Here is a 121,896-nt window from a genome sequence, read left to right on the forward strand (position 1 = left end):
ACCAAATTATATTTCTTCATGGCACAGAATAAAGAAGGATCATTAGGGCTCTACTTTCCATCTCTAGTCTTCTGTTGATATATACTTAAAAGGGTTAAGGCTGGAATAACCAAGGCTGCTCCCTTGGAGACTGTCCATGCTAATTGCCCACCATATTGTTTCAAATGGCTCTGGCAAGTTTCTGCCTTTTGAAAGACATATAGAAATATTGATAAATGATTATTAAGTCGTCTTCTCCATTTAATTCTTGCCTGCTGTACATGTTCATCCCTGTTTTTGCCTGTCTTTTATCCTGTTTTTGCCAGTTAACTCTTTTTGATCTTTGATGATGTTTAATGAATAAACCTCAAGCTATATTTTTCACTAGCTGGGCTGACTGGTGTGAGTGCATACTCTGATCCAGATAAAAGAGCTGACAGGGAGTGTCCTGGGTGCAGAATAAATTGGAAATTACCCACAGTAATTTCGCAACAAAGTTCTTGTGTGCAACATTGAGATGAAAGCAGGAAAGGATGGACACTGCATCGTGATATTATATTTCACCATTTTGGTGTCACCATGGCTAGTTGCAGATGCCTATAAATGTATTCACAAGGAATGTAGTGTCTAATCTTTAATGATGGATACACTTCCCTGAAAATCAATTATCTGCCAGTTTCACTGTTTCTCTGAGTAGTAGTGGGAGTCTTAGAGTCCTTGCTTCTTATGTGAGGGACAATTAGATTCCTTAATCTTGCTTGGCATTCTTCTCCAGCTAGTATAAATAGAAAGTTTGCCATAAATTCCAAATTCTTTTATAGCATTTGTGGATTTCATGACAGATACTGAGGGGGTCCTCAGGAACAAATGATTGTGGACAGGTTCTCCAAAGGAAGGAAATAGAGAACTCCTCCAGATCAGAGCTCTTAAGAAGGATAAGCAATCCTGTGACACTCTGTCTAAAGTAGGTATTTCACAGATTGAATTTCATCCATCTTCAGTTTATGAATTGCCAGCTGTGGAGACAGCATGATTTAGGGCAGCCTGATTCCCTACCAGTTCTGGGATGGGAGAGAAGCAGGGCAAAGTAGCTGCATGGATGTGGTTTAAATGCATAGCAACCCAACTTGGATTAGAACAACGCATATCCTAATTTCCCCAGACCTTTGTTTTTGCTTTGGCATTGGGTGTAAATGTAAAAGAAGGTGACAGAAAATGTGAGAGCACAGAGAGGACAGTAGAAAGGAAAAGAGAAAAGTGGTAGAACAAATGTTAATTGAAGAAGGAGCTTTTAAAACAGAAAATGCAGCTAGTAACACATATATGGGAAGAAGCAAAATAACAGGACCCTGTTCATCTTAACTGCAGGAAAATGTCCTTCTAATGGGCACAGAAGCAGTTCATGTCTTCAGAGAAATAATGGCCTTGGAAAAATTGTAAATGACAATAAGCATTGCTTTCTCCCTTTACGAAAAAGAAACGTCAGCAACTGACTCTGAAAAAATGAACTTGTACATCTCATCTCTCACATGCTAGCAAGGTTATGCTCAAAATCCTACAAGCTAGGCTTCAGCAATACATGAACCGAGAACTACCGGATGTACAAGCTGGGTTTCGAAGAGGCAGAGGAACTAGAGATCAAATCGCCAACATTCGCTGGATCATGGAGAAAGCACGAGAGTTCCAGAAAAATATCTACTTCTGCTTCATTGACTATGCAAAAGCCTTTGATTGTGTGGATCACAACAAACTGTGGCAAATTCTTAAAGAGATGGGAGTACCAGACCACCTTACCTGTCTCCTGAGAAATCTGTATGTGGGCCAAGAAGCAACAGTTAGAACCGGTCATGGAACAACCGATTGGTTCAAAATAGGGAAAGGTGTACGACAAGGCTGTATACTGTCACCCTGCTTATTTAACCTATATGCAGAGTACATCATGAGAAATGCCAGGCTGGAAGAATCACAAGCCGGAATTAAGATTGCAGGGAGAATCATCAACAACATCAGATATGCGGACGATACCACCCTAATGGCAGAAAGTGAAGAAGAACTAAAGAGCCTCTTGATGAGGGTGAAAGAGGAGAGTGCAAAAGCTGGCTTGAAACTCAACATTAAAAAAACTAAGATCATGGCATCTGGACCCATCAATTCCTGGCAAATAGAAGGGGTAGAAATGGAAGCAGTAACAGACTTCATTTATTTGGGCTCCAAGATCACCGCAGACGGAGACTGCAGCCATGAAATTAAAAGACGCTTGCTCCTTGGGAGGAAAGCTATGGCAAGCCTAGATAGCATATTAAAAAGCAGAGACGTCACCTTGCCGACAAAGATCTGCATAGTCAAAGCTATGGTTTTTCCAGTAGTAATGTATGGCTGTGAGAGCTGGACCATAAAAAAGGCCGAGCGCCGAAGAATTGATGCCTTTGAACTGTGGTGCTGGAGAAGACTCTTGACAGTCCACTGGACTGCTAGGAGGTCAAACCAGTCAATCTTAAAGGAAATCAACCCTGATTGCTCATTGGAAGGATCGATAATGAAGCTCAAGCTCAGATATTTTGGTTACCTAATGCGAAGAGAGATCTCTTTGGAGAAGACCCTGATGCTGGGAAAGATTGAAGGCAAAAGGAGAAGAGGACGGCAGAGGATGAGATGGTTAGATAGCATCACTGAAGCAATGAGCATGAAACTGAGCAAACTCAGGGAGGCAGTGAAGGACAGGAAGGCCTGGCGCAATATGGTTCATGGGGTCACGAAGAGTCAGACACGACTTAACGACTAAACAACAACACATCTCATCTCAAAATTTGCCAGGTTCAAAATTGCAAAGAGTTTCTCCTCCTTCTCTACAAATTAGGGGCTGGAGAAATCTGAAACTGCTAACAGACAGACACCAATCATATGACTTCTTCCTTTTAAAATCCAAACCACAAACTGTTCAGGCTGTGAAATGCAAGTAAATCATAAAGCTGTACCCCCTCTAAAGATATTACTCCATCTCTGGAAGGCCTCCTGTAACCTTCCTGTGAAGCTGAGTGATGCTCCCCACAACAAACCCCCAAAACATTGCCACCCCTTCTGGAATTGGATGAGCAAGGAAGAACACAGTGTTTGTGAACTCCAAGCTACAACTTATGAGGCAAGGAAATCAGAATATGTTCATTAGTCCTCTGATAAGGGTAAAGCTATTGTTTATTTATTTATTTAATTGATGTATTACCTCATTTCCCATGTGAGATAATTTTAAAGTAGTATACTTTAGTAGATAATCAAAATGATTTAACTACAGCAATATCATTTTAACAAATTAAAAACAGTTAATATAAAAGTTATATTGAAAGGGGTGGTGGCGGAAGGGATGCAAAAATAATCTCTGACATTCTCATAGGGTTGAAAACTTGAATCTTCAAGAGGCATCTAAAGAATGCAATAGAAGATCCTACTTGGGGACTAGGGACAACCTTCCTAACTATACTGGGAGGCTACTCAATTCCTGTTTTGTTACTCATCCCGTTGGAGGAAAAATAATAAAAAAAGTGCATTGGGCCAATCTGATTCAGAAGCACTGTATACCGAGTTGGGGGAGATGGCTTACCTCCCCTTTTCTGTCCTCTGTTACCACCTTTTCCTCCACATTCCCTTGACCACTGCGAAGAAAAGTCAAATAACACCAAAGACAGAGTTCTTAGAAAAGTTACATTTGCAGTGAGCCTGTAAGCCTTCCTCTTGGGGTGGGGGGAAGAGTCCATACTGCTAAACTGTTCAGATATAATGATAAGCAGTTGCTTTAGCTCCTAACTGCCCATGTGTGTTTTTTTTTTAATCCAGGCTAAAATGGTCATCTGGATTAGTAGTTTGGTTCATTTATCTGGATAGGGCTGTTCATACAACTCCCTAAATTCACCTGATCTTATTTAAGCATGCCATACAAACAGGCCAATACGTAGGAGAAGAATGATTAGTCCTGCCAAGGCCCTCATCAATCACTTGTCTCAAGTTGACATTAATCTAAAAGGAGAGTTCCTTTGGCTATTAGCAATGAGGGGGGAGGTGGTATTTCATATTTGTTCCCAACTGTGCACCCATAGGAGCTATTAAAAAGCATGAACGTTAATTTCTTATACTGAGTTAATATATCCTGAACTGTGATTCTTTATTAAAAAATCATGGTCAAAAACATGGATTCTTGTGCCAAAGTAATATTAGAATGGAAGAGGATTACTGAGCTCAGGAGTTTATATCAGTGTGTTTGTGCTTCAACAGCGATAGGAAGGAAAGGCACTCATGTTACACTAAAGTGGCATGATTCCCAGAAGTTTTGCATTCTGAAAAAGACCCAGGCATTGAGACAGTCCCCTTTCCTCATTTTCTCCTATAGAGTTTTAACTAGTATAACTTGGCAGCTGCTCCAAGGTTAGGATGACACTCAAACTGCATCAACACAAACAGGTGTCATTTGACTGGCGAGAACCCTCACAAGGGTGGGGGCGCAGGCAGTGGTCAAATACTGCTCTGGATGCAGAAGAGCCCAGGTTTAAACCTAGCTATCAAAGCAGTTTGTCTCTCTATCTGAATTTTGCCATTTTAAAAAATACAGCATTTTATTTTCTACTCGTGCAATGCTTATAGCACGGTCACTCGACCTTCTCCTTATATAATGGAAATAAAGACTGTAGTAGATGCATTGTAAAGAAGCAGGGTTGTGGCTGAGGAAGTGTGTACTATCCTGGAGAAAGAAAGCACAAAAAGTATGGGAAATCTGTTTGAAAATGGGAAAGATTACTGGAAATATGAGGAACTGCTCAAAAGTGGGAGATGTCCTTTAAAACTCTGCTCAAGTGGTTCAGAATGGCAGGGCACACAGCTTTTATAGGGTTGGTAATGGATGTATTTAAAGTAATCACTTTAAAAAAGCCCACAATGGTCTTCTAGAGAGGAAATTGTATTCCTCAATACTGTGATTAAATGGGTGCCTTCCAGCAGAAATTGTGACTGCAATATAACCAGAGTTCGTAGTTATTAAGGTAGTAAGTGTCATCACTTATAAAAGGCCAAGTACTACTTCACTGGCTCCTAAGATCACCTGATTCGCTAAACCGAAAAGCGGCAGTCCACTCTGGCCATGTGCCAATGAGACATTGCAAAGCCACAGAGACTGGTCAGCAATGCTCTTAACCTTGATAGAATCATACAAATAGAAGGAAGCATTTAGGTCACTGAGTCTAACCCTTTGCTCAGTGCAGGAATCTGTCTAATCTCCAGCTAAACCAGTGTTGTCCAAACATTGCCATTTTAAGATGAGTGGACTTCAACTCCCAGAATTCCCCAGCCAGCCATGCTGGCTGGGGAATTCTGGAAGTTGAAGTCCACTCATCTTAAAGTGGCCAGGTTTGGACAACACTGACCTAAACAGAGTGAAGGGGAGCCCTCCACCTCCAGGTAAGGGATTCCACAGTTGAACTCCTCTGGAAATTTTTCCTGACATTCATACTGAATCTGCCTTTTTGTAATTTAAATTCATTATTCCATGTCTTGCACTCTGGGGTGATGTGACCTTGTTGTGTATAGCATCCTTTCAGTTATTTGGAGAGTGCTCTTACATCCCTCCAAAGTCTTCCCATCTCAAAACTAAGCATGCCTGGCTTATTCAGTCTTTCTTCAGAGGTGTTATCATCCCCGTTGCCCTTTTTCTGAATCTCTCCAATTTTCTTAAAATCCCTATTATTCCACCAGGTATCTAGTGATTGGATTCTGCTGTGAACATTTATGTATGTCAAGTGAGGGAGGGGGGAAAGATAGTTGGATAAGCAGGCTTTTCAAGGCAGGAAGATTCTATTATTGCATCTACCATACTCCATCTCCTAATCAGGATGAAGATCAAGACCTTAAGATGACTAGAAAGAACCTATTTCTTCCTTCCTTGATTTTCCTGTTTGGGAACAGAAACAATATGGAAAGAAGCAGCAGCAACATATTAAAAGAGGACATTTCATTCCATCTGACAGGTAGGAGACTGGTACTGAGGTTCGAAACAGAAACATCTTCACATTTGGACAGTCAAGTCCATGTTGTCAACCCAAGGATACCCACTTTAGATTTGTTCTCTTATCCTGCCTCCCAGCTCAGGTAAGTCACTGACAGGCAGGAGATGTCAAGTAATCCATTGGGTTGTATTGTTTGGTCATAGGTAGGACATGGCTCATTCTCACAAAGGTGTGTATTGTAAAGGTCATAAAATATAAAAGCATTAAAAAATAAGACATTGTTGTCATTAATGCATAATTATTTGCTTACCATGGCCTAACATCCTAAGTTGTATGAAAACCTTCCATACCTTGTTTCTTTAGGGAAAAAGAGCAAGTAGCTGAAAAAACAAAACAAAACCCGTAGCAGAGCTGAATACTGAAAAAACATTTTCCAATTTCTTTCTTCTCTTCTGATAACTTACATTTATTTTTCTCACTTGGAGGTGCTAAAACGTGCCAGGTGCTGTAAGAAACCCTAACTTTAATTTCTGGTTCTTTTTGTTTTTCTTTTTTAATCCCCCCCTTTCAATCAGCCAATGGCCTTTTCTAGAGGCAAGCGAAACCTATTTAATCAGGCTGTTTATTGAAGATGATTCAGAGGAGAGCTATGGGTGACTCATTACTTCTGGACTCACAGCAAGCTGAATGTCTTAGGGAGGGGGAGCAGTCAGCTTTTAAATCTGAACTATAGTCAATTGCAATTAAAAGAACTAAAGTCTAAATTATACTGGTCCACCAATTTTGCCAAGCACAACCCTAAATTAAAAAGTGACCCAAACAAGAATAAACTTCAGAGTTGAAGATTTGCCCCATTACAGATTTTTCCCTGACTTCATTTCATGTATCTTCTAGAAATAATAACAAGACCGAATGTTGTCAGTAGCTAATGTTGCCAATAAGATTAAAAGGTGGGAAAAGCCATGAGTTTTCAGGTGGATTGAAAATACTACAAAAGCTAAGTGTTCTAAATGCTTTAATGTGATAAACTTCAAATAAAACAAGTTCAAGAGACCACAGGCCTTCCTTTCACTGAATTGCAAAACAAATGCTAAATGAAAGGGCTGGTATGTCAAAAGCACTGCCAGTTTGCAGAATGCTCGCTGATTCATCATTTGCTGTATATTGCAAGAACAAAACAGCGTATATGAAGCAGGGATTGCAATGCCCATTGTAAATGACAAGTTATATATGCAATCAAAATATAATGCATTGTAATTTAGAAGATTGTCTGGTATATTAATATGATTTGATTACATAAATGAAATATATCTGGGCCATAGCTTGCCCCAAAGAGTTAAATTTAATTAGTACTCATGTATATTCATTTGGTACAGATTCTACATATTATAATTGTAGCACTGTTAAAGTTAATTCCATATGATTTAATCATTTGTATTTATTTTAAATGTTTAACAACACATAAACAAATACCTATATTCAGAGGTAAGATGTAATGGTTTCACTGTAAGGGACTTGTCCGGGCAGTCACCAGGAGTCAAGACTGACCCAAAGGCGCGTGCATACACACACACACACACAATTAATATGATTAGCTCCTAGTGATCTATTTTTAAATATTTCCCTTCTGTCACATAAAAAAAAATACTAAATGACTCTTTGAGATCATTGAGAGATCTCAGGAGCTATGTATTGTGACTCCTGACTCAGTTCTAAGTCAATAATAAAGCTTTGGGAGATTCAAACTCATTCTGCTTTCAAAGAGTTCCACTGAATTCCATGAAACATCTTTTCATCCAAATTTAATCCAAATCCTTGAAACCTTGGTTATTTAAGCAGAGTGTCAAGAATGTCCAAAGAGGAAAAGATGCCTTCAAGCTGAACTCAACTCTTGGTGACCACATGGACACATTCATGCAGATTTTTTTGGCAAGAAGACCAAACTAGCTGCCACTACAGCTTTCTGGGATGTTTTTTTCAGCGGCATGGCCTCTCATCCAGGTACTAACCAGATCCAACTGCTTAGCTTTTTGAGTTTAGCCAAGGTTAGCTGTGGAACTGCAGAGCATTACACATATTTATTGAATGCATAAGTAGAGCTTTTTTATATATATAAAAATGCAGGTTCAAGTATTTCTCACATTATGAGAAGCAATGCCTTCATTAATATTTTATATTTATTACCCATTTCTGATGCCATATGCACTAAGACCCTGCAGTTGATCAGTGATCATATTTACTGCACTCACTTTTATTCCAGGTTAAAAAGTTCATTGCTCTTTACATTAAATAAAATGGTGAAATAAACAGTTAAGACAGAGCAGGGACACTTCGATATTGCTTTTGTGAGACACTCTGGGGTCCCGTTCATACATCTGAGCAATTGGAATGTATGAAATGGCCACAGTAATTACCACCAATTGGAGGTTACACCGCATGGTGGACCATTCCAACATAGCTCCTCATTAGGCCAAATGTTTACTATGTCCCAGAGGCTTTGAGAGATGTCTTTTGGGAGATGCTGTACTATGATAACTTGCCAACTCAAGACATAATGCTGCCTGAAACAAAGCTCAACTGACACGGATTATTCTATGCATTTCCAGTTCATTGTCAAGTCAGCCCAGAAAAAGAAAATGGTGAAAAGAATGGAATTTGTAAAAGTTTACATCGTGTGGAGAAAGGGATCATCTTCAGACACAAACCTGGATCACCTCATGATGCTGAAGGCTGGGAGGATCAGGACAAGTTAAAGAAGTACAAGTCAATCCTGATTCACTGGCATCTAATTGACTAACTTCACAGAGTGCAAAATGTATTTAGCTTTTATTTATTCATTCAATTTATATGCAGCTCCATTTTCAGAAACTCTGATCTTTAGAACTCTTTTTATACTAGAAAGTATTCTAATATAGACTTTGCTAGCACAAGATATAACAGTGAGAGTCAATGACTTGAATGTCTTTCAAAGGAGATTAGACAAATTCATGGAGGATAAGGTTATCAGTGCTACTGTTTGTGGTGAATATAGAATGGCTGGATTCCTTTATTGCATTAACTCATAAATAATGGTTTACAAACCAAAATGCCTGGAGTCACACATTGTGCTAAGCCAAAATGAAGCAAACCACATTATGGCTAAACACAATGTGGAATCACAACCACCACCTCTAGAATTGCAGGGAGTCTAATTGCAGGAGAGGATTATTGTTCTTGTGTCTTGCTTGTCAACTTTCCATAGGCATCTGGCTGATATTGTGAAAACAGAATGCTGCACGTAGGCCTTTAGTCTGATTCAGTATAACTTATTGCCTTTATGTCATTTTATGTAAAGCCCATAATTTTTTATACATTAACATCCTTTGCAGTTTCATGTTTGCCTTTTTCAAGTCACACAAATATGGGTGTGGCATGAGAACTAAGGAAGCTGACAATTGTTTTAGGTGTACATGTTAGGGGGTTATTGCCTTAACCTTGTGTGATTTGGCTGGTGAAACCGGTAGTTGGTTGTGTTGTTTTTACCTAGCTTGTACAATAAAAGATACTATTGGAAATATTGTCTTCATCTCTCTGTTTTCATTAGTGGCTCTGAATCTGAATTACTGAGGATAATACGTCTGTCTAAATTTTGCATATCACCTTGAATATCAGTAATTAGAGAGGCAATTTATAAATATGTCAAAATAGTGGACTGATTAATTATGATTATTCATCATAATGCAAAATTTATAATAAAATTATTTGTGATTACTGTTCATAGAAATTTCACATCTTTATACAATTTGTAGCATTTATCTTTCTATTTATTTCTCTGTTAAAACATGGTTTAGATACACTGGGAGATAAACAGTCTGCTTTATGATAGCTCCAAATCCATCTGGACATGCACCCACAATTTCTACAGAGAGTGGTTGGGTTCATGTATCACAGTAAGCCATAGTTTTCTTTAACCACAATTTGTAAACTACATCATAATGAGTTTCATTGTAACACTAAGCTATCAATCATGGATTATAAATTAAAGTAGTCATATTCACTCACAGTGCTAAAACCACAACCAAACCCACCACATTATGGGTTAGAATAATAGGTGAATCCAGCCAGTTTCAACATGTCATCACTACTGAACTGGTTAAATTTGTTTATGTTTGCTTTAGTCTGATTCTGCCAATCATGGGTTTAGATATATTTGCAATGTAGTCCATAGTATGTAGTCCAAAAAAAGCCTATGTCATAATAAATTCATTACCAGAGGATTACTCAAACTACTTCTAGCTCCTAAAATTATTTGTTCAGAGCAGAGTTTTAATGTTTTTGGAATTTTGAGAGCTGACCTAAAGTATGCTATACTTTACAAGTATGTCTTGCTAAGGATATAAATTGATTATATTATGATAAATAAAAAACTTAATATATAATATTTGTATTGGATTTTTCTGTAGGGCCAGTAGGCAAACAAGTTGTTCCCTCTTGTAGTCATAAATTCATTGTATCACAATGTATGATATTATTAGGTCTGGGCAGGTCTTCACAGTTTGCTTCCAATCAATCATGCAGATAAGAACCAACTTCCCTGAAAGTCCCACTCCATGTTGTGCACCTTCTGTTAATATTGGCTATGCAAGATGACACCTGAAATGGATAAGTCTAGGATATAGAGGTCATCTCTGCATCTCTCTAGTTCATAAACCCCTCTATGAGCTGTAACTCCCCTAGCCCAGCACATACACTCGTGCATATAATACATTCAGAAAGCAGTAAGTAAGTTCACTGTAAGTAGCTTGGTGCGGTTTTAGACAGCAAGACAAAAGCAAAGAATGCATTTAAGTACTCTTATAGTATTGCTTACATGATAAGTATGCAGCTTACAAGAAATAGGCAATAGCAAGTAGAATTAGAAGCAAAGCATATACCAACATGCAGATTCATGAGTCAGTCAGCCAGTGAACCTATCAATCATCAATACTGCATATCATGATTCAGTAGAGATTATGCAAATCTAATCAGTCCAAGTAAGCTCCTATTACCAAATAGGGTCCAGAAAAGAAAGAAAAAGGGAAAGGGACCGAATACAATACTGCCAAACAATACATATCAGATATAAACAGGCCTAACTGTATGATTTCCTTTATCATCAAATCCAAATTCACTTTCAATTATATTTTTATTTTTTTTCACTTTCTTGACAGGTTCCTGGTATCTTTCAATCATCTTATTGTAGCCCCTATTTTCTTTTCAAGTGATAGAAAGCTGAAGAAGTTTACTTCTAGCTAAAGAAAATGATTTATCTCAAGCCAATTAGCTTTTAGTGAATAAAAAATGTTTCCTTGCAAGGTACTCAAGACACTCCCTTCTTATACAATGTTTGGAATTCAGACAGGCAACACCCAGCTAACTTGTCAAATCCAGTGTAACTCCCTTTTGAATTTCAAAGTGGACTCTTCACATTCATTATAATTTTTACCTGTCTCACATATTACTCAGTGCTTCTTCTCAGTATGTCTGCTTGTTTATAGATTGTCAGGATATTTTGGTAAAAGGAACAACATCAATGGAAAACATGATCAAACAGGTGTGAAAAAACCCCCTGTTTTTGCTATGGCTGCTAACACTATTGCATCAAGCAGAATAGGAATGAGTATGGAAAGGAATGAAAAAGAATATATAGAAAACAAATAGGCCTTAATTCATTCAAAGGTCTAATTTCTTTTTCTTTTTTTTAAATAATTTTTATTGAAGAAGTTTTTCAACAGAATTAAAAAAGTACAAATTTTGAAGTAAAAAAGAATAAAGAAAAGTAATAAGAAAGTAAAAAAGAGATATAGAAAAAGAAAAAAGGGAAGGGAAGGAAAAAGAAAAGGAAGGAAAAGGAAAAGGTAATGAAAGATTTTAAAGAAGTGGCTTTTGATCTTGACAGCAGTTATAGATACATTTATATTTTGCCCCCTCTCTCTAAGGTTACATCATCATTTCCTTCTTTCCATAAGCTACCCTTTCTAATCCTCAAACCCATAAATCACAAACTGATTTTTCTCTTTTTTCAGCAAACAGTCCATAAGGGGTTTCCAGTCATTAATAAATGTAGTTATTGATCTTTCTCTAATCAAACAAGTTAATTTTGCCATCCTTGCTAGTTCTGTCATCTTCACCAACCAATCCTCCGATGTGAGTATTTCAGAGTCTTTCCATTTTTCTGCATATTATATAGTCTCACAGCAGTAATCATGAATAAAAATAAACTTCCATGGGTCTTTTCTAATTGACTATCCATTAATCCCAGCAAAAAAAGGTTCTGGTTTCAGTTGAATGTGGAGTCTTTGGGGTTCTCTGAGCTTGGTTCTTTGAATGTTGATCTTTAAAATATTTTGTATTATTATATGTATTTGAACTCAACATTTTCTGGCTTTTTCTGGTCTAATTTCTGAAAGGCATGACATTAGGGATAGTTATCTGCCCACCTTGATTATGACATAATAAATCTGAAACATCAGATTAATAACTGAGTACATGCTCAGAAACATTATGTGCCACAGCACTTTATGGAATGGAGGGAAGCATGTTAGATTCCATGTGGAAGAGCTCAAGATGAATTGAAATTTAGGATATGTGGAAATTTATTGGTGTTCTTTGCAAATGCTTGCAGAAGCCTTTCCATCACACTGCCTTGCGATAGGTATCTGGTAGAAGCCACAATGAAATCACCCATGTCAAGGCATTATGTGATGTTAGTTGCATGACATGACTAATGCAAATTACACAATTCACATCATTTGCATGATGATGTTATGATGTATATGACTTCACTTTCCCCCTTGCCTCCTCTCTTGATGGCTATGTGCCTTCCTGCTTGTTTCTGGAGTAGGGCAGACCAAGACAATTGTTCAGTATATTTGATTTAGATATGTGCTAAATTGTGTAAATGTAGAAGTGGGGGAATCTCCCATGAAATATTAAGGATGGGGCTTTTTTGCTCTCATGTTTGAGTCTGTTTAACATTATGTGATTGACTTGGTTTTAGCTTATTGTATTATGTGAATCTAGCCATTGTGGTTTTGTTAACCCATGCTTTATTTTGTGCTTTATTTTGTTTTAGCTTATGGCTTAGCTAGTTGTGATTGATTCAGTAAATCATTGTCAAGCAAACTGAAAATACAATGTATTCATGATATGCAAATCTAGTGTATTCTTTTTTTTATTCTTTTAAACCCTGTTTTATTTTTCCTTAAATATTTCTTTCAAATATTGTATTATTGTAGTACTAGTTTAGAATTACTTTCAAACTTATGCAGAGTTGTGCAGTGTTCACGGGATCTGAGCTAATTTATTTTTTAGTTGTGTTTTTAAAAAAACTGGAGCAGAACTTATGGACAGACTTTTTTCCATTGGCATGAAGTCACTGTACCTCTAGCACATTATCCCACAGAGCCCCAGCACCCTGATTCTGATGGCTGTCTGTAGACATTTTTAGAACATAGCTTCGCCTCTCTCCCAGTCCATCTACGAATGACAATACAGAACTATGGTTACAGCTATTGGGAAAATTGCCTGTTTACAAAACTGTTGACAGGCCACCTTATTACCATCACAGCTTCCAGTAGGGTTTTAGTACAGAAGGAGAGATGACTTTGTGGCCAAGCAGCTCCCCTCATAGTCCCTGCCGACTTACTTTCTTTTGTTAACAATCAGACACATACCCACATGGACATGGTGAGGGACAAGCTAGCAATTCATTCTGTTTCCTTTTTGTGTGGAGTGAGTGAAAGAATGTTTATTGCTTCAAGACCAGTGATGGCGTAGGGCAAGGCACTAGCTGAAGTGTTCTTTTAATTAGCTGGAGGGAACACTGATTGGCCCAGGATGTTCTCATCATTTTAAAAATAGTCGGCATTATGAGAGTTGTAATTCCAACACATCTGGATGTATTTGCTTAGGGAAGGCTGGCCTATTCTGATTTAACATACAGGTCACACTGTTTGGAAATAACTGATACCAGCAAATGAATGTTCGTAAACCACGGCAAGGCCTGGTCTATATAGCTGATATGCTATCTTGTTCTTCTCCCTACCACACCTGTTTTTATCTCAGCTGCCTAATTGATTCATGTTCATTGGGACCCTGCCGGGAGAAAAATAATTGGCAATCCTATTTGCCCTATATAGAGAACTTAAGATAATCTGAAAGGCCTCCAAAGTGACTGCTAGAGGCAAAGGTAACCCTATCATCACATGCATGCATGCATAAATTAATGCTGTGTCTGGTTTCTGATTTCTTCTAAAACCAAGTGAAATATTCATTGCTATTATTCATCCTTTACTGAAAAATCAAGAAATAGGCACCGGTTCTCAAGTACTAAGCTTGCAATGGCTATCACCAAAACAATTTCTAGTTATTTACATTCTGATCAGGTTTGTTGTAGATTATGTCGCACCAATATGCTTACAGCTTGTGCACCCCACCCTGGCAATGGCATTAGGGAACAAGGTTTCATTCTTTCTTGGCTCCCACTGGACAATTGAATGAAGGTAGCTAAAGCATCTACAGTATTTCTAGGCAGAAAGGTACAAAGTACTGGAACAGTCTATAAAGATAAATTACTGAAAGTGTATGCTATGAAAGAGTATCTTATAGCACCATGGTGAGTAACTGCACCCCAGAGTCAGTGTGGTTCCTAAACCCCTCTTTTTCAAAACTCCTGGAGCCCTTTCAATAGTGCTACTAAATTTCGGCAATGAAATTGCTGCAAATTGGCAGCACTATTACCATCCTTGAGGCAGGCAGTACATGAACTTTAGTATAAGTCCTAAAATAGACTTGAAACAGAAAATAAACACAGTCACTCTCAGGAAAACTCAGGAAAAAAACAACAACCTGCTTTGCCCAGCTATATGAGATGCCTCTGCTCATAGCATTACCATCCAGACTTGCAAATAAACATTTAGTGTAACTCCCAGCTACCAAAGTTTGCCCAGTTCTGCTGTATACTGCAAAGGTGATTGAGGTTAGTGTAGCATACCATAAAGGCTTTCAGAAACCACAGCCCAGCAAATGGCTTTTGGGAGGGTGGGGGGGAAGAGGAAACTAATCTGATTCATGAGAAGTTAATTGGTATGGAAATACTGTAGTTAACTAATTTATTAACTCAGCAATAAAAAGGAAACAAACAACAATTGTCACTGCAAATCTGCTTACAAGATTTCAGCATATGGTATATACCCTAAACTGCTAATTATCCACAAGGTAGGGGTTTCCCATGAAGAGATGCCAAGTTCTCTTGTGCCAACACTCTATAGGGCTTCCAGGTCACAATCCATACTTTTCTTCATGCCAGTAATTTTATTTCAGCACTTGGGGCCAAATCTGAATCTTCAAATATTCTTTATTCTAGAACCTTTTAAGAAATCCATTTTTGTTCATAGAACAGAAAAGAAAAGCATCAGTAGGCAGAGGCAGTTTTTTAAAAATTTATCTTTCTGCAGTTCTGTTCTCCTCCTTTCTCTTTATTCTTTCTTTTCTTCTACTCTTTTTCTTGATTATTCTTAGTTTTTATCTTTCTGTTTTAAAATTTAATAAAGTTATTATAAAAAAAATAGGCAGAGGCAGTTTAAAAAGGAAAAACAATAGGAAGACACATCTAACTTTATAATTAGCTCTCCACTGATGGCTTTATGAGTAACTGGGCCTCAGATTTAATTATTATATTATCTGTGTCCCCAAAATTCATAACCAAGTTAATATTGGCAATATGTTCTGAACTAATAGGATGTTAATTGGTATACAATGTGTGAAAAACATAGTTCAAACTTCCCTAGAATTCTATATCCTAATCAAATATCCATTTCTCCTTGCCTGAAAAGACACTGCCTGTAGGCTCCACTGTTATTTTCAGCGGAGAGTTCGCGTTTTTTTTCAAAGTGAAGGAAACTGTTCTAACAGATGGGAATCCCTTTCTTGACGTACCATTTAAAGTTGTCAATGGAATAAGAATGATGATGCTAGAAAAGATCAATGTGGCATCTGTAGTACGCTTGCCTATCTAGGATTCTATTGGGGGTAGTATTCTTTTTATTAAACAAATATTCTTCACTTCAAATAATGTGGAGTTTATGAGGCCTCTTCATAAAGCTTAAATATAACATTCTTCTCCAGTAGTGCTTTCAGATTCCCAGAGTTTCTGCTCCTCTGTTTCTAAATATCATGAAATGTGGCTCTTGATTTCAAAGTGAACAGAAGGAAAATAGACGCTGTAGCAGTTACATAACTATATATGCAAAATACAGTTACATAACAATGGCAGCGTTGCTATGGAAAATTTCCCATAGGTAGCAATGTTTTCTAAGTACTTCACATCTTGATCCACCTGAATCAGAAACTAGAACCATGCACGGGTCTTTGTGGAGGTAGGCAAAGGGAGGCAAAACATACATTGTAACAACATGATGCAATTTCACTGGTTACAATACAAACTTGCACACAATGTCATGGTGCAAATACCAAGGGTAGGGGCTTGTATCATGACATCATGAAACACACATTGTCATTTTGGTGTTACTATAGTTAGATATAGACACATATAGAACCATGTGATGCGCAATGTTGCTCTACCTCCATCTATCCACTACAGAAAAAGCTGTAAAAGATGACATCTGTATAGCTGATGGTCTTTGTGGCCATGGCCTGTTTCTGTCTTCTCCAGCTTTCCCTCTTACATTGGTCTCTCAGTTCTACCCTCCCTCCCACACGGGCCTGTGGGTCATCCTGAATGATTGGAAGAATATACTACTCATGGCCAAAGCCAGAAAAGCTGCTATTTGTTCCTGCATACAGTATATACATCAGGAAGGCTCCTTGCTTTCTTATGAAGCAACGATCTGCATAAATTAAGAATGACTCTCCTCATTGTGAACTCTATTGTACAGATAAATTAGACACCATACTTTTGTCATTATGTCAATGGATTCACACTGCAGCCTCAGTTGGATCATCATGGTTAAGTAAACATGACATGGCACAATATGCAGCCTCCTACCACATAGGTGGCAAAGATCTAGGACTGGTTAAATCTAAGTTCTAGATACTAGAAGATGCTCCCCCTTTTCTTTTGCTACAATAGATTAACATAGGCACCTCTCTCAAAACATTTAAAGTCAAGTACACGACAAGGCACTGGAATCAGAAGATGAATCATGAGAATATATATCTTTATAAAATAATTTGGGGCAGGGTTGGCATCTTGCCCCAACAGAAAAATGTATATGATTTGATATCTTGATCCTTCCAGAATTTCATTCTATTTTGCTTATCATCAACCTTTTTGTAGCAGGGAGTAACATGCTGTATGGTGAACCCGCGGGAATGCAGTGCAGTCTGTCAGACCTGTTGGTTGAGGAGGTCCAGGTATTGTTTAAAATTAAAAGTAAAAAATAAAAAGAATCCCATGAAAAATAAGTTGTGTTTCAAGAATGATACTCCCTTTTATTTGCCTGGTTCCTCTGTACTTCCTTTTTAAACATATAATGGGTTAGTAGTTAGGAACATGAGATAGGAATTGAAAATCTCAGTCTCAAATCTCAGATTTTAAAATTCAGATTCATTCACTCTTAATAGGTGTACAAGTTCAATAGCCATCTACTACTGAGAGGTATCTTATGAACTAAGGTTGAATTTTTCTTTCCAATAGAAGCGAATATGTGTAGCTCAGGGTTGAACTGTGGAGTCCTTGGGGTTCTCTGAGCTTGGTTGCTTTCTTGCAAACATTTCATTACCCAGCTAGGTAACATCTTCAGTGCTAGAATGAATCATTCTTTATTTCTTTCCAGCCTGCTTATTTTTGTATTCTGAGATGGATATAACGGCTTGATGGGATAAGTGTCAGTTTAAGGTCTTATATAAGCATGTGGCATATTTAATGAAATGTCTAACATTGCATCCAACCAAAGTGAAGTGGGAATTATTTGGGTTCACTTTCTTTTATATTAATGGTGGAATATGTCCCGACCTCACAGTTCAGGTACAAGGTTATTTCAATTATGGTGGTCAAAAGCAAGGAAGTGTGATAAGCAAGAAACATTGTAATTTTACACAATGATAGGAGGCAGTCAAAAGATTGTATCTTTGTAATCTTTTATTGAAAATAAAAACATATTTCAAGATGATTAACTGCTTTATGTTTACATTCCCTTAATTTACTAGACCTCCCACCCATGCTGGAAAGCATGAGCCAAAGTTTAGGTTTTCTTTGGGTACACTCCTCTCTTTTGGCACAGATATCCCCAAAATGGCCATGAAGGGCACAACCAGCAACCACAGGGGAAGGTGCTCTGCCGGCCGCTCTTACAGCAAGCAATAGAAGCACAGACACTGTTAGACTGAATTAAGCACAGGAGAGAAACCGTACATCCAGTCTTGTGCTGGCACAAAGCTGAAAGCACCATTTTTGTAGCAGAGCAGGAAAGCAGGATTGCAGGTTGCCTCCATGAGGAAGATGAACTAAGGCTGATGTCATCCATTCAAGTCCTTTCAATGTGATTGTGGACACATTGCCTGTGCTCAGTTAGCAGGTCATGCAGAAGAACTCTTAATTCTGGGTAACAGCTTATGACAGGGTGGAAAACCGATCCCTCCAGATGTTTTGTACTGCAGCCAGTATGGCTAATGGTGAGCCAGCATGCTGGCGGCTTAGTTCGGAAATGTCTGGAGAACCAAATTCTCCAGGTGCAGAAGACTGGGTCCTAAATCTCAAAGGTCTGAGGCATTAGAATATATGTCCTCATAACAATTTGTCTGCGTTTTAGGTAGTCTTCCAAGCCCCTTCTCTAAGAGCCACCCTTTTTAAAATTAAGGCGGCAATGAAATAAAGACTGTTTTTTGCACAGATATTGTGGTTAGAGAATAATTCCTAAGGAAAGTTGACTGGCATCAACATTCTTTTCATTCTTAGGCCAGACAAAATTATTTGACAAGTCCTTTTCACTTGAAGAGTTCTTTTTAACTTGCATTTATCTAATGTAATTATTGCATGCCTGTTTGTAATTGCATAAATTGTCCTGGAATCTCTTTTGAGAGAGATCAATTAAGTTTTAAATAACCTTTTTTGCTGTTGTTGTGCTTGACATTAATTGACTTCAGGAATGTCTATGTAATATTTCAAATAAATTACACCAAGTTCAGTGGGAGAGGCTTCCAGGTGAGTATGCAAAGGCCTGTCATGCTGTAACAGCTGGACTCTCTTTCATCTGGATGGCATACCTGGAATCGCTAGATAATTGTTTTTCTCATCCAAGCACTGACCAGAATCAAATCTTGGCCCTGTGGCTTCACATCTGGGTTTTAAGAGGAGAAGAAGGCAATATTGGCCTGTACAGATTAAGTACCACAATACTTAATATTTTGAAAGGCAAGAAGAGGCCTCAGGCTAAACCAGTAAGAAACTGGATCAATAGTTGTAGGGTGCGTGTGTGTGTGTTGCGGGCGGGGGGGGGGGGATGCTGAGCATCTTGAAACCTCAGCGAGATTTTAAAAGGAGCTCACTTGAAACGGGATAGAATGCAACGTCGCCCAGCAGGCTATGTTAGCAGCCTATACGATCTACAAGGCATAGTCGGCTCGGCGAAAAGAACAACGTGCCACCCAGCACCTTTTACTTAACCTCCTCCCGAGGAATTCGGATTGTCTGTGACTGAAGCGGCAGCGGCGGCAGCCGCAGGAAGAGGAGGGACCAACTGTGCTACAGCTGCCTGACTTTGGCACGGGGTCCGTCGGAAAAGCTGTTTCGTAGCTCCCGCCGGATCCTGCTCCTCTCCTCTCTTCCTTGTCCTGGAGTTACTGCCGAGTCCCGCCAACACGCCGCGAGGGGAAAAAGGCCTGCGAGGAGCGAAAGCGCCTCCTCAGCTGTCATGTCGCAGCCAACGAAAGGCAAAAAACACCCCGCCAAGGGCGCCAGAGAGGTAAGTCGAGGGTGGGTGGTCGGGAACTAAACTAAACTAGGTATTGCCCCTCAGAGTGCTCTCTCTACTTCCCCTTTCGAATAAAAGGCGTGGGAAATGTAGCCCTGCGGCGTGCAGTCGGGGAAGGGGCTGAGGCGTATGTGTTAAAGCGCAGCAGGAATTTGCCAGCGCCCAGCGCGGCGAGGAGCCAAGATCGGCGGCGCGCAGAGGCGCGGGACAGCTGAGAAGCAGAGCCGGGAGCGAGGGGTAGGACTGGGTGGGGCGAAGCAGCTGCTCCAACGAGGGAACTTGGGGTGCGCGCGCGCGCTCGCTTGCGTAAGCACAGTCCGCCTCCCGTCGTGCCGCCGCCTTTTTCGGTCTCCGCTCCAGATGTGCTGGGCGACCGCTGTAATTTCCCCCTGGCAGCTGGGGTGATAAGCGTTGTAGCTTGTTCATCTCGAGGGCGCCCGCTTGAGGTAGGCTGGCGAGTGGACTTCAAAGGCTAGAGCCCCTCCCTATGGACGTGTGAAAAAACGGTGACTATTATGCGAATTGCCCTTTTAAAATCTTTCAGCAGGCATTTTGTGCTACTTTAAATCAGAGATTTAAGGGATTCCGTCAGAGATAGAACCCCTGCAAGTTTATGTGAAAGTGACTCTGTGTGTCCCGAAATCTGTCTCGGGGCGGTTTCTAAACTGCGAGGATTCAAAGCTGTCTTTGACTTGGAAACTGTATCGTCCCCATTTGTGTTCCTGCAAGACGCCAAATTATAAAGCCATGATTTATTAAGTACGTACCAAATCACATGACTTTCTGAGTGACAAATCAGCAAACGCATTTTAGTGTAGCGTGTTCTGAAAATATAGCCTTTTGGTTATGATTCAGTGTATCGTGTGAACCCAGAAATTTAAATGAACTATGATTAAGTTTACCATAGGTTGGTATATTGTGCAAACAGCCCCCACATCGTGGCCTGTAGTATGAACCAGGCCATTTAAAACATAATGGGTTTGTTTTGGATTAGCACCGTTATGGCTTGTTTCTTTACAACTAATGCATTGTATGAACGCAGGCTCTGAACCTCTGTATTTTCAATGGCATTCATCTACACTGCCATCATTAAGTTCTGTGTTATTCTCTGGTTTAAATGAAATCCAGTTGGTATCCTACAGTGGTTCCGATAGAAGTCAGGGGATTTAGTTAACAGATTGTCTTCAGGCTTTTGGACACCCCCTTCCCCTTTAATGGAGAGAGGCTCTTACAATTTAGAGTCCTCCGCCTAGAGAAGAAATGACAGGTGGGTATGAGGTTGCTTTTGATAAAAGACCTATATCTTATTTCTAATACCAGCGGGTGCCCTCCAATTTTCATTTCGCCTTGCAGATGTTCCTGCTATGAGTTAAGTTTCACAGTTTGGGGCAGGTTTGATTCTATCATTCAGGTCTGCCCAGTTAATTTATAGTACCTGGGAAAGTATAGTGTTGGGCAACCGACCTTATGGCCGCCCTGTTCGTGGGGTGGCAGGGCCAATGGCAGGTGGAGATTCCTTGCATCCATTCACAAAATTGTGGAACAAATTGTTCCTAATCCTGACTTCCTCCCCACTTTTTTCTTGCCCATTTTTCTTTTTATGCTGTTTGCAATTGAACTCTGTGGGGAAGTCAAGGTATCAGGGGAAGGTGTTGCACTGAAGATAAAACCTCTGTGCCTCCTTTGATAGTTAGTGACCTATTAGGTGCCCTAAGAAGAATAAAGAGTGTTTGTAATATCTTTCTCATACTTTACAGTAGCTGACTTTGAACACTCTTCGGGGCTCTCAAGCCATTGGCTACAAAGTGATTCAGTACTCTGTGGGAACCAAACTAGTGTGGTTAGTTTATGATCCACTGCATTGTGTGTGTGAACCCAGGCAGGTAAGCCCAGCCCAATAAGCCGATGCAGCTGACTCTAGGTTAGCACCCGTGGGAATATAGCAAGTTTATGGGTACTTAATTTCTGCCTCGGGCAAAGTGCATTTCTTTATCTATGAACGCAACCCTGGGGTAAAATACTGCTTCTTGCCTAGCCTTTTTAGAAAAAGATATTTGGGCACAGCAGAAGGAATTTTACCCAGGAAATGCTAGGGATTTAGAAAGAAAGACAATGAATGGAGACACGCCTTCCCTTCTTCCAGGAACTGGGTCAAAGCAATGAAATCACACTTCGAGGGCTTTGGGCGGTGCAGCTCGATCGAGACGACATTCCTGTCATTCCCTCCGTCTACCGGGTGGTTGGTTTAACTCGCGCGTAGTTTGTCCACAAAGAGACGATTACTTCTAGGCACCCCCCTGTTGCAGTTACTTCAAAGCAGAAAGACATGGCTCCAGCAGGCGGACACCAAATTGACACGGGCCGTCCTCTTCAGCTTCCTTAATCTGCTGTCTGTTTGGGGGCGGGCCGGCTGAAGGGACGCAACGACTTCTCCACGCCCCGCTCTTTACTCGCACACCTTCCCAGCCCTCTTGCCGCAGAGTCGCAACCCGCCGCGCATACCCTGGAGTTTCGTACGTGCTCTTAGGACGCTGAAGGCGAACTTGGAAGGAGAGCTGGGAGCGGTCCGCGCGATGGCGTTTGCGAGCTGGTGGTATGCGACGGTAAATACACGTGGAGTTGATAATACAATAATCGCTGCGCTACTTGGAGATCCGGTATTTGATGTAGTTCTGAGGGAGTGTCGGTCGCTAATACTCCTCTCGAGACGGCTTAATGGAAATCCTTCCTCGTCTTGCTGAGGGCGTACCTGCGCGCTTTACACCAGGGATGAATTGGCCCAGGGAACCAGAAAGTTTACGCCCTTCTGGTATGCACAGAATAGCTGGCTTATTCTTGTGAACTTTTACGCTGCCTTTAACTTTCTGACATGAAAGTCGGACTCTGATTAGAAAAGGAAAGTGGTCATAGTTCTGAAGGGTAGGATTAAACTCAAATGGGTTGAATAAATCGGACTGAAAGCGACCAATATCTTTCATATACAAAATTGATTTATCTTGGAATGTACATAATAAGCCAGATTTGGGAATAACAAAATTAGTTATTTCTTCTATTAAAGTTTCTGAAACATTTGGGTAACTTAGTTGATGATTTAAGATAATGCTATGCAAAACTTTTCATTAAAAAAGTCCATCATTTTCAATGTAAATTTGGTGATTTCCATGTTTGTGGAGGGTGGATCTGCAGCTCTTATCTAATTAAAATTAATATTAACTCACCTGCCAACGTCTATGGTTATGTTATTGCATATATTAAATTGAAAAATTGAATGGCTTTTCAAAAAGTCCTGTATGTTTTTCCTCCTCTCCAGTTGGGAAGGAAGGAAATGACCAAGGCTTCTGAGAAGTAAAAACTATAGAGGCTTTTTTTCTGAACAAGTGCCTAACTTTTTTTTTTTTTTTGCTTTTAATGTCTTTAGCACAGTGCATTTCTGGCTTATTGGAGGCTTTTAAAAATAAATTAGAACACTTTTTTTTGAAGTTTGGCAGTTATCATTGCAGAAGGACTTTCTGAATTAACCTGCAATCACATTAAAAGAGTAATCCTTTGTGTTTGCTGATTTTGCCAACTTTAGGAAGTGATTATAAACTTGCAAAAGAGATGGAATGGGTCATGCACTTAACAGATCATCTTCCTCATTTTAGACTTGGTTGATCACTAAGACTGGAAAAGGTCTCTTGCACTGTGATTGATGGACAGCTATGTTATGGTTACTGAAAACTAGGCCTTCTCTATGTAGAGCCTATCCTCTGGAATGCTTTTCCTCTGATATTTGGGAGGCACCTATAATGGTTTCCTTTAGGTTTTTAAAAGGCACCTGCATGAATGTCATGTGCTTTCCCTCCTTTTTAGGGTATACTGCGATTTGTTATATTTTAATATTTTTTTTCTTCTGTACACACCATTTTTAAACATTTTTAATGTAAGAATGTGGTATTAAATGTATCACATGAACTATGATGCTCATGCAGATCTCATGCATTGGCTGTTCCTTGCAGTAAACTATGGCTACTGAATATGACATAGATCATTGAGGCTCTAAGTAGGTTGGGTACATAGATAAGAACCTACTTTAATAGCACACTGATTTCAGTAGTTTGGGTTGCTTAGGCTAATTTTTTAAAGTGTGCCCATATAATTGGAATGATCACTTTTTAATTGTGTAATGTGGTGAAGGTCACCTTTTCCTTGATACATATCATTCATAGCATATTCCTATGCATAGCTACTAAGAAGTAATTTCTAGTAGCTCCAGTAGACACAGAGTTGTAGCTGTATTAAGAGAGAGATGAGCAAAGTCCTGGAGTAGTAATTTATCTGGGATGGTTTCTGTAGGGCATTAGATTATAAGTACCATCCATTCCATCAGTATTTAATTTTTGCTTTAATTGCTATCTTATGTAAACAATGGGATAGATTAGCAGGTATAGATGAAAAGTGCTTAGCATTCTTAGCTAGGGTTGAGAGTTCAAACAGAAGCACAATGAAGGAGCTGTGAAATGAAATACACAAATAATTTATTTATTTATATCATTTAAATCATTTAAAGTCCAAGGGCCTTTCTAAAGAAAAAGGTTTTCACGTTGCCATGAAATGCCATCTTGAAAGGAATATGTCAAGTCTCTCTACAAAAGGACTTAATGAGTTCATACTGAAGAAGAAAATGTTTCAGAAGTCCTGGTATGACTTATCGCTGGTTGTTTCAGTTATTTCCAGAAATTAATATATGGCCTAGTTTATCTCTGACCATCCCATTAAGGCATGTTGTTCTGGAAGGCATCTTCCTTGAATCTTTGTTTATTGCTCTCATATGAAATTATTGTTATTCATCACCACCTTATGTCTCATACTTGCTTATTTTTTTTACATATTGGGGTTTTTAATATTTTAAATCTTTAGTGGTTATCTGTCTTAGTGGGAATTCTGGTGGTTGTGCAAGAAGAACATATTCAGAACACTGAGGTTTTAGGTTCTTGTGGAAACATTCAGTATTGAAAGAATCAAAAACTTCCTTCTGTTTTTTTTTTCTTTTCAGTTTCATAACTTCAAACAGGGAAAATTTAGTTTCCTTTTCAGTTGCGCAAGGATAATTAAGTCAAGCAATAGTCAGATAAAGCAGTTAAACAATACCTGTTGATTTCTTCCCCTTTCTTCTGCCTTACTACAGCTTTTGTGATAAGCAGGTAATTTATATGTGTCTGTTTAAACATTTCAAAATTAATTTCTCTACAAGCCAGAATAAAGCTTACCCTGGTAAAGTTAAACCTGGTAAAGTGTATCCTGTTATATATGTAACTACTTCTACAACCCATCTCTTTCTAAGAACAAAATAAGTGCATGAATTACAAAATTCTTCACAACTTTAACAGGTCTCTTTTGTAAATCCAGTATAAGAAAGTTACCTAGGTCACTTTTTTAGTTTGGTAAAACATCAACTGGTTTCGTTTGTGTAGCATCTCCTTCCACATCATTCCCATAGTTCGGCAAGTTTAGATCCACTTTCAAATCAGACTCAGTCCTATCTGGTAAAGCTTGCTCCTTTTCCATATCATCTTCCAAACACAAAAGGTCAGCGTTTCACTCTGGCTCTTCATTCCGCTGTGACCGTTGGCTCTACTTTCAGCAGAGCTGTCTTCAGTTCGCCATTTCTTCCCTGGAAGTCCCTTTCCCAGCTAATTTGTCAGAGTGCTAGAATGGAATATATGTCTGGATGATCATGTGACAGGATGGCAGACAATACTGTACTCAGCTGCTGCATTCTGTTGCGTAATAGGTTGGGGAAGAGAGTTTCAGTATAAGTAATATAATAGTAAAAAACTATTTTAGCTGCTCTCATAAGCGCTTCTTGAAGATTATATCCTTGTAATGGACCATAAATTTTTGGAATGGAAGCTGTGAGGTGGCAGGTGGGAAGTTGCTGTTCAAGAAACACAAGTCCAGAGTTCCAGTGAGTGTACAGCAGAGCGAGATGTCCTGAGTTCCCAGGGCCATATGTGGCCTCTATTCTCTTCACTGTGGATTACATTAAGGCCAGACATGTAGTCCTTCAGAGGATGAAGGATATGGAGTATCATTTGGAGGTTAGTAGGATCCTGTGCTATAGTAGAATCTGGATTCCAAGGAATCCCAGCATGCTGGCCAAATATGTGACATCTTTCACTTTCCTTAGGTTGAGGAATATAATACTCTGCCATCCACTTTCTTGCTGGGTAGATACTCAACCCCTCCTTATTTGAATGGACTTGTCTGTGCATTTCAGGAAAAAATGAAATAATCACTTGTAGTGCTGTATTGTAATTTGTATAGGGATTGAAGGAACTTATTTATTCTATCTATCTTGCAACAACATCTGAGACAGACAGATCTTTGGCATACAAAGTTTATTGTGACCAAATTTTCCATGACAGCAGTCAAGACACATAATCAAATAACATATCCCCAATGATCATATATTTAATTGTTTTTATATTTTTATATGTTGATACATGTGGATCATTGATTATAATAAAGAATGTATGTATATGTCATCTCTAAAATTCTGGGTATGGCTAGCTATTGTCATACTGTAAATTTTAATGTGACAGAAGAAAAAATGATTTAGTGTAAGAGTGGGGAGTAATTATATGTGTTATATTTTGGTTTAATTTAAATTTTCATTTAAATTTAAATGAAAGGAAGTACAATTTAGGCTTTGTCTCAGTCACATCCTCTAGTTTTTGGAGAAAACCCCTGGTACAACAAGGGGTGATCAAATATGACCTGTGTTCCAGAAAAAGTTGGACCTCCCTGATGTTGTACCAGGGCTTACACTCCAAAAATTAATGGATATAGAAGAACAAAATCTATACTGTATTTCCTTTCATTTAAACTTAAGGGATAGGCAACATTTTGAAGCCAATAAGAACATTTGGAATTTTGTAATTATATCATGTGAGCTCTTAATAAAGGGAGGAGGGAAGCTTTTCCCTCCACAAAACGGTTGTTGTAAGTAGACACATTCAGTATAAAATCCTAGTTGATAAAAAGAAGGCAGATTGGACATTACGGTGCTTTCATTTCACCTTCATTGTGACTACCCCATCCTTTTTATTTTCTAAATATGTCTGTCCAACCTGTTGTGGGAGCTGGTGGAGTTCTTGTAGAGACAATACTAGAAGTCACTGGTGTGCTTTGCAGCCTGCTAGCTTCTTGTTTTCTATTTAGAATGGGGCAAAAGATCTACTGGATGAAAAGGGAGAGGCCTGTGGGCATGATGCTTTGGAGAACTATATTGCCTATTCTTGGTGTAGAGAATATTGTGTATTATTTCAAATGAGAGTTTTAACATTTAAAAAATTTCTTACAGCATGGTGATAAAAAGGCAAGTGGAGCATCAAGAGAGAAGAAAGGAGCAGAAGCAACTGAGGTAAATTATAGCTATAATTTATAATGAGTTTCAACTTCTGATGAAATGAGTCATTATTTAACTTTTGCACATATGCCATCATTCACAGCTTTTATGAAGAAATTCTAGATGGTTAGCAAACTTCATTAATTATGATTTGGATGAAAATAAAATATTATCATTATTAGCCATCATTTGGGACTGTAACTGAGTGATTGGGCATTCAGCTATAATCTGGGCTGCTTTAATGAATACAGAGAGGCGTGCTCATATAAGGTCTGAAACGCTTATTCTGAATTATTTTCAAATTGCATTTATCCCCCTGACTCATCAACATTGAAGGTATGGAAGCTGGCTTTTCTTGATGTCTGTGCAAATAGGTATGAGGGGGTTTTCATGAATACAGCTGTAGATACAGAGGCCCCTCCATGCATAGGAACCCTGTAGTATCCATGGTCTCACTTACATGGAAGCTTCATAGGACTCAAATAAGTCCTCATATTTGCCTTTGATTATCCTGGAGAAGGTCTTTCTATGTGCTTGTTAAGAGCTGACACCAAGTGGATGGCATACAATCAATCACTCTTGAATATAACAGAGGATAATTGTGACCTGAATTTGATTTGAGTTGTAATGTTGAGTTCTGTGTGACAAATGTGAGGAATTTGGGCCAGCATGGCTAAAGATCAAGAGTGGTGGGAGTTGGTCTTAACACACCTTGAGAGATACAGTACTCACTTGAGATAACAAGTATAAGCTAAACAGCTTTTTAAATTATACCTGATGTCATGATCAGCTTGGTTCTTTGTATATGTCATTTAATTCATAGGTTAGATAGTAAAGTTGCAATTGTATTTACATTAACTTACTTATCACAGTGAGGGTTCCCTACTGAGTCAGTATATATAAAGTTATGCATTTAAGGCAGTAATTCTAAGCTATCTGGACAACTGGGATGTATGGGTAGTCCTTGTTTAGAGACTGCCTCATTTAGTGATTGTTTGCAATTACAACAGGGATGAAAAAGTAACTTTATGACCATTCCTTGCATTTACAATCTTCATAGGTCGGTAAAGCAGAGGAAAGCTGAAGAAAGATCATATACACAGTTGCAGTTTCACTTAGCCACTGCTTTGCTTAACAACTGAGTTGCTGGTCCCAATTGTGGTTGCTAAACAAGGACTACCCGTAACCACTGTCTGACCAATCCCTGTAATAAAATGATCTTAAATTCTGATAGGTACTGTTCAGAATGGGTATCCACCAATCTATTGTGCCACCCAGCAATATTCCAAGAGATAGCTTTTATCTAACCCAGTTCCTTAGGAATGAGTCAGCTGGTGGCACTTAAAGTGTTATGTCCTTGTCTAGGTGCAAGAAGACATACTGATGTTATATTGATGTTGTCATCAGAATGAGAATCATTAGCAGGCAGCAACTTTGGACTAATATCAATTAATTTGCTACCTCTGGACTTAGCTGGACTTGCGGGCTGGAGATCTTAGTTAGGATGTACTCTTGATATAGCAACTTCTTTTTGTCCTCTTTTCTGATCTAAGCCTTTAGATAGAACAGAATGAATCAGATTGTCATTATCTGAAACCGAACAAGATGGAATCAGTTTGGGCTGTTGCAGGGTAGAAGGACATGTGGGCTTCCTGGGGTGTAGGTTGTTTTCTTTCTTTGGAGGAGTTGTTTGATTGCAGGATTCAGAGAGTTTATAATGATTTTCTGTGGAGCTGCTGTCAGATGAGAGGTCCAAAGGTATCAGGTCAGTTAAAGGTTTGGCTGCTGCTCATGTTAACAGAAGTGTTTGCTGCAATTCATCCAGTCTTCTCAGTATTTCTTCTTGTTTACAGTTTGGTAAGCTTCAAAGAGTTAATTAATCCTGTTGCTAGAACTTCATCCATGACAATATTTTCTTGTATAATTTCAGTAAGATTACTTGAGCAGTGTCTTGTCAAGGACACTAAAACTGCTGGGTTGTTATGGTTTTTATCATTTGGCATGTTGCCTGTAGCATGAGGTAGGGGAGTCTCTGCCTGAGATTTTTTTCAAATGCACAGTGGGTATATTTGAAAAGTAGAAAGAAAAGATTTCACTTTGAACAGTGTGCAGGAGATGATGGAATGGTTAAAAGACAGTAGAATTTGTTTATGTCCTGTCATGCTAGGAAGCCATTTGACAACACTTAGATCAATCATATGACACTGGCATCAAAGAAGTGAGCTTAGTGATAGAATGATAGCTCTTCTGGTAGACCAACATCCAATATTAGTTCTGTTGAGTGTAATCCTTAAAGCAACTTGATTTATTTGGAGTGTATGGTTGCACTTGTTCGGGTTTACCTCTTTGGTGGAAAGTGAGGCTGTAAGCTCTGCCTATATTTGGTTGTCCTTTCTAATCTTAATTTCTTCTCCTGAGCAATTTTGTTTCCTTTGGCTGTCCATAAACAGATTGGAGTTGGTGTCAATGTTTTGAGTTACTGTAAAAGCTGCTAGCTTATCTGCATAACTTTGCACAAAAGTTTCAAGAGCTGCTTTTCTCGTGCAAAGTAGAGAAGAGAAGTAGTTGTTTTTCAATTTCTGTTTCCAAATTCCAGTTCAATATATCATAGCTATTGGAGGCAGGGATGGAAAGGAGAGGATTTATTTTGTGATTACTTTTGCTCACAGTTTCCTTGTCCATCATGTAGCCATCCATTTTTGGCTGCTTTGTTGGCTTAGGTAGAGTCTGTGAGCCTGGACCTGCTCTTCCCCATTGCTTTGGTGTCAACACATCATATCTGAAGCCTTTTTGATGTTTTAGGAACTTGGTGTTCAGATTTAGAATATCTCTCGCAGAGAATGTGTTTATTAAATGAAGCTAGATAAAAATAAGATGCATAGCTAGGCTATTTAGAAAAATGGATGAAACAATCGTAAGGAGCTCAGCAGGAAAGCTGCTGCACCAGTAATTCTAAGCACATTTACTAGTACATATGTTCTATTAAATTTAATAAGACTTACTCCTGAGGAAACAATACTAGGATTATATTTTAAGGAATGTAAGCCAACATGCTTGTAAATATAAGACTTAATAATTTCATTCACATGTACCGCTCAGATCAACTTTGATTAAAACTGGCAAAATGGGGCAGCTTCCAAGCTTCCATCATCATTCTTTTATAAATTTTAGAGTGGTTAGGTGCCTTTTACTAGGTGGATTCACATACGATGTTAAACTGTAGTTGAATAAATCACAACAACTGCCTTCATACAAATCCAAATCCAAACCAGATTATAATTGGAATGATGTGTGGATCCAACCATCATTGTAGTACTTTTAAGGGTATCAGAATATGTATGTGCCTATCCCAAGAAACCTAATCTAAATGACAGTCATATGGGAAGGCAGCAGAGAGTGGGAAGGAAATAAGGAGACAGGAATACTGAGTGATGCAGTGGTACTCAGCTTCATTGCATGGTAAGAGAATTGTATTCTCTGAGTTCAAAAGAACAGGAATCTGATCTTTCAGTCAGACTGGCCGACGTTTCTTCTAAAACTTGGTTGCTTTTTTGAGTTGTCCTGGATGATGGTAATTTGCTTGTAACATTATCTTTTCTGCTTTTTCATTAGACAAATAAGTACGTATCACATTTCCTGAAGAATAAGTGCTGCTGTAATATATCCTCTCTGACTTTGTCAGCTCACTACTTTCTTGCCTAAAGTTTTTTTTCTTCCTAGCCTACTGGCATAAAGGAAGGTATTGTGTTCATTTTCAAGCCCTCAAAGATGCAGAGAGCAGAATGCATGAATGAGTGTTCATAGACAGTGCTGGTTAGTCACATCAGCAAAACTGCTAGTGTTTACTATCAACTACATAAATGCGCCCAAATATATACATGCACGTGTATTCTTGGAATGCATTACAGTACTTGGTATACATGGTTAAGTAGTTCTTAGATCTTACTTTGCTACTCTTTGCATGCTGGAAAAGTGGACAGTTCTCTGATAGGAATGGTGTGTGTATGTGTGTGTGTGTGTGTAGTATAGAGTAAATGATATATTTACAATAAAAGTAGATATTACTTTCTTTCCTGTTCCACTTTCAGTTAGTTTTCACAGCTTTTAATTTACATTCTTTATCAGTTTTAGTAAGAGTTGTGCAATAATATAAATAATTATTCATAGCCTTAAAATAAACTTGTTGGAATAATTTGGGAATTTTTTTACCTTTCAACTCATATTTCCTATTTTGTGCCAATTGTTGTTCCTTGATTTAGAAAGTAAACACTTTGTGGTATGAGCAAAGGTATCAATTTAAGTTAGGTTGTTTCTTTTTTGGGACCATTTCTGAAAAGAGAGATTTCTAGGTCATCATTAGCATTATTAGTTTTAAAGAAGTTGGGTCTTGTTTTTAAAAGATACTTGCTTTCCCCAGTGTTATAATGCAGTTTAGTCTCCTATTTTTTGATGATGATGATGATGATGATGATGATGATAATAACAACAACAACAACAACAATAACAACAACATTTAAACTCATTTCTCTTACTTTGGTATGGTCTTGCTAAAACACCAATTGTGTCAGCAGTATATTTGTTAATATTCTTGACCTTGCTGTGGTAAGTTTTAGAATTAAAGTATGTTAAGTTAAAACAACTATATAAAACTTCATCATATTATTTATACACACACACACACACACACACACACACACAATGTTATCATAGTGATATAAAGATGTAAGTTAGAAAAATAAATTTTTAATTTTCTGATCACTACATTCTGTTCTGATGGGAGGATGGAAGACAAGAATCTACAGTTAATTCATAATCTCAAAATAAGCCTGTGATTCATCTGATAGGAGTATCATAGTATGTTAATACATTTTTGAATCTTGAGAATATTATTGCTTGAGAAATCTGTATTCATTTTTCCAAATGGTGCTCCAAGCATCTTTTTTGGAGCACTATTTAATGTAATTGCATGAAGATACTGCTTACAGATTAGTATTTTTGCAATATAGCAGGGAAATAAAGCTTTAAAAATAGAATTCAATGTCTCTCATTATTGAAAAAAAATATTTATTTTTTTTTTCTTTACAGAAGAGACCCGTAAATACTAGCAATACTGAATCTCCCAAAACCCAGACCAGTGGAGTTTCTTCAGTCAGTAAGGTAATTTAAATGTTTGTAGACCTGTTAACGTTCCCAAAAACAAAATGTCTCCCTATTGTTGTAAACTTAAATGCTTATGCTGCTGCCACTATAATAACAGTTCGCTGTTTTTACAAAGAGGTAAAGAACTTCTGAGTTCACTAAAATTAAGAAAAGGGCAAAAACATGTATTGTAATCTATAAATTAAGTTATTGTTAGTAGGATTAATATTCACAGATTCTAAATGCTAGACGTTAATACTGATGTTTGGGGAGTAATTTCTGATTGTAAATGAGGCTTCATGCTGGTCATATTTCTGTATATTGCTTCATCTCAAATATATATCTCCAAATTTATTAATGTTCCAACCCTCCTGTCCTTTTCCACAAATTTCTTTTATTTTGGAGTGCTTCTTAAAGTATAAATGATTTTGATCTAATTTCAGTCTGCAAGCATCCCAAGATTTTAATGTTCTGCTCTTCTGCTTAAAAATAATGTGTAACATATTAAGAAATGTAGATGTAACTCAGATAGTATAATGTAATTAATTTGTGTTTATCTACTTTACATAAATGGTTTTATAGAAAGCAAGAAGAGATGGGTGCTTGGATATGTCACCTTTGATCCTTTCTGTCTCTACACTAACAAAAACAGGAACTCTGGGGTTTTGCATGGGACTCTGCCACCCTTTGTAACCTCATTTTTGGTAGAAAGGCAGGAAATAAATTCAGTGAATATATAAATTCTTACATTTACTTTAACCAGAGATGTTTGGGATCTTTTGTGTTCTGAGACTTAGATATAATCCCTCCCAAAATGGTGACATTTGGATGTCACTAAACCATGATTTCTCATAGTGAAAATGAACCTAAGTTGAGCTCATTGCCCTGTTTTCTTTCATCTGATGTAACAGAGATCAGACAGTTAGGCTTCCAGTTGCCATTATTCACAGTTTAATATGCTATTAAAGTCCTAAATAGTGGTTAATACTAGCTATGGTTTGTTTAAACAAAGGTTGGACATTCAGGGGTTATGAAGCTGGTTCAGTTTGTCAAGAAATAGCAGTAGGTTATTGCTTATGATTGTATTTTATTGCTAGGAAGGTGGAAAGTTGCTTGCGAGAAGTTCTGGCTCAGATGCCAAAATAATTTGGCTGGCTCTGATAGTGCTGTGGAGCTTGAATATCTGCAGAAAGGAGATTAACATTTGCTGCTTGGCCTCAGTATTTTGAAACAGACTGCAGACAAATCATAATTCACATTAACCATAGATTATTCTGTATGGATAACATGTCAGGCTCTGGTTGTTGTAAAGAAAGAAGAAATTCTAGTTTCTTCTTTGTAGCGCATCTAGATGAATTCAAACACCAGCGGAGCTGATATGTTTAAGCCTTCTTGCTGAATGGCTGGGCTCACATAGCATACCAAACCAAAACCAAATAAATCACATTATTTATTTAGCAAATTTATATAGCTACCCATCTCACAGAACATGACTCTGGGTGTTAGGGCTTAATGCAATGGGTGAAAGTAGTTTTAGACTCATTTTTTGTATTGATAATTTGAACAATAATTTAGCTTCATGCCTGAAAACCATCAGTGGTTGAACTTAGCATTTTCTAACCCTAGAAACTTGTTGGGCCCCTAGGACTGCTACATGACTTACTGCTTAACGTGCATTTAGTTTTATTGTGTTTCTAAAATAAAATGTTTTTATGTGCTCTAGGTTAGGATAAATATCTGATCAAATTCAAAATATGCAGATGATGTTCTTCTTTAAATATCTACAATATTTGTTTTAAAAGGATGATGGTATATACACAAATAACATCATCTCGCCTTACATATGAAGCAAGGAAGAATCATAGTAGAAAGACTACAAGATCTTTGTGTCTACAGCTTCTTTCTGGTGAATAACTAGGAAGTACTGAGAACTGTTTTGTGCCTTTATAGATGCTGGGTGGGGTGGGGGGTGGGGGGGACAGAATTGAGGTGTGTATGAGCTGTGCTCCTCCTGCTTTTAGAAAAACAAAAGAGTTGCAAATAATTTATTAGTGCTCCCAGTTTAGCCATTTCATCTTATAAATTACTAATACATGTATAAGACTTCCACAGAATTACCACGCATTTGGTAATTCTGCTATGTTTGGAAATTACAAGGGCCTCTATAAACCGTACAAGCTAAGCAACAGTAATATCTAGGAACAACTGCAGTCTTTTTGCACTAGAATGACTATGTGAAATAAGCACATTGGTAGATAATGTTTTCCTTTCCATTTGACTGTGCTAGTTGGGACGTTTTTTCGTCCTGGCTCTGTGGGCTGCTGTCAGCCACACAGCCGCTTAGCATATTCATAGGGAGGTGGAGCAGAAAGGCTGTAGGCAGAGGGAGTTTGGAGACTGGGCTGTTTGGCTTCACTATGCCATTCTGAAATGCCACAGAGACTATGTTAAAACCGCAGTCACTGGCAGACCTGATAAGCAGTGTAACGAAAACAAAGTTGTGCTAAGGATCTGAGTGGACGACGTCAAAAACTTGGAGCAGAATAGATGAGCTGTGTAGAGTGAGTGCTCTTTTTCCAGAATGTTTGTGTGATTGTCCATTTTCTGGGCTAGCTCTAGTATGTACTTCCTCCTTTCTTCTCTGAGACTGCACTTCTCTATATTATAGAAACATGATCCTTCAATTTGTAGGTTTGAGACTCCCTTAGTGAGTTGCAACACAGCTTTCCTGGGATCTGTAACAAATTGTTGTTGTAAACTTTGGTTGGGTTTCTCGTTTCATAACAGGAATAGCCTTTTCAAGAGTTGCTTGATTGTTTTTCCCTGAGCCCCCCAGGAAGGATGTTACGAAAACAGTGGCTTCTAAGTTCTTTAAAACAGAACAAGAGCTCTACAGATCTAAATATTATTACTAATAAATTTATAAGATGTCCACAGAATTGATTTAAGAACTCATTTCTGGTTCTCAATATTTAGACTACATTTTTCAGGGTGTGGTAATCTGTGTAGCAGGATATGTTTGTTGAGACATGCCTAAGTAACTAGTGCCCTTATAACCCATAGGTAGCATTTACTGCAATGTTATTTGCTGTTGTTCCCTAACAAAAGAAGCTGTTGCTGAGGTAATTATAGCCTGTTCTTGGTCCCTCTTAATTTAATAAATGTTTGTCTTTACAGAGCTTAGAAAATGATTTTTTTTATTATGAGGTTTGGAGTTAGTTGGCCTGACTTGGGATTTCATCCTGAGTATACTTACGTAGAAGTCAATCCATTAAATAGAGTGGGATATAGCACTACTAAGGAGATACACATAGAACTGTGATATCAAACACAAGGAGTACACAAAGGGTTTTATTGCCATAATTTCTCCAGTTTGGTGAATTGAAAAGAGAGAGAATTCAAAGAGTTGAGCCCAAGATCAGCAAGCAGATGGTCTTTATTGAAATAAGTTCTGTTACAGTTTTTGTTCTTCACACCATATATTTATGCTAAACAAGTTAAGAAAATGCTCTAAATAACTAGTTTCTAAGGAACAGTTGTTTTGAAAAATTGGATTGTTTATGAATTGCAAGCAATTTTATAGAATTATTCCAATGGAAAGTCTATAGAAATGAATATGAGTGAACTTAAAAGCGAAATTTCATCAGAGGCAGACTTGTGCCTTTCTTTAGATTAAAGGATTAAAATTACTTTTTTCTGAAATGTTATATTTAACCAGTACAGCAAATATGGGCAACCTATGGCCCTTGAGTTGTTCCTGAATCACAGCCTTCTACAACTCTAGGCATCATGGCCAATGGTGAGATCATGCTCCATTAAGAGAATAACTTTATTAAAAAACTTTAATAAAGAACCAGCTTGAATGCCAGAGTGATGTCCTGTATCCTGAACAACTCAGTGATGCACAACCTGGCCTTTGAATGGGATCCCATATGCAAGATTCAGAAGGTATCATGTGGCCCTGGGGCTCAGGAATGCATATTCTGCTCTATGCCCATTGGATGGTTTTCCCTTTTCGTTTCATTAGAATGTGCAATTTGGCAATATTTTTAGGATTGTGCCAAATTCTTTCTTAGGCTGTATGTGTCAGTGGCAACTCAAGTTGTACAGTTTTGATCTAGGTTAGTTTAGACCAAAGGCTTACTTAATTAGCATTATTTTCCCAGATCCTATACCAATTGATAGTTCAATAATATGGGCTCTCTAATTATTAACTAATTAAAAGAATTAGGTCCAGTTGTACTGACGTTGCAATTCCATGTAAATGCAACAGTAAATCCTGTTTGAATGCAATACAATTACCTTGCAAAATTAAGGCACCATTAAGTTGTTCCATTGATTCATTGGCACCAAATATATTTTTTAATTTATTTATTATTAAATTTGTATGCCACCCATCTCCCCCCAGTCACTCTCTCTAGTTGGACTGGGCCCCTTAATTATTTTGAAATTGTGGCTCTGATCTGAATTTTCTGTGGGTGACAGAGTTTTTACTGCTCTGCCCTTTTCGTTGCAAAATTTCTTTCAAGGGTTATGGAACTCTCCAGTCTGGTGTGGGAAAAGATGCTCTATATCCAGCCCCTTTATCAGCTTTTTTGAATCTCATATTCTCCAGATCTCTTGAGACTACAAGTTTCAGAATTCCCAGCAAGCTTGGATTATAATCCCAGTGCATCTGGGTACATATATAGGATGCTGTATATTCTTAAAATATGAAATAATACATCAGTAAGAGGTCTTTATTTTAAAGAAGTCACCTGGTCTGTAGTAGTAGAAAAATAAATGAGGTATTTAGCGGATGTGTATGTGATGTTATGAACTGGAAGAAGATAGGAAATTGATTCCTGTGATTTCAAATTTCCATGTACTGAACATACTCCATGCAAGAAAGATTAATTGGTAAATTTAAAAAATACAGAATATTTCTAATTTCTCTTGGTATTACTGTTGGCTTGATGTAACATAGTGAATAGTGTTTGCAGTTTGCCACTGTAGGAAAGAGCAACATTTTTTAAAAAATGAGGACGTTTATGTGCCCATGACAAGGTGGGTAATAGGATTGAAAACAATACTGTGTAAATTCTGAGAGCATTTTTTAAGGAGGGAGAATTTACATTTATATTATTTATATTCACCTTGCTCACTATAATTCAGTGACTATATGATATAAGTAGAGCGCAGAAGTATTTTCAATTCTTCTGCGCTCTACTTTTCTCACAAATAAATTAAAAGTTTTCAGTATTCTTGCTGCCACCAGCGTGGGAGGGATAGTTCAAGGGTATTCCTAGTAATTTTCTCTTTATGGAAACTGCAGAATCTTTGTTGCTCCAGGTTCCACCCTTAAGATATCTTTTGCATGTGACGGTAGGCCACAAGTTCTATTTAGGGTAGTCCTCTTCCATGCTGAAATTAAAACAGCAGAAGGCTTTCTTTTCCTACTTTCTTTATTACTTGAATCAAAGAAATAGTAAATTGAAATTTCCCAAAGCAAGAAAGAGGTGTTTCAGTTTGAGCAAAAATGGAGAAGTAAAATTTCAGCCCGGAATTCTCAGCCAGCATTAGTGGCAATTTTAGGAGTGGTTCCTGTTCACGTGGAAAGGATCAGATTGGGTCATGCTATCTTACATGTAGGAGGCTGCATTCTTCTGTGTACAGTTACAGTCATTTCATTTGTCATTAAGGCTTCTTTTGGGCAGATCCTAAAAAGGCCTAGCCAACCACTTTTGGGACTCCGTTTCCTTCAGTATCTCAGAAGGGATACACGTAGGGATATGCAAAATGTTCCAAGCTCACAACTTTCATAGCTTAGGACAGCTTATTTAAATATTTAAGTTCAGAACAAAATAACCCATGTTTTTAAAATTTTGTTCTAAATGTAGTTGCCTTTGCCCCATAGGATGGAATGCTTGTTAAGATTTTTAGTTTCAGCCAGTCGGAACATAACTTACCTGACGTGTTCTGATGGAACAATCCAAGGGAGGCTGTTGTACCGTGCTCAGTGTAAAACCTTTTTTTCTTTCATGCATCCTGATAGTGATATGTGCAGAAGCTAATGAGGCTTCAGGGAGAGTCCTTTTTATTTATTTTTATTTATTCATTAGGCATTTTGGCCACCTTTATTTTTGATCAGTGCAAGGCAGTGTACATATCTAACGCTCCTGCCTCTTATTTTCCCCACAACAACAATCCTGTGAGATGGGTTGAATTGAAAGAGAGTGACTGGCCCAAAGTCACCTGACTGGCTTTCATGCTGAAGGGAGGACTAGAACTCATAGTCTCCTGGTTTCTAGTGGCTCCAGCAGCTTGCCTGTGGAAGTGATAGAAGCCTGTACTTTTGGACTGTCCTCACTATCCACCTGTCATTAGCTAATGCAAAAATGGGTAGGTTGCATTAGTATGCCCTTTTTACCATTGGACACGCCTGCATTTCATCCTGTGGTTGGTTCCTACAGTGTACATGAAATCCCTCTCTTTTTTCAATGCAATCAGGAGGTGTTTTTTTTTTTCTGTTATATCTGGGTGTGCCTTCCGCAAAACATGCCATAAGTCTCTCCAAATTCTGTTTAGCTATGAATCATTCAGCTATTGTTGGTTACCAGGCAATACTTTCATATTTGCTTTTTAGTTCAGTGTGTGCTCCTCAAGGACCAGAGCTTTGATTTCTTCTGCTTATGAAATCTATGGCCAACCAAACAATAAATTTTTAAAAGGAAATAGACAAAGTGGGCAACATTAAGTATTCTGTAAAGTGGTATTCTGTAAAGAACTTTACATAGTTGCTCTTCAGTCATATTGCTTTATCATTGCTTTGGTATTCAATAAAGCTGGAATATCAGGCCCTGCTAACTTGCATAGTGAGATTCCCAAGTCCTTATCTATCACCTCAGGAACAGCAGGTCTACAGAGCAATTCCCAAATGTTAATAAAATATTCCAGTAATGCCTTTTTACAATCTTCCTATCATAAGGTCAATGTTTTAATGAATTTACTTTTGAATTATATTTGAAAAACTTGGATCTTATATAAAGAATTGTATATTTGGAGGGAAGCAGAAAAGATAGTTCTTCTATATTGGAAAGACAGTTTGATCCCAGATTTACAGTCTTGAAATGTGTTTGTGAGCTGGCACTCTATCAGTGTAGCGGAACGATGCTACAGTCAACATTATTTCATGTGGTTAGGGTTTAATAATGTGTTTAAAAATTAGGCTGAATTATTCCCTATATATAATGGTTATGATGCTAGCCTGCATTCATACGAATGACAGCCAGCTTCTTAGACTACTCATTCATATTTATTTCTTCATCTCAAGCAGAATAAACATTGGGAGAAGCATAACCTCTGTCATGAAAAGCAAAGGCAGATGCCCCAACCCCCCCCCCATCTCTCAGATGGGAAAAAGCTTTGTTCTTTTAAAATCAGAGGCAGTCTTTAAATTTGTACTGTTTTTATTCTGTAAAAAAATCATCTCAGTAAAAATTAATTAAAAATAAAATCATAGGCAGAACTGTGGTGAAAAAGATGTTTTACCCTCTCCCAGATTGCCCTGATGAACAGTTGGAAGTATCAGAAACCAGGACAGGTCCAGGAAAAAGAAGTAGAGGACTCTGCTTCAGGACTCAACTTATGTCTAAGATGTAGACAAGTATTTTAGGTAGAAGCTACATTAAATGTTAATTTCTTTGGTCTGTGTGCGCTTAAGTTCAATATTCTTTATATTCCTGTACAAACTCAGAGACTGCATACAAATGTAATAAATAAATAAATAAATATACTTTAGTCTTTATGCATGTATCAGGATGTTCAAGATGATACTTCCTTTCTTTCAAATGTCTTGAGATCACATTTTTTTTCTTGAGAAATCCTTTGAGAACCATAAAGCCTAGCATCTAGGGGTTTTGTAACAATAAGTGCCATCTTGTGGTCTTTGTGATTTCTTAATTTAACCAATGTGCCAGCTGCTCTGTATTGCAGATTTGGCAGCTCTAGTAGCTCATGCAGGTTGCATGATTATAATTTTACAGTTAAAAAAGTAATTTCTTTCTCTCTCCTACAATTTGATTTTTCTCATGAGATTGGTGTGGGAAGAAGAGCTGATACATCTAGTCACATAATTCAGTGCTATACAGCTTGCAGTTATTTCATTTTGACCTTTCTATTTGCCAGAAAGACAGAATGGTGTGGGAGCATGGCAAGGGCTTCATGAGTTCATGGGAATTGATTCAGCAGACCTTCCAGTCCTTTCTTTTCCTCTTTGTATTAACAAAATAAAACAAATTACTAGTTTGATTGTCAGGCATGTAAAGCAATCTGTAGAGTATTACTGCAACTAAATAACAGCTGAGCAATAGTTAAACAAGCCAGATTCCTTCCTTCCACTACCATCTCCCTCCAGCCTTTGTAGTAAGTAGCAGTGAAGCAGCAATAAATCAGTAAACATTATTACTGATTTATGTGCTTCTGTCCAAACATTTTAAAGTTAACTCTTCTTCTACTGGATATGCTATGTAGTTTACAATGTTAACTAAATGTATCCATTGCTATTTTTAGATTCCCTTCCTACTTAAATAATGGGGTCAATTATGCTGGCTGGCTGTCTTCCTTGGGCTGACAGAACATGGTCTTCCTCTCTTCAGCCTCTCTCATAATGTTATTTATTTATTTGTCTAGTTTCAACTCCAAAAATGACTCTGGGCAGCTTCACAGGAAAAAAAATGATATAAAAAAGCACAATTGCCCTGAAGGAACAATTAAAGGAAATCCTTCACATCACCATAGAGGGGCCCATAGATACTGTAACGCAAGGCTTGAGGCCACAGCCATGTTTTTTGGGCTCTGTTGAAGGTGAATAGGGTGGGAACCAAGTGAATCTGGAGGGAGGATGCTGTTATAAAGGGCAGGCACAGCAACAGGGAATGACCACTTCCTGGGTCATTCTAGATTATATTTCTTAATCAGCAGGACCTGAATCAAGCCAGTATGTCTCATTGTACAGCATACGCAGAAACCATGGAAGACAGCATGTCCTTCAGTTACCTAGGCCCTATGCCATGTAATAACAGCACCTTGAATCGTACCCAAAAGTTTACTGGTAACAGTGTAGCTCATGAAGCAGATGTTACATGGGAATAAGGAGGCCTGCCCATCAGTTCTTGTGCTACTGCATTCTGAACCAGCTATAGCTTCTGAGTGGTCTTTAAGGGTATCCCTACATAGAGCACATTGTAATAGTCCAGTTGCTAGGTGACCAAAGCATGAATGATGTCAGGTTCAGCCCAGGAACCATGAAACAGTCCAGGAGCAGCTCAGTTACTTTATTAGCTTACACCTGCTAGAGAGAATCTCACCAGACTAACTCTAACCCCCAACGACAACAACTATAACCCTGAATCCCTTAGGGAAGGGCCAATCTCCTTCTCTACACTTTCACACGCTCTGGCTGGGGGCTGAGGAGATGCTTGGAATGTCTCTCCCCCTCCCTGTAACCTTGAAGTTCCATTCCAGGATCCTCCTTGCTTATGCCTTCCATCACAAATGACCACAGATGCCATCTGCTTCTCAAGCAGGAGCTGAGAGTCCAGAAAGACTCCCAGATTATGCACTAGTCCTGAATGGGGGAATGCTATTTCATTTAGAGCCAAAGATGGAAAGTCCCGAGAACTAGGAGTTCCAAAGATCCATAGCTACTTGATCTTGCTAAGGTTGATCCTGAGTCTGTTCCTCCCCATCCAGACCCTGACAGCATTGCTTGGACAGCCAGGGGTTGAGATTTATTTATTTAATTTGTATGGCCACCCATCTCAACAATTGACTTTGGGTGGCGAAGAATGTCAAAGTAAAAACAATTGCAGTACTACAAAAATGAAAATACACAGCAGCTGAGAAGATATATCCCATAATCACTAATGCAACCAAGAAATGCTTCCCTACACACCCTTGAGGGCCCAGGCCTGGGCACAGAGCCAGGTCTTTATAATCTTACAAAGACCAGCAGAGTATATATAATTGAATGTCATTCATGTACTAAGGATACCTGACTCTAAACTGATGAATGATCTCTGCCAATAGCCAAATGTAGATATTAAACAGAGGATGAGAGTGTTGGGTCCTGTGACTTCCCACAAAGCAGGGGTTTCAGACTCGACTTCTCCTCTCCGCTCTGATTGGAACTGGCCAAGAGAAAGGAGAACCACTGCAATGCTATGGCCTCCGCTGCTATTCCCTACAGCCAGTCCAGAAGAATATCATGGTTGATGGTATCAGAGAGATCAGAGAGGGGAGGGTCAGGATGGCTGTACCACTCCTATCTTAGCTTTGCCACAGGTCATCAGTAAACACCACCAAGGCTGTCTCAGTTCTATATTCTGGCCTGATTTCTGACTGAAAAGTGTTCGATAATCCATTTTCTCAAGACCATCTGTAGCTTTCATATGTGATTAGCATTACCCGCTTTTAATTTACTTAGGAGCTCACTGTTTACCCTGCCCTTCCAAATAATGATTAAGTTTACACATTGCATTAAGTGGTTAAACAAGCGATTTGGTGCAGTGCATGAACTCAACTGCCATTTGATGTGGGCTTGTTTAATTGAATAATAATTAAATTTATCTGGGGTTGTACTAGCGATGTGCAGAATTTCCCCAATCTAGTGTGCTTCAGTTTGTCATGTATTCAAGTGTCAATCTGTTCTGTCAAATTTTATGGATGTGTTTAAAATGCATATTAAAAAACCGTAGGTGCCATATGTGTCATTCTGTTATGCATGCTTCAACTTTCCTTTAGGAATGGGCTAAGAAATAAACATTAGCAGAGTTGAACTGGATTCTGTTCTGGCAGATCCTCTGTTTTCTTTGCAAAGTAATCTGTGGTGGATTTCACATTCTAGCAAGAACTTCTAATCTTCTCCTTGCAAATGCAGAATTTTAAGTTTTGTTGTTTTGGAACCCAGCCAGTTGGAAATGTTCTGATGGAATGTTTCAAGTTAGGCTGGTTTTTTTTTCCTGAGCTCAATACAAAATGCGGTTTCTGTTTTGTTCATACCCCGTTAGATTGTTTGTTGCACAGCAACAATAAATGTGACTCATATAAGAAAGGCATGGTACAAGATATTTGCTAATCCTATATCAAGAAAGTGGGTGACTTTATGCAAGTAACTTCACTGTGCTTATTAAGAGTTGTAGAATGAAACTATGATGTAATTGTCTAAGGTTTCTTGAAGAGAATGACAAATATCTTTAAATGTTAATGAAAATCTTCTAGTAAGCTACTGAATAGTAATTAAAATTGGGTCTGCCCTTCACAACTGTATAGAATTTGTGTGCCAAAACTTGTATTACAAAAGACAAAGGTAATTGATCTTAGACTACAGAAATAGGAATGTTAAGCAAATAATGGAAGCATTTAGCAATGGCTGTTCCACAGTCTAAAACTCCCTCAATTTTGATTCACCAAAGAAAGAACCTGAGTTTTTTCAAGACAGACTTTGGAACATTTATATTATGATTGGATTGTAAATGCGTAATTATTATTTATGTATACAACTAACCATACTAGTTATTTACAGATTTATTTTTAAAAATATATTTTCAATGTAGTTATATCATTCAGCTTCCCACCTACGTTGCTTTTCTTGGGAAACTTATATAGATATCTTGGTTCTTGAACTGGTTTCCTAAATAGACTTAAAAAAAAAAAAATCCTAAATGAGTGTATAATGTGGCCCTTTGAATGAATATTATATCAAAACTCAGGTTACTACCTGGTCCAGATGAGATTGACTCTCACCTGGGAGCTCTGTAGGGCAAATAGATCCATTTAGATGATCTGTCCCAAGTGATTAATGAATTTGGATAATTCTGTTGGTGAGTTTCCTGTGGGGAGTTAAGAGGCTGTGTTTGTGCCTACAGTATGATGGTAAAGGAGGTGAAGTGTCTTTACTACTCCCTTATGTGTCATCAGACTCTTTCCCCAGTGGCTTTGTTTAAAGTGGCCAACTCCCTTTTAGGGAGAGGCCAACATGAAGCTCTCCTGCCTGGTTGCTGTGATCAATTTGCACAGCTTTTTGCTAGGAAGGGCACTCAGATTTGCAAACTTTTGACTCTTCTGAAATAGTCTATATTTCAGCTGGGATAATGTTCCCTTTGGCCTATAAACTCCAGTAAAGTGGATAGGGTACTCTGTGGGGTCCTTGGGGTTCTCTGAGCTTGGCTGTTTTCTTGCAGTGGGGGTGGGGGTTTTGTTTTATTTTTTCCCTCTGGTAGTTCCTTGATTAGGGTACTGTTTACTGCTGATTGTATGTCTGGTGATCCAAAAATGTGAGGGAATTCCTGGAAGCTTGGTGTTCAGACAAGGCAGCCATCAACAGGCACATAGAGATAAACAACATCTACACACTATTCAAAAGACAATAAAAAGGAAACAAAAGACCAGAACATCTCCTAGTCAGCAAACATCACCCAGATAAGCAGAGATTAACACCAAGATTATCACCAGACATACAATCAGCAGTAAACAATACCCTAATCAAGGAACTACAGAGGGAAAAAATAAAACAAAACCCCCACCCCCACCAACACTGGCAGGACATGCCACAGTGTATAAACAGAGAGCAAACCCCATTCCATACTAGCACTGAAGATGTTACCTAGCTGGGTAATGAAACATTTGCAAGAAAACAGCCAAGCTCAGAGAGACACAAGGACTCCACAGTTCAACCCTGAGCTACACATATTCGCTTCTATTGATAGGGTGCTCTCTAGAAGGACCTTCACCACCAGTGAAATTGATCCATGGCCCTCCTTTTTTAATTTATTTATTTCAAAATATTAAAACACAAAAACCTATATTACCAACAATAGGTAATTTTGCAAAAAGATAAATAGTAATTATACTGTGAAAAACGGAAACCTAAATATAATTAGGTGACCCCCCCCCCAAAAACGGAAGAAGATACATGAAATAACTATAGATAACAGTATAGATTTAATTCAGTACCTGAGCTTAACATGAAATCTAGATCATTTATTAACATATTGCATCATCTCAATTTTAGAAATGTAGATAATAAACTCATAACCTGGATCCATTTCTTAAAATGAGGAGAGTTATTTTCTATCCTCCTTTGGCCACATGGGGGTAGGTGGGTGGGTGGGCAGGGGCTGATGAATCTGGGAAGTTATCAATATCTCACTTCAGGAGGGGGGTGCTGCCAGGAATCTTGAAAAAGTTGTTATGCATTCCCTTCTAACAAAGCCTTCCCTTGATCTGATTGTATTGGACAATTATCAGCTGGTCTCTAACCTTCCCTTTTGGACTGTTATCTGGTAACCAAATTATAGAGCACTGCAGAGAAAATAGCTTATCTGGACTCTTTCAGTCAGGATTCAGGCCAGGGCATGTGATGGAAAGGACAGTGTTTTCTTTAGTTGATAACATTTATCAGGATGCAGAGGGAGGTGCAACCCTTTTGGTCCTCCTGGACCACTCAGTGGCCTCCCATGCCATCAATCATAATATTGTTCTGGACTGCTTGTGAGAGTTGAGGATTGGGGCACTATGTTGCAGTGGCTCCACCCTTACCTGACTAGATAGTTCCAATTGGTGGTGGTAGGGAAGGAGAGGCTGCACTGTGGCTACTTTCTTGTGATGTGTCCCACAGCTCAGTCTCCTATCCACTACTTTTCAACATCTATAGGAAGGTATTGGAAAATGTCATTTGTTGGTTTGGGGTGTGACATCATCAGTCTTGCTAACCTAGACCACTCTAGAAATGCTGTTGAAGTCTTGCCTGGTGCCTGGAGGCAGTTACAGTCTGGATGGGATGAAGCAGGTTGAAGCTGACCCAAGCAAGACAAGAGTTACTGTTTGGGCATTGAGGCCTCAGTGTTGTGACTTCATGAAGAAGTAGTACTCCTGCAGGATTTGGAGGGTCTTCCTGGATTCTGTGCTACTGCTAGTTAAGGAGATGGGATGCAGAGAGGCTTTGCCCAGCTTTGACTGGTGCACCAATTGCAGTTCTATTTGGAGTGAGAGGACCTTAGCATAGTAATTCTCATCCTCATCACCACCTGCCTGGACTGTTGCAGTGTCATTATATGGATCTGCCTCCGAAGTCCATCTGGAAGCTGCAGTTGGTACAGAATGTAGTGGCTTCTTTGTGAATTGATACTGTGCATGGTGATCATATTATATCTGTGCTTCAGACCCTGCATTGGTTCCCAGTAGGCCTTCCAGTATAATTCAAAATGCCAGCTCTGACCTATAGAGCCCTGCATGGCTGAGACCAAAATACTTGCAGAATCACCTTCTCTTACTACAGTAAATTGGTTGGTGCAATCATCCTGGAAGAAGCTGCTGGTTTCTTCCAAGAATTAAGGGGAGGGTGAATGAAATCAGGCTTGCTTGGTTTTGTTCAAGAAGATGCTCAGAAGTGAGCTGTTCCATAGAGCATTTGTGGACTGACTGGCATTATGGCTGGGGATTCTGGGAGTTGAAGTCCACACTTCTTAAAGTTGCTGAGGTTGATTATTGCTGATTGTATTTTAATTTTGTTTTCCTACCACAGAGAGTTATTTTAATGCTGCTGTGAACGTTTTATCTGGATAACATTATTAACTGCTGGAAGTCCAATGGAATTTGGTAGTACAGGTAGTCCCCAGTTTAAGAATGAGTTCCATTTCCAAGGTCTGTCCTTAAGTCAAATTTGTATGTAAGCCAGAACAGTATTATTGTATAATAATGTATAAGTAGAATTGTGTAATGAACTTGAATCGTGTATTTAACTCAGATCATTGTGCATTTAACTCGAATTTTCTATGCTAGGCTCCGTTCTTAACTATGGGCCTGTAACCCGGGTATTCTTAACCTGGGGACTACCTGTATACAAGTTGAATAAATAAAGATGATGTTATGACTTAACTTATACCAAATGCTTTTAATATTTTTCAGTTGATTACTGCATTCTGCATTGCTTTTTAATCCCAAAGGAAATTGCTAGCAGATGTTAAACATCAATGCCAGATATAACATACTAATTCTGTTTGATTGTAGTGATCTATTTTTAGCATACATCCCAGAAAATTAATGGGTTTAGATCCTACTACTTATAAATATACTACACTTAGTTTAATAACATTATGATTCTATGCATGTTGGTTATTTATTTAAGCAAAATTCCTTTTTCCCAGTGTGAAGGCTACTATGGTTGAAGTCGGAAAGAGCATAGATTATACTAAATTCTGCTAGTTAAGTTTTTCTAATTACGTTCTGTATTCCATTGGTGATATTTGTCATGATTTTCAGCTATGCAGCTTGTGGGACCTAACTGAAATTTGCATTCCTATCTGTCATTGAATAAACCTGTCAAGTTTGGTGGGGCCCAGTACACTTTGAAATACAGTGTGTGATATTGGGGCAGAATGTTCATCATTTAAATTTTTTTTTAAAAGATGTAGGATGGATAATTAATTCACACTTTTTTTACCTTAACACAGGCCCAGACTTCTGTTGCATCAAAGACACCAACTATGAAACCTGCTGAAACAAAGGTATGCCTTCTGAAAAATGGGGTGAGCAAGTCACTCTTGCTGAGTCATCTACGTAAGGGGGACTTTTATATCAACTCTTCGAGTGATGGTTGCAGCTCTCAATATTTTTTGAAAGTTTTTAATGAGCGAAGAGAGAAGTTGCTGGCTGGAGCTGGGAACAGATATGAAACTAGTTTACTATGGTTATTATTATATTTTTGCATAGATTATACTAAACTGTGCTGCTTAAGTTTTTCTAATTAAGTTCTGCATATCACTGGTATGTTCTTTGTCATGATTTTCAGTGAAAAGCTTTCTGAATTTAACTCATGGATTTGTTTGGTGTAAGTTTTCAACTGTATTATTGCTTTGGATGAGAATTTAGCATTATCACATTAACTCTTTGGAAAGTTTATATGAGAGAATATTGCAATACATATTAGCAGTATTTAAGAACTACTCTGGTTTATGGGACACCGTTCTGCTATTATCTACCACTAGCTGTAGGGTAATTATGTCACATGATTCAGTAGGGAAGATAATGCTGCTGAATATTGTAATGGAGTATGTCCAAAATCATTCCTCTTACATTCCTGAGATATACAGTACTGTGCAAAAGTTTTAGGCAGGTGTGAAAAAATGCTGTAAAGTAAGAATGTTTTTAAAAATATCTATTGTAATTCTTTATGTGTATCAATTTACAAAATGCAAAGTGACTGAACAGAAAAAAAACCCAAATCAAATCAATATTTGGTGTGACCACCCTTTGCCTTCAAAACAGCATCAGTTCTTACACTTGCACACTTTGTACACCTGCACAAAGTCAGGGATTTTGTAGGATTAGAGTCAGGTGTATGATTAACCAATTATACCAAGCAGGTGCTAATGATCATCAATTTCATATGTAGGTTGAAACCCTAATTCTTCAATTATTTTAACTGATCTTGAAAAAAATGTGACTCAAGAAATATTGTCAAAAATGATATTATGGTGAGGCAGGATTGTCAAGGCTTATACATATATTTGTCACTTGGTGGTTCCCCAACTTAATTATGAGTCAGAATCTGAGCTAACTATTCCTCTGCTTTTAACATTTGTTGATCTTTATGAGATTGGTGCTCGAGTGGTCATCATATAAATAGACCAAGTGGTTGACCTATTTATAGATTGAAGTGATAACTAGATAAGTTTATAGAGATTGGCAGAGCCATGTACATTGTGGAATTGCTAAACACGTTACGAACTTGGACTTGCAGATATGTCCTTTCCTTCATAGGAATAGATGTAGTATTTTACCTGACTTTTTGTGAAATGTATTTAATATAGGAGCAAATGGAGCCTCTGAGAAATACAAGGGATGGTCAAGAGGAATTGCTTTAGAATGAGGAATCTTTGCTTTCTTCTAAGGGGCTTCTATTTTGTATTCTTCCAGCACCTGGAGAAATAAAATGAGGGGTAATTGTATTTTAATCTCAGGCTTTATAACTCTTGATTTACCTGCTGGGGAGCTTTCTTACAAAAAAAAGCAGCATTTTGGACTTCAAGTTTGTTGGGGGAACAATTGCTTGAAAAATCCTTTTCCTGTACTACTATAACTACTGTAGCTGTCCTATTTGCAGGAAGCAAGATTTAATATGATTTCCCCAGTAATATCTGTTCCCATATTTCCTTTCCTACTTAACCTAGAAATCAGTCAAATCATAATATAGTAGGCACTGATATTGCAAGTCCCTTAAATAGTATGAAGAAATTTTACCGGAAGCTGCTACTATGATTTCTCAAGAACACAGTCAGTAAGGTTAATCTTCTAGTTACTTGTATCATTAATTCTATCCCATGTATATTGAGTGCAAATGATTCAAACAAGCATATAATTACCATATATAGTCGCCAATAGGTTGAGAGTTTTAGGCTCCAAAATACACCCCCAAAATTGGGTTTGGCTTATCTACAAACCAGAGCTCAGATTTTTTAAAGCACACCACAGCCTTAAAGTCACACGGTTTTATAAATCATGATGTGAGAGTTCTGTATCTGATCTGTCACTGTAGTTAAACATTTGAGGGTCAGCTGATCTGCTGGCAACGCATTGTTCATGGTATTTTGGTTGAAATTTTGAGAGTTGGCTTATTCACAGAAGGGGTTATCCATAATTGTATACAATAGTATACACCCTAGATAGCATCTGCAAAATTCTATAAGCACATTTAGTAAGCACTAAAATTTTAAAAATTCCAGAATGGTAGCAATCTCATGACATTATCAAATCTCATCAGATTTCAGGCAGCTTTTTATTTTTAGGGGTCTGGCTTTGGATTGAAGCTTGTGGAATGGCCATTTACCTGTAATTTACCTGTGATAAGAACTTTATTGAATACATAAACATTACATCATTAACAGGATGTAGTAACAATAACATGCGGAAAATATTATTGACTTGAAAAAAATGTTAAATATATCCAAGGACAGTCTTGTGACTGTTTAGTAAATAAGCATAATCTTACAAGCAACCATAAGTGGAACGTGTAATCTGGAAGAGTTATACGGTAGTGGCATATATAGTGATGGGGATGAAATACAGTGATGGGGATGAAATACAATATAAGAGGCTGGAAAATTACTGCATTATATTTTCCCAGGAAAATAATCAAGACTGAGATAGCATCATGGCTGCAAACTTCCAGTAGGAGGTAGCACCAGAAAAAAGAAGGTATCTGTCAAGGTTGCCAGTCTCTGGAATGTGGCATAGTGGTTTTCTATTCAAAGGATAATCCTGTAGGGTACACTCAAGCGTTTAGATTTATTTAGCAATCTTGTGCCCAGAGGTGTTGTGGAATTCAGCTTCCATCAGCCTCAACCAGCATATCCAATAGCAAATAATTGTTATGCAACTGAAATTGACTCCCATCCAAATTTACTTAAATTATTCTCTGTCACCCAGCTTTCTACAATGATTTTTGCTTCATTCTGCATACTCCTAAATTTTAACACTGCTTGTATCAACAACTATATCAAGACCGTTGCATTACTTGTGCTAAGGCCAAAAAAGAAATAGAGTATTTGTGTTCTCTCATCTCCAGCTACAGAGATAGAACAAAACATTGCCTTCCCTCCCAAATAAATGTAGTTATTTATTTTATTTATTTATTTAACTTGTCCCCGCCCATCTCCCCACAACGGGGGACTCTGGGCAGCTTACAACAAACTAAAATCAGAAATACAATTAAAAATTATAAAAACCAAACATTACAAAAATAAAAAAGCTAAAAAATCCAAGAGGCCGATAGGGGCCACACCAGGCTGCTAAGGGGCCAGCCAACCCATTTCTGATATCCTCCCTCCCCGCCCCAGGCCAGACGGCAGAGCCAGGTCTTCAAATCCCTCTGAAAGGCCTGGGGTGAGGGGGCCTGTCTCACCTCCGGGGGCAAGATGTTCCAAAGGGCGGGGGCCACAGCAGAGAAGGCCCGCCTTCTGGACCCCGCTAATCGAAGTTCTTTTACTGCGGGGATCCGGAGCATGCCCTCTCTGTGAGATGACACTTGGCTATTAAAAATAATGTTTTGGATTTCCTCTACTCTTACATAGATTTGGCATTAAGGTGAGAAGGAACCTTCAGATGTTGCTGAACTACTACTTCTACCATCCCTCACTATTGCCATGATGGCTGGGGCTGCTGGGAATTGTAATCAGCAACATCTAGGATAAGGTAGAGTTGATGTCTGCATGATAAGGATAGGGTATTTGCCAAAAAGTGAAAGTGATCGATGCAGCTGAGCTCACAAACAACCAAATAAATATGAAAAAAAAACTGCTAGTTGAAGAACAATCTATCAACTAGCTTTTCACAGCTCAAATTATACAGTGCTAAATATTAAATAAGACAAACAGATTGAATGTGACTTCTTCTCTGTTAGTACAATTCCATACATGTTAACTTATAAATGAGTCCAACTGAACTGACTGCAGTTTCCCTAGTAAATTTTCATAGAACCACAGTCTAAATGCAAGGGAAAGAACTAAGAAGCCAAAGAAAATAATCTTCTTCCCCCAGAAATGAACAAACAGGACCATCAAGCAATATTAAACTGAACTGTTTGATGGACTTCAGTATCTTGATAATAGGTTTTCCTGGCTTTTTTTGCAAACCAGTGGGCTTACAGTTTTGAGCATCACTAATAATCCAAAGCTATTCGATGTTTGGGATGTGATTCAGCAGTTTGTTCCATCCTTTCTTTGTTTTGAACTGTGAGGATATGATGAGCTCATATGAAAGAAAAGGACCATATACTGTATGCCATACAGAAGTAGCTTAATACATGGAATAGAGAGCTGAGATTCCAGCTTTATTTGAGGATGGAAATAAAATGACATGTGAATCCAAAGTAATTGTCCACGGTTGAAATCTTTTAGCCCTCCATTTTTAAAACCAAGATGTTATTACCTCTATTTCTACTCGTATACTTTAATACACTTGATAACAGTCTTTTGTGCTGAATGTGCTTTCTTACATTTTTTTATCATAAAAGCACGCAGTATCCATTTACATCCTCCTCCTTTTAGTTTCCAAACAGTCTGTATATAGTTCAAAAGAACATAAACATCTACAAAATTCAATGAATCTTCCAGAACAAAATGAATGTGAATTTTATAAGCTGTAGTTATATTATATACTAGCTAAGAAGATTTATGATATTTCTAGTTAAAGTATGCTGTTGTTGTCTAAGACAACCTGAAAACACCTTTTTCATTTGAACTGCAAAATATTTAAAGAAGCACTTTGTCAAGCATGTTGGCAAAAATGAGGTGCTACTCTCAAAAGCAGCAGCTTCTTGTGGAAGTCTGAATAAAAAACTAAAAAAAGCTTCAGTAGCTTTCCCATATTGTCTGTGTGCATGTGCATAGTCAGCGGTTCTGTGCACACTCAGCTGTTTCACTGATAACTCCTGTGCATCTTTAGCTGAAGATATTGCCATTCTGTATTTTTTGTAGTGGCCCCACCACTGTCTTTCAGGTAAGGGTAGACAAATATCCAGTTCCAAGATGGGCCATGAGGTCAAGTTGCAAGTAGGTTAATGAATTAAAAATTCATTAAACCAAGAAAGATGATACACCTGATAGTATAAAATGAGTTAAGTTAATTAATCATGTTTACCTTATATCAAGCACTCAGTAGAATTCTAGACTACCTAGATCTTTTATGTATCAGGGAATAAATTCAAAATTTTCATTTGAAAGGGCTTTCTAGGAATCTTTATACTCTGAAAACAGAAAAATCAGAATATAACCTGATCTCCAGTTCATATACACATCAGGATTATTTCCAAAACTCAGGGGCATCATGTCTGATTTACTCCAATTTATAGAGTAAGCAGATATGATACAAAATTATATATTAGTGGAATGAGATTAGGAACAGAATGAAAGAATTTTATCCTCTGCCTCCCCTTCTGCATCCACTAATATTTTTTAGAATTTCTAGTGACCCAGAAAAGAGAGCCTAACATTTTTTTTTCAAAGGGCAACCTTGACATTTTTATTATATCAACTTAAAAAAGGAGATGCACCATTACAAAATACACAATAATGCTTAAATAAAACATTCCTACCTGGAGTATAAAAATTAGGGAAACTCAATGTGAGTTTAGTTCTACTTCAGTGACCTTCAGGAAACCGTAGCAGAAACTAACTGTAGTTGGAACAAGTTGATAAGTCAGGTTAGTTATCTTAGCATCCACATTTGTCAAGGAAACAGGTCTACAGTATGGCTGTGCACTGCTGTGGATTTGAAGGGAAAAAGGTGCTTCAGAGCATGATGAACCCTCATCTAGCATCTGTCAAACTCCTGAAAGCAATTAATCTTTTTTTCCTGGTAAAATATATGTTTGGATTAAGTAGTTGCAACAAATGGTACAATTGCTACCACATCTGTGTTGAAACACCTTTATCCCTTCAGATCCAAAGTGCTTCACATCCCTACTCTATAACTGAAACATATAGTATGATCTTTGTCCAGCTTGGGAAGAACCGTAATGTTTGCCTAATTAACACATGGAGTAGGAATATATATATTTATATATATATAAACTTCAGTACGTACTTTCAACAACATAAGAAATAAAAATCCTAGATATTTTTGTATCAGTCAACAGATATACTTCGTTAGAACCCTTCCATAATTTAATTTCATCTATTTAATTGTGGTCACCATTTCTTGAGGAGAGAAAGTAAAAGTGAGTTTAGTAAGAAATTTCCTTATTATGTCTTGAGCAATTTCTTTCCAAGATCCTGAGTTTGTACTCCCAATACTAGGCTTCCTCAAGCCAACAACAGACTCGTGGAGCGGAATCCCAGAAAAGGAAAAGAAACAAAAAGAAGGTGATACAGACGCTGGGTTGTGTGTGTATATGCTTGATAATAACAGCAGTCACATCACCAGCATGTGCTCGTTCATTAGTCCTAAACTAATACGTTCTAGTTTATTTCTGTCTTCTGTTTTGTATGATCACGTTGTAATCTCTTCTCATGGCACAAGGCACCTTGAAAATGTATCATATAAATGCAATCTGGTAGCATTCCTTACCATTTAGTCTGCTGCGTACAATACAGTGGCTAATACTTACGTAGTGGAGAATGATACAGGCATTGCTTTAGCAGATTTCTTCTTGGCTAGAAGACAAGAAAGCTAAAAGTTCCTGCTTTTGCTTGTGTTTGACAGCAGCTGTACAATATTAAAATGCATGGATGCATCAGAGAAATGCTTTCATTCAAATTTTAAAGAGGTCAGTTAATTGAGAGTATATTATGCAGAGCTTCAAGTGAGCAATTTAACCTCTATTGCTTATACAAGTGCTGAAATAAGTGCTGAATATTTAAGATGATGTAAAATAATCCTAAATTCCAATTTGCTATAAATCCCACTTTCTGATTTGAATTTTCTGTTTTCCTTCTAATCCATGATTTAATCTCATCAGTACCACCCTAATATTTCATATTTCATATTTTGTTAACTGATATATTTAGATTTCATTTTCTTCATTCTGTTCTTGTCACAGATGGTAAGCACCATGCAGAGTTGTGTTGTTTTTGCACCATGCAGAGTTGTGTTGTTTTTGGCTTTTATTATGTATTTGTTATGTATATTATTATGTATATGTTGTTTTATTCTTGGTTGTAAATGGCCCAGAATTTGGTTTAAGATGGGTGGCTATGCAAATGTTTTAAATAAATAAAATAAAAATAAATACAGATTTTATAAGTCAATTAAATGGTGCTCAGAGCCATGGAAATTGTAGTTTTTCGGCTTCTTAGTTATAACCTTCACACCAGCTCAAAAGACTATAACTCATCAACAGCTTGCAGGAAATCTTTCTGCTGTAACCAGTGAAAATTGTAAATTGCGCTTTTTTTTTTCCTTTGGAGGAAAAAGACTGGATTGATCCTGAAGAGACAAAAACATTCTTTCACTTTTGGTCATGTTGTTATTGTACTTTGAATGTAAATCTTCATTATAGGATATCTTTTTTTTTTTTTTCAAAATTAAGTAATTATTTTTATTCTTTTATTATTCATATTGCAGGCAACACAAAAAGCAAAGACAGAAGCTGAAAAAGCACTACAGGACAAAAAGGTAGGATAAAAAGCTGTTATTCGGAATGTGAATTAAATACATACAATATAATTTTTGTCTTTAAAAAGCATTCCTTTTGTTTGTTCCAGTTTGTTTACCTGATTTTATTTTGTTTTTTAATCTTCTTTATTCATATTAAAGATAAATTCTCAACGGCACATGAACCAACTAGGATTAGAATTAGAAAAGTCAGTGGGGACATCCTCGCAGTTCCTATGGCCAGCTCCTTAAAGAGCTGCCTTTTCCTAAGCTTGAGTGGTAGTCCTGTGGGCCTAGGAAAATATGTTTTTGAATTAAAGAGGTAGCAAACTTGTTGCACCGAATCAAATGCATATTTTACTAGGATTGCGCAGCCACTGCATGAACCCAGAAAAATACAGATACCAGAAACCCAGAAAAATACATTCCCCTTCCTTCCATCTTTTGACTGGAACAGTTGCATATCCCTTAGTTCTAGTTTTCAAAAACCCTAACTTTAATTATAATGGTAAGCAGTGTGTTTTGAATTTGTTTTTAGTTTTTCAAATTACCTGAAAACATGCCTGTTATAATTTGCAATAACTTTTAAAAAGTTTTCACAGAGAGAGTTTTAACAATGTGTATTTGCAAACTTGTCTGCTCTCCAGATCTACATACCTGTTCTTCACCATAGTGCCCAAACAAAGCAGTTTTAAAGTTCACTGCTCTGAAATCAGCAGAATGTGGACCAAGTGCTACATTAATTAAAACATGCCAACATGTATGTATGTATGTGTGTGTGTGTGTATATATATACATACACATATACACACACATACATGCATACACACAAACATGCATACACACAAACAACTATTAAGAGATTCAGTCAATATTAAAACTCTAATATAACTCTAATATAATTATAATGTATTGTAATACAAATCGGGGTTTTACCTGATTGTCCTCAACCGTAGTCTTAATCCAGGTTAGGATCTGGAAGTTATAACAGTTTATAGAGCAGTAAAACTTGTTTGATTCAGATTGCAGTATTGGCAAAAACTGACCTTTAATGATCCAATTTGTGTGTACTCTAGAGTAAAAGGAAAAAAAAGAAAAAGAAAAAAATCAGTTGCCAGTTAGGTCTTTAATGCAATACATAGATTGGCTGTAATTTAGCAGATAAATTATAATGCAGTTAGCAATGCAATTTAGCATTTTGACTAGAAATATGTGGATGACCACTGCATGATTGCAAATGGTTAAAATTTCTGTTTCTTTGTTGCCATTTAATGATCATCGGGATTTTTGCAACATACTGTAAATATAGTGACCCTACGTTATTTTCAAGAATTTATGCTTAGGCCTTAAGTGTACCATGCAGAGAGCTAAGCTCTTAGGAAAAGACTGAATAGCAGAATAAATCAGTTTTGTATTGAGACTTGTAGGAGCAAAGTTATTTTACAATCTATAGAAATGAATTGGCTTATATTAATTTAATGTGTTTGATGGATTGATGGCTGAATGAATGTATGTACTTGCATAAGTTCGTATATATAAGTAACTGAAAAAGTCCTGACGCTCTGATTTATAAATGAGGTAGGCCCCTTTAGGCATTTATAATCCCTCAAGGGGGTTGCAGTTGCTCTGAATGGTAGCAAAACACTGGTGGATTATTGAAATCTCCTTTCTGTTTCATTTCCTTTCCAGTTTTCTTTTCAGTTTCTTTTTAGTTCCTTCCTTAACTCAAGGGAGGGCATTATTGTCCCTTGCTACTTTTCTTTCCCCAGGAGGATAATGAAAATTTTGCTTAGGGCAGCTAACTGATAGAAAAGAGATACCCAAATGTTTAAATCAGTCAAATGGCTAATCAGCAGGCACTGTGTAATGCAAAGGGTGTTTTCCTTGTCCAGGAGTCATGGACTTCTGGACATAAGATGAGATGGGCAGAATGATTTGCAACTTTAGACCCACAACTTCAACATCCTGTTCAAGAATCATGGATATATCATCACTGAATATAGTCCAGGTTTTAAGTATTTATTGTCCTCCTTAGAGAAGTCTGATAATAGCGGAAAGTTAGGATGCAAACTATTGCACTCCCCTTTGAAAAACTCTGCCCATCTTGGTGGTGGGCTTTATATTTTGATAATCAGGCAGAGGTACCTGACTATTTGAATATCTCCATTATAATGTAATTGTGTTAGGTGATTTCTGCCTGCACAGTATTGAAATTTGTACTGCTTAGGGAAAGTAACAATAATATTGATGATTACATCGTTCATCATGCAGATCATTTTGCTCTAGATTAAAAATCAGTAAAAGAGGTTTGATTAAGTCTTTATATTACTGTGTGTACTACAGCCAGATGAATCTCAGCCTAGCTGTCCAGTTGAAGGGAAGCAGAGAGATCCTGGAGAGGTAACTGATTTATATATTATGATAAAAATTATTTTCAACATAAATTAGCATAAAGACATTCAGAAAGTTTGTTTTGTTTGTTTGTTTATTTATGCAGGCAAAAAGTCCAAGCAAACATTCTTTAGGGAAGGACCCTAAGGAACCAAGTTCTGGAAAAGAAGCTTCTGGTCCGAGTGCTAAGTCAACAGAGTTTGCATCAACTGAAGAAGCAAAAGTAAGGTGGAAATGAGGGGATTTTTCTAATGAAAGTATTGAAATAGCATTTCTTATGTTAGATCTATAGTCCAGGTAGTCCTTGCTTAACAACCACAATTGGGACCGGAATTTAGGTTGCTAAGTGATGCGATTGTTGAGCGAGATATCACATGACCACTTTGCTTAGCGACTGCAATCCTGGCACTCCCGGCTGCCGCTGTTAAGTGAGAATCACAGGTCATTAGGTGAGGCAACTTCCTGCCGACTTCCCACAATCTAGTCAGTGGGGAAGCTGGCAAGAAGTTGCAAGCCCCAGGTGCTGCTGGGTGGGAGAGGGAGCGAGGGGGTGTGTGGGAGGGTTGGGCAGGGTGCACAGGGGTGGGGTGTTGGTTGGGTGTGTGAGGGCCCCAGAACCACTTGGATTCTCAGCCCCAGAGCGGAGAGGCTTCTTGAAGCCTCTCCGCTCTGGAGCTGAAAATCCTCTGTAGGTGAAAATCATTTTGGATTTCAGCACAGGGTGTTTTCAGCCAGCCCCTAGAGTTGAGAGGACTCTCTCTCATCACTGGGGGCCGGCTGAAAAAGCTCTGTTCTGAAATCCAAGCAGGATTTTGGCATGGGGCATTTCAGTCAGCCTCTAGAGTCGAGAGGGAGTCCTATTGGCAGGGGCAGCTTGGGACTTTCCCTGCCGGCTTCCCCATTGACTTTCTGGGAAAGCCAGCAGGGAAGATTGCAAATGGTGATCACATGATCGCAGGATGCTTGGCAACTGGTCATTAAGCACAAACCGATTGCCAAGGGCCCAGATCATGATCACATGACCATGGGAGCGCTGCAACAGCCGTAACTTTGGGTACAGGTCATAAGCCCCTTTGTTCAGCATCGTTGTAAATTCGAATGGCTGCTGAATGAATGATTGTTAAGTGAGAACTGCCTCTAGCCTTCCCCACGCTGACACACTCCAGAAATGTTGAGCTTTGTTTACTGGGATTCCTAACCATAGGCCATGCTGGGTGGGAATTCTGGGACCTGAATTTTGCTAATCTGGAGAGCAGCAAGTGAGAAAAACTGTTAGAGAAGGAATTCCAAAGGCTAAGAGGTTTCTTGTTATATATAAACAAGAAATTATGGTTGTGTTTTGTGTTGTAAAAATGTCTGCAGAATAGTAATACAATTTCAAATACTTGGGTGATTTAGATTGAATAAAATGAGGTGAAACCTCATAGTTGGTCATGTTATTATATCACAGAGTTGTCCAAAGCTCACTAACAGGTCATACTAGTGACTGTTTGATCCTGCCATAATATCTGAATGCGTGGTCTTTTTAATAACTCAGTCTGCTTGTTTAAAAATGTACTTTAAAAACTTCACTGAGAATGATTCAGAATAGAAATAGGTTCAGAACAGAGTTTTCATTTAGTAAGCATTAGTTAATATAAAAGCATTTTGTGATGCAGTAATTAGTGTATTAAACCTGGGTTTAAATCACATCCCTATTATGAGATTATTGAATTATTTAGGAGAGGTTAATGCCTCAGATTTAGTGTACCACTATATAGAATAGTATTGTGGGTCACCAATAAAAGAAGGTTTTTTTTCTTCTCAAATATTTATTTGCATGGTAGGGATTACACTGTTGACCTTTTCAGCAGGCAGTGGTTTAGTGTTACTGTGTCTCAGAACACTAATAAATAATAGAAATGAAAGTATATGCAAGTTATAGTCTTACAGTAATTCTGAATTATGCTTGTAGTAAGTATCATGTTCTGCTTTTTATTTCAGACCGGTGTAAAGCCACATTTGAATGACAATTTCTGCTCATAATTTGGGATGCTCTAAACATTAGTGGTACTTCATATTGGCTGATCTTATGTTTCTCCATCTTAGGCTAAAACTGACGACAAACCATTGGCTTCTAAGGCAGCTGTTGACACAGCTGGAACAGTTACAGCTGCTGGCTTGACTGCTGCATCTGCGGAGGTGAGTTTAGTGGTGGCTAGTAGTGTGTGTGTATGTGTGTAATTATGTGCTAGCTCTCAAAAATACATTCTTGTTTTCAGACGAAAGAAAATAAACTGGCACCTCTAACTCCCGCTACTGCAGACACTAAACCAGCAGAAAAGGTAACCAGGAGTTTATTTCCTGTGTATTCTGCTATTGTACTATCCTTATTTTTTTAAAAAAAGCACAATTTTTAAAAATAGCTATCCAGTATGGATAATCTTGATATTCTTTTTAAATATGCACAATCAGATTTATTTCAAACTGTATTTTTCCCATTATTATTATTAATCAAGGGAATTGGTACTTAAATGAATTTAAAAAAATAGTTTAGCAATTACGATCCTATTCTATGTTGGATAGGCAAACTCCTAATTTAATCAGTGGAAGAGTAGAGCACTTGTTTTCCTGAGAAAATGGAGTTTACAGATGTCTTGTACTGCATATACAAATGAACATATGTACACTCGTATATATGCTACACATACACTTGCATAAGCAAATATTCTTGTTGCATATAAAGAACAATCATAGCAATTCAGCTATAAATGGGCATCAGACAAAAAACAAGCATATCAGTAGCAGAAAGAGAGATTGGTGGGTGTAGATTCTACTATCCTGGCTAATGTATGGAAAATATTATACTTGGAAATGAGTACAAAACATTGGACAGAGTGATGGCATGAAGACTTGGCATAACTAATGTGGGAAGCTTAGTCTGTCCAATGGTGAAAACTTTTTTTCTCTATGGATAAAATACAATTATAAATGTTCTTACCAAAAAAAAAAAAAAAAAGCATTGGAATAATGCACCATGTTTCATCAGATAACCACAAGATAGGTTGATTCATCAAAATTATTAAATATTGAGTTGATCCAGATCAACAATAAATTTAGTTTGTTTTTTTCAATAAAAAAAACCTGTTGAAAATATTGAACCTAGATTCATTTTTGAACCCTTCTGAATTACTTTGGATGGGTTACTCACAGAAACTAATTTTCATAGCCAAGATCAAGGAAATTCCCAGCTGTTGAGTCTTTGTCAGTTTCTTTTTTAAATTCCCTTCCTTGAACCCAGCCTGTAGTTAATAAGCAGGTGGATCTAAGGGGCATTCCATCTCCTAGATCAACTAAGCCCCAAGATACTTCTACTTATGAACAGACAACACAGTTTTACTTAGTTACCTGAAATCAGAACCTAAGTTAAGAACAGCTCTATTTTACTATTTGAATTAAAACAACTATACAGATCTACAACCAGATACAAGAATAACTTTGCACAGCAGTAACTGTTGAACTCAGTGGGCTGGAATCTCAATGTCCATAGGCTTCCTCAACATCTTCCTCACCCATTCTTAAAGGGCCAATGCATTTTCAACCACATAGTACACACACAAACATTTAATACATACACAACATGGTCCAAGTCTTTCTTGGCAAGGATGTTCCATCACAGCTACCTTGCAAACAAGTTTCACTTTTGGTGACTTGAACTTTCTTGGACCTCCTTCTTTCTGTCCCCTGATCTAAATCATGGCAAGCTCCCCCAACTATTATGCTTTGGGGCTCCTTATTCTTCTGGCTTCAATCCTCTCCCCAGCTGATGCACTAGTTCATTGTGTTCATATGTGTTACCTCTTGGCTGATCTAGCTCCCTTGAACTTAAGGTGTAGGAAAACACACTAGCAGGGCATAGAACAGGGAAAAGCCTTGTGCATTCACTTTTTACCTTTTACTGACAAGTAATTCTTCTGTTTCTTACTTTTCTAACTGAAAGGCTTTGTCTCTTCCTTTGGCTTTTGAAAGCTGCCTGACTCATGAATAACCTTTCTCTCACTTTAAAGCTTTGGCTTTTTGCTTGCTTGAACTTGAGTAACCATTCTGTTTCAATAAATCTCTGAGTTCTTTTTACCTCCTCAGATTCTTTACCAAACTATCTACTTCCTTTTCTTTTCCTTAGTCATTTCTTCTAGATTTGGTGTCTCTGAGTCAAGCTTGCTGATGCCAGAGTCCCTAAGCCTGTATTGTCTTTGCCTCTAGACATCTGTCTTCTTGTACTCACAGCACCACATCTTTTATATCTTTTCAAATTCAACATTTGTTTCTTCCTTTCACCTCTTCAAGGTGATCCCCCCCTTTCATTTCAATTTTCCTAAAGGTTTTCCTTTTTTGTATATTAAAAAAGCTCCCTATCTTATCCTGTGATCCAATTACCTTATTTTCCATCTCACCCCAACATTTACCTGTACATTCAAGGTCTATTTCTTACACCCTACTAATTACAAAACCTGGATATCTGGATTTCTAGTACCCAAGTCATTTCTTTGCTTCTGTTGGCAAGTCTGTACCATAATGCACCAGTTTAACTTGTTTCTCCAATGTTAAAATATCTCCAGGGTTTCATAAACTATAACTTTAAGTACTAATATTTCACTGAAACCTTTTAGAATTTAAATAATAAAGTTGTTAGATTTTACTGTATTGAATTTCTTATAGTATTTGATTATAATAATTTTAAGCTGCGTATACATTTACTAAATAAATAATAAATATCTTACCATAGTACCCTATAGTAGTCAAGTTGACTACTCTGTGCCAGCTAGAATGCTATACACTATTAAAAAAATATTTCCTTAGTCTGATTTAGATACTGCCTTAGATGATTTAATAGATACACTTGGAAGTCCTGAAGAAAATGAACCACCTGCTCCTGCATATACTGGACCGGAAGTTTCGGTATGGAATTTTTCCTATAAGATCCTTATGAAACTTGCATTTTTCTAATGTCACCTTGTAAACGTGCATGCACATAAAATGATGACAAATTAGTCCAAGTTCTGCATAATGCTTTGTTCTTGTAGCTTCCTTACATAACACCCTTGAACATTGGTGTGTGCTCCTCTACTATGCATTTTTCAAGTTTTTAAACCTCATGGAAGTCTGGACTAGTGGTACTATGGTGCTTTTTTCCTACTTCAGTTAGGGGAGGGATTCCCCCTTCCTTTTTAATTTTGCATTGCTTATCAGCTTCTTGTGATTACCTTGTTTCAACTCAGATGTAAGTCCAAATGAATTTAGGAGAGCTCACTTCCATGGGAATAGGTCTAGGTAAAGTGACTGAATTGAATTTTCAGAATGTAGAACTGTTCCTTGTTTCCCTCAGACACACATTTACTTAATATCAAAAGTGTGTATATAGCAAAGTGATTAAGTCGTGCACAGATTTTCAAAAGGTAGCCATCGCAATTTGAGAATCTCTGTGTCGTATTAGAAATTGGCTGCATCTGTAGCCTTTCTCCTTTCTTGAATATTCCCATTCCTCGTGCTTTCATTTTCTGTCATTATACTAGAATGGTAGACTGGTCTAGAATTAAATGCATACCGTTAGAGATAGCATTGCACTGTTGTGAAAAGATTACATGCTTTTAAAAATTTAGATATTAGAAAACAGGGAGGTCAGAGACAGTCTAGGCTTCTTGCCCAGTGCCTGGGAAGGATAAAGTTATAGAATACCAAAGAGAGAGAATTCAGACAGTAATGTTTGGAAACATGACTGTGACTATGGAACTTTCCCCCTTCTTCTCCTCTGTAACCAAAATGCAGGAGAAAGGTTTCTGTATTTACAAACTCTGTACTATGAATTAGTCTGACCATCATTAATGTAAAACTAGATAGGTATGTTTTTTTTTTTTTAATGTAGATAGTGTCAGGTAGGGAGAGGCTAATAGTTGGATCTCAGGCATGGCAGAATAATCATTTTCTTCTTTGCTGCACTCTAAGGAAGGGATTTTTTCAGAATTGCAGTGATTTTATTTCCATTTCTAGTAATTAATCCTAATCATTAAATTATCCTGATAATTATCACCTCCTGCCCAGATGGTATGTTATTTTAAAAACCAGCATGTTTTAAAAATTAGATAAAATGTTTATTTAATTTGTCTGTCTATTAAAATGAACTACAGTTCTCAATTGTTAGGTAACTGAGGTAAACTGAGATTTGTTCTGTACAGTAGTGACAGAGCAGGAGAACAGAAAAGACGTGTACGAATGCAGGCATCAGCTTGTACTGACTTTTCTATCATAAGCACTTTTACCAAATATTAGGGATAACTGTTCTGCAAAGATAACTAACTAGTATTGAAATGAAATTAAAATTATATTTTTTCTTAATAAATTGGAATCTTATGGCAATAGGTTTTGTGTAATTATGAATTAATTGTTGAGCTCAAGAATAAAATGTAACTTTTCATTCGGTATAGGACCCAATGTCGTCCTTGAATATTGAAGAGTTGGGCAAATGGGAGAGCACAATTCCTCCGGAATACAGAAAATTATTGGAGGTATAAACTACTCAGAACTAGGTTTCAGACCTTTTCTATATGGCAAATTGCTTAAAATATCATCGCAAACCTACTTTTCTTTTCCAGAGTAAAGGTGATGGTAAAATAGCTTCTCCATCAGTTGCAGTGGGAGAATCTCAGGTATGGTTAGTTTATTTAACACAAAATGAGAACACAGAAAATTATTACTGTTCTTTTGAGGACTCTTTAAATATGTTGTGTTTGTAGCTACTGGATGGATCCAGATTAAGTTAGCCATGCTTGCTTCAAAGACAAATCAAATAAACAAGTTTAGGCACATTTAATAGGGCTGTGCAGTGGTTTGGATTTAATCTCTAATAGGTGCTTTGGAGAGCACAGCAATGCTGCTCTGCAACATCTTAAACATTTTGGGTGATCCTGAAAAAAGATGCTGCTGCTTTAGAATGTTGCAGTCAGGTCCTATATTTATACTCCCACCTGCTCCAAAACACCTTCTGGAGATTGAATCTAATATCTAATCACAGAGTAACTGATTTGCTGAAGTGCATCCAACTTACTATATATGAGTAGTCATGGTGTTATACAAGTGGCTAATTCAATTAACTACAACTGTGTAGGTTTAAGTGCTTCATGTGACACAATAAAAGTATATATATAGATAGTACTATTTTTGCTGAATTCAGTGAGTAATCTCTAGAAATAGGTACAAAATGTTATATAGAAAAGGTTTTATACTCTGTGTAGTGTGGAATACAGTAATTTTTGTTATGGACAGGAATTGTGGATGCAGACTATAAAAGGTGTAGCTTTTTCGTTTCTAATGTAAAAATATATAGGGCAAAATTAAAGGCAAGTGACTGAGTAAACTTGAGAGTTCATTGTAATTCTGTAATTATTTTCCAAAACTTTTTGCTAAGTTAAGGCATATATAGTCTCATGTTGGTGACTAGCCCCTGAGAAAATGAATCAAGAGAATATTTTCTAATAGAATATAAGGGAAGACTATAGTACTTTCTCTATTAAAATTCTGTTGAAATACAATTTTTAATAAATAAGTGACATTGCATGATCTCCATTATGGATTAATATTTTATTTGAACGAGGCCATTTAAACAAATAAAACAAGACAAAACAAAAAACCCCGCTTCCTGGTATTATGCGTGAATGCAACCATTGAATAGCAAAGAACTGCTGGAAAAATAAACCATTGCAACAGCGAGATTGCAAGTCGTCACTTCTTTTTTCTTTTGTTTTCACTTTTGATGTTACTCCTTCTATTAATACAGAATGATGGGTGGTGTCTCCAGATCAGACATTAGCAAATTTAGCTATGTATCATTAAAATGTATGGTGCTCACAGACTGTAAATTGCTATTGAGCAACTGGTATAAGTGTAACCCAGTTTGTGTTTTCATTTAGCCAACAATGACAGATGATGACCTAGCAGATGTTCTGTCATCTGATTTTACATGCAGTGCTGTTCCATCTGCTGGAGAAAAGGAAGTCAGGCCAAAAGAGGTACTGGTTTTACTGTCTTTTAAAGGAATATTGCCAGGCTTGAAATATCCATTTGGAAGGATCGTTTTAATAAGTTGCTTTATAATTTATACCAATAAATTTTGTGTTTATATTTGTTCATTATACATTTATATTTTTATGCTATAAGCCTGCAGCAAAAGATGAGCTTTTACAAGCCCATTCCACAACAACGGTCAGGAGTTCAGCTCCTCCCAAAGAGAAGAAACCAAAATTAGAAGAGGTATATATATTACTGTTCTAGATTAAATTACTGTTTAAACTACTGTTCTATATTAAATGTTCTGATATTCCAAAATAGGTGTATAAAATGGTTATGACTAAGGATTCTGGAAGACTGCTACAAAAGTTAGGTAACAAAGACCTTCTGAGCTTCCTTGTCAGTCCTAACTATGTATGTTCAAACTACATCAAGAGAATTAGTATTGAATCATATTAGTTAATTGAATTATTTTTAAACTTCATTCATTGGATGAGTTCTACATTGAAGAAAATATTTTCCTCTTTGTAGCTTTTCTCATGCAGCATTTGCCAAGATGCTTTTAAAATGGGGACATATAGCCTCCAATCCCCCTTTGTATCCCATCTGACTAAATATCAGTGGCCCGTCCACCAGAAAGATGACTGTGGGTTTAGATGAGAAAATTTCAGTACTCTACAACACATTATGAGCTTTGAGGTATATAGCCCTAATATGTAGCTGATATCTAAAGGGGGTTGAATCTTTATCTGAAAATACACAGTACATATAAAATATATTATCTTTTCGTTGCTACAAGACCTCAAACATATATATGTTTGAATTTCAAATGTGAAGTCAGGATGTGATTTCCTTTCATTGTCTGTCAAAATGATCAATTCTTTGTTTTCATTGTGATTGTTGTGTTTTCATTGGGCATGATTTCTGTTTTTCTTTTCTACCTGTGTTAAATGTTGTGTTATAGTTATTCCTAATGTTTATTGTTGCACAGGATCACAAGCAACTATAAAAACGCATTAGGATCACATTAATGTACTATCTAATGATGTTGAATAATAATAGGTATAGCACTGATGCTAGAGAGAATATGTTTTTCACTTTATCTGGAGTATGGCAGTAATTACTCAGTTTATGGATATTTTTTTCCTTTTATTCAAATAAATGGGGATTAATTTTCCTGGGGCTTCTCATAACTATTTTTTTTATAAATCATTCTAATTTCCTGAGCTCACAATTGTTAGACCACAACTAAAAGACTTGAACCAAGTTTCAAGAGTCATGGTGGATTTATTATTATTAAGGTTGATGAGCCTGTATCATTATAGATTACTTGAAATTCAGTGGTAACTATAAAAAGAGAGAGACTGTGCAAATCAGCCTGAGGCAATTGCCCTGTAATGAAAGAATGCATAATTTACCATCCTCCATTCAAATATTTTAGCTACCTTGCCTAGATTATACTATGTAACAATTGTTTAAAAATCTGAGTTGTCAATACAGCTTCATCTCCAGTCATTTCATCATGTGTGCAGATATAAGGAATCACCTGTTATTTTTTAAACAATTGCATTTGGTTTTACAATATAGGTGAAAATTAGTGATAGTGCCCTGGATGCTCTTGTGGATACACTTGGTATGCCAGAACCTGAACCCGAAGAAGATATTAGTTCCATCATTGAAGTTGAAGAGGTATTACCTGTGCTACAAACACTCTGGGAAAAAATCAACAACAAAAATATTTTTTGCTTGTTGCTAACAGAGTTAGAAAGTGAGGGAATGACTGGGAAGATTCTTGCAATGAAAATATCATACAAATTTTTCTTAGAGATTTTAAGGCTACAATTTTGTGCAAGTAAATTTGGAGTAACTAATACATTAAGAGATTAAGAGATATTTGTGAATAAATCTTAATAAGATTAGGTTACAACTGCAGGGGAATAAAATGCTATTTAATTAAATACTATATGATCAATAGTCATGAAATACTTAGGTGTATATGATTCATGGATATGAACCATTTTTTAGGCACTTTTGAAACCCACTGATTTTAGTGTATCTGTTCAGATTTCCTAAGAATCATATTGATAAATTGTCTTTTTTTTTCCTTCAGCCAAAAGCCATAGAAAGGAAAGAAAAGAAACCTGGTGAACATGATGACACAATTCCTCCTGAATACAGATTAAAACCAACCTTGGTAACTATTGTGGGGGAGATGGGTGGGGGAGAAATCCAATAAATAAATAAACAAACAAACAAACAAACTAATAATCTCCAGGTTTCAGTGACATGCAATACATTATTTTTTGTTAGTTTGGCAATTGCATTGGGGTATTAAATTATTCAATTAATTAGTTGATACCTTAGTAGTTTTACTAATTTTTGCCATACTATGCCCAGATTAAGGGGGAGAATTGCAGTTTGAGCACTGGGATTCTTAGCATGGGTGGCTCTTTCAGCTTTCAGTGCTTTGACATGCCATGAAAGGCAAGAATAGGGAAATGGTTGTTTGATCCCTTCACAACCAGCTGATGAAAAGGGCACATTATAACAATTCCACCCAGTTATAATAGAAAAATTCTGCTTCTTAGAGTTAGCAGTTATCCAAATTGAAATTGTTTGGGAAGAAACAATAAAATGCTAGGTTGTGCATGTATGTGTATACACCCATACATGTGTACAAACATGTATACATGTGTACACACCTAGGCATACATAGATTAAGCAAATATGGGATGGCCTAAGGTGCAAAATAGTTTTTTCAAGGGAGATACAGGTGCACCATTGTGCTATGTCCCTGCAATAATATGTAATTTAAAGTGTTGTGATATCAGCAGATTAGATTCATTGGTCCTGCATGCAGTGGTTGGTAAAATGATAGAGCAAGAGAAAGTGAGAGAAGTAACTAAGATGAGTATGCTGTGTCATGCATTTTGAAAAATACTATAGAGGGATTAAGAACAGTGCTGGATCCACGTGTCTATCCTTAGCCATGTAATTTGGGTGTTAGAAATACGTCTTGTAAGTTTCCAATCTTTTCTTTGCTACACCGAGAGACATCTATTCCCACAGTAGAATTTTGATTATTTTTTTTAGCAGCTTGGTACATACATTTTCAAAATGTGCTTAAGAGTATATAAAAGTAGAAGTTAACATTATTGCAAATAGCATACTTTTGACCTTTAGTCCAGTAGAGAGGAAGATTGGTGATACGCATGTTGTTGAACTGCAACTCCAGCCAGCATGGCCAAAGGTGAGGAATGCTGGAAATGAAGTTCATTAAAAAGTGATGACCATAGGCTTACTACATCTGCTGTAGCCTCATCCTTCTTCTTTCAGTAATCTGCTGTGCATCTTAATTATTGTTATGATATGAACCATTAAACAAATTATGGTCTCTGGGGAAATTGGGAAAAATCTTTCTGTTCAGATTTGGAGTTCTTCTGTAACTTCACTATTTTAATGTTGATTAATGTTCATTGAATATGAATTGTATATTCAAAACTTAATAGTTTTTTTTTTTAATATTAGGACAAAGATGGGAAGCCCTTGTTGCCAACACCTGAAGAGAAACCAAAGGTTATTAATCTTTTTTAAAATATTTTTTTCTATTAATTCAGTTGAAAAAGAGAACCAGTTGAGTGAAAATTTTATCAGTTCTTTTTTCAAAACATATTGAGAATGCATTCAATATGTTTTGGAGGAAACTCTAGTATATTACAAACAGAAGTTCTTAATAAAGATTTTTTGTTCTTTTTTTTTTTTGCCACAGCAAAAAATACAGTATTTTGTTAGATCAAATCAAAGGACTGTCTAGTCCAGAACTGTAAGTCACAGGTGCCAATTCTGTATATGCAGGAAATTCAGATAGAAGACATGAAGTCAGAAGCAGACTTTCATTGTTGATCCCCAGCAACTGGCACTTTTTCTGAAAGTAATATACAAGGAATCCAGATGAACAGCCTTATTCTCCTATCAATTTGTCTTCACACATTAGTGGCTATTAGCACATTTGATGGCAATGAATTACGTAGTTTAACCACATGTATTTGAAGAAATCACTTCCTTTTATCATTCATGAATCTCCTCACACCTTACTTCAACGGATGAGTCCAGATTATAATACTGTGGGGGAATGAGAAAAAACTTCTTGCTTTTGACATCTTTCTTACATGCATGATTTTATAAGCGCCTATTATGTCCCACTCTTGATCCATATTCTTTCTTTAAAAACTCAAAAGATACTGTCTTCTTTTCTTACATTGATGTAAGATGCATTTCTTACATTGGTTTGCCTGTCTCTCTCTTACAGTGTAAGTGAAATAATCTTATTTATTTTTATTTATTTATATATCAAATTTGTTGCCGCCCATCTCGTTGAAATGACTCTGGGTGGTTTACAAAACAGTTAAAATCAATTAAAATGACAGTATACAATAATCTTAATAAATAGAAAATAAATAGATCCAAGGTTAGATATAAAATTGGCAGTCACTCAGGGAGTGTCATCAAGGCACCAGCCACCCCCAGGATTGGATAAGATTGTTGTCTTGTCAATGAATCTTGACAGTGTCTGAAAGTTTCAGATCTTCTCTTGATTTGCAGTATAGTATAACAGAGGCATGTTATTACAAAATAATTCTCATAGAGTTGAATCAATCAAGATATTGATTTATAGAGTACACAATTATGTGGACTAGAAGTCTTGATTATTGCTAGCTGTATAATAGGTGGGTATGCTATTGGTATGGTGTCAGTTTCCATAAAAGCAGGCTAACTGGATCTTCAGAGAAAAAGGGGCACTGTTCAGGTTCCCTTTTTTCAAACATATTATTAACACAGTGCTGTTTTACTTGGGGAGTAAAGATTCCTATCTGTTGAACAGAAATACATACACATTTCCAGGCAAATATCAGTAGCTACTTTCTTCCCTCTGCTGATAAATGGTAACTTGATAAATGTTGGTACTATTGTGGCTGTCTTTTTTGTGTTTTTTAATTGATAACACTGCATCCATTTTTCCTCTTTTGTTTTACAGCCAATTAGTGAGATTGAGCTCGTTGATGAATTTTCAAAAGACTTTGTCTGTCCTACTTCTTCCACAGAAAAATCAAAACCAGCTAAACTTGTTGATACATCTAAGGTATGCTACTTTTGCTCCAAAGGCTACAGTAAAATTCAAAATACTGTATTGTAATAGATCAACTTTCCTTAAATAAGTACCTTACTTATGGGACTGTTTCTCCCCAATTGTTTCTACCAATTCTACCTGATCTGGCAGGCAAGGTATGCTCCAGGTACCATCAGCTAAGGAGTGTCAGCTGACAGGGCCCAGAAGGAGAGCCTTTTCTGCCATGGCACCCGCCCTTTGGAACATCATCCCCCCTGATATTAGATTGGCCTGTCCCTGCTGGCATTTTATAAGGCCTTGAAAACTTGGCTTTGTGCCCAAGCCTGGGGCCCTAGGCGTAGGTTAGACCCCATCTCCTGGTTGTGTGGATGATTGGTTAGATTATGCTTGGCTGCTATGTGTTTTTATTTTTATTTGTTTTTTATATTTTGTAGTTTATGCATTTTATTTGCTTTATTGTAAACTGCCTAGTGTCTCATAAAAGTGAAATGAGCAGCTATATACAGTAAATCAAACAAACAAACAAAACCTTCAGGCAGGAAGATCTTTTGGGAAATCTGAGATTAGTATTTCTCAACACATCATTAGAATTTCAGGTTGAGAAAGACCATATTAGATACAAGCAGATGAAAAAAGCTTAATTCATCCATACTGTGTCCTCCTCTCTAGTTCTGCTCTTATATAACTCATCATTTGTTAAGGTTTGGGTATGTCACATGTGGAGGAGAGCAAGGAGAAGCCCCTACAAGATAGATTGTGGCTATTACTATGGGATTTTATTTGAGCAGACTGTTAGATAGGTGGGCAGGCCATCTGCACAAAAGGATGTTGTTAGCAGACTGGGAATAGAGATTTGGGGACAACCTTTTAATGGTGCTCAAACAGTCATACCTTTTGATGATTAAAATTCATTAGTTATTTTCCCCCCCAAGAAACCTGTAGTGGATGAGCCCCCCAAAGCTCCCAAAGAAAAAGTAGCCGCGTCTCCTGTAGCTCTTCCTGTGCAGTCTTTGGCTTCATCAGAAGCTCCAACAGTGAGTAACTTCTTAAAGATCAAAAAATGAGTTCACATTTGAGAAGGCAATAGCTGCTTTTGTGTGTGCATGGGGGGCGGGGGGGGGAGAGAGAGAGAAATCTAAAAAGACATCTAAACTGAACAATACAGTTTTATTTGATTCTAATATGTGACAGAAGTGGATTTATTCCTTGAATATACAGTAATATAAAGATGAAATGTTCAGATGTTTTCTAAACAAATAATTTGACTATGCTAAGATTGATAGGAATCTAGTCATATCTGTCTGTCAAACTCATAAAGCCTTGTGAAGTATGTTGTGCAAAGGTAAATCTTGTAATCAGTATCTATTACTGTCATCGTGCTTTAGAAGCCTGAACCAGCTAAGCCCCAGAAGACATCTGCAGAAGAAGTTGTCTCAGCTGCAACTATTACTTCTGTGAAATCTTCAGCTCCTACAGTTGTTCCTCCAGTGAGTAATCAGTTACAGAAATTAATAGCAAACATCCCAAGGTGCAGTTGGTCAATTCCAATAATTGATTTTATAGAGTTGCTTAGAGTTGCTACGGTTTAAATTATCAGTATAGACTATTTGGCAGTTGAGATAATCTGAATTTTTTTCTCTTTTTTGTATTTGGGATAGTTAGATTGAAGCTTTTCTCTGATTCAGCAGGGGGTGACTAAGACCAATTTAACTTAAGCTTGTAGCAAAATCAAGTCTTTAATTTTAATTGGTCTAGGAGCAAATTCCATATAGATTTTGTTTACACTCAGTACTAAAAATTGGGTCATTCGTTTAACCAATTCTGCATTGCTGTATTATCACAATAGTAACAAGTTTTCTTGACTGTTATTTTGGGTTAAATCTGAGATGCTGGAGATAAATAATATTATATTTCTCATTTTTCAATCACAGTTTTAAAAAATAACTCTCAACTGATTTGGGTTATGTTACTCATAGGGTACACATGCAGCTGATGAAGCACTGGATGCCTTATCTGGAAGTCTGGGAAAAAGAGAGCCTGCTCCAGAAGAAAAGAAACCTGCTGTGGATAAAGTGAAAGTAATAAAACAGTTTGTCTTGCAATATCTAACTTGCTGATTGTAATGGTTGGGCCTCTCTTACTTTCTGAAGGCACCAAAATAGTTCGCTATGTAATGTAGTTTTCTGTTTTTTAATTAATTGCTAGCAATTAATTAATTAATTCTCAGTTTAGATTTTTTAAAAGTATTTCTCCATGCCATGACAGTGGCCAGATTTCAACAGTGAACATTAGGGTATTATGCTATACTTCCATTTGTTTGTGGCTGCATGCATTGTGTGAAGCCAACCACTATGGTTTATGGCTGGGCATGATGTGTGAACTCACCCACTTACGACTTATTGAACAAATTATGCTTAAGCAATTCATAGCTTACCATGCATGATTCCAGTCATAACCAGAGGTATTCTAAAATAATATTTTGAGGGTGGGGGCAAGATGTTGCTGTGGATTTAAGGAATACATCTCAAAATGGGTCACTCATGCAATACTTCTCTTCATGTTCTACAGTAGTTCATGTGGTGGGGAGTTGGTTGGAAGAATTTCCATGGTAGTCAACAATAGATTTTGACTTACTGTTTTATAAAGAATAATACAAAGCAATGGAACAATTCCAATAAACTACATTGAAACTGTATAACTAGTTTTTTTTTCTTATTGAAAGTTTCTATTTCTTGTCTTCTTCCCATTGTCCAGGAAAAAACAAAAAAAGAGAAGCGTGAGAAACTTGGGGAAGATGAGGAAACCATACCTCCTGATTACAGATTAACTGAAGTAAAGGTAATAAGTCTTATTTTTCTTGTATGTTTCACCTTTTTGTTAAAAATGTAAATTTTATCTTTTAATAAACTTTCTTCAGAATTTGGGTATAAAGTATAGCAAATCATCAGTTTTTACATGTATGTATTTGCACACTTTAGACACAAAATGTAGACTATATTGGTGGTTGCATAAAGGGTTTATTATTTTTAAAGATATAGATCACTCTGGACCATTTTTTCTATGTTTTTATTCTCTTATAGAAATATATTTGCTAGTTCTGTGACGGCAAGGTCCCAACCCTACTTTAGTTAATTTTCATAAATAACCAGACCAAACGTGTGTCCTGAAATCGGGGAAGTCTGCAGAAGTGGGGGTCAGAAAAAGAGAAAACAGTGGCTACGACAATGTGATAGAACCCCTTTTTATGTACATTGTGGGGCTTCAATGTTGAGCAGAGTGCAGCAATACTCCTGTTGTGCAGAGTGCAGCAATACTTCCATGAAAGTTTGCCCAGGAAAAATACACATCAGCATGAGGGATTTACAAAATACAATGTCCATATCTTGTTCTCCAAAGAAATCCAGCCAGAAAATATACACTATCTGGTGTTTATTGATAAAAAATGCAAAACTCCATAAAATGTAAATTTCATACAAAATATAGGAAAAAAACACGTCTTCTCATGTATTTTAGCATCCAAGACTTATCAACAACACAAGCTTAACAAAGTCTCTAGCCAACAACTTTCAGAGAAGAGGTACACTACTTGGTTATTAGTTACAACTACATAACCCATAAAAACTGACTACATGGTGGCTAAAACTCTACTGAGAGGCTGGGCATATAATCCTCCCATTATATTGCCAATTCATACCCCCCCACTGGGTAACTAGCATACACACGCCAATAGGTGGCAGTAAATAGCAGTATACGTGCAAACACACAAATCACACGGTTTCTCTAGACTAAACATTGTTGTGAAGATAACGAGATGAACTTCTTCCCATGAGAAACTCCTAACATTCAATTGAGTGACTGTGGCTGCCATCTTGAGTTTTTTCACCACCTCAACATCACTAACTAATGCCTTTTCAGGATCTTACTTGCAATATTTCTTTACTATACACTTATTACTGGAAGTATTACAGCTTTGAGAAATTACTATACACCTTGTATTGGTATATTAGGAATTTAATCTCAGATTAAATTCCTAAACATTTTCAGTATATTGGAAAATCATTAGTTTTATCTCCAAAACTATGTGGCTTGAGAAACTGGCTTGCAGATGTAATGCCGGAATGCACAACTTCCATCAACTTGAGATCTACACCGGAAGTAGATCGGGCCAGTGCTTGTTTTGGGAGGAGAGTTAAGGTGTTTGAAGTGGTGCCTTAGAGTTCTGAGACATAAGGAATCAAAATCCCCAAAATGCAAAAAAGAAAAAGGGGAACCCCAATTTTTGCCCACTCACACTGAAATGCTCTGTGTCCAGATTTGGTTCATGGACTCTACTTTTTATACTGATGGTACCGTGGCTATTGATGTTTATGTGCCACATTTTCACCTTTGGTTTCCAGTAATTTGTGCATTGATGCCTAATTCAGAATTTCCAGGGGGGAAACCAAAAAAAAGATAACACCAAAGGAGGTGCCAGGAATGATCAATATTTTAATAAAAATATTATATCTGTAGAAATAGAATTATCAATATTCTAATAAAAGGTTTATTGAAACAATCCCTATACTTACAGCGTAGGGGTTCCCTTCTTCTCATTACCACAGCAAAGATGATGTTCCATGGAATATGACTCACAAGGGGGTTGTTTTCGTTGGGCAAGTTTAATGTCCCTTCAACCTCTCTCTCCCCCTCCACCCCTGGAGTTGCTTAGTTTAGCCATTAGCAGGGGAAGGTTACTTATTAACGAAGAGTAAGTGTCTAGCAGGTATTGGGTGCCTGCTATGACAAGAGAGAAATAATTATCTAATTGGGGTTAGAGCAGAAAGTTTGTTATCTTGTGAGGAAAAGCTAGCTTGTCTTATAAACTGATAAACACTAAAACTGAATAAAGTATTTCTAAAGTTCTAAAAGCAGAGTTCATTGACAAAAAACTCACCCATTGGAACTTGTAACAGCTGGCCAGATGCAGCAAAACACAGCTAAGAATGCTCTTTCTTGCTTTGATGCTGAGGTTTGGTGATACAGTTTTGGGAGTGCTGGAAGCCACATCTGGCCCAAGTCTGCATGACAGTAGCATTTTAAATTATATGTAGATCCTTGGCTACGAATGGCTTTTATAGTTAAGATCAACATACTGAATTGGGCCTGTGGGCAGTATGAATTAAGTAATTTGGTTGCATATTGACTGTTCTCAAAATGTCTAAGTTGCTGGGAAGATGCTTCTTGCAGTAGCTAAATCTTCCAGCTCATCTTTCAACAAGGGCAACATCATCTATTTCACAAACACATATTGAAGAAGGAAGAGAACCCAATTAAAAGATTTAGTTGATAAAAGCAGCTGCAGGCATTTGCTTAGGAGAAAACTCTGGTCACTCTAGAAACACTCCCAGTATATACTTGATCCTAGGAGATGGAGTTGCTCCCCTAAATTTGTGACAGAATTATGTATAATATTTAACTAATTGCCATAATGCAGTAATTGCTAGAGTCCATTTTTCCCCTCTGCAGGATAAAGACGGGAAACCACTTTTGCCAAAACCTGAAGAAAAGCCTCAGGTGGGTGTAGAGATTCATCAGGAACCTTTAATAGATTGTTCTAGTTTAGAAATAAATAATTCGAAAACCTTGGTTAATGACTTTTTCCAGTTGGACACTTGTTTAACAGGATCAGAGTATTTCTTTCATAATAAGGGTTCTAAACTGGGAGTACTGTATTCAGTTACCCAATGAAGGAAAGAAAGGGACATTTAAACATGGATTAAACGTTTCTTCTGATTTCTAGGCCCTGAGTGAAAGTGAACTTCTTGATGCTTTGTCTGAAGGGTTTTCTTGTTCTGCAGCAACAGCAACAGCAGCAGCAGCAGAAGCACCTGCGGTAAGGTTTGGTTGAGTCTGAGAAAATTTTTGAAATTGAGATGAAATTAAATGCATTCTCTAGTTGTAACAAATGTAATTAACTGTGGTAGAAGTATACAGTGTACTGTTCAATTGCATTCAATATTGTTTCAAGTACAGAAACACATCTGTACAATAGCATAATATTTGTAGGCCCATTTTTCGATCTCTTCTAATGAATGTGAGCATACATTTTGCATTTTTTCGTAGCTGGTACACACTAGGTTAATCTTTTAACTGACATTTGTCAGGACATTTTTGGATAAGCTAGAAATTTTTAACACATAGGACTTTTACAGGGGGCTGGCAGCATTGAGAGTTTTCTTTTTATTAGGAGGCTAGGAAAGATGGGATTTCAGCTGATGGCAAGTTTTGTTCCATTTCCCTTCCAAAATCTGATTTGAAAGAAAAATGTAAACATATAATGTTCAGGGGTTAATTTAAAAATGCTGTATTTAACTGAAAGATCATTGAGAATTTAAAATGATGGTTCTAGAAAAGAAAGAGAAGACAAAAATTACAAACTTTATATAAATGCTGTGTAATGCCTAGTTTCTTTGCCTTTCAACCTAGGATTGCCAACTGCAGCAGAAGCCAGATGTGAAGATTTCATATCCATTAATGTGTTCATGTGACACCCTTGTAGATATGTCTGCGTATATGAATACATGCATATACACACTGGCCGGAAGTCTTGCTCAGAAAAGAAAGGGCAAAGATAGATAAATGTGAATAATTCCTGATTGAAAGTTCTTGTTTATAAAGTAAGGCATGACCTTTGTAAGACTAATGAACCCCTGTTACATACACACCCAAAACATTTTCTTTCAAACACACGGACACTTGTCCATCTACCCCTTTCAATGTAAAGCAGCAGTGGGGAAAAAAAGGGACATGAGGTGAGCAAAAGGAGCAGCTTCACCTGGAAGAGAAGAGAAGAGAAAGAGAGGGACAAGCCTGAGTGGAGAGGAGGAAGGAAAATAAACAAGAGAAGCCCTGTTGAAGCATTATAAAAAGGTTTAAAAATCACCATTGAGCAGCAAGCAGGAGCCTAGCCCATCCCAAGTCCTGCTGGTTATATAATTCTTTTTCTTTCTCTAATAAAAACTTCATTATTTTATATAGAAAGTACAATTAAAATACAAAACAGAGAATACAGCAAAGAAAGAGGATAAAACTAAAAGAAAAAAGTCAAAAACTAAAATAGTGAGAGTAGATAGAAAAATGAAACAGAAAGTGACTTCCAACTATCTCCAACACAGATATAGATACAAATTGAAAGAAAATTAATCTCTTACCACTAATTAATCCAAATTCACATTATTTCTATCAACACAAACCATCTAATCATTAAAACCCACAATCAGAGACTCATTTTTTCCCACACGAGCACGTAATCTAAGAAGGGTTGCCACGAGGAGACAAATGTAGAAACAGTATTATCTCTTATTAACGCTGTTAACTTTGCCATTTGAGCCAAATCCGTTAATTTAATGATCCATTCTGGTTATATCATTTTTAAAGGTATTTGTCACTGGGACTTGAGAAGGGTGGAGAGAATTCTCTGTTGCTTTCCTAGTGAATGTTAACTCTTTTTGCAATACAGGAAAGGGAAGAAGCCATACCTCTTTTCATTGCTGCTTCCTCTTCATCCATGTACTGTAGAGTTCTTGATTAGGTGAGGCTAAAAGTGTGATGCTCCCTTTCAACAGTGCCCGTTCTCTTTAAATACCCCCTCTCTCTCCCCCTTCAGCAGTAATTACTACAGGAAAAACTTGTAGTATTTTCTGGTAAATTCCATACAGTTTTAGAAAAGGATTTAGAAGGCATTAAGGGACAGATCAGAAACAGTTCTATGTGTAACTGCTGTACTTCTTTTGACCTTACTTTTACATGTATTGATCAATTCTTTACTTTCCTTGTAGAAATCTACAGGTGCTAGCAAGTTGGCTATTGTCCCTACAGAAGAGGTTATTTCTTCTGCTGCTGCTTCTGCTGTGCGTTCATCTGTTCCTACACAAGCGGTCATCCCAGTAAGTACAGCAATATTTCCTGATAACTTTACTGATGGCCAAAACTTCAGATTTTAGCAACCTTCACCAACCTATCCATCTCCAGATATATTGGCATTGCAATTCATTTTTATTAGCCCATCTATTGTTTTAGGAATGTTGATGATGATCTTCAAGTCTAGGATCTTCAAGTCTGGAAGGAACTGTAAATTATTGAAAGATACATGCACATAGTTATTTGATTTTTTTATACAGAGTGCTGTTTATTGGCTAAGGGAGTAACCTGGTAGAGTGTTCTTGAGTTCCATTGGAAGTGCTTTTATTAATGTTGAAGCAGCATTTGAGTTAAATGAATTTGATTTACAGCTATATTAAAACAGGGTTCTTCTCTGCAGCCTTTCAAGGATCTTTCAGCTGGCTCTACATAATTTCTACCTCCCCAGAAGTCTGTGAATGTGGATATACATGTGGCTTTTGTTTTTCTTAAATCTGTCAGGGTAGGAAGGAACTTGATGCTGCTGCAGATCTGCTTGCAGACTCACTGGGACAAAGACAGCCTGACCCAGAGGAAAACAAACCAGTTTTGGATAAAATAAAGGTGAGAAAAAAGCAGACTCTTCTCCCCAAACTGCTAACACTGTACTGTACTTGTCTTTCAAAGTTGCAAAGAAAACTAGATGTCCTGAGCTACAGAGGTTGGCAGAAGGGAGGACTGATTGAGCCAGGGAAGTTTACTGAAGAAGTCAGTAGAGATGTTTTCTGTGTCAGCTCTCAAGTCACTGTTTGTTTTACTGGCCTTTCTTTTATTGCTTGCTTCTGCTAGGAACCCTTTTGCTCCCTTTGTTTGCCTTTTAAATACTGAAAATCAAAATAAAATCATTTACTGTTTGTGAATTATGTAAGTCATTCTGATTATTTATCAGTATCGAAAAAGGGGCATATTCCAACATTTTTCAGCTCTTCAAATGCAGCCATTTGTCATGGAAGTAATTTTGTTTCTTTTAATAAAGCTTTATTTGAAATACTTTAAAGCTTCACTACTTTTTAGAATTGCACAGGACCAAGAAATTTCTATTTTGCTTTGATTTTCATAGAGTCATATACTCTAATCCCAAGCAGACAAATGGAAATTTGTAATTTAACCATGAGTACATTTTATGCATTGGCTTTCTAGCATATTAGAAGATTTTGTCTTCTGAAGTATGAGGCAAAATTTCTGGCTTTAGGATATTTCTGTCTGCATTCTGACTCATATGAGAGAGGCTTTCTAGATAAATAATCAGCCTATGACCTTTATGCTTATTTGAAATTTGCTCGGACTGCAGAACTATAACTGCAAGAAAAAAGTTAGTCGAAAACTGAATATTTGTGTTTTATGAATATTGATTTAATTTTTACAAAAGACTTTGTACCAAGCCAGAAATAAAAGAACTGAAAATTCACAGAAGCTTGACTTAAAAATGTTTAAAAATGTTCTATATTTCTTGAGTTCAGTTACAAAAAATATTATACATAATGTTGCTTTGTATTTAGCTGGCATTGTAAAATATTTCATATAAGGATATTTGAACCTGTAATGTTTTGTGGCATTTTTTTTTTCATTTTTATATTCTGTGACATCACTTTAACATTATAATTCTTCTGAGGAGGATACCAAGTGTGCTGCTGAGATTTATACATAAGACCTTCATCTATAAAATATGGTTGGGATTCATTAGACTCCTCTAAAAGAATAAGAAGTATCTTTTTTAAAAAAAAACATTTTATAGGAAAAAGTCAGATCTGAGCATAGAGACAAACTTGGAGAAAGAGATGATACAATCCCACCTGAATATAGGCATCTTCTGGACTCGGATGAGAAGGTAAATAAATACTCTTAAAGTCAAGCTTACAACATAGGTTTTTTTTTTTAAAAAGAAATAAACATATCCATGTAGGACTAGACTTTTGAATAACATTGATGAAGAACTAATAAATGCAGGATGTCCCTAGTGTTTAAATGTGTGTTACCTTATAAACGGCACTATTTCCCATCCTAGTGTCCCCTAAATGTGTTGAACTTGAACGCTCCTTATCTCTAGTAAGGATGGGTTCTGTTAACCAAGAATCATGGGAATTGATATCCGTAAATGTCGAAGGGTATACAGTTAGGGAAGGCTGCTTTAGAGCAACTTTTTTTCCCCCCGCACTCAATTGTGACCGATTCTGCAGTGACTGCCTGGACGATTCCCTGCAGTTTTCATGGCAAGGTGTTTTTCAGAAGTGGTTTGCCATTGCCTCCTTCCTAGAGTGGAGCCCAGCTGGTGGGCGCAGGAAGGCAGGGTTTCCGTTGCTTCGCGTCTTTTCGGATGTATGCAACTTCTCCATTACTGGCAACTGGTCCCGTCTCCTGTACAAGGCGCCACCAGCGTTTTTCCTCCCACTGGGGTGACAGTACCCATTTATCTACTCACGGATGCTTTTGAGCTGCTGGGTTGGCAGAAGCTAGGGATGAGACAGGTGCTGAGTCTGCCGCACGGAGCTGGGCTTGAACTGCTGAAGTGTTGACCATTTCTGGCTGGCAACTTCCAGCGTCATTAAGCCACTGCACCACCGCATCCCTTTCTTAGAGCAACTAGGACAGATTATTTGACACTGAAAATGAAAGTATCTTGCTCACGTCATGTTTTTTGAAACTGTATTTTGCAGTGGAGAGAGTTTTCCATAAACATGAAACATTGAAAGTTTTAGCATGCAGAATGTTACTATCGAAGAACATGAAGGTAATCTTGTACCCACAGAATTAGGAAGAACTGAAGAATCAACAAGCACTCTAGAATTTTCAAAACAGATTAGCCTTGAATAGGCTGGTGGTGGAGCTACAGAATGAAACTAATATTTAATCATGTTTATCTTTGTCAAAGGGTAAGCCAACAGATAAAGATGGTGAGAAACTCAAAGAACAAACGGTAAGGGGGTATTACTTTAAACTCTGTGCTGTGCTTGGTTTTCAGTACACTGGCATAGTTTACTGAAATATGAATGAGTCTGCCTCCAGGACTGAAATGTTGGATATGAATCCCTTAATATCACACTTATATAGCATGATCTTTAATACTGGTCAGATGAAAAAGGGTCCTGACTAGTTTGCATAAGACCAATAATCAGTAAGATAGCTTCTATGTGGAATTGACAATATTGGAAAGAGCAAGAATTCTTAAAAGTTGCAGGATTCTTAAAATGACAAATATGAATTAAAAGCTAAATGGAGCTGTGCTCTGGTACTGATAATGGAGCGGCCCTATCTTCATTATTTCTGCTGCTGCAGCCTGGTGGGATTTTGTTCTGTGCTGTTTCTCTACCGTTTCATATCAATTAACCCCATGTACCATGGCAGGTGAGGAAACTCAAGGAGTAGGATGCAGTGCTGAGCATTAAGGAAAAGGATGATTTTAATTTTAACAACAAAGACCTGTGGTACCTGAAAGATAGTCTTCATTTTGAAAGTTCTTGCTTCATTTGCTCCGTATTTTTCTACCAAATATGCTTGTAGTAGTAGTAGTAATCTTTATTGTCATTGTACTTCTCGTACAACGAAATTAAATGCCACCCCAGTGCAACTTTAAAAATATAAAAACCATAGAATACATAAAACACATAAAACCCAACCTTCACATTCCATTCACCATTGCACAACCCCTGATGCTGCATTAACTAAAATTTGTCCCATTTTGGTTTGGAGCTTAACTTTTAAATTTGGCAAGGAGAGATGGCCTTTGAAAACTACTTGCTTTGCAGTTCTTTAAAATGTGGGGTAATCTTGTAACTATTCTTATTCCAGAAGCCAGACAGTGATACAGCAGCCATAGATGCCCTCTCAGGGGACTTTGACCATTGTGGTAAACCTGTAGTTTCACAGCCATCTTCAACAAAGGTGGGTGTCTTTTCTGACAAAGGAGAACAGGTGCTCTTTAGTTTAGTCTTAATGTCCTGTCATTAAGGGAGCAAATGTAACAAAAGGCAAGGTTTGCAAAATGGACTTGCTTCTATTTTATTAAACAGCGAGTCAATGAAAGCTGCTGTTGAGCAAGACTTGTGCTGTTATTTACTCTTGAATTGCTGTGAGCAAAAAGTTTTGTGTGAACACATTGTGGGTTAATACCTTTTACAAAGTATATTGTACAACATCTGCATTGTATTTGTGAACACAAATCCTATTTAAAAATAATAATTAATTAATTATTATTAATTAATTCAGGTAATTAATAAATAATTAATTCAGGTAATGGAACAAAGAGTTGGCTGTTTTAAATGCTAGTTCAGGTTTTTTAGAGTCAAGTGGAATGAGGGAGTAAGTATTAAATGTCCTTTCTTGCTTTTATTTCTTAGTTGTAAATTTGAGTTTTATTAGTTCTCATGAATGTCTCCAGTGCAAATACTGTCTTTAAGTTATCCAAAGAAACCCCTCTACACTCATCAAAAATAAAAGTTGTTTTGAATGTGTGTTCCTAGTAATAAAGTTTTTCTCACAATAAAATTATTCTAAGTATAGGCTTCTTTTTGTTTGTTTGCCTGTCCAGGACAATACAAAAAATGGCAGAGTTTTCCCATGTGCATGTGTATATGCACTCACTGCAATGCAAGAATTTATTCTTACACCATGAATAAAAAATATGTATGAACTTGCATATTTAAATACTAAGCTACAGAAAACTTGTATCTTCCTCAGGAAGGATAAAGCAGAAGGGGGTGCTTGGTAGGAGGGCTAAGGAGCTTCTTATTTCCCACAGTCAACTGTTCCCTCAACTAAAGTCTCAGCAGCTGCGTTATATAAAAACACAGTATCTCTTAAACTTGTATTATGGAACTATATGGTGCTCTATCTTTAACAATTAGTTTTAGGTTCTCCTTTCTGCTTCCTCCACACATGCCTGAACCCTTGCTCCAGGTCACCATCTCAGAATCCATGAACTTGTTTTTCTATATGTATCTCATGTAATTGCTCTCTGGAAAGATGTATTTCATTATGAACAGGCATTTTTCTCTGTTGGGCACAGGAGGACAAATCAAAAGGTGCTGCCTCATCTAAACCATCTAAGAAGGAGGAAAAGAAATCCAAGACCCCCAAGAAAGTAAGAGATTAATATAATTATATTAATGTGATTAGTTCTTTTGTCTCTTGTATGAGCTGGAGAATTTCTAGAACATCCTGTGTGCAATTTTTAACCTTATTTTCTTTACCCTCTATTGGTAGTCAAAAAGCCTGATTTTTATCTTATATCATTACCACCACCCATTACAGAATAGAAACTATGAAGCTGTTGTACTCAGATTGAGCGATGTGAAACTATGGGGGTAAAAGGAAAGAAGAGTGAATATAATCAATGGGATACACTAACTATACCTTAGCCTGATGCATACTTATAAAAATGTTATTCCTAAATAGCATGCGGAAGCCAACGTTTCTGTAGCCAGTCTGGAGATTATGGAAGCTTTGTACATTATTTGCCTAAATTCATAGGCATATTTAATACTAGGTTCTATCTTAGTTATTTAATTAAATCTGTAAGTGATGGCCTTTTTGCTGTTTCAGGTGCTTGTATGATGTACATAATCACTTGTAATAGGGCAGTTAATATTTAACTTTCAATGTTAAATGAAATCAGCCAATTTGTAAAATGGGAAGAATAAATTCAGTTTCAGTATCAATTCTACAGATCATTATTATACTTGGGGCAATGCTGGTACATAGATAATTGATATGTAGTAACTATTTTAACACATCAAACTGAATGATATCCATATTAACTCATTTTAAGCCTGTGAATAAAGCCAGTGGCATGGGTCGTAGTATTTACATGTTGTCCTTGTATTGTTTTTTAAATCAGAATTGCTCTGCTTCTGTTTCTGCTTTTAGCAATGCAAGTACTTTTATGTTAACTCCTTTCAAATATTCTAAACAAATAAACACACTTGCCACCTGGGTACTACTGCTCTGATCAAATGTTGAATCTCCCTACATGCATAAAAGTACCAATTAACTTTAGGAGAAACGGTCATCTGCTTAAGATGTGAAAACTTTTTATCCCACTCCCTAGTTTTTGATAATTTTGTGTATTTCAAACTTTTTAAAAATAAGTGTTTATTTTCCATTGTTTATTCAGTGACCTGGTTAACACATCACACTTTACTATGGTTTGCTTAATAATGCCTTATTGACTGGCTTCACATAACATTCTGAGCCAAAATCAAGCCTCCCTCACAACTCAGCCAGTGTTTACTGCATGGATGCAGTAATTAATGTCACGATGCTTTTCTCTCTCTTTAAGGCAAAGGAGCAGTCTTCCAGTGCAAAATCTGAGAAACAAAAAAAAAGTTAAATGTCACAGGTAAGGCAGTTCTGAGCTATATATCATGATCCAGAATGAATTAACATTTAGAAAATCATTATAAACCCTGACTACAGGATAAGTATTTGACTGTTTCAGAGATTAGTTTGACTCATATCATGTATTCTGATATCCTAAAAAGCCTTTCCCAACATGGTGCCTTCTTTGTAAGATGTCCTCTTACATCTTTCCCATTAGGGATCCATTGCTGTACACTTGAAGTACCAGATGTGTAACCTACAGGATGCATCAGCCCCTTTTTGCGGTCCCTGGAGGCCTTTCCTGCAAATATCAGCACCAAAATAGAGGCCCACTTTTTCCATGTTTCTTACAAATAAGAAGTAAAATCAGGTCATTCATAAAATAAACAAACTTGCTCTCTCTGGTGATAATGCATCACTGCCATAATCCTTAAAGTTGGAAAAAAATCATTAAAAAAACATATTGCCCCTGCCCCCATTGTTGGCTATACCCGAGCTAATTTTTTTTTACAGGCCTCTGCCTAATTTTGAAGCATATTGCAAGAGATCAGTTCAGAACTACAGTAAGATCTGTTTCCCAGCTCCTTGGGAAGAATGAGAGAATGAGTGTGCCCGTTAGCACCATCCAGCCCTTGCTTAAGCCCCATCTGGCTCCCCGAGAGATAACTTTTGATTAAAAAAAAAAAGTTGTCTGCTGGCCTTTTTAATGAAACACTAGTTTTTACTCTTGGGAGCAAAGGAAATTTGATTACAGCAAGAAAATGATGTTCAGTAAGAGGATTCTATTTACATGAAGCTTCATAGATGTAATGTTATGATGTTCTTATATCCTGTATTTTTATGTTTTTTTGTACTGAGTCACAAAGTTGAGATGAATGGCTCTATACATTCTATAAATAAATAACATTGGTTAGCTTAGGTCAACCCTGTTTGTCCTGCTAATCTGGATACTTTAGTTTTCTATTTTAAAATTTCTGCCTCAGCTGCTGAATTTTATGACACACTTCCTTTTAAGAATATATTTTTATCTTTTCAGAATGTTTATCACCAGTGCAAAAAGTCTTTATTTTGATGGACAGCTGCATTTGAACCAAAGCAGTTTCACATAAAGATAGTATCTTGGATATTTTGTGGTATTGGGCTATTTTGGCATGCAAGACATTTATTTTGCTATTTTCAAGGATGAACTCACATTTCCTAGACACTTACTTTACTGTTTTTATTACTGTCATTTTCTTAAGTTTTGAGAAGAAAATAATGCTTTATATTTGTAAGAAATATATTTCTTATGGATTTAATGGCAGTGAAAAATGCAAAATTTTGCACATAATCTACCCACAGTGCCTGTAGATCTCGGTAAAGTTCAGTGAATCTATGCTAGTTTGTTAGAAAAAGGAATGCTTTAAATATGCATTTTGGTTACCTGCTTATGTAGGCCAATTGCCTATGAGTACTTCTGCTGGAGAATACTTAGGGAAAAATGCGTAAATAGTTATTAAGTTTTCAAAGTTGGAGCAGAATAGAAGCTACTATTTTGCAGCCCTGGCTTCTTATAAAATAATGAACAGTGCCATCCTTCTAAAACTTGCATCCTTATATGATGTATTTGTGCTACTTGTCAGTGGCTTCCTGGAAGGATATAATATTGCATCCAAACTCATAGAGAAAGATAACTGATACTTCTCCCCACCCCCACCCCTTGAAAGCTGTTCTGTAGCATCTGCTTTATTCTGAGCAATAAGCACCTAAGAGTTGAATATGTAGGATGGCATAGTACTCATCCTAGGAATTGAGAACATGCAAAGAATCCTTGTCCTAGAACATAGTATCTCAAACTTGGCAACTTTTAAGATGTGTGAACTTCAACTCCCAGAACTCCCCAGCGAGCCATTCTGGGAGATGAAGTCCACACATCTTAAAGTTGCCAAGTTTGAGAAATGCTGTCCTAGTGTATACATATATGGCACAGCTGATTTGGGTATAGTTCTTAATCAGATTTCAGTGCTTTCTTTTCTTTTAGTATTCCATGCAGGGTATGTGAGAGATATAGTTCCAGTTCCAGATTAAGATATGGTTTGAAATCTCTCTATTGACTTGCATGTTAGAATGTTCACACCTGTTCCTAGGTAGCTGTGACTATAAACTTAACCAACATTAGGTGCCTCAGGAATGTTATCTGTGTGATCCCTTTTCACCTGCATGGGAATTAAAAGAGCATGGGTGTTTTCTACCATAGCGTTTACTTTTTTCAAATGGATTCAATAAGAGATTTCTACGTGGATTCCATCTTTCATACTGAAGACATTGAGACTGTCCTTGATAATATGTAATGTCAATACTGAACTGTATTTGACATTTTATTGTGGCACACTAATAAACATTTTATGTATTACTTTATATTTGTCATTTTGTATTCTGTTGCATCATGACTTCCATAGAAAATACCTAAAATATATTTTATTATATCTCACCAATTCCTGTTATCTAATCCTTACGCATACACATTTCACAATCGAGTCCAACCTTGCTTTTATGCACTGCTGCTGGATCACAGTCTTTTCACATATTTTACCACTAGGAATTGTTTCTTATTGACTGCAATTCAATGTGACTCATTTGTAAACTACCTCATTTAAAACAGAGTATTAACCTCAGAAATAAGTTGCATTATCTGCCATTTTTTTACACTGAGAATACTAATAATTCAACATATTTTAGCAATGAATAGAGGTCTTTGGAAATGGTACATTCCCAAGGCAAAGATACATTTCCCAGCTTTACTCCCAGAAATGGGGGATACCATAGCCTATTGCAACAGGATTGTTGTGAAATCAATAAAAATATTTAATAAATCCCTTTCACCACAACACAAATATATGACCTGTGGATAAGTAGTGAGGGTGAAATAAGAACATTAATGAAGCAAAGACATTCTTGAGATATACACACCTTCTTCTATATTACTTTTATACTATTCCTCCAAAAATAAGGTGTAAGAGTCTCTGGTAACATATCCTAATTAAAATTTCCCCAATGAATAAACTTGTTGAAAGTGATCTTTTTGCCAGATGTCATCAAGAAAGAACTGTACAAGCATCTTCATACAGGTAGTCCTTGCTTAATGACAGGAATTGGGACCAGAATTTCCTTCGCTAAGCAATGCGGTTGTAAAATGTGACTCCACATGACCACATTCCTTGGTGATGGCAGTCCCACTGCTGTCATTAAGCAAGGATCACAGGCCGTTAAGCAACTACTATCTTGTAACTTCCTGCCAGCTTCCAAGAAAGTCATTGGAGAAGCTGGCAGGAACTTGCAAGTTCCAGGCAGCTCGCAAGCAGGCTGGTGGGTGGCTATGATGCGGCAGGACCAGCTGCTGCCAGGTGGGGGAGGGTGCACAGGCGGCTGCTGCAGTGCAAGCATGGCTGGTCTGGGGGTAGCTAAGGGAGGGTATGCAGAGGGATCCCTGGGATCTTGTACTCTGTAGCTGGGCTCCTTGGGAGAAAGCTTACAGGAGTGTCTTACGAATTTCCCTGCTGGCTTCCCCATTGACTCTGCTTGTGGGAAGCCAGCAGGGAAGGTTGCAAATGGCAATCGTGACCACGGGATGCTGCAACTGTCATGAGTGTGAGCTGGTTGCCAAGTGCCCGGATCATGATTACGTGACTGCAGGGGTGCTAGGATGGCCAGAGCTTCAAGGACTGGTTGTGTAAGTACCACTGTTTCAGCACCATCATAACTTCAAACAGTTGCTGAACAAGTGGTTGTTAACTGAGGACTACCTGTACCTTTTAACCTTGTGAGTTGGAATATTTTTCATTAACTGGAACAAGTCAGCCAGATAAGTGAGTTGATGTTAGTGTAGTTCAGTAAACTGTAGTGGAATGACCACAATTATGTATATAATTGTGTATATTTTGGAGAGAATTCAAAATGGGTTTTTCCCTCAATCTCCTTAAAATTGTGCTAGAACGGACAAAAGGGAGACAGTGTATAAGTGAAGTTTACCCTGTGCTTGTATCCATGCTTAAATTTTATGGTTTATAGCTGCCCTGAGCGGCAAAGCAACTCTCTTATGCTCATTTTAACATTCAGTTATTAGTGAATACGATTGAATTCTAGCCTCCAGAATCTGTAGAATTATTTTAAAATAATGGTTATTTTAAATAATGGCCATTATAAACTTGTTTGAAGCTTGTCTATAAAAGCAATTGTTATAAAAATACTCTTGTAGCATATAGCAGTTGTAGTGATAAAACATTGGTGTACTTATCATTGGTTAATGCACACACAGGTCTGCAATACTATTTTCTTGCCTTTTATTTTTTTCCCCACAAGCCCCAACTTAGTCCAAGTGGAATAAATTTAAATGGATTAAAGAATAATCCTGTTGCAGAGTTTTCTATCAGTTTATAGACAGTATTTATATGCCTGAGAACTAACTTTTGTTAATTCTGAATCAATAGTTCACAATACAGTTTCACACTTTGCTATTGATTTGTAACCATGTCCTGATTTTTTCAAGGTTCTTATCCATCCACTTGATGTTTTCCTCAATGGTTTCTATTGCTTGTTGAACAGCACGGAGCTCTGAAGTTTTTTTGTCCATTGAGCTGAAATAGTTTTTTACCTATTGAGGAAATACACAGAGAAACAGAACTGATTCTTGTAGTATTATTTCTAATAGGATTTGAAAAGAATGTTTTAGAAATCACTCCATCAAACAACTTGGGGCCTACCATGATAGCAACAGAAAAGTCGTTTTCCCAAGAGAGATGTATTACTGAATATGCTGTGCATAGCACGGCATGCAAAACTATTTGGTTATGCTTATTTCTCCTTCCTCACTATGCATTCTGCCTTTGGCCAGAAAGGAGTTGAAAATAAAAAAATCTCTTCCAGTTGACAAGATGGAAGAGAAGCCTGGTTAGCAATGAAAAACTCCCTAAGAGGTATGGACCATCCTCACATGCTCTGGTAACTGGATGGACACGGACTCCACTGCAAGCAGTTGACGAACTGGGGGTATGTGCAGGTTTTTTCCTCCTTTCTGTCAAAGGCTGCAGCTATCTCAGAAATACTCATTCTCAAGCCCCACTCTGTTCCAGATGGAGCTTGTAAGAACACACACACACACACACACACACACAAAATATGTGGTAAACTGGGTGTTAAACATTTTCATAGGTGTTGACAGTGCACTGTTGCAGAACTAGATATTTATATGTAGTGCATCCTGTCAAACCATAAACTATTTGTGCAATAACAAAGCATAGCAGAAGGCAAGAAGGTCAACGAGGGGAGGGAACAGGGGCCTGTACACAGGCCACCTCCACCTGCATTTAAGTAGTAACTTTCAAACTGCAAGTACAACTTGTGTCCACATGGAGAGTGTGCTTGTGTTCATGACAATGTGAGTATAGCCCTTCTTCAGACCTCCAGCCCAAATATATGGAGGCTGTAAAGAGTGGAAGCATAAAGCCATTCTTTTCCCATCCAGAGTGCTCCACACATTCTGGCAACCAGCTGAATGGAGCTAGAAACGTTGCTGTAAGTTACAAACATACACACAAACAAAGATTATGGAAGTGTACTTTTGTCCAGCCTAGACTTTTGGATCCCACAGGTTGAGGGTTAAAGTGCTGTATCTTAATCATCTCGCAGTCCCTTCACTGACACCTTCCATGAAGCAGCAGTAAAGGTAAACATGGCTTCCAGTCACTACATGAGCACATCCATATAGCCTTCTTAGTGACAGTACAGGAGTAGTTTGCCATTGTTGCCTTCTGCAACTGCGTATTTTCACTTCTAGCTTTAGCCAGCACGCTGGGATTTCCTCGTAACCTCCAATCCTCCTGTTAACCAGGTCTGGCCTTGCTTAGCTTTTTCAAAATCAGCCACCTACGAGGTTTTGTCATGAACTGTTGTGTTAAGCCAAAATTGTGAAGACATTTATCTCAATTATAAACAAGCAGCAAGTAAGAGTATGTAGTATAATTGTCCCCATTTGGCTCCTCCACAGTAAAAATAGCTAAATTCCATCTTGGTTCCCTCTTATAAGTCTGAGTCATGAGGTAAGAACGCAGGCAATGTGACCAAACTCTTTGAATCTAAATTTTCATATGCTTTCAAGGTGGTTTCTTTTTTTATTCAAACTGACAAACATCTGAAACACAAGCAGGCTATTTTCTGTAACCCAGAGAATTAAATGACTAGTTCACTGATTTCATTGATAATGTTCTAAAACTGTGCCAGATGCTTTGGTCACATTGCACAAATTTTGTGAGGCCTACATTAGTTACCAATTTCTTTCCAGGTGCAATTCAAAGTTCTAGTTTTGACTTATAAAGCCCTACACAGCTTAGCAGCTAACGACCTTCACAGCCACCTATTCCAACTACAATTAACCCTCTATCCCCCATGGGAATTCTGCCAGGAGAAACTGGCTTCTGGTCCCCCATTTTCATGAGGGAAGGGGACTTGGGAGCCAGAAATTCTGTTTTTCCATCATCTCCCCCATACTCTTAGCAATGAACTCCTAAAAGGTAATGGAACTATACTCTTCCAGAGGGCCTTTAGAGGTCTGAAGTTACTTTATTAATTAATTGATTAGTATTAGGGTCTATTTCTTGAAGTGATTTTGATCTGCTGATGTTGTAGTGATGTTATGTTTTATTGTAAGCTGACATGAGTCAATTATTTGGTGGTCTCAGAGAGATGTATATGTCTGTATGTGTGTGTGCATGCGTGAATGAATGAATGAATGAGAGAGAGCCAGTTTAGTGTAGTGATTAAAGGCAGTGGACCAAAAACTAAAGTTCTTAAATATGGAAGCCAGCTGGGTGACCTTGGACCAGTCACTCTCTTTCAGCCCTAAGAAGAATGTAATGGCAAACCACTTCCAAAAATGTTGCGTGTATGTATGTATGTATATGCATAGAGTTGTCTATAGAGTTCCCGTAAGTCAAGACTGGCTTGAGGGCACACACACATACACACACACGTGTGTGTACACAGAACTAGAGTATAAACATTATTAGTATATACTGTACCAATTTCAGTCTATATAAATGGTTTGAACTGATTTAAGATAAAAACATTGTGTCACAGTTACTTATGTAATATAGACTGTCAAAACTATATTTACCTCAGCAAGCTGTTCCCTTGTGGAATACTGATTTGTTATTCCACTAATTATTCGTGCAAGTGAGGCTGAGCCAAGTTCAAATCTACAGGAAAAACAAACAAAACCAGTAACAAACATCAATGAAGTAAACAGTTTTGTAGGCTTCCTCAAAATAAAATAAAATGCAAGAATTGGAATAATACTTAAAGATCACACATACTTTTTTACAAGTTTATGCCAGTTTTGTTTGAAAAACTTCCAAGCTAATTGATATCCATAAGGATTCCTTCCAACACTGATAAGTATAAGAGGAAGTTCCTGAGTCTTCATTATGTCACCTTGCAGTGCTTGATCCAGTAACCTAAAAAGAACATGATCAAACAAGTTTTTAAATTAAACATGGATACATGAGATACACGTAGATTTGTTAAGAAAAAACTTATTGAAGCTTTCTTAATCTGAAAGTGCATGGAGTGCAACATCAAAAGTAATACATCTTTCTTAATTTCTTCTTTTACTGGTTCACTCTGCTGGATAGCTACTATTCCCCCAAAGTAATGGTGCTCTAAATTTTCTTGTCCCACCAGCCATTCTTGGCAGGTATTGTTTCACAAAAATAGTATTTGATTTATCCCATGCTTCTAAGTGGCTTACATGCAAATGAATCAATTCCAGACAACTGTTTTTATTTTCTTCTTCTGTCTTTTAATATATCTATAGTAGAATATATGCACAACATGAAGGAAGTCTAGACAACTTTATCCAATTTTTTGTCTAATCTGGTAGGTATTCCCTAATTTCATTAACCTCACCTCTCCCCCACGTTATATTTAGCTTGGCTTAACTTTATAATATACTTTGAAAACATTAATACTGTCATCTGTTCCAAATAGGAAAAAATACATTAAAGTTTGAAAGTTTCCCATTTTAGAGAAGGACAAATGTATTAGCCAAAGTCGTCATTATTGCCCTTTTTATAAGTATTTGCACCATCCCAAATTTGACATTTTTTTCAAAGAGAAAAAGAATAGAGGAAAAAACAAGTTGTGCCAAGTTAGCCCAACCAACTCCTGAAAAATCTATTCCAGCTATCAATAGCCATAATCAGAAATATTTTTGTAAAAATGGCTGAGAAAAAGTTTCATGTCTCTTAGAGATTTAAAAATTTTTTGTATTTTCTTCATCTTCTCTAAGAACACAGTAACACAGAGTAGAAATGTAGGTACTGAATGGAATTATTTTACTGTGTCAGACCCTGGACAATTTTCCCCCCCTTTGCTCTGTTTACGAAGTATAAAAGAGGTTATGGAGTGCAGAAGAAAGAAAACAGAAGGCTGACTGGAATTTAGCTAAAAGCAGAGAAAAATCATCTTTTGGAAAAGATGATTGTGAATGTGGGTTAACATATAAAGACTTACTAGCACAGGAAAATGGGGAGCTTAAGATGAAATCAAGAGAAAAATTGACTGCAGAGGGATTAGTTTTCAATGGTTCTCATATGCACAATTAAGAGAAAGATTTAATATAGATTAAAAAAGTACCAGGAATAGAATGTGATAAAATGGAATTTGAAAATTAATTATGTACAAATGATGAACAGTGATTGCTAAAGTGTATAAACTTTTGTTGACATTTGAAATGGAGGAAGTGCAAGTTAAAGAATGTATGGTAAATTGGGCCAAGAATTTTGGTTATAACATTCAAATGGATCAATGGGAGAGAATGTGGTTAAAAGGTCTGAAATTCACATTGTTTTACAATTTAAAAGAAAGCTTTTTTAAAATGATGTACCTGTGGTATATGACACCAGAGAAATTGCCTAGATGCATAAAAGTACTTCTAATCACTGTTGGAAATGTGAAAAATATGAAGGGACATTTTATCATGCATGGTGGACTTGTGAAAAACCAAAAAGATACTGGAAATGAATACATATAGTGATGCAGAGAGTTTTAAAAATTAATATTCAGATGAAACTGGAACTTTTCTTATTAGGACTTATGGACACTCAACCAGAAAAGGCTCATGGACGATTGGTTTTATATATGGTAACTGCAGCAAGGCTATTATATGCACAATGATGGAAGACCACAGAAACACCAATAATGGATGAATGGATTGTGAAGATGGCTGAGTTTGCAGAAATGGATAAACTGACTTGTTTGATTTAGGAGGGAATTACAACTACTTTTATAAAAGACTGGAAACCCTTTATAGATTTTTTGCTGAAAATGGATAAAAATGAACTGCTGATTTTAGGATTTATTGTTTGTTTATAGGGAGAAGGGAACTATGATATGCATTATGGGAGGGTGGAGATGGTAATTGCTATGTTTGTAACTGCTGCAAAAAGACTGGAAGTCGCTTCTTTGGATATTTTTCTTTTTATTGTTTTTTTTATTCTTCACTTTTTCTTTTACCCTTTCATAATCTTTTTCTATTTCTTCTATGTTTCTGTAGTTTTTTAAATCTTTGTAAAATCTTTTAATAAAAATTATTCATAAAAAAGGCTGATTGTGAATGCAGAATGGATTTTTTAATGAAATAAAATTCTAGTGATTAAATATAAATAAAAACAACTAAACAGGTGAAAATATAAAGGTGAAGAAAATATAGCCTGGAACAGAAGATTAAAAGCTATTGCTTAGCTGTTTCCTACTCCTTATTGAAAAATCAGTCTATCATTCCTTGTTCCATACAAGCTGCCCACCCCTGCCCCGGAATAGTCATGCAAAACTGCATTTCTGTCTAGCACATATTAACAACATATGTAACTAATGTATAATTAAACAATTGTAATTCCATTATAATTGTTTCCCCCAGTAACAGTTATTGTATAACTATTAAATGGTCATGAAAATGTAAGAAATGGGTGTGGAGGGGGCTGTAATGTTAATATATGAACTAGTTCCTTTGAATTTAAAACACCTATGCTACTTAAAGAATACTTACCATTGAAGCTTTTCTTTATTTTGGCTCAGACTGAGTACAGCTTCAATCTGATTCTTTTCAGTGTCGAATTCAGGTAGCTGATACTTGCTAAAAAGGAAATCCCAGTTTTCATCAGTTTGTATTCCAACCGCATATACTGCCATCTTAACGTTATTGGGCAACCTGTAACAAATTGTGCTCATATTATTTTCTGAGAAAAAAAATTAATAAATTATTGATAGTTATTTGATTCAACTGCAAAGTACTACTCCCACCAAACAGGATTACAGGACCCCTGAACAGATGCCTTCTCCCTGAAGATGGAAGGATATTGTTTAAGGCACCCCTTAAAAAGTGAAATACATACTTGAGAGTCCCATCCGAGTTCTTCCATTTCATGAAGTACTCTTTTGCCTTGTCTACACATGGTTGGTATTTGCGTACACATGCAAATGTAAGTAGGGAGCTCTGAAGCATTTGCTCAGGCACTGTACCTTTATCATCCCATGACTGTTTGTCAATCATATTTTTAAATAGATTGACTATATATGCCTAGAATTATTTGTGAAATAAAAAAAATCAGCTTGTAATAAATGTAAATCAGTTATTTAAAACAGTAACTAGCAATCTTGTTATTCAATAAAAAATCATATTGCTTCTATCTTTCTTCCATAAATCACAAACAGAAAGCTGGATAGGATGTATGCTCCCTATGGTTTAAGGAACAATTTCTTTTAATAATCAAAAACAATGGAGACAAAAACTATTTCAGATGATATGTGATTTTGTTTATAAAATTGTGATCCTATGTGCATGCCTATATATTTGTATGTTAGAGTCCTAGTAATAACATCACTGTAGTCTATATTGTTGAAGGGATTCCAACAGAAGACAATACATGTAGCTCAGGGTTGAACTGTGGAGTCCTTGGTGCTCTCTGAGCTTGGTTATTTGCTTGCAAGCGTTTCATTACCAGACTAGGTAACATCATTAGTGCTTTAGGGATTATTAAAAAAAGAGATTATTAAAGGGGTTAAAGGGAAGGGATTATTAAAGGGAAGGGAGTGTAAGGGAGGGGATAGGTAACATCATCAGTGCTTTAGGGATTATTAAAAAAGGGATTATTAAAAAAGGGGATTATTAGAAAAGGATTATTAAAGGATATTAAAGGGAAGGGATTATTAAAAAAAGAAATTATTGGAAATTCCAGGCCTTACAGATTTGGCCTATATTTACTACCCTTATTTGCCAAGCTGTAAAGGAATGGAAGATACTCTATTATCTCTGTTTAGGGAATAGGAGACTGTTCGGAATGTATATGTAGAAGATGTGCATGGTTATTTTTTTTTTAAACTCACAAGTTATTTGATTTCTTGAAACTGAGAAACATACAAAAACTTAGAGTCACAGAATTATAGGGCTGGAAGAGACCTTGCAGGTCTTCCACACCAACCCTCTACCCAGGGCAGGAACCTTCTTATCCCACACAATGGCTGTCCAAGCTTTGCTTGAAAACCTCCAATGTCAGAGCTCCAAGACTTCAGGAAGCAGACTGTTCCACTGCTTAATGGCTGACAAACCTTATTAAGATAAATGGAGTACTCAGTAGGTACACATACTGTAATATGTAATTGAGTGCCTTACATGTCAACCAACTCTAACTTTATTTTAAAGATTATTCTTAACCAATGCATATTAATTTCCAATTTCCATACATCTTCTAAAGAGAAGAAAATTGGCTGGAAGTTTATCAGCTGATTCTGTATCTAGAAGGAGCTCTAGTAAAAGAACATATTCTAATAAAGAGCTAGTCTAGTAATACTGTTACTTGGAATGTGTTTATATTGGTATTAACAGTGGCTACAATGTTGACTAGAACTGGGAAGATCGAAAACCATCCTCTGCCTTGAAAACTCATTGGGTGGTATTAGCCAAGCTTATCTCACATGGTTATTATTGTTGGGAGAAAATTAAGGGAGATTCATGGGTAACCTGTTTTTTAATTTTGGTATCTGTCCAATTAATCCTGATGAAGAATCCTGATGATCAATCCTGATCCTAGAATATTCTGCTGATATATTAGTTTGTATGCATGTGTGTGGGGGAGGATTTTCATGTTTTCAGTTTCCTGTTCCAAAAATCTGCCTCAGAACCTCAAAGATTTTAGAGGATAGCATGAGATGGCAATGGGGGCTCCATGGAGAAGAACCACCTATGAAAATTACCACTGTTCCAACAATGAAAATATCTACCTAACTGAAATATCTTGCATGAATGGAAGGATTATTCCAGTTTACTGAAAGACAATTTGGAGCTTAAGACTATGGGTTCATAGTCCCCCCCAACCCATTTGACCGCCCAATCCTGATCAACTTCATTAATATCCTGAGGCCTATTTAGATCAGCAATACATTTTCCCCTCCTCAGTACAATTCTGTTGTGCTATACTTCTGGAATCCATCTACAAAAAGATGTGTTATTCTGTAAAGAATTTGCCTTGAATTACTCCATCTTGGAATTATTAAGTTTAAAAAGAAACAAAATAGGATTCATTACATTCTAGCATAAACATATCCATTGATTATTTAAAAATCTATGTAATTTTTCAGTTTTATTCTGCTTTAGCTCTTTCCTATTTTACCTTTAATTGTTGTTCCGTGTCACTTAAGTTTGTCTTCTCCAGCAGTTTATACAGAGGGATTAGCTCATTCAGGCCTTGATATACAGGAGTAACTTCAGATTCATGTTTTAAGTATAATGTTAAATCAAGAGCTTTTGTAATTGACAGTTTTCCAGCACTGAGGAAATAGAAAATGTCTGTTTTAATAAATAAAAAATATTCATCTTCTCTATGAATTTTCTAATTAATAGATATTAACCAAATAAATTTCAGTTTTTTTGTTTTAGTGATGGCTAAACATAAATCAAATGTATTGTTATTAGGTACAAAAATCCAGGTATCTTTGGATACATCTAGTGATGTATTTGTCTAAAAAGCAAATCTAGATATTAGATACACTGAAACTTAGCAATATATGTTTAGAGCTGATATACCTCAGCTACTCCCATGAAAGGGGTCTGAATTCTTATTCTCAGAATGCACTGGTATAGCTCTGTGGCCTTCAGCACATTTTAAGCTCAATTTTCATCTACTTGTGTTTTTAAACTATGTGTTATATGGCCTTGGACTATCTCAGTTTAAACCCCTTGGCACAATTCTCAGCTTGGGAAATCAGAACAGTACAAGGGTGCATAACTTCTGTCTTACATTCTAATAGTATTTATTAATATACAGTATAACAGTTATTTCCTTTCTTAATTCACGTTGTACCCTACCTTTGGCTATATTCAGATATTCAGTATACTTCAACCACTGTCTTTTGCACAAACATGGAATAAGCTTGTTTTCCAGGAAGAGCACACATCCTTCTTTAAAAGAAGTGTCTCCTAAGTGAGCTGCTTCTTAGAGCTTGCTTATTTCCTTCACTCCCCAGTCCCAAAATATTAAGCCTGTGCAAATCCTCTAATCCCTTACCTCACCAGCTGGAATGCACTGTTAATGAGGCTCGCTCGGTCATTGCTGCTTATTGTTTCATGATTGTCTTTTAACAGGCGAATTAGAGCATCCCAGCCATGATCTCCATAATGCACAATATAATAACCATTCATTCCTACGTTAAATTTTATCCACTCCACTTCTTCTGGGAGGACTATATCATCTAAAAGTAAAATATATCACAATCCACAGAAACACCTGAGTTTATTTACATTCATCAAATCATTAAAAGGATTTGCTACATTAATACTGTTTTAAAGATATACCTTCAATACCATATCACACAACTGCTTTGTAGAAATGCACTTATTTTCAGTGACTAAAGTGATACCACAACCTTAAAATTCAGTATTCTCTATTTTTAAACACTTCCACAATAATTTATTATATGTTTCAAGAATTGATGAAAATATATTGTTATTTAATAGAGTTATGCAAAATGCTTTGTGATAAAAAAATGCAACCTCAGAATGGTCATTCCAGTCTCTGTTCCAAGTCAGAATGATATATTTCAGGGTTGAGCCAACTTTGGAATGTTTTGACTACAAAATGTTTTGCACTCCTCTATTGTTTAATGTTTGAAATCTTATGTAGGTCTCCACCATTTAAGTTATACTTACTTGTTTTGGTTGTCAGCAAGAACCTCTGAATATCATTACATTTATTGGTAATATATGTCAATGGGATATGCCATAGATTCCTAAAAAACAAAATCAGCACTGTGATTTTTGAAACAAACTGAATTATTTTAAACAGTTAAAATGAATGCATTTAAAAAAAAACCCTGAGCTGCATAACTTTGTGGGATAAATAGAAGTTGTAAACTTGAGAGGAGCATTGTAGAAACAAGGACAGATTTATGAAGTTGAAAATAAGCCTGTGTTTCTAAAAAGTATTTAAATGGTTGACTCAACCTTCCTCCCACATTAATGGAAATTATTACTGTTTTCACATCTATTTGATGTTTACTCTGGAGTAAATTTAATGAGTAATTGCCAGTCAGAAACATATGTGTGTATAAGTTTGTCTATTTAACTATTTAACTTATGCTGTTAAAAGGAATGAGGGAAGCCGATATACACTCTGGTATTTCAGCATTTAAAGGAATATCATACATACATTTCTTTTACTAGCCCATATCATGAAGTAGAACTAATCGAAAGCATAATCAAAACAAGCCTCATCTGTTCCTTTGTCATTACCCAGTTGATACACTAGAGTTCTTTGAAAAATGTTCTTGTTGTAGATGGACATTTTTTCCTTTAACAGTAACTGTCACTAGAGGAAATCCTTTTTGGAATGTCCAAGTGTTCATCACTGTCTGCACATCATGGAGTGCAACTTTGGTCCAGTGCTATATATAAGTTACAAAAATATGAACAAAAACATAGAATTATATGCATTGATAAAAAAGCAGTAGTCACAGAAATTAAAAAAATACAAGCATGCTATATTTCAATAATTAGTCAGAATCAACAATGCAATGTCTTCAACTGTGATACTATCTTTTCAGCATAAGGAGGAAATGTTTATGATCATCACTTAAGGGTTCTTGTAACAATCAAATGATGACACTAAGAAGTTCCAGATTCTTCATTTTTATTTCCAACCATTTATGTATCAGAGGAACAAGACTCCTTTTTGGATTATTTTCTCTAGCTGTACAGTCCCTAAACCATGTCCCAACTTGGTTATTATAAGAAATTGTTATTTGCTACGTGCAGAACAAGTTAAACTTGTGTACCCCCACCTTTCCTCCCCTTCCACACCAGCAAAGTAATCAGGCTCTGTCATTTTTTATATTTTAATCAGCTATAATTCTCCAAATAAGTTGATGAACTTTTAAAAATTCCATTCAAACAATGCTTTATTTAAGTTATGGTTTGAGAACAAGACCAATACAGTACTTCAATCATGGGCTGTTTTTACTAAGCATTATTTTTTTTAAAAAAAACCAAGTTTTCAAACATATGTGGCCATGAAAGAAATCTCAAGGTTCACCATGTTTCATACATTGGAAATTTTTTATTTATATTAGGGATGAACTAGGATAATATACAACTGATAGGGAAAATGTAAATACTTTTTTTTAAATGTATAACTGTCAGGGGACCTATAGCTTTTGTTATGTTTTGCCTATATGCTAAAAAATTATTTATGGAGCAACCTGATAAAACTCTACTACAAGCTTTTTGAGAGAACTGGACATGAATACAATCCAAAACAAATACCTGTGATTTTTTGCAATATTTTGGAATATTCTAACATATCTTAGCTCATAAATTGGTGGTGCTCCCTTCAGATATTGCCCTTTGTCAAATGACTGCATAGCAGTAATCAGTTTTACTGATTTAAATTCTTAGTCCCCAAATATCAAGTTATTACACAATACAACCTTTAGCAGTATGCAAAACAATTCAAAATCCCTGTCTGAACTTGAAAGATCCTGTTTTGAGTTTGGAACAACTGTTCTGAGCTCAAAACAGTCACTTTGAGTTCAGACTTTTTCAGAAAGGTTGGAACAGTACTCAAAGGTTCTGTGGATAATACTGAAGTAACCCATTTCAATCGCAAAATGTTCTAAATTTTGCATACCTCTACAACTTTACAAATGAAAAGAATCTATCACACCATTATTACTTATGAATAGGAATATATAATATATAATAAAAATTTAGCTCACTGAATTTAAGTTTCTCTCCTTGTTTCTGATACAAACTTCATTTTGTATTTGGCTTCCATCAGCAGTTGGACAAACCTATTATTGTTATTAAAGATATCACAACATGAACATCAATGCTGCTCAAAAACATTTTAAAACTAGATATTTTGGTAGAAGAAATGTAAGAAATACTTGCATCTGACAAGCTCTCCCATAAATCTTTGTTTTGTGTGTTCTGATAACTGAATCGCAACAAATATTTTATAAGACCAGCTTTAAAAACTTCTGGGCTGAGATAATCCTGTAGCATATTGAGAATACAAGCTCCCTGTAAAGAGAATGAAATAATACAGAATACATCTGTTGTTTTTTCATGCTTAGGAATTTGGACAAATATAATGTCCATTTAATCTTTGATTATGGCACAAAATTCTGAGTTTGTTTTGTCTCTGCAGACTGAAATAAATAATTCTAAAAATGTTTCTCATAGATGGATATCTATTTTTCTTGCATCTAAAGTTGGTCTACATTTTGTTGGCCTTTAAAGTGCAATGAACTGCTGAGTTTAACGTAATGGATGGACACTCATGTATAAATGGTTCACAACAGATTAAAGTGAATGGTGACATGAATTGTCTATAGGGGCAATAAAATGAAGAATATGGATAATAATCTTTGAAACAAAAACATGCACTCACTGAGCCTGAATTCATAAAAATTACATCAGAATCAAATAAAATATATTTAAATAATATATTTGAGCAAAATTTAATTAAAACTAAATTTTTCAGATTTGTACTGTTTGCACACCAATAATCTTAAAATCTATATAGCTAATATTTTAGTAATGATGGCACAGTCCATTAACAAAGCAATTATTCCGCTGACCAAACTAAAATTTTAGGACCAAAATTTATTAAGTACATTTATAAATTTTGCCAGTTTATCTCTCTCTCTCTCTCTCTGCATGTGTATATAGGGGGCAGGGGGGAGAGAGGGAGGGGTCTGCATATAAATAAAAAAGGTTAAAAAAATTAAAAGGAGGACTCGCCCCTATAACCTCCCCCAGCCCAAAGAGGACCGCACGTGTTCAGTTGACTACAGAATAGTGATTATCCACTGTGAAGAGACAAAGGCAAAAGCAGGAGAAATGGAATGGAGTATCCTGGGACACAAAAGGACTAATTACAGATTTAAGCTTTATTTTTCTATAACAGAGGCTTAGTATTCCTGCAGATGTAAAATTTGAGGCAGCCATATGCTCACAAACATTTAACTGAACATCAGAATATCATATAGACTGACCATCTTAAAAGTGAATATGAAATTCACTTTCCAGTTTGAAAGATAGTACCCAGATTTATTAAACTTAGCCAAAATTTCTTATTTTACCTTATCGTAGGAAACATCATCAAACATTTCTAGAATCTGAGCTGGATCTTCAACAGGAGTCGATATGGGATGTGAAGAATCTAAAACATCTACCTCCATGGCATCAAAATACTTGTTTAAAAAGTAATCTTCCTAAACAAAAGAAAAAGAAGCCCAAACTAGTCTTAGGAGATTTTGAGCTGATTTCTAAATGAGACATTAAGAGAGAAGAACTTGCACTTAATTCCCTATACAGAATTAATACTTTATTTTTTCATTTATGACTTCAAGCTGCCTTATACACATTTTTGAGTAACATTATTTTTGGTAGCTGTGGACAGTTAGTGTATGTAGATCTTCCACCACAGACCACTTAGGTAAACAAGGTGGCCAAAGTAAAATGAAACTTTAACCCCCCCTTCCAAATCCAGACTGCGGTTAAATTATGTAAAATAATTATTATATCTGTTTACAAAATACTTCTGCTGATAACATGCTTATCTTTATTATTACTGGGATAAAACGTCATTATTCTATGAGGTTTTATTCAAGTATTGAATTAAATATTGATAGGCTAATATTTCATCTACACGATGAAATGAATTCTAGTCTATAAAAACTTATGCTCTAATAAATTAGCTAGTGTTTAAGGTGTTCCATATTATTTGTCTGATAATATTGGTCTCAGTTAAAAACAGAAGGAAGATAATGTGTTACCTTTACGAACTGAGAACAACTGGAATGTTGGGGGGACTCCATTCAAACATCCCACCTCCCAAAAGAAAAAAGGGAGGACAGGGAATAGCAGGAACAAACTTCTAGGGTTATTTTATCTTAGGGCTTAACTTCACAAGTATCTTAGAGAATAATAGGATTAGTGTTATGGGGAAGTGATACCCCTCACAGTACAATTATAAAACACTCAGGCTTGGAGTTGGCAATTTTCTGATGCAGTAATAAGCAACACAGCACAGGGCCAAGCCATCCATTCACCCATTAGGTGGCACTCATTGATTCCACTGTTTAATTATTATGCTGTGGGCAGTATTGGACAATGGTGCCCACTGCCTGAAAATTTTGCTGACCCTGTCCTAGTGCAAATCTATATGGGGAGGAATGTGTCTATCTCCAGTCCTGGAACTTTCCTGGCATGTTATTAAAAATGGGGGGGGGGAACAATACTCACAACTTTTAGTTCTGGGTGGGTCTTGCTTACTGATACAAATTCCATAAACTTCGCAAAACCTTCATTAAGCCAAAGATCATTCCACCATTCCATTGTGACCAAATTTCCAAACCACTATAAAAAAGAACACATAGCAGGATTGAGACAATTCTTGAGACAATAACCAACTTGAAAATGTCTACATTTCATGGGTGGGGAACAAAGTAAATGTATAGCCTGGCATTGTTCTGTGCCCACTCAACAGACTTTTGTTGAAGAACAAACAATAGACAACACCTAACATTAGTTGCTTATGCAAGCTGGGCATGTACAGCATCTCCAATACATATACTAGCAGCTAATTCCAGCATTATGAACCTTTAGGCTGATTATTTGGCATTGATTGGGCAGTTTTTAAGGAGGCAACTGGAATTTCCACAGGAATGTATTTACAAGAACCAACTCTTACTGAATTTCTATAGGACAGGCAGCCAACTATCTCAAATAAAATATTCACATCTAATCCAGTCAAAAATAACTGGAATGTAAGCAGGTGCCTATTTTTCCTCCTGTTGAAATCACTAAAACCTAAACATTTATGTAGTATCACTAAAACTGTATGTAGCTTGTTCACTGGTGAATGGAAAGCATGCATGTGAATCTACTCTCTCTGAAAAGTTCCACTGATTCAGAAGATAGAATAATTCATGTCTTTTCTAAATTACATAAAGCGGTTCATCTAAGAAATCACGTTGTAGATTCTGTTAGCTATTACGAGAACAGAATTTCATATACACTGGCTTGTGTCATTTACATAAACATGTCACAATGTAGCAGTCAATTGATGTTACTTCTCTGATTTCAGAGGGAGTTGGTGTCCAGATAATTAAAATATAGCTCTTAATTTCATATCTGAAACACAAACCACCATTTACCTGATGAGCAAGTTCATGGGCTACCATCAAAGTAATTCCAAGTTTCCTTGATGCTGAGGATTTTTCAGAATCATATAACAAAGCAGATTCCCTGTATGTGGTCAATCCCCAATTTTCCATTGCACCAGACTGAAAATCGGGAATAGCTGCTAGATCTGTAATTAAATATTATTAGTAATTTTCTTAAAACGTGTTTACACCATATAGTAACAAGTATACCTTGAAAGAAGTCTGTATGCACGTTAACTAACACACAACTAACACTCTTTCTCACACACAGACAGTATCAGTTCAAATATTTAGTGATATGGCAATTTTTCAAAAGTGCTGTGGGTAACCGTTAAATCTTTTTGGCTGGTGTGGGTCTTCCGGGCTGTGTGGCCGTGGTCTTGAAGTCTTGTTTCCTAACGTTTCGCCAGCACCTGTGACCGGCATCTTCAGAGTGCAGGAGCACAGACAGGAGCAGTTCTCTCTGTACCCAGGGTGAAGTGACCCTTCTGTGGGTATTTATAGAGATCTGGGGTGGGGTGGGGTGGGGTGGGGGGGGTTGGGTTACTGAGTGGCTGCTTGTTTTGGAGTCAGCATCTGTGTGTATTTTCCTGGGGATTAGGCAGGGTTTTTCTTCTACTGAATTGTTAACGAGGGGCTGCTGGGGGTGATTAGCAAGTTCATTGTGTGAACTGTTCACATGTCCTGGTGGTTGAGCTGAGTTCATTGACCTTTTGCAGGCTGTATTTTTCAGGATTGGTAGCCAGGTTTTGTTGATTTTTAGACTCTCCTCTTTTTTATTGAAACTGTGCTGGTGTTTGTGAATCTCAATGGCTTCCCGGTATAGCCTGGTATAGTGGCTGTTGGTGTTGTCCAGTATCTCTGTGTTTTCAAATAGGATTTTGTGTCCAGTGTGCTTGAGAGCATGTTCAGCTACTGCAGATTTTTCTGGTTGCTGTAGTCTGCAGTGTCTTTCATGTTCTTTTATCCTGGTATGGATGCTGCGTTTTGTGGTCCCGATGTATACTTGTCCGCAACTGCATGGTATGCGGTATACTCCTGCAGCGGTGAGGGGATCCCTTTTGTCTTTTGCTGATTTTAGCACTTCTTGTACTTTTCTGGTGGGTCTGAAGATTGTTTGGAAATTGTGTTTTTCCATCAGTTTTCCCATGCGGTCTGTGACCCCTTTGATATAGGGCAGAAATACTTTATTGGTGGGTGGCTGTTTTTCTTCTTCAGTCGCATGTTGCTTTCTTGGTTTGATGGCTCTTTTTATTTCATTCTTGGAGTAGCCATTCGCTTGTAGGACCCAATTAAGGTGGTTAAGTTCAGAGTTTAGGAATTGGGTTTCGCAGATCCGATTGGCACGATCCATGAGGGTTTTGATAATGCCTCTTTTCTGACGTGGGTGGTGGTTGGAGTTTGTGTAGGTACCGGTCTGTGTGGGTGGGTTTTCTGTAGACTTTGTGTCCTAATTTGAGGTCTGGTTTGCGTATGACCAACGTGTCTAGAAATGGAAGTTGGCCATCCACTTCTTTTTCCATGGTGAATTGTATATTGGGGTGGATGCTGTTTAGGTGGTTCAGGAACTTCTGTAGGTCTTCTTCATCCTGACTCCAAATTGCGAAGGTGTCATCCACAAATCGGAGCCAGACTGTTGGGGTAACGGGTGCGGTTTCTAAAGCCCGTTTTTCAAAATGTTCCATGTAGAAATTTGCTACGACTGGGCTCAGGGGGCTTCCCATGGCAACGCCATCCATCTGTTCATAGTACTCATTGTCCCATAGGAAGTAACTGGTTGTTAGGCAGTGCTGAAATAGGGCTGTGATGTCTTCTGGAAAGATCTGTTTGATGAGTGCCAGGGTGTCCCTCACTGGTACCTTAGTGAACAGGGAGACCACGTCAAAGCTGACCAGTTTGTCTGTGGGGTTGAGTTTCAGGGTGCTGATTTTCTCGATGAAATGTCCGGAGTCTCTGATATGGGCTGGAGTCTGTCCCACGTGGGTCTGTAGAAGGGTGGCCAGATGTTTGGATAATTCATATGTCGGGGAGCCAATGGCGCTTACGATGGGTCTGAGTGGGATCGAGTCTTTGTGGATTTTGGGGAGTCCGTATAGTCTGGGTGTAAGGGCTTCTGTCTTGCATATGCGTTGAAGTGCATTGGGGTGAAGGGAGGAGTTCCTCGTCAGGGTGTTGGTTTGTTTCATGATTTTGCTGGTCGGATCCCGTTTTAGTTTTCTGTATGTGGTGGGGTCTAGTAATTCTCTAACTTTGTCTTTGTATTCATCTGTTTCCATAATTACCGTGGCGTTGCCCTTGTCAGCCGGCAGGATGATGATATCGGGGTCCGAATTGAGGGTTTCTATGGCATTTCTCTCTTTCCTCGTTATGTTGCTGGTGGGGGGCTTTGCTCTCCGTAGGATCCTTGCTATCTCACCCCTTATCACCCTTAATTGGGTCCTACAAGCGAATGGCTACTCCAAGAATGAAATAAAAAGAGCCATCAAACCAAGAAAGCAACATGCGACTGAAGAAGAAAAACAGCCACCCACCAATAAAGTATTTCTGCCCTATATCAAAGGGGTCACAGACCGCATGGGAAAACTGATGGAAAAACACAATTTCCAAACAATCTTCAGACCCACCAGAAAAGTACAAGAAGTGCTAAAATCAGCAAAAGACAAAAGGGATCCCCTCACCGCTGCAGGAGTATACCGCATACCATGCAGTTGCGGACAAGTATACATCGGGACCACAAAACGCAGCATCCATACCAGGATAAAAGAACATGAAAGACACTGCAGACTACAGCAACCAGAAAAATCTGCAGTAGCTGAACATGCTCTCAAGCACACTGGACACAAAATCCTATTTGAAAACACAGAGATACTGGATAACACCAACAGCCACTATACCAGGCTATACCAGGAAGCCATTGAGATTCACAAACACCAGCACAGTTTCAATAAAAAAGAGGAGAGTCTAAAAATCAACAAAACCTGGCTACCAATCCTGAAAAATACAGCCTGCAAAAGGTCAATGAACTCAGCTCAACCACCAGGACATGTGAACAGTTCACACAATGAACTTGCTAATCACCCCCAGCAGCCCCTCGTTAACAATTCAGTAGAAGAAAAAACCCTGCCTAATCCCCAGGAAAATACACACAGATGCTGACTCCAAAACAAGCCGCCACACAGTAACCCAACCCCCCCACCCCATCCCACCCCAGATCTCTATAAATACCCACAGAAGGGTCACTTCACCCTGGGTACAGAGAGAACTGCTCCTGTCTGTGCTCCTGCACTCTGAAGATGCCGGTCACAGGTGCTGGTGAAACGTTAGGAAACAAGACTTCAAGACCACGGCCACACAGCCCGGAAGACCCACACCAGCCATCGTATGCTGGCCGTGAAAGCCTTCGACAATACATTAAATCTTTTTGGCCTTTTAAAAAACGTTCTTCAGGAGATTTTGAAAAAATAAATATTTCTGGCATGATTTAGGTGAAAGTTTATTCCTAAACATAACCATTTGCATTACTCTGTGTAATGTGCACTGAAAAAGAATGTGTAATTTAAAATAACACAATGGCAGAAGATGATAGCAACATCTAGATACGCATAGCGCTTCAGAGACTGCACATGAAATGTTCTCACAGAAGACTGTTTATATGCATGAATTTCATCTGGAACTCTTTATGTGGGTGATTTTTCTGACATAACTACATCATTCTAAACTCAATAACATTTTAAAATATATAGGACTGCAATCTGAAATTCCATATTACAGTTGGTTAGAATTAGTTTACGTCAGTCAATAATGTAAAGGAGGTTAAAAACTGTCTAACTTCCTAGCAGGAAACTTATCACAAATAGAATTTAGACTGTAGTAAGAATTTATTTTATATATACGTTAAAAAAAAGTCTTTTTTTAATCTAACACCTAAAGGATTTTTAAACATAAAAAAATGGCCTTAATTTAGAGAATTAATTTTGCTGGTTAACATACTTTTCAGCTGTTAAAGTATCTCAGAATAATATATACCTTGTTTTGGCAAAGGATACAGAATGCCAAAATATTCCTCATAGAAGTCTAGAAGTTTCACTGCTGCATCCAAAGCATACTCTGCTTGTTTGATTTTATGTGGCACAGCATATACTGAAACCTAAAAGACACGAGCATGAATGGATTTTGAATGCACTATTAAGATGCATCAAGATAAGTTTCTCAGAACACAGTCCCAAGGTACTCAAATCAGCACCTGGCAATTGCAATAGGCAGATCAAAACAGATACAGTGGGGCAAAAAAGTATTTAGTCAGCCACCAATTGTGCAAGTTCTCCCACTTAAAAAGAGGAGAGAGGCCTGTAATTTTCATCATAGGTATACCTCAACTATGAGAGACAAAATGAGAAAAAAAATCCAGAAAATCACATTGTCTGATTTTTAAAGAATTTATTTGCAAATCATGGTGGAAAATAAGTATTTGGTCACCTACAAACAAGCAAGATGTCTGGCTCTCACAGACCTGTAACTACTTCTTTAAGAGGCTCCTCTGTCCTCCACTCGTTACCTGTAGTAATGGCACCTGTTTGACCTTGTTATCAGTATAAAAGACACCTGTCCACAACCTCAAACAGTCACAGTCCAAACTCCACTATGGCCAAGACCAAAGAGCTGTCGAAGGACACCAGAAACAAAATTGTAGACCTGCACCAGGCTGGGAAGACTGAATCTGCAATAGGCAAGCAGCTTGGTGTGAAGAAATCAACTGTGGGAGCAATAATTAGAAAATGGAAGACATACAAGACCACTGATTATCTCCCTCGATCTGGGGCTCCATGCAAGATCTCACCCTGTGGGGTCAAAATGATCACAAGAACGGTGAGCAAAAATCCCAGAACCACACGGGGGGACCTAGTGAATGACCTGCAGAGAGCTGGGACCAAAGTAACAAAGGCTACCATCAGTAATGCACTACGCCGCCAGGGACTCAAATCCTGCAGTGCCAGACGTGTCCCCCTGCTTCAAACCCGTCTGAAGTTTGCTAGAGAGCATCTGGATGATCCAGAAGAGGATTGGGAGAATGTCATATGGCCAGATGAAACCAAAGTAGAACGTTTTGGTCTAAACTCGTTGTGTTTGGAGGAGAGAGAATGCTGAGTTGCATCCAAAGAACACCATACCTACTGTGAAGCATGGGGGTGGAAACATCATGCTTTGGAGCTGTTTTTCTGCAAAGGGACCAGGACGACTGATCCGTGTAAAGGAAAGAATGAATGGGGCCATGTATCGTGAGATTTTGAGTGAATACCTCCTTCCATCAGCAAGGGCATTGAAGATGAAATGTGGCTGGGTCTTTCAGCATGACAATGATCCCAAACACACTGTCCAGGCAACGAAGGAGTGGCTTCGTAAGAAGCATTTCAAGGTCCTGGAGTGGCCTAGCCAGTCTCCAGATCTCAACCCCATGGAAAACCTTTGGAGGGAGTTGAAAGTCTGTGTTGCCCAGCGACAGCCCTAAAACATCACTGCTCTAGAGGAGATCTGCATGGAGGAATGGGCCAAAATACCAGCAAGAGTGTGTGAAAACCTTGTGAAGACTTACAGAAAACGTTTGACCTCTGTCATTGCCAACAAAGGATATATAACAAAATACTGAGATGAACTTTTGATATTGACCAAATACTTATTTTCCACCATGATTTGCAAATAAATTCTTTAAAAATCAGACGACGTGATTTTCTGGATTTCCCCCCCCCCCCATTTTGTCTCTCATAGTTGAGGTATACCTATGATGAAAATTACAGGCCTCTCTCATCTTTTTTAAGTGGGAGAACTTGCACAATTGGTGGCTGACTAAATACTTTTTTTCCCCACTGTAGTTCTGTTGTATTTGCTTCCAACTCTGTCTTGTTAGGACGGGGACATGCCAAAGCTCCTAGTTTTCGGGTCACCCTAAACACACTGAAGGAGTTATGTTCAGTTACTCCTGTTAGCAGAAGCCTGGTATGAACAACTGAGAACAGTTCTGAACATACAGCATTACTGTACTGCTTTGCAAACAATATCAACATTAAAAAAAAACAAAAAACCCTATGTAACCCTTGCTCAACAGCTTGAATACAACCAGTGCAAGTCTAAGCATTTGCTTACTGTATTCCATCAATAGGCTTTGGAATTTCTGAAAAATTATTTAAAATCAGATTGTTGTTTTTAAAAATAATTTTCTAACCTCTAGCTTGTGCTTGAATCTGTATAAATGTTTATACAGATAAAATCAGCCAACAAATAATTCAGCTGATACTAAATGATTACCTTAATTCCACGCAAGGTCCTCTTGGTAGCTGATTTAAAATCTGAAATAATGAAGGCTACTAGGTAAGTGCTCATCTTTACACTGATGTCGAACTGGTCTTCAGTAAGCCATTCATTAATGTTTACTGATTTCACCTAAAATTTAAAAACACAATTACTTTTTGCCTCTAGTTGAGAATTTTAAGATTGTTCAGAATTAAGAATTAATTCTGTACAAACTCTCTCATTGCACAAAGCATTGATTACAATAACCTTACTCTGTTAGAAAATCTTTTTTTGGAGCAAAGGCTATAATTCCCTTTTGAAGGGCCACTAAAATGTATGTTACAAATGTATTTCTATGCAACTCATTAATAGTTATGCATTAGTATGTCCTACAGAGCAATTCTATCCAAATTTACCCAGAAGAAAGCTTCATTAAGTTAAACTGGACATCTTTCAAGAAAAAGATTAAAGTGTTGCAACTCAAAACAGGAAAGGATGCCATTTTTGAGGATATAAGTAACCTGGATTTCAAGCTTTTCTTACTTTTTTCAGTATATTAACATTGAATTTTCTATTCTGATATGATGCAAACATTTTGTGCACAATATATGTACAAACTCTTTATACTACAGTCTTCTTTTAAAAACTATTTTTCTTTCTTTTATTCTGCCTACTAAAATATGTAAAGTATACATATACCAAAGGCATATTAGATAGTGCTAGGTGCTTTGGGTCTCTTCTGATCTTAATAGCAAATGTTGCTTTTAATGCAGGTTCATCAAAGCAAGGAAAGGCCGTACGTGCAGCTGTTGCCTCAAAATGTGTTGATGCAAGCACCCTGGAATTAAGAAAAGAAAAATAGATTACATTTAATCTGATCATGCATGTAAACATACATAGTAAAATGTTTACTAGTGCACATTTCACCTCAGCAATATAATTTACCTTATATTTTATTCATCAGAAAAAATTATAAAACATCACCATTAATAGGCAAGCTTACACGTTTTTTTGGAAATAGGTTCCTCTGCTTAGTGGGCTGCACTCTCAGATTCATGTACAGAAGATTATAGTCTGTATCATAACCTGCTTTTCTAGAATTTACAATTTGAAAAGCTTCTCAGATTGCCTGTCTAATAATGGATTTGTTTTTATACTGGATTCCTTGGTTAAAGATATTCCAAATATTTATTTTTTGGGGAAAAAGATATACTTGAAAATAAATAAGCAATTCTAGAATACTGCATATACTCCTTTATGAACTACCATTAAGCTGAAGGAAGAAGAATGATCTCTCTACCAGAATAAGTTTACCATTGTATGACAATGTGCTATGGCAGAAAGGGGCAACAAAATCAATGTCCCAAATCTATTTCAGAAACAATTACATGAATATAGCAAGGGAGAAACTACTAGTCAGTAACAGAAGACCTACTTTGCATACAGTAGAACCCAAATTCTGAATTTAAAGTATCCAGGTACCACTATGGTAATTGAAATGTTAAGGTAAATTTGAATGTCATATTGTATTGCCTTATCATAATATAAGAAGTATTGCGTCTGGACCTTGGAAAATATTTATTGGAACCTTCTGGGGCATATTTGCTAGGCAATTTGAAGAAAATTCCCTAGCATTTTACCAAAGAAGATGTCTTATTATCTGGTCCTATTTGGGGAATTAGTTTTCAGTTGTTTTAACTTAAAGATGATGAAAATGATTGAGATATTACACAGCCACCAGTATCCTCAGCCATTGACCAACTGGGTTTCATACAGAGAACTAAGTTAGATAAGGTGGGTTCAGGAAGTTACACAGGTTTTGTTTAAAGCATTAAAAGAGGTACTGTGAGATCTCTTCTTAAAAAAATCCTAACTGAAGCTGGCAAACTGTAATAACTATCATCCACTTACAAATACTTTCCTTTGGAGCAAAAATCACCAAGATCAATTTCAATCCATGTTCAGGCCAGAGTCTCGCACTGAAACAATTATCCTGATGATCCTGTTGATTTTCCTGGATTTCAACACACTTAATAAAATCAACCATAGTATTTTACTAGTTCAGGTTAGGAGATATGGTGATTTATACTCAACCTTATGGCAGCTGAGTTGTAGCAACTCCACTGGGTACTATCTTATCTCACATATCTCTTTAAAATCTGTATGAAATCATTATGTGAGATAATTGAAGGATTTAGGGTAAGGCCCTTCAGTTTGTAGTAGGCACCACTTTTAATTGCATTTTGTCATCATTCAGGTGAGGCAACTGTAATGTTGTACTACCATCATGATTTGTTAACAGCCTAGATGGGATTAATTAACTAATGCTAAATCTGGTAAGATTTGAGGTACTATTGGTTAATAGTAACCTTCTTCTAATCTCTGAGTTTTTTGGTGGGGTTGCAATCATCCTGAAGGAATATTGAGCATCTTGTGGATGCTTCTTGATCCAGTATTTTCAAGACTCCCAAGAAACCTCAGTTTCATGAGACCATCCTTGAAAACAGCACAGATACTAGAACTACTACAGAATTTAACTGCTAGAATTCTAGAGGCTTATCTAGTTTAAAATATGTTAACCAGTCCTACCTAACAATCTGATGTTTAAATAATTTAGATCATTGAAAAAAAAGAGAGAAGTATTATATCAGTATAATGAGAGAAAAGAAAGAAAAAGGCTTATTTAAGCCACATATAGGTACAAATGTGAGTGGGCTGCAGATACATTTTTAGAATAAACAAATAAATAATAGAGTTAGTGGTGCTAAATTTAAAGCACTAAACAATTTGAGGGCTAAATATCTGAAGAAATCCCTCTTTCCACATGTTTTACTCTTCACCAAGATAATCAGAGATGAGGTTTTTCTTATTCTTTTTTTAGGAACAATGAATTATGCCTATTCTTTCAAAATAGGCATATTTTTCTGTTCCACTGCCCTGTTTTTGGAATGCTTTCCTAAAAGGAGTATATCTGGTGCTGCCCCATTATTTCTTTTCTGATGCCAGGTTGCTTTCCTCTCAGTTTTACTGTAATTTTTTTAAAAATATTTTTTCTGCTTTTTAATGGAATTAGTCTTCTAATTTTATATATATTTTAGATGCATTTTTCCAATGATAGTATTGTTTTGTAAGAATTCATAAAAGCTGTAAAAACTGGATTTTACAAATCCTCAGTCAGTTGACTTTAGATGCAATGGACAAAATCTGAGTTTGTACATTTTTCATATATAACATAAAGTCTACATTTTAGGCACATTTATGTAAATTATGTAAAATACATTAATTTACATGATGTATGTAAAACTATTAAAATGCACAATATTTACATATGTTATATGATTTCAGATTTAATTCACCTTTGACTTTTTTGGATATCCGTTTCCCCACAAGTACTCCTTAAAATCAGTGTTTTAGCATAAAAGCCAAATAAATGGCAGCCAAAAATTATATACATTTAAAATAGAATGGTTTCTCTTTCATAAGAAAGCCACCCCAAACCATCCACCAGTCTTTCAAATTGAACAAATACATTTCTAAGAATAGTTTTTTTTTAATGTGTTAGATTAGCCAATTCAGCCATATTTGTACCGTAATGTATGATATCTTCTTTAGCCAGAAAAGTAAAATAGCTCCCCACAGTCTTTCATTATGTAAACAACATAAAAGCCAGAAAAACATATAGGTAGTCCTTGACTTACAGCAGCACTTGGGACTGGAATTTCCATCTCTAAGCGATGTGGTCATAAAGTGCAACTTCATCCCTTAGTGACAGCAATCCCTGCAGTCCTGGTTGCTGTTGTAAACCGAATCCCACACTTGTTAGGCGAGGCAACTTCCTGCCGGCTTCCCACAACCAAAGTCAGTGGGGAAGCCAGCAGGCAGTTGCAAGACCCAGGCTGGCAGGCAGGTAAGTGGCTGCTGCTGGATGGAGGAGGGAGTGTGGGGCGCTGTTGGGGAGGGTGTGCAAGGGTGCACGAGAGGCATGGCATGGGTCAGGGAGGGTGTGTGAGAGGTGAAATGCAGGTTGGGAAAATTATATACCCAATACAATAAATCAGTGTAATATAGAACTTACCTTATTTCCCCTTCAAGAGTTCTGTATGTGCTTTTATAGAAACCATGAAAACTGTCAGATAAATTAGCAGAGTACTCAATGCTAATAATGTAGCTGTGTCCAACTTGTAGAGGTTCAGTAGAAACAAGTGCTATCTGCTCAAATGTTGGGTGTTCTAAAACCATCATTCCTTTAGCTGTATCAACACTGTCGTTTGCTTTGTGGATAGTAGTTTTGGTGATGTGAAGATATTTGCTGTGGAGGATGACTGAACTAGTTTGCTGGGTTATTAAAATCTCTATTTTGGACAATCCAGTAAAAGACAGAGTTGTGAGATTTGGATGAATAAGAAGATCATAATGAATTGGAACAACGTGCTTTGGAAGTCTAATTTTATTCCAAGGAAAAGGATTGCTTTCATCTCTGGCAAGTGAACATGATGTCTCACTATAGCATAGAAAAATTAAAATGCTTAGCAATAAGAACATTTTACTCTTCTTCAATGTAAAAATCTGAGCAGGAAACAGCAATCTGATGCCAGGTTGTTATGGGATCCAGAGTTAGAAATCTAATAAAAAAAAATCAGTAAATTGAGACAATATAATCACATTTTTATGAAATATTGACTGTCATCTATATGGTATGGGTTTCAAAAATGTTACTCCATATACTCTATCAAACAGGCTGTCTCAAAGAGTATATAATTTAGTGAACTTAAGATTGTTAAAATGGCACCTTTACATTAAAATATGGGTAACTAATCTAAGGCAAATTACTTTCTTATTCACTTTTCTTAAAGTGTAAATGACAAGTCTTTACTTGTTAAAACACGGGAACATGTATTTTTAACTACTGGGAAAAGAAAAATATCTTCAAAATGAAGCTTGAAAATATACCATATTATTTTCAAGCTTTGTTTAGAAGATAATTTTCTTTTCTCTGTAGTTAAAAACGTGTGGTGTCTGATTCAGAAACTAGAACACAAAACAAATATATGTTTGGATAGTACCCTGTCGTTTTGATGAGTCTGACTGAATTTGACAATACATATAGACTGCGCCATAAACAATTCTCCAGTGTGAATGGAAAAGAGGTTTATTAATTTGTAAGAGGTTGGACAGACCTTTCCAGACTCTTGAGATGAAAAAAATATGACAGCACGTGGTTTCTCTCATCTACTGTTGTACTGATGAGAAGAGTCTGACTGGAACTGCCCTTCCTTTGTAACTTTTACAACGTGCAGGTTATTATAGAACAGTAACAATCTGTTGAGGTTATGCATGTGGCAATTTCCATGCATGTTTTTTTTAAAGCACCTCAAACTTCTTATGGCTATAGCATGTCAGTTTACAAATGGTCCAGGAATATGGGTAACTAATCAGACATTGAGTGAGTCTGAGGCTCCTGCCTTGTACTTCATAAATAGTTAACAACAGGAGATGATATGCAAATAGTCCCAATTGTGTGATTCATCCACCACAGAAAGAAATAGTTTAGGGCCCTGTTTCTCAACCTTGGCAACTTTAAGGTGTGTGGACTTCAACTCCCAGAATTCCCCAGCCAGCAAGGCTGGCTGGGGAATTCTGGGAGTTGAAGTCCACACACCTTAAAGTTGCCAAGGTTGAGAAACACTGGTTTAGGGCTTAACTATCACAACGGCTTGCATATTACTTTGTGATAATCAACATCTATTTGAATAGGAGTGTTTAACATTCCCACGATTATTTTGAAGAAAAAGCAGTCAATTGGGATAGGAGATACCTTGTCGCTCGGGATTGCCACAAATCAGGGAAATGAAGGCAGCAGCTCTTCCTTTCTTGTTTCACCTGCTCATGCTCTGGAGAATAATATGGAAAGGAAGACTGGGCCTAATACTTCTGCTTGCTTGCTCACCATCTCAGGGCAATACAGCCTGAAGACCTGAACACAGAAATAGTAGTTACCCCAGTCTCTTCCTTACTTCTGTGGGGTCATGCACTCATGGAGTTTGGGGAATAAGAGGAGTTAATTTCCTGTTGCTTACCTGTCCTTTCCCTCCAAAATGCTCTACACAACTTAACAAACACATGGGTTGGAAATTAAACAATGAAGTATGTGTTTTAAGAAGTATGTAGCAGAATGAACCAGGCAGAGCCAGCCATAGCCACTGCCATCTGAAACACATACTCTCTGAGATCCAGCTGACCCTGACTCTGCTTGTGTTTCAGAAGGCCTTGAAAATTCAGCTGTTTTTCTGGGTGTAGGGACTGAAAGGGTTAATGGGGCCCGTGAGGCTGAGGTTATTATAGTGACTGTTGTTGTCCTTGGCTGCTATTATCTGTACATCATCATCATCATCTTTTTTAAAAATTGTATTTTAGTTTTATGTTAGGCACCCAGTGTTGTTGTTGCAAGATGGGTGGCCATATGAATTAATTGAAATAAATAATCCAGAGGACAGAAGCAAACCACCACCCAGAGAAACAGCAACTACCTCTGCCTGTTCCTGTTCTATTTTTAACTGGGCTGTAGTGACATCACCATCTCTGCCTGCTTATCTGCCTTCTCATATTTAGTGTTTTGGAAGCCTGAACTCCCTGTCCTAGTGCCACAACACTCTTCTCAGAAACTGAGTGGCAGAGAGTATTAAGGGAGAGGCAATTCTTCCTACAACGCTCCCAGCTGGTAATGGGTAATATATAAAGTGTAATTAAGAACAACAGGAATATGCTGCACTTTCCAATAAAAGGTAAGCATTTAGCCTCTGGACAGCACTGTAGGCCAATCCTCCCTCTCATAATACCCAGAGTAAACAGAAGAAGTGACAGGACTAATTATGGTTTTCTCTTACCTGAAGCTTCTCTGTTTCTGTTTATCATAGAATCATAGGGTTGAACCCCCTGACCAGTGCAGGAATCTGCACACCATCCCAGACAAATGGCTTTCCAAACTTTTCTTGAATACTTCCACTGTTGGAGCACCCACAACTTCAAGAAGCAGCCTATTCTACTGCTTAATGGCTCTCAGTCAGGAAATTCCACTTTATCTGAAGTTTGAATCTCCCACTGTAAAGTTGGTCCTTCTCTTACCCTTAGGTGCCATGGAGAATAAATCCACATACTCTGCCCTGTATCATCCTTTCATGCATTGGAAGACTGCTATCACGTCTCCTTTTAGTCTTCTCTTCTTTGGGCTAAACATACCAAGTTCCTTTAACCACTGTTTGTAGGATTTAGCCTCCAATCCTTACTATCCCTGTTGCTCTTTTGTGCATTCATTCCAGTTCCTGAGTATCCTTTTTCTGTTGTGGCGACCAGAACTGGACACAGTATTCCAGGTGCAGTTTGACCAGCACAGCATACAGAAGTACAGTCATTTCCTCTGATCTTAACACCATACCTTTGTTGATGTAGCCCCAAACTGCATTGGCTCTTTTGGCAGCTGTGGCACACTGCTGGCTCATGCTTAATCTGTGGTCTATCAAGGCACTCAGATCCGTCTCACAAGGACTACTGCTAAGCCAGGTACTGTCTGTGTTGTACCTGTGCATTTGGTTTTTCCTGCCCAAGTGTGGAACCTTACATTTCTCACAAATGAACAGCATTTTGTTGCATATGGCCCAATGTTCAAGTCTATCAAGATCCTTTTGAATCTTGAGCCTGTTTTTTGGGAGGTTAGCAATTCTCCCCCCCCCCCCCATTTTGTGTCATCTGCACATGTTATGAGCATCCCTTTTGTTCCCTCACCAAAGTCATTTATTTATTTACTTATCAAATTTATATGGCTGCCCATCTCACATAAGGTGATTATTCTGGGTGGCATACAATAACACCACCAATTAAAACATATTATAAAAGCCACTTAAAACAATTAAATAATTAAACATACATCAGAACAAGATGGTGAGAGGGTTAAAATTGGAATGTTATTCGTGGTACAACCAATGTACAGGCTACCTGCTGCCAGGGGATCCCCAGGCCTGATGAAAAAGAGCATTCTGAGGGCTTTCTAGAAGACCACAAGGGCTGGGCTAACTTCACCTCAGGGAGGAGGATGTTCCAAAGTGTGGGTGCCATGGGAGAAAAGGCTTGTCTCCTATGTCCCATCAGATGGAACTCCTTAGTAGACAAGACCCACAACATGCCTCTCTTGCTGGAGAGGCAGGATTTTATACAGATTTATACAGATGTTTATACAGATGCTGAAGAGTACTGGGCCCAATGAGGTACCCCACTGTATTCCTCCCTCCATGCAGACACAGACCCATTAAGGACCACATGTTGGATACAGTTGTTCAGCCAACTGCAAATCCATCTGGTAGTGGGATCAACCATCCCACATTGTTCCAGTTTATTGAGAAAGAGGCTATGGTCTACTTAGAAACAGCAGATAGTACTAAAGAGGATCTAAAACTTCCAGGCTGGAGATACCCTGTTCTTTCCCAGTACAGAAGTACCAATTACTTTTTAATTGGTTTAATCTTTAATCTGTTTAATCTTTCCTTCAAAATAACACCAGCAGTATTATGCACTGTATGTTAAGCCCTCTCTCGCCAGTGAATTCTCTAAACTACGTGTTGCTATTATTAACTCAATAATCTCATTTCACCTTCCTGATTCCACCAACAATTTCGGCAGGTAAGCTGGACTTTAAACATTATCGAAGAAGGTAAAGCTGTCCGTTCGTTTCCTTCATACTGTGTTGTAATTTTATTTGTGAGCCCACGGGGCTCTATACGGACTCCCGGGGCCCAGATGGACTCCGTCTGCACAAAACACACGGATCCAATTTTCTACCTTTTCGCGACTAACTGAATGAACTACGCTGCTCGCGTTCACACCGTACAATACCGTATGCTAAAACGCGGGTAGCTACCGTGCAGTTCCGAGTTCTCCAGAGTTCGTGCGGCGCGAGAACACAACCGCAGGGGAAAAGCAGACAGAGGAGCCGTCCCCAGAGCCCATGTGGAATAACCAGAAGGCCACTCTCGGCTTTTCGTCGCTTCCTGTACCGAAACCGTATCGGTCAAAGACGAAGCCGACTCGCACAGGCGGGGCGGGGCTTGCAGTCGGGGGCCTAACGGACCTAAGCGCCCGAGGCTGAGGGTCAATTCATTGCAGCGCAACGGCGCTGAAAGCCTCACTGTCCCCTCTCCCCGTTTTGGAGGAAGGGAGCGGAAGCCAAAGTGAGCGTGCGCAATGGACTCTCACAAATGAAAGCTGCTGATTAAACGGCGGGGAAGTTAGGCCTCGGCTTCACAGCAGGCGGCCTCCCTCCCTCTCTCTCCCCTCCCTTCCCTTCCACGAATGTTATTTTCCTCTCCTGGCTTCGTTCCTCGGCCTTAGGACAACCCTTTAACAGGGACACCCTTTTTACCTGCTCGAACCAAGGCCACCGCCGCTGCCGCTGCTCCTCGGCTCTGCCCCAGCTGAGGAATGAAAAGTGAAAGCGAAACGGCCCGGAAAGTACTTGCCCCGCTCAGCCTCTGAGGCGCCTCTGGCCCTACGCGAGCGGGCAATGGTGTGAAGGGCAATAAAGCATCACCGGCGAATCTTATTTCTCGTTACTAAATACGCTGCCCAGTGAGTCATAGGAACACCTGTTTCATTCCTTAGACTGGTGCTTCTCCACCATGGCAACTTGAAGATGTGCGGATTTCAACTCCCAGAATTCCCTAGCCAGCATGGCTGGCTAGGGAATTCTGGGAGTTGAAGTCCACACATCTTCAAGCTGCCAAGGTTGGGAAACACTGCATTAGACAGTGTCTACTTCAGAGCATGTTTGTTTATTTATTTATTGTATTTATATAGCCGCCCAACTCGCACAAAGCGACTCTGGGCAGCGTACATGTTCAACTCTTCTGTGTCACTTGCACGACATTCACTGGATTAAGTTTTACCAACACTTTTATTCTTGCACCCCAACAGAACGTTCGAAAGAAATTGTGTTCAGTGGCTCAGAATTCTGCCCGTCCATCTGTCAGCAGGAAAACTGTCTGAAAACAGAACTGGATGCGACCAAAACTGGTATGGGGAAAAGCCGGCAAAAGAAAGATCAGCTTAAAAAATGGGCTGGCTATCCAGCCAAAGGCTAAGAAGAAAATCAATAAAGACACCTCTTTAAAAAAAAATTCCCAGTATATCCCTTTGGGAAAGGCAGTAGGGCAGCAGCTTGAAGTATTAAGTATTGCTTCCAGCCTAAGTCTCTTCCCTCCCAGTCAGTGACCCAGAACGAAGATGTGATTAAGTGGTTGGAAAGAATTCAGAAGCTGTGCTTGGCGTACATTCCCTGCTTTATGTTTTAAAAAACTGTCCTATCTGTAGTGAGGCTACCGTTCCAGATGACTACTAAGCATCAGCAAAGAACTATAGAAGCCTTAATCCATAGCTGTTTTTTGGACTCACTCTGCTAGGAACTCATATATGTATACCCACATA

General features: G+C 37.4%; 2 protein-coding genes and 1 long non-coding RNA gene across 16 annotated transcripts in view; 2 read left to right on the forward strand and 1 right to left on the reverse strand.

The window, feature by feature from the left end:
* The window catches only part of LOC148213774 (uncharacterized), a 10,667-nt gene extending 1,184 nt beyond the window's left edge, over positions 1-9,483 (forward strand). The window contains exons 2-3 of the long non-coding RNA XR_015793872.1: positions 5,849-5,984; positions 8,570-9,483. This is a non-coding gene — a long non-coding RNA (uncharacterized LOC148213774). The remainder of the gene's footprint in view (positions 1-5,848; positions 5,985-8,569) is intronic.
* A 10,143-nt stretch (positions 9,484-19,626) lies between these two features.
* On the forward strand, positions 19,627-94,928 carry CAST (calpastatin). 12 transcript variants are annotated; one of them, XM_088130091.1, is made up of 33 exons: positions 19,630-19,906; positions 27,261-27,320; positions 32,391-32,462; positions 47,936-47,989; positions 54,278-54,343; positions 55,545-55,595; positions 57,918-57,974; positions 58,072-58,188; positions 60,054-60,146; positions 60,227-60,289; positions 62,805-62,903; positions 64,427-64,507; positions 64,595-64,648; positions 65,909-66,007; positions 66,156-66,248; positions 67,593-67,694; positions 68,116-68,199; positions 69,534-69,581; positions 71,041-71,145; positions 72,066-72,167; positions 72,519-72,620; positions 73,110-73,211; positions 73,888-73,971; positions 76,639-76,686; positions 76,913-77,005; positions 78,951-79,058; positions 79,534-79,635; positions 80,807-80,899; positions 81,941-81,985; positions 82,858-82,950; positions 84,074-84,148; positions 85,346-85,405; positions 94,508-94,928. In XM_088130091.1, exons 1-32 carry the CDS (start codon positions 19,856-19,858, stop codon positions 85,394-85,396), a joined length of 2,547 nt encoding a protein of 848 aa, XP_087986217.1. In that variant the 5' UTR covers positions 19,630-19,855; the 3' UTR covers positions 85,397-85,405; positions 94,508-94,928. The 12 variants fall into 12 exon arrangements, with proteins under 12 accessions (XP_025028673.2, XP_025028672.2, XP_025028671.2 ...); XM_007437793.4 differs by lacking the exon at positions 94,508-94,928 and adding an exon at positions 85,604-87,783; XM_007437792.4 differs by lacking the exon at positions 94,508-94,928 and adding an exon at positions 86,423-87,783 and having other exon boundaries at positions 19,631-19,906.
* On the reverse strand, positions 85,158-120,980 carry ERAP1 (endoplasmic reticulum aminopeptidase 1). 3 transcript variants are annotated; one of them, XM_088130089.1, is made up of 21 exons: positions 120,836-120,980; positions 117,242-117,400; positions 115,502-116,048; positions 112,126-112,264; positions 111,442-111,576; positions 109,168-109,288; positions 105,133-105,287; positions 104,219-104,332; positions 103,054-103,185; positions 101,858-101,989; positions 101,683-101,757; positions 100,202-100,353; positions 99,620-99,699; positions 98,979-99,162; positions 98,085-98,241; positions 95,811-95,995; positions 95,465-95,626; positions 92,733-92,873; positions 92,534-92,615; positions 89,830-90,016; positions 85,158-85,373 (listed from the first exon to the last, which is right to left on the reverse strand). In XM_088130089.1, the coding sequence occupies exons 3-20, from the start codon at positions 115,966-115,968 to the stop codon at positions 89,867-89,869; spliced, it is 2,763 nt and encodes a 920-aa protein (XP_087986215.1). In that variant the 5' UTR covers positions 115,969-116,048; positions 117,242-117,400; positions 120,836-120,980; the 3' UTR covers positions 85,158-85,373; positions 89,830-89,866. The 3 variants fall into 3 exon arrangements, with proteins under 3 accessions (XP_087986215.1, XP_087986214.1, XP_087986216.1); XM_088130088.1 differs by lacking the exon at positions 120,836-120,980 and adding an exon at positions 120,335-120,630; XM_088130090.1 differs by lacking the exon at positions 117,242-117,400 and having other exon boundaries at positions 120,836-120,977.
* Between the last annotated feature and the right edge of the window lie 916 nt (positions 120,981-121,896).

The sequence above is a fragment of the Python bivittatus genome, unplaced genomic scaffold, assembly GCF_059951505.1.
Source record: "Python bivittatus isolate LINGU-HERP-01145 unplaced genomic scaffold, Pbiv_v1 ctg000850_np1212, whole genome shotgun sequence".
Lineage (NCBI taxonomy): Eukaryota > Metazoa > Chordata > Lepidosauria > Squamata > Pythonidae > Python > Python bivittatus.

Bases quoted from the DNA above. Each gene is read 5' to 3' on its own strand.
- CAST (XM_088130091.1), top strand. From the start codon at position 19,856: ATGTCGCAGCCAACGAAAGGCAAAAAACACCCCGCCAAGGGCGCCAGA. The intron at 73,972-76,638 runs GTAATAAGTCTT...TCCCCTCTGCAG, and splicing joins ACAGATTAACTGAAGTAAAG to GATAAAGACGGGAAACCACT. The intron at 79,059-79,533 runs GTAAGTACAGCA...TAAATCTGTCAG, and splicing joins CTACACAAGCGGTCATCCCA to GGTAGGAAGGAACTTGATGC.
- ERAP1 (XM_088130089.1), bottom strand. From the start codon at position 115,968: ATGTTCTTATTGCTAAGCATTTTAATTTTTCTATGCTATAGTGAGACA. The intron at 101,758-101,857 runs GCAAGTATTTCT...TAACAATAATAG, and splicing joins TATGGGAGAGCTTGTCAGAT to GTTTGTCCAACTGCTGATGG. The intron at 95,627-95,810 runs GTATGTATTTCA...AATTTGTTACAG, and splicing joins AACTCGGATGGGACTCTCAA to GTTGCCCAATAACGTTAAGA.